The sequence below is a fragment of the Oryza glaberrima genome, chromosome 6 (assembly GCF_000147395.1).
Source record: "Oryza glaberrima chromosome 6, OglaRS2, whole genome shotgun sequence".
Taxonomy (NCBI): Eukaryota; Viridiplantae; Streptophyta; class Magnoliopsida; order Poales; family Poaceae; genus Oryza; species Oryza glaberrima.
This window is the reverse complement of record NC_068331.1, coordinates 8,206,365-8,316,883: the sequence shown is the minus strand read 5'-3', so window position 1 is coordinate 8,316,883 and position 110,519 is coordinate 8,206,365. Positions and strand designations below refer to the sequence as shown.

The window sequence follows — 110,519 nt, the reverse complement described above, 5'->3', positions numbered from 1 at the left end:
CTTGAGGGCGATCTTCCCTATCAATCCTCTATTTCCAGCCATAATATTTGGTATCAGAGCCCTCATCCAGCGCTTGCTCTGTCGCTGGGTTCCGCTCGACGCAGCACGCCTCACATTCGCGCTGCCTGCATCACTTCCGCCGCTGCATCTGCTGTGTTCCACCGCCAACCAACCCCAGCCACCACCTATACCTAGCTCTCCACCATGTCGGAAGACAGCACAACCATGGCTGATTTGGCCAAGACACTTGCTCTCTTGATGAAGAAACTTGATAACCTTGAGGCTCAGCAAGATTCATGGGAAAAAGGGAGCAGTGCTGCTAATCTGGATGATGACAAACGTGGTGTTCCCTGTTATCACAAGCTGACCTTTCCAATATTTGATGGAGAAGAAGATCCCTTGACCTGGCTTAATCGGTGTGAGCAATTCTTTCAAGGCCAACGGACGCCTGAGGATGAGAAGGTCTAGCTTGCTTCCTATCACGACGGGTGAGGCGCAACAATGGTATATTCAATTTTCCAGAGATAATGGACTCGTGAAGTGGTCAGTTTTTGAGCACTTTGTTAATATGCGCTTTGGTCCTCCCATCCGTAACAATATTCTTGGTGAATTGTCCGCACTTCGACGAACCGGGAGAGTGGCAGAATACCAAAAACAATTTTTGGCTCTTCTTTGTCGTGTTACCCCATCTCTCAATCCGATGCATCAAGTCAATCTTCTCACTGCCGGCCTTGGCAAGCCTTTAAGTATTGATGTTGAGCTTCAAAATCCAGCTGATCTTCAGGCCGCCATGAGCTTGGCACGCTCTTATGAGCAGCGGTTGGAAGATGATGCAGTCGCTGCTCCACGTATCGTGGAGAATAAACAGCGTTCTGTACTTTCTTTTCGTTCTGCTCCAGCACCAGTTCCAGCACCTTCCCGTGTGGGCAGTAGCATGTCTTCTTCTGCTGCGATTGTTGCTTCCAAATCACCTACAAGGCCAGGTACTACAGGCACAAGGTTTCGTCGCTTGTCAGCAGCTGAGATGGCTGAGCGTCGTGAAAAGGGGCTTTGCTTCAATTGTCCCGAGAAATTCTCTAAAGATCATCACCGTCAGTGCTCTATGAAAGGTATCTACCTCTTGGAGATGGACGAGGGGGAGGACGATGATAGTATCAATGATGACACCGTTACCATCTCTCTTCATGCATTGACCGGCATCCGTACTAGCAAGACCATGCGCTTGGCTGTTATTATTGGAGGTGTAACCATGTCTGCTTTGGTCGATTCCGGATCTACCCACACTTTTGTGGCTATTGAGGCAGCACGCCGTCTTGGCCTCTCGCCTACCACAAAATCTGGACTGAACGTTATGGTAGCAAATGGTGATCAAGTCACTAGCTCAGGCATCTGCTCAGGTATTCCTATAAAAATTGACTCGGAGGATTTCATCATCGATTGTTATGTTATTCCACTAGAAGGCTATGATGTGGTATTGGGTGTTCAGTGGCTCCGTACATTGGGACCCATCTTGTGGGATTTTGATAAGCTCACCATGTCTTTCTGGAGGGACGATCATCAGGTAGCTTGGCATGGTCATGGTGGTGATTCTTTCCCGCCGCAGGCTCATGCTTTGACTGGATGTGACTTATTGCCTGAGTTGCTGCAAGAATTTGATGATCTTTTTAAGGAGCCAAGTGGACTACCACTAGAAAGAAGTCATGATCATCGTATTCCTTTGATTTCTGACACAACAGCGGTGGCTGTTCGTCCTTACCGTTATCCACAACTCCTGAAGGATGAGATTGAACGACAATGTGCTGCAATGTTAGCCCAAGGTATCATCTAGAAAAGTGATTCCGAATTTTCTTCTCCAGTATTACTTGTCAAGAAGCAAGATAAAACTTGGCGTTTTTGTGTGGATTACCGAGCCCTTAATAGCAAAATGATAAAGAACAAATATCCAATTCCAGTGGTGGATGATCTTCTTGATGAGCTCAAAGGGGCTCGCTTCTTCACCAAACTGGATTTACGTAGTGGTTATCATCAAGTTCGCATGCATCTTGATGACGTCAAAAAAACGGCTTTCCGAACCCACCATGGCCATTATGAATTCTTGGTGATGGCCTTTGGATTAACTAACTCTCCAACAACGTTTCAGGCCTTAATGAATGACATATTGGCTCCCTTCCTACGACGGTTTGTCCTTGTATTTTTTGATGACATTTTGATATATAGTTCTTCTTGGGCAGAACATCTTCAACTTGTTAGAGCAGTTTTGTTGGTGTTACAAGAACACCAAATGGTGCTTAAACGATCCAAGTGTCTCTTTGGTGAAGAAAAGGTGACTTATCTCGGACACATTGTTTCTGCAAGTGGGGTGGCTATGGATCCTAGCAAGGTAGAGGCTGTTGCGGAGTGGCCTCAACCTCGCACTGTGCGCGCTCTTCGTGGATTCTTAGGCCTCACTGGTTACTACCGAAAGTTCATTGATGGCTATGGTGCCATAGCATCTCCTCTTACCAAGCTTCTGAAGAAGGAAGGGTTCACATGGTCCTCTGAGGCCCATGGTGCTTTTCTAGCGCTAAAGAAGGCCTTAGTATCTGCTTCCTTGCTACAACTTCCGGATTTTACTAAACGATTTATTATTGATTGTGATGCCTTTGGTGTGGGTTTCGGTGCTGTTTTACACCAGGGAGCTGGACCAATTGCTTTCTTTAGTCGTGCAGTGGCTCCTCATCATGCGAAGCTTGCAGCTTATGAGAGAGAATTGATTGGACTTGTAAAAGCTGTTCGTCATTGGCGACCTTATGTTTGGGGACGATCCTTTACGATTCGCACAGATCATTATAGCTTGAAATTTCTTCTTGATCAGCGGCTGTCTACTATTCCACAGCATACTTGGGTCAGTAAGTTATTCGGGTATGACTTTGAAGTTGAGTTCCGGCCAGGAAAACACAATGGAGCTGCTGATGCTTTATCTCGTCGTGAAGAATCAGCAGAATTACACGCTATTTCTGGCCCATCTTTTGAAATATTTGATTTATTGCGACAAGAGACCAACACACTGCCAGAACTCATTACCAAAAGGGATTAGATTTAGGCTGGTTTACTTACGACAGGTTGGTCTTTAGTGGATGGTTTGGTCACCTTTGAGGGCAAGATTTATGTTCCTACAGCTTCTGCATGTTGGCCCTTGCTCTTGGCTGATGCGCACGGGATGGGACATGAGGGAATTCAGAAGACTCCATCGCCTACGTGCATCATTTTACAATCCTCATGCCAGTTCATTAGTGAAGGATTATGTTAAGAGCTGCTCGGTATGTCAACGAAACAAGACTGAACATCTACATCCTGTAGGCTTACTGCAACCTTTAGCAGTTCCTTCTGCTGTTTGGGAGGATATTTCAATGGATTTCATTGAGGGTCTTCCTCGTGTTCGAGGGAAGTCAGTCATTTTGACGGTGGTTGATCGGTTTTCTAAGTATGCCCACTTTATTGCTTTAGGACATCCATACACGGCTCTCTCAGTCGCAAAGGCATTTTATGATGATATCATCCGCTTGCATGGTATTCCTTGTTCTATTGTGAGTGATAGAGATCCAGTTTTTACTAGCACATTTTGGAAGGAACTATTTCGCTTCACTAATACAAAGTTAAATATGAGCACAGCCTTCCATCCGCAAACTGATGGTCAATCTGAGGTGGTTAATCGCATCATCACTATGTATCTTCGTTGCCTTTCGGGAGATCGTCCAAAGAATTGGTTACAGTGGCTTCCATGGGCTGAGTTTTGCTATAACTCTTCCTATCAAACTTCCCTTCGTGAGACACCTTTCAAGGTTGTGTATGGTCGAGATCCTCCTACTATTTCTGCTTACCAGCCAGGGTCTTCCTATGTTGTGGTTGTGGACAAACAGATGAGGAGTCGAGATGAATTTTTGGTTGAAATTCGAGAGAGACTTCTTCAAGCTCAGGACTATATGAAGAGTTGGTATGATAAATCTCATCGCGACATTGAATTTGAGGTTGGTGAATGGGCATGGCTACGGTTACACCATCGCATGGCAGCTGGTATTACAGACCAAGCACACTCTAAACTTGCCCCAAGATTTTATGGCCCTTTTTTAATTGAGGAGAGAATTGGTCATGCTGCTTATCGCCTCAAGCTTCCTCCTCGAGCTCGTATTCACAATGTTTTTCATGTGGCTTTACTAAAAAAATTTGAAGGTGTGGCCCCAACAGATATTGTTCAGCTTCCTGACATTGTTCATGGCCGGGTTGTCCCTGCACCAGCTGCTGCTATCAAAGCTAGGTGGAATCAAAGAATTCAAGAAGTACTCATACAGTGGGTAGGTTCATCTCCAGAGGAGGCTAGCTGGGAAACGCTGGACCATTTTCGCAAAGCTTATCCCAGTTTCCAGCTCGAGGACGAGCTGTTTCATGAGGAGGAGGGAAATGTTATAGACCGGCGTTATGGAATCAAATACCATAGGAATAGGAATAGGAATAGGAATGGAATCAAATACCATAGGAATAGGAATAATCAGTAGATATATCTAATTCTAGTTGGTTTAGGATTCTGTTTCCTATTCCTAGTTTGTCTTAGATTTCCTAAATATTAGATTGGTACCTAGTATATAAAGGGGGCCTGCTATTGTATTAAGGACTAAGCAATAAAGATATTAAGGGCCTTGCCCACTAAGTCAATCAGATCAGAGCCTCGGTCTTCCGGAGAAGCCGGCGACTTGAGGGCGATCTTCCCTATCAATCCTCTATTTCCAGCCATAATACCTAATAACTACAGATAGTGGTTCCCAATTTGTGTTGTCTATGGGATAAGCCTTTAGCTCCAGCTAGAGTATCTGCGTAGATGTTTCCGTAGCTCAACAAACACTTCAGCCTGTTTCTGGTGTGTTTCATGTGCTGTATGCAAATCTGGTCATCGGACAAAAAGAGTTGTTTTGCCTACATCCCATCTAATTGGTGCTGTACTGTGATTCCTTTTTATCATTTTGGTGAGTATGAAACCATATGAGATGAGTAGCTGTGTATGCCCTGATCTCATTGCCATTGTTGCCATGCCAACATAAGCAACAATATTATCTTCAAGTTAGATTCATATAGCCATTTTGTTATGACCAAGCTTATCAACTAGATTGCAGAATTTTAAAAAAACAATCTTAGTGCTAAAGGTTGGACAATCATCAATTCTATCACCAATTATGTCTATTTGGTTATTCCTTCATGTGAATCCAAATTTACTTTTGTTGTTTTTCTTACTCATGTCCTCATAGGCAGATATCATTTGTTTCAAATGATTCATGGGGAAATTAAAGAATTAAATTGGTGGTTAGCAGTATTTTGTTATGTGTTTCAGAATTAGTGCTTCTAGAGGATTTCTCAATGTGCATTTGTGTTCCATGAAAATGTTGTCTTTTGGTGTTCCATTGAAAGAGGTACGTATGCAAACTAAATGCTGCAGGTATTTAAATATTCACAATTTGCACACTTATGATCTATTTCTTAAACTTAAAACCATATTCAATGGTTTAATTGACAAATGAACACTTTTTTGTTTGCATAGAATAAAAAATGTGATGATGTTCTTATGTTTCTATTAAATTGACTAATTGTTCCATCCCTTGGTCCCATCCCAAAAATACTGGATTTGCAAGCCAATACGTTCAGTGATTAACGAGTAAGCATCTGTTTTTGTGATATACTGATATTACTAGCTGTTTGAGAGTTTACCTCCATATATGTGCCTTGTTTATTTATATATTTCAGGAGTCTTCCTCAGGATCATATTATTGTCCTTGAAAAACCATCCACTATAGCTGCTACTTCCACTCCTGATCATAGCATGCCATCTGAAAATGTACAGAAGAAGGTAGGTTTATCTGTGTTTGAGATCTGTTGTTCTGTCCATTCGAACAAATTCCAAATGAATGTAGCCGAGGATATTCTTCTTTTTGCAAAGAGCAAGCTAGAAATTTTCACTTTATATTTCAGGTCGAACTAATGCCCCAACTCAGCAGTTGCTTTATGACATGTTGGCATTAAAAGAGCATTTTTTTTTTACTATTTTTCATGAAGGTGAAATTCTACAATATATTTGCCACAACATATTTACCTTATTCGTTTCACCTTTTGTAAATGTGTTAAAAGAATAGCTAGAGACTAATGCCACAATTAACCTTCTAATGTTGATGATACCTAATGCAATGCAATACTATCTTATTTGGTGTTCTAAGATTTTTTTTTGAATCACATATTGCTGACAAGTGTTACATAGCCATACCAGCTACCAAGTGTAGGATTTATATTGTTTTATTTTATTGGGATCTGCTGGATGTTTATTGAATTTTGGATCTTCAGGTGCATGCAAATGGCTTGGACGTTGCACCAGTTTACAAGCTCATGAAAACTAGCATGTTCTTGTTGATAAAAAGAGTAAATCATTGACAGATACCCAGAGTGCAACCAATCCGTTGTCAATTGAGGTCTCCCTTTCTCTTATTCTCAGCTTGCTCACTCTATATGCACGCGCACCCACATCGTTTCGCCTACTCTGTTTTGATTTGTCATACATGATATCTGAACTCATTGTTGGACTATCATAAGGTAATATCAGCTATGAGCTGATAGGTTTGCATGCGGACTAAATATGATTCAAAATAATAATAAATGATTTCTCTATATGTGAAGTGTTTAACTCAAATCAATTATAGTTCATGCTTAGTTTTATGTGAGTAATTTACTGATTCTAAATTGCACTGATTTTATTCTCATTGTAGTTAGGCAAATACAATTCAGCTTATGCAATTGTTTGGTTGATAAGACATCAATTCCCTATGTTAGGTGTGCAAAAGGGTATTCGAAGATGACATCAGCAGACTGAACCAACTCGTAAGTGTTGTCTATGACCTTCCAGTTAATTCCATGATGAACATTCTATTTGCTTGCCAAGAGATCCCCTGCACAAATTATAAAAATGAAAGGGTTGTAAAACTAAGTAGTAGTTCACTAACGAAAATTAAAGAAGTGTATAGCATGCATCATATAAGAAAGTCCATTGCAGTTACAGAGAAAGCTTCATCGCATGGAAGAACAAGAGCTCCTGGACAAAAGGGCCCAAGATGTATGTCACACTGAAGGCATTGCAACCGAATGATATGTTACATGATAGCTTTTAGTCTGTTGGTGTTCACTGTATCCCGGTAGAATTCTTTTGTTCAACGGTAGGTTAGCTGAAGTTGAGGTTGTGTTGTGGTAGTTGTGCTAAGAGTTGAGTTTGTGTTAATGCTGGTTGGATCAATAGTGATTGTAATCGATAGCTACCTAGAATCCTTTTGTTGGCAAGATGCTTTACTACCTATAAGGTCTGCCATATCTTTTGTTAGTCTAATATTAAGAGGTACAACACCCTAATCAGGGTTTTTTTTGGACATCTACTCATAAGGTTGATTCCATCTAACCTGTTGTATATAGAAACAGGTTGTATATAGGGGGCGCGCCCCGTCCTCTAGTATCCCATTAAGGACTGTTGCTTGTGGGAAGAAAAAGGAGGCTGAGCTCATGCTTGAAGCAGAGATCGATGCTTCCATGCATAGAATTAGGCATGTTGGGATTTGGCAAATGGGCTCACTTGCAAGGGCATTGTAAGGACAATCAGAATGCTGCCTTTCTATGTGAGTACATGATTTACTAGTTTAAGATATTTCTTGTTGTCATATCCAATCGAGTTCTTCACTACGACAGGGTGCAGATGTGCAGGTTCCTCTTCTACTAGATGAATTTTCTCAGGTATATACTTTAGTGATTTATCTGTCTACCATAGTGATGTCTAAGTAGTATCTCTCTCTTTCTGTGTGTCCGCTTGCACGCATGGTTGTTAGTATCGGGATTCTAGGCAGTATTATTTTTCTTAAAGTAGTATACAATCATATCGTAGTATCGGGATACTATGAGATTTTCTTTTTTGAGTTTAATTAAATATTTATATTAATTGTATATGTAACCATTCTATAAAAAAGAGTAATAATAATAATATATAGTACAAATAGAGATTTATCAAGAGAAAACTACCCACTAGTGCCAATAGTTTTATTTAACATTGGTTTTGAAAGTACATCAACACAAATGCATTCCGATAGTTTTGATTTTTGAATTAAAATACTGTCTAGTTTTAAACAGTTAATATCTCAATCCTTGCATGATTCTAATGATCCTATGCTTCGTACATGATACTAGAGTGATACCACCTGAAAAAGATCCTAGAACAGACACATTGTTTCGCTCGGGTAGTATCGTACTATCATACAATACTATGATACGTATCCTGATATTGACTACCTTGTTTGTGTGCGTGTGTTAACTAGTCTTGATGTAATGACGGCATTGTGCAATTTATTGTAGAGATCCTTCGATTTTTGATATTTGGTGCCGCAAACTTGTATGGCCTAGTGGTACCAGCTTCTGGAAACTTGTATGGCCTTGTGTATGCTGATGATATTTTCTCAGTTAGTGTGAACAGACTGGCATATGAAATTTTTACTACATGCAAGGAAGAGACATGAATTGATCGTTATACACCTTTTCTAACCGTTACCCTGAGTGTTATGTTGAAAATAGCGGAACTTTGGGCTACATCACTGAAGTGAACTGTGGAAACTACCTACTTCTCTTATGATATTCGTCAGCAGCCAGGTAATACCATCTGACAATAAAATGAACAATAATTATTGGTTTAAGATGGTTTTCTTGCCTCTGTGGAATCGTTCAATTGCAGAGGTGATCCTTAACTGGAAAAGCAAATGTGGCAGGTTGTAGGGCGTGGAGGAATGCCCAATGTGCCACAACATTCCCTATATGTATGCAAGATGTGCAAGCACAAGATTCATGGTGCCTACCTCCACAAATTCTTCTCAACATCTAGCAAATCAGCATTCTGAAATTCACTCAGGATGTTATGTTGATTTGAATCTGCATATCATGTCAATAACACCTACTCCCTTTGTTTCATATTATAAGTTGCTTTGACTTTTTTCCTAGTCGAATTTAAAAATACTTTGACTAAGTTTATAGAAAAAATAGCAACATCTAAAACACCAAATTAGTTTCACTAAATTTAAATTAAATATATTTGTTCTCAGCTGGAAATGCTACATGTTTTTCTATAAACTTGGTCAAACTTAAAAAGTTTGAATATGAAAAAAGTCAAAGTGGCTTATAATATGAAACGAAAGGAGTATTTTCATTCCAAGCTGAATTTACAAAGTATCTTATTGTATCTTAATGTATTGCTAATAAATTATTTTGTTCATTGATATGCCCTTGAATGTTTTCCTTATTTAGCTGTTCATTGCCATAGATTACATTAACAACGTAAGATACAAAATGTTCAATTCTTTTTGTTCTCCTATTTAACCAACCAAAATCTTTAAGATTTGCAGGTTAGATTGTTAGCACATCCATTATGTGCTTGTAAAGGAAAGCTTTGAACATGAAACTGCAAGGTAAACGTTCATCCTTTCTTTTGTTCAGCTATAACTCATAACTGTTGTTTCAAATATTCTTGCTCACTATGCCTTTTCCTTTAGGGTTAATTGTACCCATGCCAAAACAAAATTGCTGGTCTTAGAAAATGCCATTACTATTTGTGAAATCAGTTAGATGCCACAATACTCTTCTAAAATTAGAACCTTGCCTTCACGATTTCTATCAAAAAATTCCTTCAACACCTCTCTTCCTTCATCCCCAACCTCTCTCCTTGTCTCCTGTTCATCTTCTCATCATCCCGGCTAGCCTCTCTATTTGGAGCTTCTGGACCTCGCAGTATCGGTACACCTTGCTATCTTTGGTGAGCGAGGCAGAAAAGGCATGGAGTGGCGGCAACATGGCATTGGAGCATTGGGGGGAGAGAGCCACGAGGGTTGCGGGAGGTGTGCGTCGCGTCGGTGACCTCCTTTGCTTGTCGCATGACGCCGATGAATTTCTTCGCCTACTAGCTCCTGCATCGGTCCCCACGCCGCCCAACTCCGGCGAGCGAGGGGCTTGGTAGAAGCAGCGGTCGAGCCGGGACATCCCTGTACCTTCAAGATGATGACAATGGAGTCGGAGGGGAGAAAGTCGAACTCCTCATCACTACCGAAGCTGTTGCCACAGTAGCCACATGTGGGCCCCGTGAAGCTGAGCATCTATCCATCCAAGCCCGCCGATTTCACCTCCGTCTCCAGCGGCCTCTCCTCCTTCTCCCTTTTCCTTTTCCCGGCTCCACCAAGACGCTACGCAGCGGTCTCTCGCCCTAGAAGCCTCTGAACCTCGACACCCTCACCGGTGTCATCGGTGCGGTGATGGCCTCGTCTCCCATCCCGCATTGCAACCACCATCCTCACTTGCCAAACCAAGAATGGTAGGTGCAAGTGCAACAAACTAACCAATTTTACCGGAATACAATAAGAAGACATCCTACTCGAAGTTGTTGTTCACCGGAAAAAATTGTTAAGTAGACGAGAGGAGATGTCACGACTCGCGAGTTGTCACGATAAGTTGTTCGCAAGGTTTATAAGCAGTAGAAGTGGAGGTTGCATGAGGGAGCCGAAGGAGAGAGAGGTTTATAAGCAGTAGAAGTGGAGGTTGCATGAGGGAGCCGAAGGAGAGAGAGTGAGGCGAGCCGTGGAGGTAGCCATGCAGGCTATCGCCGATATGGAGAGGATAGCCTAGGATAGAGAGGGGAGGATGTAGATAAAGGAAGAAGGGGTGTTGAGTGTTGACGGAAGTGTTTGGCACGGTTTCAATTTTAGAAAAATACAGTGACATTTAACCAATTTCACGAATAGTAGGCACTTTTTCAATTTGTTAAATGTGTAATGGCATGAACCCAATTATCCCTTCCCTTTATGTTGGAATTGTTTAATCACATTTGCCAAGCTGCATAGTTGTTAGGAGTGGAATGTTTCATCGATACATATACTGTATTGTTCTAGGCAGTTTCATTGGAAAACAATGCTATCCTCAAGGGATGCCAATATAATCTAGTGCATATTTTCCTCCTATAGCAAACAAATTCCATTTCCAAAGGTAGTTTATCATGATGCCAATGTTTTAAAAGTTGAGCATAAGCTATCTTTCACTACAAGTTGGCAATTGTTTCTCGAGTAGAAGCCCTAACCCTAGTCTCATCATTAGTGTTTGTAAGTTAGGTTGCATGCGACCTTGCACTTGCCACATCCTCGTCAAGGTGCACCGCTGTGACATTGCTCCACCTCGCCCTGTTTTGTCTGATTTGTTTAGTTTGTTTGGCTCCCTTTTCCCATATGGCTATCGACGGAGATGGAGCCGGCTAGCGGGGAGACATAGTCACCCGGCAGCGGCGGTGTAAGTAGCCGGCTTGGAAACGCAGCCCCGAGTCGATGGCGACAGAGCTGAGTAAGGAAGCACTTGGGAGTATGCCTTACTCGGTAGAGTGGTGGCCGAGTAAGGTAGCCAACATGGAGGCGTAGCCACCAGTCGATGGTGACGAAGCTGAGTAAGGCAACACTCGGGAGAATGCCTCACCTGATGGAGTGGTGGCCGAGTAAGGTATGCCTCAGGAGCACATCTCACTCAGCGGATAGTCCTCAAGTGTGGCAGATGGGCGCATGGTCCCAAGCATGCATATCCAGACTTGGGCATCATAAAGCATATAGAAAGAGTAGTATATTGTATAGAAAATATCCACTCGAGAAGAGTACGAGTATGTTTAAATGCATTCAAACATTTGTTCTCTTATCAGAATTGATTTCCCCGAGTTGACTCCTTACATTTAAATACTCTATCTCGGGCGTGTGGTGTGGGGCGTAGCCGTGTCCGCGTGAGCCACGAGGGGGGTAACCTTCGGGCATGCGGTAAGAGGGCGTAGCTACTTAGGGCATAGTCGTCGTCGTCCTTCTTCTTCGAGGTACTTTGCTCTCCATCAGTCGGCTTCTTGCCCTGCTTGGCATATTGCTCGGCAAACTGCTTATATACGAAACAAACCTTGGCCGCGTGATTGGAATTTGCATGATGTGAGCATTGGGCATTCATGATCTTGTCGAAGGTGTTGATATGTGATCGTTGACGAGAAGAAGGTGCTGCAGTTGCCACAAGATCTTCGGGCTTACGCTTGCAATCTTTATTGGTGCCACTTCCACTCCCTCTGGCAGTTGGTGTATCTTTTTTGGATTTCCAATTACTGCCCGACTGCTTGGATGCCATAACAGCGTCATCGGCCTTTGCGTACTCATTAGCCTTCTCAAACATTTGCTTGACTGTCCTGGGAGGCTTGCGTCCAAACTTGCCAACTAGAAGGTCATTACGAACTCCTTTTGTGAATGCAACTACGATGGCATCATCTGAGATATCGGAGATCTTGTTGTGTTGTTCAGAAAAGCGTCATATGTATTCCTGAAGGGATTCACCGGTCTTTTGGATTACGTTATAGAGTTCAAAGGTGCCTTGAAAATTGGCGAGGAGTGTTCTCGGAGCTCTGCTCAAGACCCTATGAAGCCACGATCGGGCGGAGTCAGCTAAGGCCACTGGTAGATAATTCGCCATTGCCTTGCTATCTCCTCCTGCTGCGTGGATTGCGAGACCGTAGACGGTGAGCCATGATTCGGGATCTATTTTTCCGTCATACTTCTCGATGCCAGTCGGCTTGAAACCAGCCGGCCAATCCACTCGACACAGGTCGCTTATCAAAGCTACGACTCCATCTTCGTAGCGGTCCGGTGTGCGATGTCGTCGATCGCCTCTTTCTGCATGGCGGTGGTTTAGAGTATCACGTAGGTCGATGGGTTGCCGGCGACGTGGCGACCGAGGCTGCTCAACGCGGCGCTCTCTGTGCCCGTCGTGTGGCGAACGAACTGAGCGTTCGTCATGATCCCTGCCCTCGCGATTAGATCTTGATCCTGCTACGCTGAGGCTCGGTTGGTGATAATCTTGAGATCGGAGAGGTGGAACTCGGCTACCGGTTGGTGTCCGTACACTTTCTGAGTTGACTGGAATAGATGCCGCAATCATCGTCTTAGTTTGATTGATGATATTGAGGACGTGGTTGGGCACATCCTCTTTCAGGAGAGTATCCAAGAGTGTAATTGCCGCAACCGCGTTCTGCTGTGGGGTGTGGAAAACTGCTGTTCCCTCGACGTCTTGTTGTCCGATTAGCTCTCGCGCTCGTCGCCCTGCTTCCAAAGCACGCCGTCATCGCTCCTCAGCCTCCCGTGTCAATCGCTCGCGCTCCTGCTGCTCACACTACAGTCTGGCTTGCTCTTGGGTTTGTCGCTCTTGCTCCAACCGACGACGCTCGGCTTCCTGTTGTGCGCGCAGCTCGTCGGCCTAGCGTGCTAATCGCTTGCCTCAGTCTCATTGTCAGCCATAAAAACGCCGAAAAAGTGAGGAGTATAGTTGTCGTTGTAGTCTTCATCAAGGTCGTCGAAATCGTCGAGGTTGTTGAAGTCGTAGTTGTAGCCGAAGTCGTCGTAGTCGAGGATCTCGGTGGGCTGACGAGAGTCGACACCAAGAGAGCTGAGGTAGCCGTGGAAACCATCCCAAGTGGTTGAAGTATGACGCCGACTTCCCTGGAGCCAGGTTGAATCGAGGCCGAGGCCGGATTTGATCTGGACCTACGGGGAGAAGACGCTCTTGTAGTGAAAATATCGGCCAAATCATCAGGCAGCCTCATCAGGATTGATGGATATGCCGCCTCTGTCTGATTTGGTCGTGAAGAAGTAGATGAGATCTCGTCCGAGTGGTTTGAAGCCAACTCGGACAAGGTGGTCTTGGAGTAGATCTCGGCCGAATTCGGGAGACCGAACAGGGCAGAGAAGGCATCTCCTCCTGACTGGTTCGAATCCGAGTCAAGAAGAGAGATCTTGCCGAAGTCGTCGGTGATGAAGTTGAGGCTGCCGAATCGGTATGCCCACCCGGGGGAAGGTGAAATCATCGATGCCTGAAACAGATCTTATCGCGCTTGTCGGCGAAAAGCTTGACGCAACCCCTACCTGACGCGCCAACTGACGAAACGATATTTCGGCAATACAAAAAGGGGTGGCTATCAAGCTGGAAAAGTGGATGGGTTAAGAGACACGAGGTTTATACAGGTTCAGGCCTTCTCTATGAGAAGTAATACCCTATTCCTGTCTAGGGATTGATCCGCCAGGTGTGTTATTGATCATATGATCAGGGAGATAAGTTATGCCCTTAGAGACACCCGAACCCCTCCTTATATAGGGGGAGAGGTCGGTAGTTATAAGATACAACCTTACAAGATACAGCCCATGTTCCTAACGGACTAGGCATGTAAAGATAAATTACAATCGTAACCAACTAGGACTATCGGATATTTCCTTGATAGACAAGTTAATATAACAACCGAGTCCTTTACTAAAGATATTCTATCTGCATATGGTACCCCTATACCCAATCAGATATACATGCCGTGTGGGTATGAGGTATCTATAATCTCTATAATTGCCTAGCAGTTTGGATCCCATGAGAGTACATCATTAGCTCCTGTTGCTATTATTCAAGTATATAAGGCTAACTGAAATGGCTAACGTGAATACTTATAGATGTTCTGGTCTGATTTCATTTGGTTGGCTCTATGTACTGCTGCTGGCCGTGGCGATCGGTCAATTTTCATAGAATGATTTTCCTTTTTCATTAAAGTGTATTTCCGTTTTTTTTACTATGAAGGTCATTAACATTACAGCTGTTATATTAGATGTCGAGTGTACCATGTAATGAATAGTACTCTCATAGACCCTTGTCCCATAAGATGTACGTACAGTCTCCTCAATTTCAAGTTGGACGTTACAAAAGGGAGGGGGCATCAGCATTTAATACTAAATGATTCTTATTATATATTGATGTACTAGTACGAAAGAAAATATTTTTTTCATGGTTCAGAATCTAACCCTTGTTATTGCTTTGGTTTCACTAGAGTCATCTTTTTATAGTATCTACAAGAACGACAAAAGTATATTGACTTTATGGAAGCTCTTTTGAACCAACAAGGAAGGTAGCCCGCGCATTCGCACGGGCATGTATCGTAGGTTGTATTTCAAACACTATAAGGGTGGAATATAAATTAGAAAACATTTTCAAAATATAAACTGGAAATAAAGACCGCATAGATGCACTGACATCTCATTTGTTGTTCAAGAAAAAGAATAGTAAAATAAATCATATATCTTTAATACACTGTAAGGGAATGTAAATTATCTTCCAATAAAAAAAATATATTTGCCGTAAAATAGATGGTATATTTTAATATACTACTAAATATAAGAATAAGAATATCTCTCATATTTAAATAAAAATCATTTTGTCGTGGTCATATATAAACTCCCCTATTGTTATTGTTTTAAAAGCTATGTGCATTTTTAATAAATGAAACTACATTATATATTATTAATACACTGAAAAATCATCTATGCTGCTTAACTCGATGTCCATCACTTATTTCCATATCTATGTATAAATAGTCTAAACATACCACTTCTACCGGATAATACGATAGCACCGTTAAAAATAGACATAAATGTCTCTCTAACGGATGAAGTCGATAACTACAAAAGCTTTCTTATGTAATGCCCTGAAACATGGGTCCCACATTGACGTAGAAGTGCACCTAAAGACCATCCTATGGCACCATTTTAACACTTAGTTCACTATGGGCACACCCACAAAGGATTGCATTAGTAAGAATGTCACTTTAGATACATTGCCTATATTGGTCTTTTACTGACACCATCTTAACTCAACCATATGCATATGCCTGCGATATTTACGATGGCATAGTAAACACTACACCCTGCATTGAAGGACAGGGATGGACAAAAAGGAGAAGGTGATGAAAATAATTATAATTTTTGCCTCCTACTTATTTCTGTGTGGTATTATTTTTAACAAAATCGTAGTTTAAGACTATTGACAACAATAAGTGCTGGCGTTTATGATTTTTCTTATTAGTATTTCTTTCTGATTTTACTATTAATATATTGATATATATTTTTTATTTATCGTTTTGTCCATAGTATATGATGTAGGTAATTAAGTTTTGATTTTTTTTTTTGGGAAAGTGAGACGATCATAAATATAGGCAGTTTGGTTTTCCATCTAATAAGTGAGAAAAAAAAAAAGAATGATGTGGGCCCAGCGTTGTACGTACGTATCAAAGTATGGACGTACTTAATTTTTTTATTTATACATATACGTGCACAAACAATGCGAGTTTTTGAGATAAATTTAATTGTATTTTTTATAATAGATCTAATGGTTTTATATATGGGTCCACTGCATTCTAAATTTTTTTAAAACGCCACATAATGACTTAGAAGTGTTTTTAGAGGTGCTATGTGGCGGTTAAGGAGCGTTTATTGGAAGTTTAATAGTATTTTAGTAGATATAATAGATAATAGATAGATTGAAGATTAGGAAAGGGAAGAGGATATGAGGGGAGAGAGGAAGTACGTACATTACGTACCAACTGGGGAGGAGGAGGGGAACGTAAAGGAGGTGGGGACCGGTGTGGAGAGGAGGATTTTATTTTTTTTATTTGATCTAATGGTTGAAAATATTGGACCCACCAATTTAAAGGAAAATCAACGGTTAGATTTCTAGACTGCCACTTGGCATCTTTGGAGCGTTTGTAGGAGGATATGTGGCGGTTTAGGAGCGCTTATAGGAAGTTTAATGGACTTTTAGTATATAATAGATAGATATGGACCAAAATTCATATCCCAATAGATATGTCTCAGTGCAACAACACATTATTTCTGTACTTACTATATAAGTTGGTGTCAATTTATTGAGTTCTTCTACGTTCTAATTACCCTGTACACTATGCTGCTGAGCTGATATGTTTTAGGCTCGTTGTTAAGCTCACAAAGAACAATCACGACAATGTATATGTTCAAATCCCTGGTCATGGAGACATAAAGCTTTAGTGAACAGTCAAGATGGAGATTTTGCATCTTTAGTGTATCGTAGATTAGTGGATAACTGTGGATCAATCATATTATGATTCTGGTTGTTCAAACCTAAGTTTTTTTTTCCTTTTTTGCAGACATAAAATTGGATTGCAGACAACTACCTTGGTTCTAAATTCAACCAGAGCATCGCTTCATATAGGTTGGTGCAAGGATTTCTGAGGAGCAAGTTGGTAAGACACAAAATACATAACAAATAAAGGATAATGACTATAACTCTTGGACTGCACGAACATAGAGGGAAACAAAGGAAGGGTGCTCGAGTTAGTTTAATCAACCAGTTCCTTGGTTATAATATGTTAAATCATCTCATGTGATTAAGGAAATCGTATAGCTATAAAAACTATCACAACTGAAAGAAGGCATATTGTCCCAAGTATTATCATCTTGTGGAATGCAAAGTTAGAAGAAATATTTCTCACATATTAGTGCAGTGTCTATTTTATTGTGAAGAAATACTAACGACAACAAGATTACTTAGAAGCAGATATCAAAGATGAAAACAAACACCAAGTGGCAAAACCAGGTTATATGCAGGGTTTACGATTCCGAGATGGCCTTTCGTTTCGGGCTCTGGTGGAATGACGGTTTTCACGAAATCCGGTGGAAAGCCGGTAGATTCAAAACAAATTTCATAAACCAAAATTTCAATACAAATTCCTTGAGTTTACCGATAAGCTCGCGAAAACCGGTCGGCTTTGGTGAAATTCCGAGCGAAATCATCGAAATTTCAATCAGTAATTATAAAAAGAGGTAACATGAAATTTTTCCCTTTTTTTATTTGTTATTCTTTTCTTTCCTATTGTAAATTTCAGTAAATACATGGAATACATCATTTTTTTCAAAAATTTATATCCCAATAGGTTCTATGAATATCATACTATTTATAAGATTTTATTTGATTTTTTTCCTTTTTTATTAATTCAAATTTGAATTTGGATGAAACTCATCAAAATCTCATATGGCTTCTACTTTTGAGCCTCGTCGAAACCTCGAAATTTCACAGAATTTGACCGGTTTTCATCGGAATTGTAAACCCTGGTTATATGTAAGTTTGAGTGATCTTGCTGTTATATTGAGAAAATTTACTGGACGGTGATCTATGTTTGAACTCACTAATGTTTTTAGGCTGATGCTTGATAGTCAGTGGATTACCAATTTTAAAGTTCAATTCAGATCAAACATTAATGATTTGTAGAATCAGGTTTTGGTCAGAATAGGTTTGTCCGAAACGATATAAAACAATATACTTTGCTGAACTTAATAGGCTCACTTTTACATCTGCCTATTTGTGACCACAGTTTAGAGCAGAAATACTGGGAGATCACTGGGGTGGGGTAGACCATGTCCTTCATGGCACCCAGGTTCTACTGTAGTCCAACAGATCCTAATAGATTTGGCATAGGTTTATCTGCTTCTGACTTTGACTATTGTATATTCCTCAAAGTCCTGTTAGTATATGTTTTCTGTTATGACTCGTATGGTTGTCTCTTATATTAAAGGGAAGGTAAATTGAAGGAGTTGTAGCTATCCAAATACTGTAGCTCAAAATAGAAGAGCTAAATATAACGGAGTCTAGCTGGTCTACATCTGCAGTGTTTGTTCATCGGTGCTATGTTTTTAATGTATGACAACATTTAAAAGTGCATGGGAATGGTTGAGGATACTAACAGCAGTTGATTGAGGATCACACATTTGTATATAACGTATAACTTCCTTGTTTGATGGAATGGTTGTGGATTGACATGTAACGTTGTTATACGATGTATAGTTGTATTATGCTTTGTTGCGAGTATTGAAAGCTTGAATTGAGTGATTTCCATACTTACAGTATAGTCATTATTGACCCAAATAAGGGCTGTGTTTAGTTCACACCAAAATTAGAAGTTTGGTTGAAATTAGAACGATGTGATGGAAAAGTTATAAGTTTGTGTGTGTAGGAAAGTTTTGATGTGATGGAAAAGTTAGAAATTTAAAGAAAAACTTTGGAAATAAACACGGCGAAGATGTGTCAGTTTTGAGTTTGACTACTTATTCATAAAACACATGATACGTTTATTGTTAACTCAGATTTGTTCATAATTTATCAATTAGGTATGGACACAAAAGGATTGGCCAATGGAGGTCGCGTTTCCTTTAGAGATTTGACTTGTTTCTTCAGGTGTTGTAATGTATCTACTACTTTGTACTTTCTATCCAGATCTCTACATACTCCTTTGGCACATATATAAACTATTAGTATTGTCCTTTTGTTTTAACAAAAATAGCTAAATCACCTCAAAATACATTTTGTAGTAATACCCATTGCAAAAAGGAAACTAGTGTGGAAACGTGGATACCGTGTAAAGAAGAAGGCTGAGTCGAACAACGTTATTATTCCTTACATTTTTACATCACAAACCACTGACTCAATTGAATGGATTCTATGATTTTTTTTATCGTATAATTGGGTTTTTTTTTTCTGTAGGATGGTACGACCTATTATTGCTTTTTTTTTTTGCGCATATTTCGGCTGCCATCGGATGGATGTTTGGGCATCTTCTTTTCAGCCAAAGCCCATTGTATGGCTTATCTGGCTGAGGCTTTTTAGCCAAAATTGGTGGGCTCAACATTGGATGCATAATTTTGTGTGGATGATAAATCATGTGACCTTCCGTGTGGCATCCCTAATTCCCACCCATGCTGAGCTACTGGGACTAGTTAGAAGTGCTGATTAATTATTAATTAGTGATAGTAATTTACTCCCTCAACTTGTAGCAATCGGGTTGTTATCCATTTGTTTTTTCTAATCCTTAAACCCATCTCATGTGAACGCTAAATATCAATTGGGAGCTACAACCATCTAGCCACATAAGATCGTTCAACAAGCAATATGCCAACCGATGGAAAATCTTTGGATGAAATGAAAATGCCTAGTTCGGCTGATAAGCCGAAGCATTTTGCTTTCCGATGGCAACCTTCACTTTAGGAGGTTTGTTTACAAGGACAACTATTGTAACTATTTGGTATACCCATGAATGGGTGAGTTCCTATTTAGCAGGTTGCAATTTCTTAACCACAAAAGTTTCCAACCCTTCTAACCCTTCCAATAGTTTGTTGTTAGTTAGTACACTCTTTGTTCTTACTATTTGGCCTGGAAGCACAAGAGGATTTTACTTGGTGTCAATTAGGTGATTCACATTGATGCAATTTATTACATACTTATATATGAATTAGTAAAGACACAGTATCCTAGTCTATGCTTCCCTATGATATGTGTAGTCAATGAAAATTTCCTAGTCAGCTCAAGACTTTGAATTTAAATTTAATAGTAAAAGTATACCTTATTCTGGCTTATGTATGCCATTATATGGGTTGTACGTATACGCAAGATAGGAAGGGTGGAGATCTATTTTTTGTTTGAGATAGATCCAACGGGTTTCAGTTTTGGGTTATCTCTTTTTCAAAACTACATTTTGAGATAGATACATGAGTCACGTGTTGTATTTTCCCATTGTTCTAATGTAAGCGACATGTTGTTAATTAGATGGTTTAAAAATCTATGTGATTTTTCCTAAAGTGTATTTATTGTCCATAGATAGTCCCTAAATTAAGATGCAAAGTAATCTATTTCTTTTACTCTTACACGCTTGTTAATTTTGGTCTTGAATTATATTTTTTTAAAAATAATCTAATGATGTGCACATATACAAAATTAGCTATATATGATTTAGATGGTATAGTTGTTTAAATTTTGTTATCACGAAATATGTTAATTTCTATCTAACTAAGCAAGCATGAAAATAGGAGAGGTTGTCCTCTTGCATGAAGGGGAGGGTGCGGGCTAGGGATGAAAATGGGCAAAAAAATATCTCAACCATTTCCATAACCATATTTTTCTTGGAACCGGAATAGGAAAAGGTAAAGCCAGAAATGAAGATGGTACCGGAAATGTCGGAAATACGGAAACGAAACTATACAGACGGAATCATATCGGCATCGGTCCAAAACCGATAACAAATATCAGAAACGTCAAGCTATAAAATCTCACATTTAACTTTTCATGGCTATGTAATATGATTATGATGAAATAAATTCAAGGTTATACTATGTATATTACAAATTTTGTTTCTTTTAACCTTATACTCTTGTTAGGGATTTGGTTAAGAAGTTGATTACGAATTGTCTCTAAACTATGGATCAAATAAAAAGTGGATATTTCATATTTAGAAATAAGGTAATTACCATCATAAAATAAAAAAAACAACAATTTGGAAACGGTCGGTGTAAAATAAAATCATTTTCATTTCTATTTTCATCGGTAACCATTTCCACATTGCTCGACGGGTAAAAATCAGAAATGAGCGTCGGTCTGTCAGGAATTTCCGTGACCATTTTCAACCCTAGCGCAGGCATAGCGTACTTATGTAGCGTGCCAGCTGATTTTATCTTGTAATCAGAAAGAAAGAAAGAATAAAAGCAGAATCAGTCGATCGATAGCCAGCCGATAGCGTATTGTTGATGGTATCAGCCGATAGAGTTAGACCAAATCGGCTATGGACTGGTTAGCCCCGACAGCGCGGGGCATTGAGATGGGTTACCTCTTGCGAAGAACTCGCTGGAACACGAGAAAAGCAAAAAGGGTGGCGATACGCCGAAGTTGTATTGGAGTTGTTGCTGTATTAAAATCCTATGGGGCCCATATTTATACCTCGAGTATAAACTTAGTCTATTATGAACACAACTCAAACCTTTCTAAAGTTAAGATACAAACAAGACCATATACGGCGGTCTTTTGCCAAATCTCTAACAAACAGACTCAATATCCTAATTAATAGATACAATTGCCTTAATCAAGCTCTATCTTTTTATTGGCATAATAGTTATCCCAATCTAGGGCCGTGCCGAGCCCAAGTCATGTTGTATCGGCTGTATCGGCCATCGGCTTCATCAAGCTTCGACCAGCTTCACACTCTGTTTCAGCCGATATGGTATCCAGCCGATGTGCAGTCAGACTTCAAGTTCGGTTCGATTCAACACCAAATCCGCTTCGATTTCTTTCCTTATTTTCCGAATCTGATGCCAAATTATGTTGTTAACACTTAGGTATGTTTGTAGGAGTGCCACGTGGCAGGTTACAAGATGTTTAATGTTTAATGAAGTTTTAAGAATATACTCCCTCCGTCCCAAAATATAACAACTTTTAGTCCTCAGGATTTGTCCTAAAATATAACAACTTTTAGCCCTCAGGATTTGTCCCAAAATATAACAACTTCTCCTCCAACATTCTCTTACCTACTAATCACAACTCTCCACCATTCACTTTTCCCACCTACCTCCACTACTCATCCAATCACAACCCTCCACCATTCACTTCTAAAACTTCTTATATTATGGGACGGAGGGAGTAATAGATAACAGATTATATGTTTTAAAAAAATATTGCGTTATGACAAGATCATATATCTAACTTCATTCACATAAATGTAAAGGAAAAAAGTCCGAATTACCATGTTGAACTATTACAAAAGTACGAATTACCCCCTAAAATACAAAATCAGACATTTAACCCCCTAACCTTTTCAAACAGGATAAATTACTCCCTTGGACAGGAAGAAGGTGGTTTTAATCCTATATGGCACCCACTCAGTCAGCAATAATTAATAAAATAAATATTCTAAAATTGGGTGGTCCAACATGTTGCCCTCCTCTTCTTTCTTTCCCATCCTCCCCCATCCCTCTATTCTCCAATCAGCATGGAAAAAGGTGGTGGTGAGTGTCCTCCATAGTTAGTGGAGGAAGGCGGTGACGACAGTAGAGGCGGCAGTGGTGGCTGGCGTTGGAGCCCATCTCCCCATTCTCTCCACACCATTAGCAAGATGCATTGTCGGCGCTAGATCGAGAAGTGGCCGTTGCATTCAAGCTCGTTCATGCCCCACTTCCACTTCCGCTGCCGGGGAGCTCGCGGTGCTGAAATGGGCGTCGTTGAGCTCATTTTTGCCTTTGCTGGGGAGGAGAGGGAGAGGGAGAGATGGATCTGGCAGCGGAGTACGGCGTCAATCCGACGACACAGGATAGAGTCGATCCGAAGGACGCTGCTTGCCCGGCCACTGCGGGGTCGGCCTAGCGCTAAGGCGGAAGGCGATGATGACCACCACGATGATGACCTAGGGGGGGCGTGGCCCACCAGATCAATGAAGAGGAACACTGCCCGCTCGGTCACGATGGTGTCGGCATGGCACTGAGGTGGAGCTGACATGTGGGCCCACTATTTTTTTTAAGAGAAAATGGTTGATTGGACTACCTCTTGTACGCCATATAGGACCAAAACCATTACGGATTGAGTTAGGAGGTAATATGCCCAGTTTGCATAGTTTGTAAAATGTATGGTATTCGAGGTTAAGGGGTAAATCGGACTAACATAATAATTCAGGGCGTAATTCATACTTTTTCCTAGGGTTAATTAGATCCATCCCATTTCAAATAAATCCTTACAAAATTAATTCATATCCGTGACACTGAAATTTTACAAAATTAGAACCATGACATCGTTGTCATGTTTTTCATCTTCCCCATCTGCTCGTGGGACCTACCCATTAGATTCAACCTTTTCCTTCCCTCCCTTATCTTCTTCCTTCCCCATCTCAGCGCCGATGCTAGAGCAAGCTCCTCATGCTCTCTTCCCCATCTCTCTCCACCTCTTCCCCAGTGCTCAGCGGGACGATGCTAGATCTAGGACGAGGGCAGCACAGAGCTTGCCCACGGACGCCACAACAACCCTCATCGTTGATGTTCTCGAGTGCAAGGATGGGGAGCATGCACGGCTTATCATTGCCAAGCGCAAGAGCGGGAGCGAGGGAGGAGCAGCAGCTGCGAACACCACGACACCAGAGAGAGGGATTCCATCATGAGCAAGGAGAAGGGCAACGTCGGCGAAGCACCCACAGCCCCTCGTCGTCCTCATCCACGGCTGGGCACATGAGCACCTCATCTTTGTTGACCTCTTGCGCGTGGGCGCATAGCAGAGCGACACCCTTCGTCGTCGTCATCCGCAACCCCGGGACCTCATTGCCACTGTCCTAGAGCGCACGTTTGGGGAGGACGAGCAGCCCTTCTTCGCCGAGCACGAGCACTCCTTGCAAAGTAGAGCGGGCGCTGTGATGGTGATGGTGGGTACGCGGCCGTCGCAGCGAGGGCGGAGCCACCCAGCATACGCTGGGTATGCGGCTGACGTGGCGGAGGACTAGGCGCATTGGTGGCGTCGCCAAGCACGCAACGGACATGCATACGGTCAGCGCAATGAGGGCGCGAGTAGGCGAGCACGGCGTCATCGTCACGGGCTCGGCCACCGCCATCACTCACAACGCAAGAAGATGGCAAGAAAGAAGGAAGAAGACGAGGGAAGGAGATGGATTGGAAATGTGACGGCGGTGGCACGGTTCTAATTTTGTAAAATTTCAATAGCACAGTTATGAATAGACGAATTGTAATGACATTTGTCTGAAATGACTATTTGCAGTGGCAATGATCGAATGAACCCTTTTTAGTAAATGTACATGGCCAAGCAGATCAATCTTTTGATCAATATGACTATGTTTACTCATCAATTTGCTAACAACAATACATGAATACATATGAGTATGTTACTCTCACGGGACACGGGATAGGATGCAAAAGATGAACTAGCAACACAAATACCCATCAGTTTCGAACATTAAACAAATCGAAACCAGCAATTACAAAAGGAGATCGACGTGCTACAACTAGCAGCTACAGCCTACACTAGTGACTAACTAGCAAAATAGAACTCTTGCCACGCCCAAGTTGGTGAACCCTAGCGCGCGCGCGTCGATCTGATCTCACGGCGTCGACGGTAGTCGCTGGTGGAGGCAACGCCGCTACGCATCCATAAGCTGCTCAATGCGACAGGGGACGACGCCACAGCTTGCCGAGGAACGCGTCGCTCTTGCGCAGCTCCCTCCAGCGTCGCTTCACGGCACGCGAGCTGCGACCGTCGTCGAGGCGCAGGCAGAGGCGGGCGAGCTCGGCGTCGTCGTCGGCGGTGAAAGGGCGGTGGAAGACGTCGCGGGCGAGGTGGTCCCTCCACCTGTCGCGGCACTGCGCGGGCGAGCGGCGGCTGCGGTGGCGCGGCATCTGCGCCGCCACGCGGCGCCAGTGGCGGGAGCCATGCTCCATGGCGAGGCGCTCCAGGACGGCGTCCAACTCGGGCGTCCACGCTGGCGGGAGCCTGATGCGGACGACGCACCTCCCGAGCGGCGGCGACGTCGCAGATGAAGAAGCGAAGACGGAGGCGGCAGAGGAGGAGGAGGAGAGCTCCATGTCCATGGCGTGCGGCGTCAATCGAATCGTGGGTATGGATGAATGAAATGAACCGAGGACACGATGCATGTTGCTCCTTATAGCGGCACACCTGCAGACTCATTCTCCGACTCGGATTGGTACTCCTCCTTCCTTTCCTTTTTCAGAAAGAATCACATTATGCACTGCGAGTCCGATTAGGATTCAGTTTTTCATATTTTTGTTTTGCTTCGCCGATTGATAATATTTGAGAAATGACTCCTTACTTTTCTTTCAGATAATGTTTAGGCACTAATTTTGTGGCCCGGTCGCTGAGTTTTTCTCGATCCCAGTATTTTTCTTTTATTTTTTAGAGAAGGGTATTTTTCATCCAACCGAATGTATGCTCTGCTACAGTAAAAATGGCGAGGGCATGCTTATGACTGAGTAGACTGAGTAAAGATGAACCCGGTGTGAGGCTACTATTCACAATAAAGTTCAACTAGCCTACTTATCGAAGCAATTCTTTAGCTGATAATGAATTAGACATTAAAATTGCGCTCACGCTGATTTTGAGGAGCACACTACTATGTTGATAAAGGACACATGTTTCAAGGCATAAGAGAAGAAAACTTTGGTGGTTGCTTCACCTATTAGAATGACATTTATATATAATTTTAATGGTTTTATTTCATGAATTGGTAGGAGCAATACTTTGTCGGTTCCCAAAACTAAAGATTCGGAAACCGATATGTTTAACTGTATCAAGCCCTGGATCAGTAGATTGATACAGCTTCAACAATCTGGATCTTCATTGCATACATTTGAATAAGGCTCCAAGGATACGTTATTACATAAAATAATAGGGGAATTTACAAGATTGTGGCTAACTATTACAGCAGAAGCTATAGAATGACTCAACTCTAATATTTTGCTATAGACTTAAACCATCTAACTAATCTATATTTGAGAACTAAGTTGAAATAAGACTAACTTATATGATTGAACTCCTGGCTTCAGCAAGAACTTCAATTTAACTCTGGAAAAAGGGGGGTTGAAGCAAGGGTGAGTACAACGTACTCAGCAAGCTATTATATTCAATAATGAATGTATGAAAAGGTAATATTTGAGTAGGATTACGATTACTTGTAGAAGGCAGAGAATATAGAAATAGAAAGTGTGATGTTTTAAATGCAGCAGCATTTAGTAAAATCTTGAATTAGGTTTCTAACCAAAGTACCATATGAGTCCCGATACTCAATTCCGTGAGCACGGCTATTCGAATAGATTCATGTTTATTTTATTGCAGTAAATGTACGTTTTACCCGCAATCCATGACATGCCAATATTCATTAGCTTAGTCATGGCAAAGCTTTTCGGTTACTAACATCAGTGGCACCTGTTCCATGAACTCTCATCCTCATGCGCTCTGAACGTAACGTTATCAGCAGCGAGAGGAGTTCTGGCGTTCCCGAGGTTTTTAGAGAGAGAACTGGTTGAGAGACCCCCATCATCTCAACCAGGTTTTCACAATATACACACACTTGAGCTCAACAAATCATTTACCTGCGCCTCGGTAAATGTTATATTTGCCCTTCGCGGCATTAGTTTGTGTCCTGCGCGAGGACTTAAATAAGAACCACTGTACAGAGGTACCACCTTTGCTAGACAACCTACTTTGCAAGGTCTGTCCCCATTTTAGAATTACGGTCGTACTCGTTCGTTTGACATAAGTACTTGGTAATAACTATATCGACTGAGACAGTACTAGCCACCCGGAAATCAACCAATTCCTACGTACTGTCCCAATCTAAGTTCATTATATTTTTACGCAATCTAATTAGGCAGGCTAAGCAAAGCTAGCATATCTGGTTTGCTATGTTCAGGTTATGCATTCAAAATCATGAATGACTAATGCATAGAATAGAAATATAAGAATATAGGATAATTATGCTCGAAGAGGAGGAATAATAACTTGCCTTGCTCCAACGCGAATAAATCCAAGGTAGGCAACCTGATTATCCGATCCTTGAAATACCACAGGTTGCCATCCAAAATAAAATAAGCTCTACTGAAGAAGAGGAAGAGCCAATTTCAATAAAAGCCATAAAATAACAAGAAAGCGATAAACGGCTAAGAGGGCTAGGGTTTAGGGTATAATCTATCTCCTTTTTTAAAGGGTATAGGGATTATTGGGTTAATATTTTATGTGGAGGTTCTAGAGGGTTGGAGGTTGAGGTGGAGAGGGGATCAAGCAACTCATGTCATTTATATTTCATGTGTGGGTCTTGGTTGCTTGGAGAGTAAGGGATATAACTGGTTAAGTGAGTATGTGGCTAGTATTGGCTGGTGGTAGGTTTGGGTAGTATAATACCTAGGGTTTGGTTATATTTAAGCCGATTGTGGAGTAGGGCAACATATCGGTTAGGTTCTATATTTTATGTATAGGTTCTAGAAGAGTAGGTAGCTAATAGTATGGTGGATAGGTGGATATGGAATTTGGATGGTGGTTGGAATTTAATTAGGAAGGCATCAGCTAGGGTTTGATTGTTTGCTAGTCGTTGCTAGAGTTGGATAGTATAACGACTAGAATTGGTATCTTCTCTAGCCGGTGTCAACAGACAGCATAACGGCTAGAGGGATAGGAGGTTTGTGTGGGTTTAGTGGGGCGGAAGTGTTACTCCGACAACCGTGAGTGGCGGCGGAGCGGCTAGGATCACACAGAGCCCAAAAGCTAACTGTGCGGCGTGCTATGGAGGTCGAGGGAATAGTGAAGCTCCGACCACTATACGCATCGAGGCGTGGGGTGCTAGGAGCAGCACTTTGACCTTGGGTTTAGGTTTTGCTAGGCTTTACAACCAACGGTCCGACGTCGGGGATAGTAAACCGCGAGCGTCCCCATGGAAGACGTAAAGTTCCAACCGGCGGCTTTTTAGTGGCTAAAGGGTATTTTGGAAATAAACGGAAATATTCGAAAAGCAAATATAAGTTCAAACTATATTTGAATAAATTCAAATAAAATTATAAAATAGCAAATTTGGGGTCAAAAGATGGGGTTTGAATTTAGATAAATTTAGGTCCAAGTTTCACTGAAATCGGATCTACGGTTTAGGAGATATGGGCTTCTAAAGATTGGAATTTGAATTAAATCTAGAAAAGACGAAAATGTACTGTTCATGGGCCCACCTGTCAGCCTTTCTTTTTCTTTTTCTTTTCCTTCTTCTTCCTTCGTTTCTTCCTCTTCTGTCCCTGTTTTTGCCGAACAGGTAGGGAGGAGAGGGAGGAGGGGCGCTGGGGCTCTGGTGGCCGGAGATCAGCGACGTCGGCGGAAACATGTGTTCCCGGACGACGCGCATCTGGGGAGGGTGGTGGCCGGCAGAGGGAGATGAGGAGTTGGCCGGAACGGCGGCGGCAAGAGCTTGCTCCGGTCGATAAAAGAAGTGGCTATAGTGGCTTATAGGATGGCTAAGGGAGAGGGGAAACTAGAAAAATGGGTTCATCTCGTCGAGGCAAGCCCGGTGGCGCGAGGGTTTGGTCTATAATGCACCGGTGAGGGAGATCGAGTGGTGGCGGCAATGGTCGGACATGGCCAGGAGAGAGAGAACTCGAGGAGCTCGTCTATGGGGAAGGAAACGGGGTCTCTCTGGCTATATATATAGGCGAGGAAAGGCGGTGGTTAGAGGCGGTTTCGGAGGAGGAGACGAAGGGGATTACGGCAACGGCGACGTGAGGAAGAAAATGACGGCGCCGGCCCTTCATCCGATTGGTCGATCATGTCGGTTTGGCTTGGCGTATACGGTTGCTGACGTCGGGCGGCGTGAGATGGCGCTGACGTCGGGCGGCAATGGAGGAGAAGGGATGGAACACGGTGACGACGTGTCAGCTCGGCAGTCTGCAGCGGCGGCGGCGGCGCGTACACGCGCGCCACGCACGCGGCCATGGTGCTCGGTGGTGGCGGCGCCCACAGGGAGAGAGGAGGCGGCTCAGCTAACTGGGCCGGCCTGGGCCGAGTAAGAAAGGAGAAGAATTCGGCCCAAAAACAAAAGGAAGGAAGTCTAATTTTCCCTAGGGGTTTGAATAAATTGGATTTAGAGAAGTATTTGTGTTTGAAGGGAATTTAGATAGCTAGGTCTCGGAAAGGATTTGAATAGTTTGAATTTGAAGGAAAAGTTGAGTGAGAGAGTTTAGAAGGAAATTATATTTGAATATAATTTCCAAAAGAAATATTTCTCTAGTTGGTTCAAATGCAATACTTTGGAGAGGGAGTTTATTTAATGCACTCGAATAGAAATTCAAAATATTCAGTACCATAAATAATATGGCTCTAGATTTGAATATTTTTGAGTATGTGGAGGGAATATGGAGGGAGTAGAGTAAATAAAATTTTAGCCCAAAATATGTGGTATGAAATTTAGAGAATTAGATATGGGCTAAATGAGGTTTCGGATTTTGGGGTGGAGGGATAAAGTCTATTTTCTCAGCACAAGAGCAATTATTCACAATATTTGTAATAATACTATTCTTGTGCCGAACAGGGAATCTAAGCCACAGGGATTAAATTGGTGGCTAGATCAAAAGGAGGACTTGAATATTTGGCGATAAATAAGAATATGTTTGAAATCAAAGGATGGGTCGTCAATTAATTCCAATAAGATTGGAATTGCTTCGATTTAGGTTCAAAGGTAGTGTTGGAGGATTTCTTGGACCACAATTCATAAAAGTAAAAAGGATTTTTAAACTAAATTTGAATAAAAGAAATTTTGGTCGAAAGAAGGTTTAAGATGCAAAATCAAATTAAAGAGAATACCTCAATTTAACAAGACCAATTTTTAGAATAAAAACCACAAAGATTTTAAATACCAAAAAGGGATTTTATGCATGTTAGTTTTAGGAGGTTCCTCTAATTGTAATTTCTCAGGTTTAGAAAGTTATTAAAAATATAAGAATCAGCATGATGCATATTTAGAAAATAGCAAATTTTCAGTATGTTACATACTTCAAAATATTTATACATATATTTAAACACAAGTGAGACATGAACAATTTGGTATGAAGTAGAGGTGATATTTTTGTTGTATTAATGACATACTAAGTTTGCTTTCTTGTATGGATGTAATTCCATCTATTAAAAAGGCACATAACTTATAATACAACGAAAATAAATAGTAAATAGTGGTGATATGCGAGTTTACATATATCCGGGACAAAAGTTATTTCTGTTTGAATATGAAAGATACTATTGTCATTTGGTATATCAAAATTTATGGTCTAGATATTTATTTTTTATATAATTATAAGGCGATCTATACGGTCCTTATAATTAATTAATATAGCGAGATAGGATTTCTTTAGTATTATTTTTATAAATAATAAATAAGCTGTTCTTATAATTAATATGGTGAAGTATGACTTTTTTTAACAATCTTTTATAAATAAGTTGGCTGCGTATCTTCGCAGGCTTCTTTCCTATTTTTTGAGAAGACCATATTTGTTCATTAAAAACATTGGAAATGATCCTGCAGGGATCTACTACAGTTACACTCGACTTTACACATGCTGATTATTTTGAATTTATATCAAACGAACAGATCATACAATTACACAAGGTAATGTATCGACACCATTGTATTTGAAGAGTCACCTATAATGAGACTATTTTCTAGGTCCGTCCTGATCAGTTCGATCTACTGTTGCAAGAATATATAAACTATCCATGCAAATATTTCGATCCATAAGTACGTTGTACATTAATTTGGTAACAGACATGTACGATCAAAAGACCGCATTTGTTCATTGAAAAACATTGGAAATGATCCTGCAGGGATCGATCTACTACAATTACATATGCTATTTCGAATATCAAATGAACAAATTCAACAATTACACAAGAGAAGTAGTGCAGCTAGCTTTACAAATTACAATCTGATGAACTAGCAAAGAATTCTTGTCATAATGGACCGTCAGTGAACTGGCCCTAGCTAGCTACGGCGCCATCCAAAAGCTTAATTTGGCCGCTGGCCGCATCAAAGGACGGCGTCCACCACCGTGGCCGGAGACAGCATCGATGACCGGGGGTGCCACAACTTCCTGAGGAGCTCATCGCTCGTGCCGATCTCCATCCACCGGCGCTTCACGGAGCGCGAGCTGCGGCCGTGCACCGCCCTGCTGATGTCCTTCCATCGGTCGCCGCCGCCGCCGGGGCGCAGGACGAGGCGGGTGAGCTCGTCGTCGTCGGCCGCGGTGAAGGGGCGGTGGAACACGTCGCGGGCGAGGTGGTCCTCCACCTGTCGCGGCACTGCGCTGGCGAGCGCTTGCGCGGCATCTGCGCCGCCACGCGGCGCCAGTGGCGGGAGCCGTTCTCCACGGCGAGGCGCTCCAGGGCGTCCACGCCGGCGGGAGCCTGATGCGCAGGACGACGCAGCACCTCCCGCTCGGCGGCGCGGACGACGGAGTGACGGCGGAAGCACATTGATCATCGGCGACGGCATTGGAGGAGGAGGAGGGCTCCATCATGGCCATGTCGTGCGACGTTGTCAATCGTGTCTGTGGAACTACGGGTGGATGAACGAATCGAAGAACCAGTCACTCGCTGCGCCTTGCTACTTATGGACGCACTACTCGATCATGCTCCGATTCGGATTACTAGTTCTCGTTCGCTTCCTTTCCATTTTTCGGAAAGAATAAACACGTCTATTGATCCTGGTTCTGATCCGTTTCGGATTACACTAGCACGTACGTACTGCGAGTCCGATTAGGTTTGGATTGTTCATAGTACTTCTGCTTAATTCGCTGATTGATTTTCGTGTGGCTTAGAGCAAGGATAATAATAGAGTTCAGTTCCTATTATTAGCCAATCTTAAACCCAGCACATATAATAGATTAGCTATAAGGTTGGCTATAATTTTCTTCTCATCTCTCTATCTCTCACTTATACATTAATTGTATTTGTCTTGAAGCTTGTGTTAAGTTAGCTCTTGCATGAGAGCCAACACCCTTAACTTTTTGTTACATCTCTCTTCTATATAAGTTTATAGTAGGCTAATAGCACACTATTATACTTGCTCTTATACGTTGGTTTTGGGCCTGGACGTGTGCAATAGAAGCGCAACTGACTTGACTAGCTAGGAAAGTTAAGGCCCATTAATGGTTTGTTGAGCCTGGACGTGGGAAATTATTTTGGGACCGGATGTGTTTTCTTTTTTTTTAAGAAAGAAAATCGGAGGGTGAATATTGAATTTCATTTTATTTTATGATCTCAACTTAGAAAGTTTCAACCGAATTTGAATATTTTGATAAAAAATTTTATAAAACTAATAAAGAAACATTAGATATTTTTGCAGAATAAGCAACCAACAGCTTGTGCAAATAGCAAAAGAGAGGGACCTACATGTACTTCATCCGTCCCATTCTAAGCGTAGCCATGAGTTTCCATGTCCAACTTTGATCGTCCGTTTTATTTGAATTTTTTTATGATTAGTATTATTATTAGATGATAAAACATAAATAGTACTTTATGCGTGGCTTCTAGCTTTTTATTTTTTTCAAAAAATTTTCAAATAAAATGGACAATTAAAGTTGTACATGGAAACTCATGGCTGCACTTAAAATGTAACGGAGGAAGTACAAGCTAAGATAAATGGGCAAGGGAGATTCAGACACCCGGACTGGTCCAAAGTTTAAAAAAGAAAGGCCTAAATTTTTCTTTTTACAAAAATACTCCCTCATTCACAAATTGATCATCATGTAATAAAATCTAAAATTTCTCAAATTGATCACCATAAAACTATATGGACACGGATTTCTCATCAGAATACAATTAATTCAGTTTGGGTGAGAATGTGTGCATGCTAAGGTGTATAATTGGCATGAGGGTTTTAATCGATGAATGCATTGTGGGAGAATGTGTGCATGGTGTCTTGATTGATGTGATTTAATTGTCCTTGGTATTGGTGTATAAACTTATATGATAATCAATTTGGGAAGAAGAGAATACTACGTAACAGTATACCGTTTTAATGGACGAACTGACGTCATGATAATGTCAGTATGATAAGTACGTACTGGATCTAGTACCTACAAAATATCATGTATGATATTCCAAAGGTATCAGATCTGATACCTATGCTACTGATGTCAACAATTCCATTGCAAAAATATACCTTTATGTAAAAGATCTTTTTCCCTTGGATGGATCCGCGAGTTCCAGTGATTTAATTTGGATCAAAACAAATTGCCCTGGTCCGTATCAGATGATGGTCATCCTGGTCTAAGGAAGGCAACAACTATTACTCTCTCCGGTAATAAGTATATGATATTTGCTATATTTATTTTTATGGTCTTAGAAATACAACTCTGACCATAAGTTTATATATTATAAGGTTAGGATAAGTTTAATAATAAATTTACGGTTTTATGTAAAGTACTTTTTATGACACATCTAAACTTATATTTTTTATGTTTTTAAAATGTGCATTTTAGAAGTTACTAATTATCAAAATTATAAAGTTTATCAAATATTATTCTAGATGCCAAATATATTTATGACTGAAGGGAGTAGAAGTATTTTCCTTTGCGTGTCCCATGTATATTTTTCCTCTCTACTCTGATTGATCTACGCCATCCATGGACATGTTCCCATGTTAATGTAACTAGAAAGGAAGTCCGCACAGATGCGCGGGCATTTTATTTAATTGTTTGTAAAAATAATGCTAAGAGAATTAAGTCATGTCACACCATATACATATAAGAAATTATAGATTTTTCCTCATAATAACAAAAATTTATGTTATGAAATGGACCATAGATTTTAATATAAATGATAAGAATGTCTCTTAGATTCAAACAAAAATCACTTTTATACAAGTTACATGTAAACTCTCCTATTATCACCATTACTTATTATCTTGTTCTTAAAAGATAGATATGTTTTTAAAAAATGGGTCTTCATCTGTACCACTAAAATAAGTCTAATACAACATTTATACGTAAAACATCCGTTTCCACTTTATACCTAAATGTATATGTCAACATTTATTTCTAAATCTACGAATAAATATTCTTAAAAATACAACTTCTATTGGTTATTAGGATAAACCGTTATAAAATAGACATGAATGCCCCCTCTAATGGGTGGAACCATCAAGATTTTATTTATCTATTTCCTTCAAGCATGGGTAGACATAGTCGTGTCTCTCACGGCTAGTATGGAGCACGACTTTAATTAATCCTAGTTCACTATCGGGACCCTCAAAGACGATTACATTAGTAAGTAGAAAGATAAGCACTATTATCAATGGTGACCTCTACTGGGCCTGCCTCACCCTAACCATATGTGTGCCCCTGCTATACTTGTGGTAGCATAGCAAGCTCTGTTATCCATGCTCGGTGCCCTTCAAGGAAACAAAGAGAAGATGGATACGATGAAAATAGTTCTTCACTTCTTCCCATAAATAGTTTCATTATGTTTTGCATAGATACGGTTTTGTTTATGGTGTTAACCAGTACTGCTTAATCTTTAGAAATGAGTGAGGTTGATTACTGAAAATATATAGCTAAACAAACATGTGACCATGACAATTTTCATAGTATCATCTCATTGTTTATATTTTCAGAAAGATCTATATTTTAGCATCTGGTTTGTTTTCGTCATCTATTGTTTATAATTGCATGAGATACCTTTACTAATTCAAAAAATGTATTTATTTTCCAAAATTATTTATAACAACTAATTTGTTGAAGTGCACTTATAGTTACGTCAATGGGGTATATAGCATACATTCATCAATTATCACTTATGAACGATATATTATAATTCCTTGTCATAATGGACCGTCAGTGAACTGGCCCTAGCTAGCAACGGCGCCATCCAAAAGCTTGATTTGGCCGCATCAGACGACGGCGTCCACCACCGTGGCCGGAGACAGCATCGATGACCGGGGGTGCCAATTTCCTGAGGAGCTCATCGCTCGTGCCGATCTCCATCCACCGGCGCTTCACGGAGCGCGAGCTGCGGCCGTGCACCGCTCTGCTGATGTCCTTCCATCGGTCGCCACCTCCGCCGGGGCGCAGGACGAGGCGGGTGAGCTCGTCGTCGTCGGCCGCGGTGTAGGGGCGGTGGAACACGTCGCGGGCGAGGTGGTCCCTCCACCTGTCGCGGCACTGCACGGGCGAGCGCTTGCGCGGCATCTGCGCCGCCACGCGGCGCCAGTGGCGGGAGCCGTTCTCCACGGCGAGGCGCTCCAGGGCGGCGTCCTCCTCGGGCGTCCACGCCGCCGGGAGCTTGATGCGCAGGACGACGCAGCACCTCCCGCTCGGCGGCGCGGACGACGGAGTGACGGCGGAAGCGGTGGAGGAGGAGGAGGAGGAGGAGGGCTCCATCATGGCCATGTCGTGATTCGTGCGACGTCGATCGTATCTGCTGAAGTATGGGTAGATGAACGAATTGAAGAACCAGTCACTCGCTGCGTCTTGCTACTTATGGACGCACTACTCGATCATGCTCCGATTCGGATTACTAGTCCTCGATCGTTCGCTTCCTTTCCATTTTTTCAGAAAGAATAAACACCGTCTATTGATCGTGGTTCTGATCCGTTTCGGATTACACTAGCACGCACTGCGAGTCCGATTAGGTTTCGGTTCGGTTTGCATTGTTCATAGTAGTTTTGCTTAATTCGCTGATTTGATTTTCGTGTGGCTTACGTTGGTTTTGGGCCGGCCTGCGCGTGTGCAATGGGGGAATAAGATCACTTTGACTCCCTCAACTGACCACCCAATCTAAATCGTATCCCTCAACTGTAATATCAGAAATCTTGACCCCCGAACTACCAAAACCGGTACAATTTAACTCTCTTGGTGGTTTTGGAGGGCTGTTTCGCTGACGTGGCGCACACGTGGCAGTGTTAAATTGGTTTTCGTCCCACATGGCATTGACGTGGCGCTTATGTGATTAAAATTAAATAATATATGCGGGCCCATTTGTCATTAAAATTAAAATAATATATGTGATTAAAATTAAATAATATAGCGCTCCTCCTCCACTCGGCCGTCGCCGCGACGCCGCCGTCCGCTGCCCGCCCCCCGTGCGCCGCCTCCACTCGGCCGTCCGCCGCCGCCGTTGACCCCGTGAGACAGAGAGGGAGAGAGAGAGAGAGGAGAGAGAGAGGAAGAGTGAGAGATAGAGAAGTGAGAGAGAGAAGTGAGAGTTGTGTATGACAGGTGGGTCCCACAATTTTTTTTATAAATAGAATGCTGACTGGACTGCCACATGTATGCCACGTAGACCAAAACCACTGCGGATCGGGTCGATGGGGTAATTCGTCCGGTATTCATAATTGGGGGTGAAGAATGTCCGGTTTTGTGGTTCGGGGGGGAGGGGGGTAATTCGGACGACCGCGATAGTTCGGGGGTGTAATTCGTACTTTTTCATAAAAGAAAAGGGGGGCTGACTCTTTTGTAGCAAAAGATATTTTCCTTTGATGGATCTACGAGTTCTAGTAATTTAATTTGGAGCAAAAAAATTGCCGTGGTCCATAATCAGTAGTGTATTAGTCCTAACCGGAGACCACTCCATCATCTTGGTCTAACCAAGGCAACAACTATTACTCCCTCCGGAAATATGTGTATTTTTAACTTTTAAGGTCTTAAAAATACAACTCCGACCATAATTTTATATGTTATTAGGTTAGGATAAGTTTAATCTAATAAATTTATGGTTTTATGTGTAAGTACTTTTCATGATAAATACAAACATACAATTTCTCTACGTTTCTAAAATGAGCATTTTTGAAAATACTAATTATCAAAATTATAAAGTTTATAAAATATTCACTATTAGAAAAACCATTTTTCTATGCGGCGAAAACCTTTTTTTTTCATGCGGTTGAGCCAGTCGTCTGCGCCAAAAGGTGTGCGAAAATAACGATTTTCCTATGCGGGTGTATACGTCGTCCGCATGCCAAAACAAAAAATCGTGAAATATAATAAATTTCCAAAAATTAAAACCCCAACCCTTGCCCCGTAGTCCCCCGCTCCTTTGTTGACGCCGGCCGTCGGAGGCCAAGCTCGCCGCGCCACCACCAGATCCACGCGCGCGGGGGGCGGAGTAGCGGTTGGATCAGCGAGGGAGGGAGGCAGCGGATTCACCCTCCTCCGATTTTCTTTCATATTATACTCACTCGGTCCTTGCATTCTATAATAATTGATACTATTGACTATATCATTTTTACTTTGACCATAACTTACTTTTAATAATTATACTATGATAAATAATTTGGGATACAAGTCTTACTTTGGAGCACATGTTTATCTCGGCTAAACTGTCTTATCAAGGGAATTGTTTCATGGAGAAGTTTATTTATGGTGCTTGGAATATTTGAAGGCAAAGAAATAATTTTATTTTTGAGCAGCAACTTCCTTCTTTGTCCTCTGGAGAAAACTCTTGAAGGGTGATCTCCTCCTTTTGTTGCATAGAATTAATGCGAGAGATCACGATGTAATCTTAAATTGGATTAGTCTTTTGTAATTTCCTTTTATTCATTATTAATATTTTTTTCTAACAGCGGGGCCTACCCTACTGTGTTCCTTTAAAAAAGATTATATTATGATGAATAAAATATGTATGCTTATATTTATGAAATTGCACACTTCAATAATATAAAATATTTTTATGTATTCATATTTTTTTAAAAAAAATAAGACAAATAGTCAAAGTTTAAACTTAATACATGTATTAGTGTCTCCAGTCAAAAAAAAATGTACTAGTGTCACTGATAATTATACAAAACAGGGTGTTTTAAAATTTATACAAAACTGTAGCTTATGACAAGATAACTTTAAAAAATAAAAAAATTTCAACTCATTAGAAAACAATAAAGTTCTTTGACAACGATGACGAAATGTATATGCAACCAACAGGTGTCATCAAACAGGACTGTCCATCTAGCACCAGGCTGCTCAGCATCCACCACCCCAGCATTGGTCCAGTACAGCATCCACTAACACACCTGTTACCATCAGCAGAAACAGCTAGTTAGTACTACCACAACATTGACCCCTCCAAAACACACTTCCCATTGATCACACACTTGTCAAACTGCTGCCAAGAATATTCTGACCTGCACCAATGTCAAGATCACGACAGGGACACCACAAAGAACATTCTGCATCCAAGGAAGCCTTTCTTCTACCTTTGCATCCAAGGAAGCCTTTCTTCTACCTTTGCTTCAGTTGCACAGAAACCATTTCTGTGTTGTCCTCCTCTATGAGTGTGCATGGCTTAGCTCTATATAGCTTTGCACGATGGATGGAAAAACTAATTAAAATTCTAAAAGACAAGGAGAATGTTGTGGAAACAGCTGCAGAGAGAAGATAATGTGATCCATGCATGTCAAGGATCGATCGACCAGCTCTTCCGGATTGAGATCAAATCCAGTCGGACAAATCCGGCATAGGGGCACGGTGGGGGCTCGAGGCTCCACTATTGGCGTAAGGATCATGGAAACTCCCACGAAACCTCACAAAATTTGTTTGTTATACATACATAGAAGACGAGGTTATAAACTTTGCTCTAATTTTTTCAGACCCATGCTGTTTTTTCCTTAATCTGTTACTGAATGTAGTTGCTACTAGGACTGCATAATAGCTACAGTACATAATCTGAACCCTCTATTTCTGAATCTAACAGCCAAAAACAATTCACCACAGTAAAATTGAAACAGTACATTTTCTCAAGCGTTTGTTTTAAATCATGCCAGTGTGATTGCTTGATTTACACAATCACACTAGGTACTGCACCTTAACCGAATCCAGTTCTTCGTCGGTAGAGCTGTAGATGACTGTATACGTAAGATAGCCTCGAGGGATTAGAATAGTTTCCCATATTGCAGGTATAGTAGCTAAGCTCTCTTGTGACGTGTGGCTACTTTCAGGATCAGGATGATTCTAGCTACCGCGTGCTCTCCAACTTCTTCCAAACACAGTGGTGAGATCTGTAACCCACCAAGATTGCCGGCTTTACCGACCTTCGCCATGGATTAATCATTGCTGTGACCGAACGGCAGTTTGGTTTGTGATCATACGTACTTTTTTTGGTTTGTGATCATACGTACTTTTTTTCTTTTAGAACTATGATCATACGTACTCCACAGTCCACATAGTCACGTATGAAACGAGTTCGAAAGTAACGTTTCTTGATCCGGGAACACGTACCGTCCCGCCCAAAAACCACAGGGCCAGGATATTTTATCATCACATTGTAAAAACCCTTCACAAATAGTGCATCATATTTCTCGACCTCATCGACCCAAGAACTTATTAATTTGTGACGATAGTATACTCTACAATTGGTTAAACTAATTAAACTACTAAAGTGACTTCGAAAAATTTGCGCAGGCAACAGTCTAAAGAATTTTGCCATCATATAGACATGTTTTTTCTATACTACTATAAAAGATTGTGGTGGTGATATTACTTTTGTACTTTTTAAAAATTAGTTCTTGATGTTTTATGATATTATATTAGTCTAATGTTTGTTTGAATCAAGTGAATATATGTATTCAAATAAGCAAACATGTCCATGGCATATTAATTACATATTTTGTTTTGCCCATAGCAAAGCATGGGTATTTCGCTAGTTAAAGAAAAAAAAAGGTGTTGCGCCGGAAGGATTACAAATAAGTGTGTAGGGGTGTGGCAAACAGAGCATGCATGTAAAGATTCATGCAATTTCACATAGGAATTGAACTTCTTATTACCAGCACAAGTACTAACATATATTCTTTTTTTTATTGCATGGCACACATACACATCACTACACAAGGAACGCTCATACCCCACAAATACGTCCCCTCACACTTGTTCTAAGAGACGGAAACCGGCGGCACAACCTTGATCTCACTAAAATCCATGTTCGTAATATTCGTGGGCACTATGATTTAAGTCCTGGTGAGTGAAGTCGAGTACACTCGCAACTTCACCACCACACAACTAGTGCTTCCGATATTCTTACCGTTGTTTGATCAAAGCGAAAGTCTATATCCTGCCATTTGAATTAGAGAACAACAAAAAATCAAAGATTATATTCTAGAATTAGCAGCTTATTGAATCAAAGATAAAGGCAATGGCAACGATGGAACGATGCTAAAAAGCTTGGGTTATCCTCCTGTTGACACGGAAAACGGTTTCGTACCAATAAACATTGAGCATATTATGTACAACCCGCAAAAGCACCCCAAAACATGCCGTCATAGGGGTAGATGTCACTAACCAATCACCCAAGAGGAACCCATCAAGGTGAACGCGTGCCGGTTTATCCTAAAATTCAGCAAGCCAGACAGGATATCTTCTAACTTCGTAGAGACGAGAGCAATTAGGGTTGAATGTTAAATAGACATAAGATACATGATGAAGGATATAGGTAGGGGTAAAAGATAGAGGTAGGGATAATATATTGTCTTTAACATTGATTGTCAGTCAATTCAAATCGGTCTTGCATCTACAAAATCTTCTTTACATCCAATTAGGATTAAGAAAATATTAGGACTCGAGAAATCCCAGTCTTTAAGTAAGAAAACATCAAAATAGATGAATTGGCCTAGGACTCAAAATCTATCGATTAGACTACGCAGACTGATATGGGACTCCCGGTCAAACCGGCCTATGACCCGGTTAAACCACAGTATAAATGTCGATATAACTGGCCTTTATGAAAAGGTTATGTCCAACTCTACACTTAGCCTAAATTTTGTAATGCCAAATTTGGATGTCAACCCCTCCACCGTCGAGGAAAAGACCAAAGACAAGGCAAACGCGCGAAGGATGATATTTGTCACTTTGACTTTATCAAACCTAGTATATGCACCAAAACATGGCAAAAGCACTTTTGACCTTATCAGAGCAGTAATTCACCAATATCAGAACCACCACGTAGCTCTAGCCTGCACTCATGGCTCATTATTCTTGCATTCGCATGATATCAGTTCCACGTAATCGAAGCACAAAAGATACAAAATCAAATTCCATCAAACATGCAAAACCCATAGTATATATAGCAGACACACATACACGTCGCGGGCCACCGCCCCAAAACCTGGAGAGCTAACACATTGCTTCCACCAAATCTTATCCCTACACAACCTCATCCCACTAACTCCTCTCTTTCTCTCTCCCCCTCCCCCCCCCCCCCCCTATGGGACAATGAAATGTGGGGCCATAACTGGTCAGGCACGATGAGAGAGAGAGAGAGGGACCTATTTGGGTGCCCCAACGATGTAACATTTGACACATGCCCAAAGAAAAGCTCAATTCCTTTGGGCATTTGGTGTTTTGGCACTTTTCTGTGTCATGGCTGATGAGGTGAGGTGATGAGCCCAAGAAAGAGATGGCAAAAGCTTCGTTCAGCTAGGCCATGCCATGCCTGGAGGGCCAGATCGCCACTTGGAGCTGCACCGGCCACCCTTCCTGTCACTGTAGTGTGTATATAGTATGAATTCAGTGCAAAATATATGTGCGCCCTCTTGATCGTCACTGTAGTTGAATCTTGGCACGAGGCAATGGATATCTTAGTTTATGGCCCTGCTGAATTTGAGAGGCAGTATCCACAGCTTTACAGGTTAGGCCCCCAAGCATGCATGCTCCCCAACAAACATTTTGTCCCATAAAAAGATGATGTTACCATTCGATTCTCTGGGCCCAGAGACCGCCTTTGGATGACAATCAGACGGTCTTCATGCTACTTGGTTGAAATCAACCATATACTTATTTGTTATATAGCCCCATATGATTTGAAAAAAAAAGTCCACCATAGTTGCTTCTTATTATTAGCGAAACTTCTTGATATTGTATTGTGTTAATACTATATTTACTGAAACTCATATATGTATTGCTGAGGATACAAGTACGCGTTCATCTACAACCATAATAATAATCTAATAAATACTCCATCTATTTCAGAACGTAATTCTTTTTGGTTTTTTTATAAGTCAAACTATTTTAAGTTGATCAAAATAAATAACATAGCAACATTTTTAAAACAAAAAAAACTATTATAAATATATTCAATTGTGGATTCAATAAAATTAATTTGGTATTGTAGATGTTACTATAATGTTTTTTTATAAATTTAGTCAAACTTGGATATGTGTGATTTAGGATAAAACAAAAACATCTTCATTTTAAAATGGATCAAGTATTCAATTAGTACATTGTTGCCTATTTTACAAAATTGTTAAATTTGACCTTTTCTCTCAGTTGTCATGTGAAGAAAGAGAAAATAATTGCCGATTTGTACTCCCACTATGCGATGCACACATAGTTCAGGACTCAAAGATCATCACTTTTCGATCAAAAAGTATCATAACTTTTGACCAATTATAAAGTCAACTATATGTAATTTACTGATATGGAGTAGTACTGCAATATTTATGTTACAATTAATTATTGATTTTCATAAGGTCATGGTTTTCTAATTTGTAAAATTATATTATAAGAAAATTTTATTAAAAAATCAATCGAAACGACCGTTCTAGGTTAGATTACACCATAAGGATGTGATATGGATGGAGGGAGTGCAATCACATTGGCATCAAGCTACGTTTGCCACCGCCGCCATAAGGGCTATGATAATAGCGGAGCCTGTGACATCATCGAGCCCGAGCAACTAATAGAATTTCATAGCGATCGATCAATTTTTACAGACGTTGTGCGCTGTTGTATGGTCATGAGGGCTACTTATGGATGTATAAATTGTTCATGTCATATACTTCAAAAGTATATTTTCTCTAAAAACTTTATACATCATCATTGCTCTGATTTTTATTCAAAAGATATGTTGTCAATTTTATAGTTATATAATGCATAATTAATTCATGTATTAGTGGTTTATCAGCTTAGCCGTTTCGAACGGGCCTTAGCACTGAGGTCTTCAAATCTTGATCTAACGAGCTAAGCGCACGGCATACGCAGTCCTATGTAGCGTAGTGGAAAAAAATAGGACCGAAGATTGACATGGTGAGGTCATCGGTTTACCAGTCTACCGGTCAGACAGTCGGTTCACCTGTTAGACTGCCGGTTCAAAGTAATTATTTTTCAATCTTGACTGACTCTAAAATTGCTAATTGGTAGTATACTTTACCTCTCCACAATAGCAACGGTGAGAGGCATACCACAAGCCTTGCATTTCATGAGGTTGGGGGTTCGACTCCCCCAATCTTCCAACCAATGAATGTATCTCATTCCCATTCCCATTTTTTTACTATGCTATCACTGGTGGAGAAAGCGTTTGTAGTCCCGGTTCATAACCCCCCTTTAGTCCCAGTTTTCAAACTGGGACTACCAATCCGGGACTAAAGATCGCTATCTTTAGTCCCGGGTGAAATAAGGTGGCGGCGTCGTGGCGTCGTGGCGTCGCGGCGGCGTGGCGCGGCCCGGCGTCGTCGGCACTGCCGGCGTGACGTCGTCGCCGGTGGCGGCCGCATCGAGGTCAGGGTCGGCATCGTCGGGAGGCGGAGTCGTGTTCGGCCGCGACGACGTCGGTGGCGGCGTCGGCAACGAGGAGGCCGGCGGCGGTTTGGGGAGAGAGAGAGAGATCGAGGTCGTCGAGAGAGAGAGGGAGGCGGCGGCGGCTCTCACCCTAGAGATACGGCGGCGTCGGCGCGGGGATGCCCTAGGTAGTGGCGGCGAAGGAGAAGCTGAGAGAGATCGATCGGGGAAAAAACTTCTAAGTGTTGGTGGAGAAGACGAGGGCGCGCATCGGGAATATATATACCCCCTAGATCTTTAGTCCCGGTTGTTCTCATCAACCGGGACTAAAGATATTTTTCCGCTATTTCCAAATTCTTTTTAAACCCGGTTAAGGTTAAGAACCGGGACTACTGATAAACGCACTGAATATTGATTTTCATTACATATGTGTTTCTAAAATAGAAAATAATGCATTAAAATTATTTAAAGTCGAAAAATTAATGACAATTACTTTGAAAAATTATTGTTGTCTATAGTAAATGTGGATAAAACGTAATAATCAAATATATGATTTAAAATTAATAAAAATTCTAATAATTATATATAATTAGCATATGCATGATATTAAATTGTTAAAACTTAAACTTTAACATATGTACATACCACATGCATGATTCAAAATTAATAAAAATTCTAATAATCATATATAATTAGCATATGCATGATATTAAATTGTTAAAAATTAAACTTTAACATATGTACATACCACATGCATGATTTAAAATTAATAAAAATTCTAATAATCATATATAATTAGCATATGCATGATATTAAATTGTTAAAAACTCTAATTAACATATGTAAATGCCACATGCATGATTTAAAACTTTTAAAAATTCTAATTATCGCATATAACTAGCATATGCATGATTTAAAATTGTTAAAAACTCTAATTAACATATGTAAATGCCACATGCATGATTTAAAACTTTTAAAAATTCTAATTATCACATATAACTAGCATATGCATGATTTAAAATTGTTAAAAATTCTAATAATCGTACGTAATTAACATATGCCATACAAAAATTGATTTATATGGATAATCAATACATCGAAAATAGTTTACATCGTGTACACAATAATTACGGCAATACATCGGCGGTGACGGTTGACCGCACATACTTTCTCCTCACTATTGTTCCCTCCTTGTGATCGCTACGTGAGTAAGGGGTGTCTTCATTTGATAGGAGGATGCTAGGGTCAATCGTCACCGTGAAAGGGGGTTGCCCATCAAACTGATCGTAATCCTCGTCAGTCTTGTCCTCAACTCCGACGATTTTTCTTTTGCTTGGGAGAACCACATGACGCTTTGGCTCGTCAGGCCCTCTACCCTTCTTTCCTTTGCTAGACATGTCTTTCACGTAAAAGACTTGCATTACATCATTGGCAAGGACAAAAGGTTCGTCCGAGTATCCAACCTTGTTAAGGTCAACTGTTGTCATCCCACTGTCATCAATCGTTACGCCTCCACCAGTCAACCTAACCCATTGGCACCGGAACAGAGGGACCTTGAGAGGACCATAATCAAGTTCCCATATGTCCTCGATGGAACCGTAATACGTGCCAGTTGTTCCATCGTGTCCCATGGCATCGATACGAACAGCGCTGTTTTGGTTCGTGCTCTTCATGTCTTGGGCTCTCGTGTAGAATGTGTACCCATTGATCTCATATCCCTGGAATGTCGCGATCGAGCCAGATGGTCCCCTCGCCAGGAAGGCCAGTTGTTGGTTGATCGTCTCGTTACCCATGAGATGTTGTCGTAGCCACGTGGGGAAAGTATCAATGTGATGCTGTGTAATCCATGCATCGGACTTACCGATGTTTCTAGCGCGAACTAGAGCCAAGTGCTCCTCGATGTAAGGAGCTACCAATGAAGATTGTTGCAGAACCGTGAAATGGGCTTTACAGAATAAATTGTTGTCTACCGTCATTATTGCTTTCCTTCCGAGAGTTCCCTTTCCCCGTAGTCTCCCTTCATGGCGTGATTCAGGTACCCCGATTGGCGAAGGTCTTCAATAAATTCTACGCAAAATTCGATGACCTCCGCTGTTCCATACCCCTTGGCGATGCTTGCCTCTGGACGAGCACGGTTACGAACATACTTCTTCAGAACGCCCATGTACCTCTCGAAAGGAAACATGTTGTGTAGGTACACAGGCCCGAGAATACTGATCTCTTTGACAAGGTGACAAAGCAGATGTGTCATTATATTGAAAAATGAAGGTGGAAATATCAACTCAAAACTGACAAGACATTGCACCACATCATTCTGAAGGGCTTCTAATCTATCCGGATCGATGACCTTCTGCGAAATTACGTTCATGAAAGCACATAGCTTTGTTATTTTTGCCCGAACATTGTCTGGAAGGATACCCCTTATTACAACTAGTAGCAGTTGTGTCATCAACACGTGACAGTCATGAGACTTTAGGTTTGTGAACTTCTTCTCCTTCGTGCTTATTATTCGCTTGATATTCGTGGAGTATCCAGACGGTACCTTTATGCTCTCTAAGCATTCCAACATACTTTCCTTCTCTGTCTTGCTAAGAGTGTAGCTGGCTGGACTCAAGTAATGGCTTCCTTTCTTCTTTGGTTCCAGGTGAAGGTCGCCGCGTTGTTCCATATGCTTCAGATCATTACGTGCTTCCAGTGTATCTTTCGACTTTCCATATACACCTAGGAAGCCAAGAAGGTTTACGCAAAGGTTCTTAGTGAGGTGCATCACGTCGATTGCGTGGCGGACGTCCAAGAATTCTCAATAGGGTAACTCCCAAAATATAGAGTTCTTTTTCCGCATCACCGCGTGACCATCTTCGCTATCTATATGCTGGCTTCCAGGCCCCTTTCCGAACACTACTTTAAGATCTTTAACCATAGCAAACATTGTTTTCCTGTTGCGATGTTTAGGCTTCGTACGGTGGTCCGCCTTATGTTCAAAGTGCTTGCCTTTCTTCCGTACCGGGTGGTTTGCAGCAAGGAATCGACGATGACCCATGTACACAACCTTCCTACAGTGCTTAAGATACGTACTTTCTGTTTCATCCATACAGTGAGTGCAAGCCTTATATCCCTTGTTGGACTGACCGGAAAGGTTGCTAAGTGCAGGCCAATAGTTGATGGATACGAACAACAGCGCTCATAGATTAAACTCCTCATGTTTGTCCTCATCCCACACGGGGACACCTTCCTTTTTCCACAATAGTTTAAGATCTTCGACCAGTGGTCTTAGGTACACATCGATGTCGTTACCAGGTTGCTTGGGGCCTTGAATAATAATCGGCATCATTATGTACTTCCTCTTCATGCATAGCCAAGGGGGGAGGTTGTAGATACACATCGTAACGGGCCAAGTGCTATGGCTGCTGCTCATCTCTCCAAAAGGATTCATGCCATCCGTACTTAAACCAAACCGTATGTTTCGTGCGTCCTTTCCAAAGTCTTTAAATTTTCTGTCGATGTTTCGCCATTGCGAACCATCGGCAAGGTGTCTTAGCATTCCGTCCTGTTGACGCTCTTCAGCGTGCCATCGCATCATTCTAGCATTCCCCTTGTTCCTGAACAAACGCCTTAGCCGTGGTATTATAGGGAAAAACCACATCACCTTAGCAGGAATTCTCTTCTTTGTTAGCTGCCCATCAACTTTTCCTGGATCGTCTCGTCTAATCTTGTATCGTAGTGCTTTGCAAACAGGGCATGCTTCTAGGTTCTCGTCTAATCATCCGGACATGCGTGAATCTTCTGAACTTTCAGTCCTAGAGGGTAGACTATCTTCTTAGCCTCGTACGTTGTCTCGGGCAATTTGTTTCCCTCCGGAAGAATGTTCTTGACGAGTCTCAATAAATCGCCAAATGCCTTGTCACTAACACCATTTTTTGCCTTCCATTGCAAGAACTCCAGAGTGGTATCCAACTTTTTGTGCCCCTGCTCGCAACCTAGGTACAACGACGTTCTGTGGTCCTTTAACATCTTGTCCAATTTATGGGCCCCCTTTTCACTTTCGCAGTCCTCCTTGGCGTCCTGCAACATCTGACCAAGATCATCCACAACGTCGTTACCATCAGCATCCCTTTCCTCCTCGCCCGTTTGATTTCCTTCAAATCCAGCGTACTGAGCAAAGTCCAGAATATTGTCGTCTTCCACTTCATCTTCTTCCATTTCAACCTCTTGCTCTCCGTGGGATGTCCAACAGTTATAGCTTGGCATGAAGCCCGACTCAAACAAGTGGAAATGAATAGTCCTGGATGCAGAATACTTCTTTTGATTACTACACTTATTGCATGGACAACAAATAAAACCCTTATGCCTGTTAGCTTCGGCCACTCTCAAAAAATAATGCACGCCGTCAATAAACTCTTTGGATCACCGGTCAGCGTACATCCATTGCCGATCCATCTACATAAGATGAAAAAAAATCGTACACAAACAATTATTCATACAATAATGACAGTCATACAATAATTATAAAATAATTACAAACTCTTTCAACAGTCATACAATAATGACATATCATTATTCATACAAAAATTATAAAATATTACACCAAATAATTCTTATTTACTATTTCTAAAGTTTTAAACTAATATTAATGTGTTGTACTTCTTTTAATTTTCATTTTAGTTTGTTTTCTATTATTTAAGATTAACTTTCACTATATTTTCATTCTCAACTATTTTATAAAACCTTCTTTAGCAAATAAACTAAATTTCTATATATTCTTTCTTCCCCACACAAATTTTCTCTCTCATCAACTTACAACTAAATTTTGGACACAAAAAAGTGTGCAAAACATAGCTCCAAATGTAATATGACAAAAAAATATTGGAGGATGAAGTTGCTAACCTTTTAGGCACCTCCGATTTGTATATAATCACCAAAATAAATTCACTAGAAATTTTGGCATGACCTCCCCTCTTTTTTGAAGAAATTTTGAAGCTTGCACGGGTAGCTGGAGGAGGAAGAAGACCTATATATAGGGGTGGGACTTTAGTCCCGGTTGGTGTTATGAACCGGGGCTAAAGATCCCCGGGGATCTTTAGCCCCGGTTCATAACACCAACCGGGACTAAAGTTACGATCTTTAGTCCTGGTTGGTTGGTGTTACCAACCGGGACTAAAGATCCCGGGGGGCCTGACAAGCCCTGACAGCATTTGAACCGGGACTAAAGATGAAATATACCCGTTACCCTTTTTAACCAGGACTAAAGATCATCTTTAGCTCTGGTTTTTATTGCAACCGGGACTATTGTGAAATTCGGCCGACCGACTAAAGATAGTTTCTCCACCAGTGTATGTAGCAGCATATAAGGTGCACCGTTTTGACAAACCAGTTTTTAAGGAAGTTTCAATATCCTCGCAAGATGGTTTGAATGGTGTGGTAGTGCATGATTCTATCCTCTAAGGGCAGTCCCAACCCATAGTGTCCATAAGCAGTGTCTATGGTGCCATGTCAATAAGACATCACAATAGAAACTACACTCCACAACCCATGATTTCTTAAAATGGGCCATTAATAAATACATCATCTCTCTTCTCTACCATTCATATTTATTCTTCATCTATTATGAAGACACTATTCTCTCCCAATGCAAAATTTGATAGTGTCTAGTGCATAGGTTCTCGTGTTGAAGCTGTGTCTTGCATGAGACCCAGTTTCTTCCTCTCTTCACTGTCTCTCTTAATTAATATAGTGCCACATAAGCTAAAAGTCCTACATGGCAATATAGTTAATACCATAGACACCATCCTAGGTAGAGGGTTGGGACTGCCCTAAGGTTAAAATCTTAGTGCCCATAAATATTACGTATATGTAGGTGGGCTTTCAACGAGAATTTAGTGAGATCATGGATGTCTACTGATTTTTTTTTTTTTTGGTCTCAGGTCATTCCCAATCCAAAACACTAGACATAGTTTCCATAAACTCCATATCATCGAGAAACTAATACTAGACACCACTCTTCCAATGCAAACACCACTATTCCATACTTAAATTTAATGCTACTTATCTCACATGATGTCTTGGATGTTGTGTAGAAACCATGTCTCATGCAAGACATGGTTTCCTGCTCTTTCCTCATTTATTCACTTGCCACGTCACTTTTCACCCTATGTGGCAGCTTATTTAATATTATGGACACCATCTTAATCATTGGGTTAGGAATGGCCTCATAGAGCATATGTGAGGGGGGTGTATTCACGAGATATGAGTGTGGTGTTGCGTGTGTAGTAGCATGTACATATGTACATCTACCTTGTAATAAAAAAAAGTTTGCATGCCTCATAATAAATAAATAAATATTTCTAAGAAAGGATGAAAATTATTCCGAAAGTACATGGCGCATAGGCCAAGCCCCATGCTTAGAGCAAGTTTAATATTACAGCCAACTACTAACTCCAATTTATCTGTACCAATCTAATAGCCCATTTATACAATAGTTACATACTACACTATTAATATCTGGTCTCACCTGTAATACACATCCCGTGTTACAGCTGGCTATAAATCTGTAGCCCGCTGCTGTTCTCTCTCCTCATTTATCTTCTTAAAATATGTTTGAAGCTGGTTTATAGCTTGCTATTGTACCTACTCTTATAACCCGCAGTTATCACAGCACGATCTTCCCCAAAAGGCAGTGTTTCTATGTGACATCTCAAGTTGCCAATCACTGCAACTGCTACTGTTTGATAGTAGTTGATCTCATCATCATCATATCACGCTATTTTTCATGTTTATAGACTTTAGTTTTGGTATGATGAGGAGAGCCCGTGGACCAGGGAAAAAGATCGAGGTGCAGTGGGGTTCGCGAGGCCCCCCCCCGTGTGACCCGGATGGATCACCGATGACATCAGCATGACGCGAGGATGACGGCATGCACACAGGATAAACCGGGCCTTAGAACTGACTCTTTGATCTGCAAGTTCATCAAATTCAGAGGTGATTCGAGAAATGACTCTTTGACCTCGATCTGAGTCTGCAATTCTTTTTTTTAACAAATTAGCATTTAGAGTGCACCAATTTGATTAAATAGAGTATAAGTAAAATGATGCAAAGGGAACTTTACATGAGAAAAAGGAAAATAAAAATTAAAGCAAAATTTGTGTTAGGTTTTTAGCTCCAGCAAGGGTCAAGTCTTGGCCTCCTTCTTAATTTTCACCACGAGAGCAATTGTTGAGAGTTCTTTGTGATGGAACACGATCTAAGTCTGGAAATGAATAATGCGTGTACATAGTCAATCCTTCAAGAGGGATTAAAAAAACAAATCCATTTTTTAAGGTCAAATCCATTTTTCTGGGTAGGAAAATGGGCATAGCTCGACTGACAATTTAGGTGTTGTGCCCAGGGCACATCTTGCTTGTGCTATGGGATTTGGCAGTTTAGGTGAGGATCTTTTTAACTTTTGGATAACATTTAGAAAATAAATCCGTTTAGAACTTGTTTGAAACAACAAATCGAGTATAACTTATATTCGAGTTCTATGCTTAGTGTGAATGCTGGTTGTTCCCTCGAGATTGAATCCTGGGAGAGGTAACATATGCACAGTTTGAGTGCATTTAGTAGTAAACAAAATATGTGCCCACGCTACATGAAGCTAGATTCTATCTACTCTACATTAAGTTAGATTCTGTTAGGACATATCCACATGACTGTGATGTACATTTTTCACCACTGAAGGAGATATCACCTTTTTATTTTGTATGTCACTTAAATAATTATTATTTTTTAAAAAAGAATGACTAATATGATAAATCAATATGAGATGTCATTTCACAAATATGCAATTTCAAATTCAACCTACATAAGTAGAAACAAAAATAAATAGTGTGTACGCGTATAAGTTAAATTTGAATTTGTATGTTTATGAAGTGATATATCACGTATTAATCTTTTTTTTTTAGTTTTGGATCAAAATATATAAAACGAGCGGATAACTCCTGAAGGATAAAAATCCACCTCGCATGTATCAGCACTTGTGAGTTATAATCAGCTTCTCACAGTAAAACAGGAAACGGTTAAAAAAAAAGACAGTTAAGTCAAATGTAACAGGAACAGAACCACGCTCTTGGCATGGCATGGCATGACGACATGCTCGCCAACTAGAATACGGTCAAGTCAGGCAAGCGGCGACACGCCGTCGCCACGCCCACGCGCGCGCGCCCGCGCCCGCGTCATGCCCAAACCCAGGGCCAAAGTCTCGCCGTGCACCGCCGCACGCGAACACCCCCCCCCCCCCCTCCCCCGGAAACCGACACGCGCCCGCGGCGCCACTGCTGACCGCTGCGTCCGCCGAGCTAGACGCAAGAGAACGCATCGCGCTTCGCATGCAGCTGTATTCGTCTCACCTGATTTTTTTTTCTCAATTTTTTGTCAAACATTCGGTGCATCAACCATGACCATGCATGCATTCTCACCAAGAAAAGATTGGGAAAAAAAAACACATGGTAAGCTAAGCTACTAGGCTAGTTAGGAATCCGCGAGAGTTGATCTATTTACATTGCTAGGATCGCGTCAGATGATCCAGACGTCTTGATCGTCGAAGCTGGCGTCGTGGTAGTAATGGTCGAACGGGTCGACGTCCACGCCGGCGCCGGAGATGAGGCCGTTCCAGCCGACGTCCATGATGCCATCCATGCCGAACATGTACATGGGCTCCGGCCACTCCGCCACGTCCACCGCCGAGGCAGCCGACGCCGACGAGGAGCAGGACGGGGAGAGCACCGAAGCAGGGGAAACAGAGCAGTTGCTCGTGGCGGCCTCGGCCGCGGCCGCCGGCGGTGGCGCGGTGATCTCGTGCGGCTCGATCAACGGCGAAGGCTCCTGCTCCTCCTCCTCGCTCTCCTCGATCTCCTGAGGAGGCGGCGGCGGCGGCGGCGGCGGCGGCGTGGCATCCTGCTCGCGCGGCGGAGGACGAGGCGGCTCCAGCGGCTGGTGGGTGACGGGGTCGATGCCCATCTTGCGGAGCTTCTTCTTGATGTGTGTGTTCCAGTGGTTCTTGATCTCGTTGTCCGTCCTCCCGGGGAGCCGCGCCGCGATCTTGGACCACCTGCGCCCACCGGCGACGCCAATCAGTCACCGAGAACGAACCAAAAATCGAAAAGAAATCCGCCATGAACGTGATCTCACACACACAAACACACCTGTTGCCGAGCTGCGCGTGCAGGTCGATGACGAGCCGCTCCTCGTCGTCGGAGAGGAGGCCCCTCTTGAGGTCGGGCCTCAGGTAGTTGGTCCACCTCAGCCTGCAGCTCTTCCCGCACCTCAGCAACCCTGCAGATGCGCCCATGAACGACACCGTCAACATGCAATTCGCGTATGGGGGGCATCAATGGCAAGCGAACGAGCGAGCGAGCTTTCTTTCCTGACCTGCGAGCTTGGGGACGACGCGCCAGCAGCAGTGGCCGTGGGTGAGGAGGAAGGCGACGAGCTTCTGGTCCTCCTCCGCCGTCCACGGCCCCTTCTTCAGCCCCACCTTGTCGCAGCACGGCTGCCTCCCCATCACACACACACACACACACAAAAACCTCCTACCTAGCTTCTTCTCGCCTTTCTGGCTGCTGCAACCTGCAACAACCAGCAGCAAGACGGCAATGGTGTTCGTTCACTCTGTTCTTCGGCGTGACGGCCCTGCCTGTCTCTGTTCCAGGTAAGATCGGCGGGTGCACCGGAGTTGCATTTTATAGAGAGGGATCATCAGAGAGGAAGAAGAAGGGTCAGGTCGTCAGGTGAGAGGAGGAGCAGCGGAAGAGAGAGAGAGGTGTGGGGGAGTGAGACGGGCACGTGGCGGGAAGGGAGGGCGAGGCGAGTCGTACGTGTGAGGCCGTCTCTGAGCGCGCCATGCCGACGGAAACAGTGGCCGGGCTCAGGCTTGGGCTCCGGTGAGGCGGTGACGCGCCACTGGACTGGCTGGATCATGGGTGCTTTGTACATTTGGAGTTTCTTGGTGATTTAACGGGTGGATGCCCAATTGCTCAGTGCCCTTTTCTTTTTTTTCTTGGTTTCTTTCTCATTTTTCATCTTTGGTTCTGGTCTTGTGGGATCTCTGTAGTCTGCACTTGAGATTCTCTCTGCTAGGGCTGTCAAGCGGGCCCATGTGTCTTCGTGTTTAACACAAGTAAAGCGAGTCTCCTTCGACCCTTAATTGCACGTCTGTTTAGTAAAAGATCTAGAATAATAGAAAGTAAATATGGGCTAAAGGCTCCTTGAACGAAGGAATTTTATAGGATTGGATTGTGTGAGAAAAAGTCTTATATGGTCAATTGAAACAAAATGAACGACTTCACCAAATCCATTTGAAATTCCTTGGATGCCTCATGCCTCAAACATAGGGATTTTGGATTTTTTTTTTTTTGTTCAACCTCCTAGCAAAAAAATTATGTCAATTTCTCTCTTATGAATTCCTATGTTTTTTCTATGCTCCGTCCAAACGATAATTGCTATAGCTTTTCTCTATGCTTTTTAACCATAGGATTTGGAGTGACAAGGCACTCGAATCCTACCTTTTTATCATATGTTTTGGAATTCATGCGTTCCAAAGTAACCCTAAAGCCTAAAGAGAGAACTGCGCCATAGGAACTCTCCTATGTCGGCTGGCTTGCATTTGAATCTCAACAGGTGCACTCACTGTATATTGATGTGAAAGTTACTCCTTTCATATATGTTAGAATAGATGTCAAATATACTAGTCCTATATGGTTACAATTGGACTTGGAGTTACCTTTTAAGTCGTGCTCCCCCATCATCAATTACTGATGTGAGACTAAACCCAACAATATCTATCGTTTAATGTAAGGTCAAGGAGGTTTAAGGCTCCGTTCGTTTCCGCATTTAGCATTTGCTACTTTCTCGTTTTTCAAATTGCTAAACGTGTGTTTCTTTTAAAAACAATTTTTCAAATCTGTAATAATTAATATTCAATTAATCACGTGCTAATAGTTTTGCTTGTCTTACGTGCATGTTCATATTCAATGTTTGATCGTTTGTCTTTTTTGAAAATTTTCTACGATTAATATTTTGTTTGTTATTAGATGATAAAACATGAATAACACTTTATATGTGATTTTTTTTAATTTTTTTTATAAATTTTTTGAATAAGACGGACGGTTAAACATTGGATACGGATGTTAAGGCTGCACTTGTTTTAAGACGGAGGTAGTACGTGAGATGAGATGGTCCAAACCGAAATTCACTCAATTTAAAGTTTACCTCACTAACGATCAATTCAACCCCAATAGACCTATGTTTTACGCATGCTATGGTTTTGTTTTTCTATCCTGTGTGCTTGAGGTTATTGGCTCCCAATCCGTCGTAAAAAAAAAAAATCAAATGTGCTCTCAAAGAGCAAAATAAATCCAACCCTAGCATCACACTCTGCGCCAGCAAGTCGTTGGTCGTTGCCGTGGTTACAAACGGCAAGGTCAAATGTGCGGTCACTCCACTGATTACAAAGGCTCCCTGTTTGGGTTCGCGGGGAAACGAGGATGTCAACGATATTTTCTCGGGAAGAGCAGCTGCATGAACCTCGTTGCCCTGGGGATTGGTGAAGAACCGAAGAAGATATCAATAAATAATAAAAACTTGGAAGGTTAAAAATAAAATATCACTTTCAACTACCCATCCCATGGTGCTCACAAAGTACATCAAAAAGACCTGTAGGGGAAAAAATTCAGGATGGCTTAAATGGTTGTCGATAGATAGATTTTTTTTTTATCAAAATCATGCAAATTACTAATCTTTAGATTTACTTCGCGATTCGTGCTCTAACCCCAGCTCCGACGACACATTCTTCTCTAACTCCGATAACCCTGACGAAGACAGTGGAGCTAGGCTTTAGAATCCTGAGTTAGGGTAGAAGTGGGAGGGTGGTGGCTGGAGGGGAAGAGGGGGAGTTTGATGAGCTTAGAGCGGTGGACATGGGAAACGATGGCCCGACAATGAGTGGTGTGGACACCGGCAGGCAGCACCGAAGCCACAGCGATGAAGAAGAGCAGTAGGCCGGCGTTGGTGGCGGGGACAAATCGAAACTTATGGTTAGGAGGCGGTGGCTGGTGACGGTGGTGGCGGATCCGGTGACAGGGAGCCATTGAAGACGGGGAAGATGATAGTGTGGGGGCACTCGCGCCACTGCTTTTGGGGGGGGGGGGGGCGAGGAGGAGGCCAGCCAATGAGGCCGGGTGGCGCCGCATGGGGTGGAGGCGGAGGCATTGTGCACTCACGAGCGACGGCAATGCTCAGAATGACTAGAGGAGGGAGGAAGAGTTAGGGTTAGAAATATAGTGTATGAGTCTTAAAGCGATCAAACGGTCTAGAATTTGTCGAATTTGCGAGTTGTTTCTCTACCAAATACCAGTCAGTAGAAGATGTCACTTTTCTTCGTTTCTTACGATAGGACAAGTGTTAGGAAATGATAGGAAAACAAACGATAAAGAACAATAGATCAATCACAGAAGATACGAGATTTAACGTGGAAAACCCTTCCAAAGTAGAAGAGAAAAAACCACGGGCACCAGCCAGCAAAATATCTTCACTATATCGAGGGTGAGGTTGCAATGCCGTACGGCGGCTTATAAGAGGTATATATACGGTGGAACCCTAAAAAAGATGAAGTGCAAATGAATTTGGATCACAACTCAACAACAAGAAGGTACTTTTGAGCAGCTGAGAGAACGTCTTGAAACTCAAATGGTACAAACGGTTTAACAAAGCATGATCACTACAGAATATAGTCTATAGTATGAAATGAGCATAGTAAGACCATAAAAATTCAGTTAAAGATGAACTTAATAGAGCATGTAAGACAAGAACTTTATTAATGGGACACATTGACCGAACAGGATAACGAAGAAGGTGAGCACGGACTGCACGATAGAAAATAGATCCTCTGGCTTCATGAGGAAAATACATAGGCAGAGAGTAAAATGAGTCTGATGCATGTGGATTAAGATCCTCGGGATGTATCTGTACGCCCCTCTCGATCTGCTTCTGCCAGATGTTTTAGAGATTTACTAATGACTAGTATGGTGTAAGCCATTGTTTCCTACTTGGCTGGCAATTTTACTGTTTCAATTATCCATCTGTTGCAAATAAAATGGCTTGAGACCTCCTAGCGTTATATTTGCACTGGTAAAGTATATAGGTAGTGAAAATATCTTCACGCATTGCTGGGCTGGGAGCACACGCAATCAGCCACGTAGGTCCAGGACGCCGCACACTGAGCCGACGAGCTCTCAGCCATGACACGTCGAGCATCCCATCCCATGTACGCCAACGAGCCAGCTATCCCCCACGACACAATGCCGTAACACGCCGTAAGATCCGCGCGATCCGGCGTCCCGTTCGTGCGACCGCGACTTGTGGATGGCTCCTCTGCGCGTGCGCGTGCGCTTCTGGACGGTTCCGCGCGGCACGGTCTCCTCCTGGGTCTCTGCACGGCCGGCGCGCCCGCGCGACGTGTTGACCCGCGGCCGCGCAAGCTCCCGCGGGCGATTGGTCGCCGGGGGCTTTTGTAGCTCAACACCGGACAGGGGACAGCTAGCGACACGGAGAGCTGGCACCCATTGATCTGGGAATGTTCCAGACCGAATGTTGGTAAAGGGCGAAAACGACATGGACATTTTGTTCTAACAAATGGTGAACCTGGAGCTGATTAGCGTGCTGTATGGAAGATACTCTCAGAGAGATGTTTGGAGTTTGCGAAAGAAAAGGAGAGAGAGAGAGAGGGGGATGGCAAGTAGCCAAATACTCGTAAGTATGTACTCCCTCCGTTTCACAATGCAAGTTATTCTAGCATTTTCCACATTCTGAATGTGAAAAATGCTAGAATGACTTGCATTGTAGCATTTTCCACATTCTGAATGTGGAAAATGCTAGAATGACTTGCATTGTGAAACGGAGGAAGTAGTAGAAGTGTATGCAACAAGTTTGATAGATAATAAAATATTTAGTACAAGCTTAGATATGCTTACATATGTGAATTATTGGTCTGTAGTTTTTCTTTTAGAAAAAGAATATCTTGCATGATGTTCACACGTGAATGAGCGTAGGTGATTGATTCATATCAAATTCTCAATCATGCATACTAGTACAATGTTTGAGTTGAGGATACTGTTTATGTTTCTTCAAGTTTTTATACTATATATGGTCTACTTAATTAGTTGATATTGGGCACAAATGTGGCATTTATGTCCAATAGAAGGTTCCCATAGGTTGCTAGCGGATGATTAGAAGCCGTTATAAAAAAATTAGCAGTAAAACTTATATATATGTGTGTGTTGTTAACGACTAAAGTCAATATAAAAAAGAAACTACCTTAAAAACATCAAAATCAATTTTAAAATTTAGTTTTAAAATTTAAATTTTAGCAGTGACTTATCAATCATAGAGAAAGGATAAGGGCCGAAGGGGCAGCGATATGGAAGAACTGACTCATGGCTCTCTGATTTCAGAATTCAGAGAGGCACATAGGCCGGCACTCACACCAAGTGCGCAATAGCGAGTTTCAGACAGATGCCTTTTTCTTCTTCTCGCTGTAACCTGCACACACGCGTGTTACAAGGGGCCTCTTGAACCGAATGCAAATGTAGCGTCAAGCTAGCACACGATGAAATCAGAGTTTATTCGGGACGACGATACAGCAGATAGCACAGAGGATGTGTGCATCAAAGCTGAGTCATGATCAAACCAGATGCGCGCACAGTAATAGTGTAATACATAGCACAAAGAGAGAACTTGGTACATGGAAGCATAGAAAGAACAACATGATGTCAGCTTAGTGGACATTCAAACTTACGTTTTCAAAACAGAACAATGTAATCAAAACTCAAATTGAATTATGTTAACCATAGTCTCCACTTTCTTGAACTATTTGGTGTTAGGGTGTGTTTAGTTCGCGAAAAAAAAAATTTGGGTGTCACATCGGACGTTTGATCGGATGTCGGAAGGGGTTTTCGGATACGAATGAAAAAATTAATTTCATAACTCGCCTGGAAACCGCGAGACGAATTTATTAAGCCTATTTAATCTGTCATTAGCACATGTGGGTTACGGTAGCATTTATGGCTAATGATGGACTAATTAGACTTAAAAGATTCGTCTCGCGATTTTCATGCAAACTGTGTAATTAGTTTTATTTTTTATCTATATTTAATGCTCCAAGCATGTGTCCAAAGATTCGATATGATGTTTTTGGGTAAATTTTTTTAGAAACTAAACAAGGCCTTAGTATCAAAATCCAGTCTTCACATTGTAGAAAAAAAATAGAAAAAGAAATAACAAAATTCCCAGGCCACAAGTTCCTACAACTTCCTAGCCCACCGTCTTGCAGAGGCCCAGATCCTTCATCCAGGCCCACCCAACTGAATCTCTGAACTTAACGATCACGACACGACTAGCATGCGGGTGATCATCAATCTACACCATGTCAGCGAGCGGCGGCGGCGCTCCGATCGATCCCGAGAACCACGGCGAGATCCGCGCCCTGCACAGCGGGCACGTGCTCTTGCTCTTGATCCACAGCGCGACGCAGTCCCGGTGGAACACGTGGCGGCACTCCGGCAACTCGCTGCACAGCTCGCCGCGCCGGAGCCGCTCCAGGCAGATCGCGCACTCCACCGACAACGACGCGCTGGCGCTGCCACCGCCCCGCGGCGCGTACGGGAAGTGCGGCAGCTGCTGCTGCGCCGCCACCACCTCCGGCGCCGGCGGCTGATCAGCCTGATGAGTCCCTAAGCTCACGCCGCCGCCGCCGCCGCCGCCGCCGCCCGCGGAGGGCCGGAACGGGCCGGCGGCGTACGGGAACGGGAAGTACGACCGCACCTCCACCGCCGCCACCTGAGCCTGAGCCTGAGGTCTCCCTGCGTCCTCGCCGCCGGCGCCAGCCGCCGCCTGCTGCCGCTCCGCGTCGCGTTCGCGTTCGTAGCGACAGGAGTTGCAGGCTCCGATCACGACTACGATCGCGATGAGCGCTTCGCACATGAGAAAGAACGCAAAGGGATCCGGCATCGTCGCACGCCAATGTGCGCGCGCGCGCGCCAGCGAATTGTACTAGCGCTTGTGTTCGTCCAGGTGATCGATCATATACGGGAATCAAATCGATCGATCGATCTGTTCGATTTCTTGCTTGGGAGGTAAATAATTAGGTGATCCTTGTACCGTCCGGCTGGCCGATGCTTATTTTCGATTCAGAAACTGCCCAAATCTAGGCGGCACTGGGCCTAGGAAAAGGCCCAAATATATCTTTCTCGGCTCATAGGCATTTAAACAAGATTCAGTTATTTTTTAAAAAATATATATATTATTAAAATAAGTTTGTAAAAAAATAATAGTCTATAAATATCTTATTATACTATCTCGCTTTTTTAAATACTCCCTCCGTTTTTTAATAGATGACGCCGTTGACTTTTTTCTCACATGTTTGACTATTCGTCTTATTAAAAAAATTACGTAATTATAATTTATTTTGTTATAAGTTGTTTTATCACTCATAATACTTTAAGTGTGATTTATATCTTATACATTTACATAAAATTTTTGAATAAAGATAAATGGTCAAACATGTGTGAAAAAGTCAACGGCGTCATTTATTAAAAAACGGAGGTAGTATATGACATTGTGAACTCAAGGCATGACATCCCATTTATCTTATTAGAAAATTAAGTAAAAACATGTCATTTATTTTTGTCATGACTTGTTTTATCATTGAAATTACTTTACATATGACTAATATTTTTGTATTTTTAGACTAAATTTCCGAGTAAAATAAATGATCAAACGTCATATTAAAAATCAATATCGTCATATATTTTGAAACGGATGAAATATTACTTTTTAAGTAAAAATTGGTTCTCTAATCGACTCTTCGGTCATGAATTATAGGCACCATGAGTGAAACTCACACGGTCACACCAAGCGTGCAATGGGGTGTTTTAGAGGTATCGCAACTTAACGTCATGCAAGCAAGAACTGAAGAAAGTACTTTGAAAAAAATCATTCATATATATGCGCAAATTCCTACACATATCGTTTTACGACGATCTTAATTTTCACATATGAACAAATTCCTCTGTACAAAACAGAGAGGAGACTCATGGCTCCTGGGGCTGGGATCTACTGGCTAGCAGCACCGGAGGTGTGCTAGGCTGCTAGCCATCTAGGTTTGAATCATCCCTTGAAATTTACAAACGGGGTAAAATATAGTATTGGAAAAAAAATATAGGATTTTGGTAAGAATACATATGCAAAAGTATACATGAAACCCTCTAAAGCAGTGAAAGGTAGGCAGTTTTGGGAATAAACTGTAAAAGCTTTGCAGGTCGGAAACAAACATTAAAAAGCACGACAGCATATTAAAAATGAAACAGACAAATTTTCAAGATGAATTCGATTTTCAGTGCTTTGAACTATTCGCAGAAATGATATGGTTTTTCACAAATCACCATCTATATCTTATATACATATATTTTTCAAGACAATATATTGATTCCGGTCCTTAGCATATTAGTGTGATGAAGACAGCAAGCTTTTAAAGTCTGCGTGTCATAATCTTGAGGCAACGATCGTACAGCTTTTTATCAACTTCAGATAGAGGTTCACAAATAAGATCCCATATTTGTGTATTTTTTCTCTTGCGTTGATGTTTATTAGTTTGTGTTTGCTTCATGTTTGGGAGTGTTTTATTTTTCTTTCAACTGTGCTCACTTTGAGTAAATTGGTGTAATAATTTACTGTAATTCGTCGAGCAAAGGTCGGGATAGTATTCTATTGCATTATTAAAAAAAATAGCGTTAAATAACTAAAAAGGAGAACAGAATTCCCAGGACAGAAAGCTCCTAGCCGGCCCATCATTTACGGTCTTGCAGAGGCCCAAGCCCATGACTAGCTCGCGGGCTATCTCTGTATCTATCTAGGAATAAGTTCAGTTTGACACTAATTCGTATCACTGAACCCTCCAACTATTAAAACCAGTATAATTTGACTTTCTCGTCGGTTTTGAATGGTGGTTTTGCTGACGTGGCATCCACGTGATGGTATTGACCCGGTTTTCATTCCGTGTGACGTTAACGTGACGCAAGTTATCGAGAATGCTAATTAGCGCAGATCTCGCGCGCGTTTCCGGCCCGTCAGTCGCGTGTGATTCCGGCCGGCCCACCAGCGAAAAAGGAGTCCTACTTTTCCACGCAAAAAAAAACGTTGGGAGGCACATGCTGACGCCGGTATTGGAGCAAAAATCGTACTTCCTATAATAACCGTATTAATTAACCTTTTCTTTTTTTATTGGGAATTTGAAATTACGTGAAATTTTAAACTTTTAATGCAGATCATAAAACTTTCAAGTCGAAATTTGAATTTTTTGAAGTCAAAATTGGAAAACTTTCAACTTTTCATCTAAAATTTGAAAACTTTTCAACTCAAATTAAAAACTTTCGATCCAGATTTGAAAACTTTCAAACACAAAATTGAAAACTTTCAACTCGGAATTTGAATTTTTTGAAATCAAATTTTGAAAACTTTCAACTTTTCATCTCAAATTTGAAAAACTTTCAATTCAAATTTAAAACTTTCAACCCATATTTGAAAACTTTCAATTCAAAATTTGAAAACTTTCAATCCAGATTTGAACATTTTCAACCTAGATTTGAAAACTTTCAAGTCAAATTTAAAAACTTTCAATTCAAAATTTAAAAACTTTCAAGTCAAATTTGAAAACTTTCAAGTCAAAGTTAAAAACTTTCAATTCTATATTTGTAAAGAGGTATGCGAAAGATTAGAAAAAAAATAGGAAGAATAAAAACACATCGGAAAAAAATTACAAAAAAAAGAAAAAAAAGGGGCGCGCGGGGCCCAGCTGACGCGCGCGCCAGCTAAATTGCTGGCGCGTACGCGCGCGCTAGGAGCCCCCCATTAGAATTAAAAAAATATGTGGAACTCATTTATCATTCACACAAATGTGGGCCCACATGTCATTCTCTTTCCTTCTCTTCTTCTTACTCCTCCCTCCCTCCCTCTTCTCTCTCTCTTTCCACTTCCTCTTACCCTTTGGGCGGCGGCAGGCAAGTGAGGGTTCGAGCGGCAAAGTCAAGCTCGCAGCGGCGATGGCGAAGGAAACGACAACTGGTGGTTCTACGGCATGCTCACGTTGGCCATGGCGGAGGCGTTGGTGCTCTGCACCGTCTTCAAGGATGAGGTACGATTGCCATGGTGGGCGCTCCTCTGCGCCATGGCCGTGGCCTTCTTCTTCACGCTCCCCATCGGTGTCATCTTTGGACACTAATTAGATGGGACTAAAAATTTTTAGTCCGTATCATATAAGATGTTTGGATACTAATTAGAAGCATTAAGCGCAGACTATTGACAAAAACCCATTGCTTACTACACCAATGAGGAAAATCAGTTCCATCGAAAATATGAGGCTTAGTTGAAAACCTAGCGGGAGTAGCCATGGCAAAAACTTTAGATCGATAAAAATCCAAAGAAGAAAACGAGGCTCTGATACCACTTGTAGGATCGAATCACAAGAACTAAGCCAACCAGAGGGGGGGTGAATGGTTGGTATACCCAAAAACCGAAAACTTTTAGCGGAAATAAAAGTTACCCTCGAAATCGATGGAGATCGGTCTAACCGAGAGGATGCCGCCGGTCTTACTGGTGTTGAATCTCCGGTCGGAGCGTCGAAGCTGCTCGTCGCGCCTGTCGCCGCCGCCGGTCATAACCCTGAACTAATTCGCGAGACGAATATATTGAACCTAATTAATACATAATTAGCCTATATGATGCTACAGCAAACATGTGCTAATTATGGATTAATTAGGCTTAAAAAATTTGTCTTGTGAATTAGCTCTTATTTACGTAGTTAGTTTTGTAATTAATACATAGGGCCTGTTTGGTACAGCTCCAACTCCTAAATTTAGCGCCAGGAGTTGGGTCTGGAGTGGAGCTCCACAACTCTAGTTTATTTTGTGAGAGAGCTCCACCCAGCTCTACTCCCAGTTTTGGTGGAGCTGAAACTGTTTGACTGAGCTCCACCTCACCCAGCTCTACTCCCAGTTTTGGTAGAGCTGAAACTGTTTGACTGAGCTCCACCCCAGGTGGAGCTGGAGCTGGAGCTGTGCCAAACAGACCCTATGTTTAATACTTCAAATTAATGTTCAAACATCCGATGTGACAGTGGGATCCAAATACCACCTTAGCTGCAAATTTGGAAATTTGGAGATACTGGAGCATGAACCAGGCCGTCTCCTTCATCACAGCCTTCAAACTTGGCCACTACATAAAGGCCGTGTTTAGTTTCTCTCCTATTCCCAACTTTCCATCACATTATATCACATCAAAAAATTTTCTACACACATAAGCTTCTAACTATTTTTTCAAACTCCCAACTTTCTTCAAACTCCCAATTTTTTTCAGGAACTAAACCACCCAAAAAATTCCTTCAAGATCCATGTTTCTATTCCAGGTTATTTGCTACTACTTCGTACTAGCATATATCGATATACTATATCATTAATATCCCAAGCCAGTAATCAAGTACTATGAATAAGACGGTGAACATGTCAGTGGCGTGGTGGCTGTTGTCGACAGTGCTGCTCATCTGCGACTAGAAGCACCTCCCGGACGAATCCAGATCCGGTGCAGTCATAGAAGAGTGCAAGTTTAGCGGTTGGAACCATTTTTCATCATTGGATCAAGGCAATCAACGGCTGAAACAAATGCTACAGTTGTTTTAAACAGTAATTGCTACAGTGCCTGCTATAGGAACGAACTTTGTACGGTCATTTGTGAACAGTATCAAGGAAAGATCTAGGACGTTAATTTATAATCCAATGGTGTCCTTAGGACTGTATAAGTTGCAGTGGCTATAGCCACTGCATGTGATCCCAATCCCTCCCGGACGGGAGTCCGTGGACGTGCCCGGGCTCCAGCGTGTTCTTCGACGCGTCGGTGATTTGGGGCCCCTCGAGACGCAGAGACGCAGGCGTGACGCACCGGCCCTCCTCTGCGTCACCGCCCGCCTCCCCTGCCACGCCGACCGCGTCTGCATGGCCTGCGCCGCCGCTCCCCACCGCCGGATGCCGCCGCCGCCGAGAGGCATAGGAATAAGTTCACTTTGCGCCCGCCGTCTCCTCTGCCGCCGCCGCCTCCTCCTCCGCCGCCTCCATTCACGCCAGCTCCAGCCCGTACGCCGCCGCCACTCTGGCCCCCATCCATCACCGCCGCCAACGCTTCAGCCCGGCAGCGCCCACCCTCCCATCGCCGCTTCTTGTAGAAGTCCGAAGGGGAGAGAGGGGGGATGAAGAAGAAAGAGGGAGAGGATGGCATATGGGTCCCACATGTTGGGGCCCACAATTTAGTTTTATGTATGATAAATGGGTTTCAGCTATATATTTTTATCTCTAATATTACCTAACCTAAGCGCCACGTCAACCACATATACTAGGTGAACACTACCACGTGTACTCTATGTCAACGAAACCGTCCTCTAGAACCATCGAAAGAGTTAAATTGCACTGAAACCATTAAAAGAGTTAAATTACACCGATTTTAATAATTAAGAGTCGAGATTTTCGATATTATGGTTCAAGATACAAAACGGATCCAATCACAAGTTATCTAAGTGAACTTATTCCATCTATCTACACTGCGTCAGCAGCCGTCGGCGATTCGGTCGGCCCTGCAATCCACGACGAGATCTTCACCCTGCACAGCGGGCAGCTATCGCTCTTCTTCATCCACGACCCGACGCACTCCCTGTGGAAAATGTGGCGGCACGCCGGCACCTCGCTGCACAGCTCGCCGTGCCTGAGCTCCTCCAGGCAGACGGCGCACACCAGCGTCTGCGTCTCCGACGACGACGTCCTGCCCTGGGCCTGCGCGTACGGGAAGTAGGGCAGCGCCGCCTTCGCTGCCGCCGGCGCCACTCGCTGCTGGCCCGGGGGCGCCTCCACCACCCGCAGCATCACCACCCGTCCTCCGACTTGGGCGTCCCGTTGAGATGATGACCGAGGTCGTCGGCGGTCGTCGTCGCAGCAGCACATGATCGCCACGATAAGGCACAGGACGAACGCCACGTCAACCACGAGCATAGCCACCTCCCCCAAACTCAACGCCATGGCGGCCGGCCTGGATGTGTTGCGCTTGTCCGTCCGGCCGGGACGTCGATTTTTCTGCCTCTTGAAATAGCAGGATCGGTAGTCTGCTTCTGCTTGGAATATATGGGATTTGGAACTAATAGTTCAGAACTTTTAGTAGGACGAGGATGCCGAGCAGGGTTCGCCTTTCCGATTGGGTGTTGGATTCGGACCAAGTGGTGTGACATTTTTCGATATGTTTCGATCAAATTCCGGTCGAATTTCGATCAAATTCGGACCAAGAGAATCGGATTCTTGGAGCAGTTAAGGATGTAAGTTTCGGGAAATCTCATGCATGATTTTGACTCGGAAAACGTTGGTTGAACAATCGCGACACTACTCATCATTTCATCAAACACTTGTTGTTTAACTCATCCGACAATGGAGATCAGATATGACTGGGGCTCGAATCACACGAAAAGGCGACGGCGTTGTGCCGGCGCAACGGCGGCCGATCGATCTGTTGTCTGCACGTCTAAGGCTTTGGAGGCGGCGCGGCGTGGGTCGACGGTGACGCGCCGCCGCCCACGACGACGCGAGGCGCGGGGGTGGAGGCGGCGGCGGCGGTGGAGTTCCCGTTCCCCTGTACGGCGCCGGCGCTCACCATGTCGGCGTAGAGGCGGTCGGCGATGACCTGGTTGGCGGCGTCGGAGGTGTGGTAGGCGTCCCAGAACACGAACGCCGTGCGGTCGTCGCAGAGCTGCGCCGTCGGCAGGCACAGCCCGCCCACCGTCGTGTCCACGTCGCAGCACGACGTTTGCGACGTCTTGAACCCGTACTTCTGCGGGTGCTCGATGAGCTCCATGACGACGGAGTAGCAGTCGGCGAGGGACATGCTCGCGCCGGGGAGCTTCGCGTTGAGCCGCTCGAGGAGGTTCCTGGCGGCGGCGTTGAACTGCACCGCGTACGCATTCACGTCGTCCAGGCACCCGCCGTCGTCGGAGAGGACGCGCTGCGACGGGATGCAGCCGAGCGGGGCGAGCCCGCTGAACCACACGTTGCGCGCCCCGAGATCGTACAGCCTCTGCGATATTCCACAACAAATTCCATTTGGCCAAAGCAACAACAAAGTGTTCGTCCCAACAAAGATCAATGTGTGTCGATTTCTTACTGTGAGCTGCCTGTCCATGGTGTCCATGAGGAGGCCGATGAACTCTTCGTGGGTGTACACGATGCCGTCCGCCATGAACGGCCGCAAGAAGTTGTTGATGTAGTCGTTGCTCCCTGCAATTAATCAAGTTCGCCCCGTGTCAGATTGATCACTAATTAATCCCCTTTAGTAACTGACAGAGCTGAGCTGAAGAAATTCTATTACCAAGGCCGACTTGGAAGATGGCGCCATTGACCACCTCCTCTGCGGCCTTCTTGCCAATCTTGGCGATCATGGCGTTCTTGATCTCCTCGAACGACGATATCTGGTTGTCGAACGACAGGTACTGAACCTGCAAAAACAGCAAAGCCACCCACATTCATGGCACGAACTGCAATCATGCAATGTCGAGGTAATCTTTTGCTGCAAAGAAGAGGAACACGTCGCCCGTGGCTTACGAAGTAAATGCCGGTCTCGTTGAGGAGGCCGGCGCCGCCGGACGCGAAGTTGACGCCGCCGAGCACCTCGTCGTCGGTCATGTACAACGACAGGAACGGCGGCGGCGGCGGGACGCCAAACTTGGCGGCTGCACGCACGCACGCACGCACAGAAACATCACATATCTTGCCGTTCGTGCCGAGAGAAATCCAAAGCTTTTTCTGTCTGTCACTTGCTTACCCATGATGTCCCCGATGGTCCTGCCATTGGTGAACCTCCCGGTGGGGAATCCGGTCTCGTAGTCGATGCCGTACCAGGGGTAGTCGGACTTGGCGAGCGAGAGGATGAGGTAGTTGTTGTTCCCGACGTCCGACATCGAGTCGCCGAAGATGTAGATCACTGGCTTCTTGGATGTCACCACGGCCGCGACGGCGCCGCCACCGCCGGTGACCATGGCGACGACGAGAACGGCGACGGCGGCGAGTGCTGCCATTGCTAGCTCCTTTTCTTTCTTTGTGTGTGACAATGTGTGTGCTGGTGATTCTTGGCCTGTGTTGCATGGACCGGGGCCGTATGTTTTATAGTCTTGGGCAAATGGCATTTCCTGCAAGTTTGGGTGTTCATTTTTTTGGGAAAAAGGTTTGGGTGTTTGTGTGTGTTGATGGGGTGAAGTGTGAATGAATTGCAACAGCTAATCGTGTGGGAAAAGGCTTGAAAGTTTAAACCACGGGGAGAATTCAATTGGCATGTGAGCAGAGGTAGCTGTGGTTGTTGTTGAATTTGTTTGTGCACTCCGTGCACTCTGTTCACCCTGCCAGAGTTTTTTTTTTCTTTTACGGATTTTCTTTCGCGTGGTTCATAGAACGAGAATTGGTTAGGAAAATGGCATGTTGGCAACCTGGGATGCTAATATTTGCTTTCTTTCCGTTCGAGAAGGAGCATGGCGCTAGGTGAACGTTGTTGAGTTATTCTTTTTATGATGATAACTGTAAAAATGGATTGGATTTTTTTTTATAAAGGAAGCTTTTATTAATCTCAGACGATTACATCAAGTTGATAGAACCATACTAAGAAAACTCCTGGCCTCTGCATAACTAGGATGCACACAGCCAAAACACACAAACCCACAAAAGAGTATGTAACAAGAGAAGGAAAGCAGTAAAAATCAGGGAGCACCAATCTTCAGACTAGACCGCCACCCATATCCCTGGGTAAAACATTCCCTGACCACCTGCTCCAAGCGCTGACACGCCGCTGCAACCAAATCCTATGAACCAGGCTTCTGAAGGATAGACTAGATACGAAGGAAGTGGATAGTTAAAAAAATAACCTGTAAAGGAGAAGAGATTTTTCTTTTGTCAAACACCATATCATTCATGCAAAGCCATAATGACCAACAAATAGTGGCTGCCCCTAACAGGATAAGTGACTTCAAGTTTTTCCTAATTCCCCGTAGCCAATTACCAAACATATTGGATACACCACGTGGCGGGAAAAGCCCTGTAGCCACTTGTATAATGCACCACACAAAACGGGCAAATCTGCACTCATAAAACAAATGTAATATTGTCTCATCTTTGTGACAAAAGCAACAATTCTTACTTCCTTGCCAATTACGCTTAGCTAGGTTATCCCTTGTCAAAACTACCCCACGACGTAAATACCATAGGAAGATCTTCACTTTAAGCGGTATTTTTAATTTCCAAATTACATTGTTTATGTTGGGCAAATCTGAATGTACCAAGGCAAGATAATGTGACTTCACTGAAAACTCTCCATTTTGGGTTAAATTCCAATGAAACTTATCTTGATCCTGAGTAAGAACTAGGTTAGCGATTCGTGGAAGAAGGTTATTCCACGCCACTAATTTTGGTCCAATGAGACCCCTTCGCCAAGATACATTCGAAGGGTAATTTTGTAGCACTTTTGCTACAGTATTATGTTTATTCCTAACTATATTGTATAGACAAGGATATTGTTCTCGCAATGGTGCTTCTCCCAACCACTTGTCTTCCCAAAACTTGATTTGGACACCATCTCTCATAATGAATTTGCCAAATCGTAAAAAGTCACGCTTGACCTTCATAAGGCTGGCCCAGAATTGTGAGTCCCCAACTTTAAACTCAACTTGTGACACAAGTTTTGAGCCCAAGTACTTGTTACGAATCAATTGTTGCCAGACCCCATCGGTCATGAGTAGCTTAAATAACCACTTGCTAAGAAAGGCAATGTTTTTCATATCTAAATCATGAATTCCTAAACCCCCTTGTTCTTTGGGTCGACACATAATACTCCACTTTGTCAAACGATACTTTTTCTTTTGATCATCACACTGCCAATAAAATCTCGAGCGAAAATAATCAAGTTTCTTAAGTACACCTCTTGGTATTGCGAAGAAAGACATCATATGTAGTGGAAGACTACTAAGCACTGAGTTTATCAATGTTAAATGTCCTCCTGTGGAAAGTAGTTTCCCTTTCCAGCTACTGAGTCTCTTCTCAAAGCGTTCTTCTACCCCTTTCCAATCTGCATTTCTTAGTTTCCTATAATGGATAGGAATGCCTAAGTAGCATAATGGGAATTCGCCAGAAGAACAACCAAAGAGTTCGGTATATTGGTCTTCCATGGCTCGAGCATCACCAAAACAGAATAATTCACTCTTATGAAAGTTAATCTTGAGACCTGAGAGCTGCTCAAAAGCACAAAGCAGAAGCTTCATGTTACGAGCCTTCTCAAAGTCATGATCCATAAAAAGAATGGTATCATCAGCGTACTGTAGAATAGAAATGCCATCATCCACTAGATGAGGGATTACTCCACAAATCTGTCCATCTACTTTGGCTCGATTGATTAGAATGACCAACATGTCAGCTACAATATTAAAAAGCATCGGTGAAAGAGGATCACCTTGTTGAAGGCCCTTTTTCGTTTGGAAAAAAGGTCTGACGTCATCATTTACTTTTATTGATACACTTCCACCCGAAATGAAAGACTCGATCCAAGAAATCCACTTGGTTGAGAATCCTTTCATATGAAGTGCTTGCATCAAAAATGGCCATTTGACCTTATCATAAGCTTTCTCAAAATCAATTTTGAAGATCACTCCATTTAGTTTCTTCCGATGCAGTTCATGTAAAGTTTCATGTAAAATGACGACACCCTCCAAGATGTTTCGTCCTCGCATGAAAGTTGTTTGGGTCGGACTCACTACATGGTCTGCCACCGAGTTAATCCTATTTGTGGCGACCTTAGTGAATAGTTTAAAGCTGACATTAAGCAGACAAATAGGTCTATATTGTTGTATGCGATTCGCTTCTTTGACTTTCGGGAGCAAAGTTATCACCCCAAAGTTCAAACTGAACAATGGCAGTTCACCAGTATGTAATTCATGGAATAAATTCATCAAATCATGTTTAATGACTTCCCAGAATTTCTGATAAAATTCTGCTGGAAACCCATCTGGGCTAGGTGCTTTGTTATGCTCCATGTCAAATACAGCATCTCGTATTTCTTTTTCCAAAAATGGTGCCGTTAGGAATTCATTTTCAGCCTCTGTGACTTGTGATATATCCCCAGTCCTAGATTCATCTAGTGTAAAAGGGTTATCTTCAGGTGGCCCAAATAGTTTCTTATAGAAACTAGTAATGTAGGCCTTGAGAGCTGCTTGCCCCTCTATTTTCCCTTCATCCTGTTCTAGGTAGAATATCCGTTTCTTCCTGTGTTTGCCATTGGCAACCATTTGGAAGTATTTGGTATTATTATCTCCTAGACGAACATCAAAAGTTTTGGCCCTTTGAAACCACTTTGTCTCTTCTTCTCTTAGAAGCATAACCAGTCGATCTCTTGCTTGAGTAAGTTGATCTCTTTCAACTTCAGTCAGGACTCGAACCTCCGCAGCGATGTCCAATTCATCTACGGTCAATTGCAAACTTTTTTTCTCTTGCTTATACATACCACTCATATGGGCCGCCCAACCTCGTAGATGCTTACGCAAAGCACTCATTTTATTGTTCCATCGTTGGACCGAGTTGCGCCCTTTGACCGGCTTGTTCCAAATTTCGACAACACGGTCGTGGAAATCATCACGAGTCAACCAGCTTAGTTCTAGTTTGAACTGTTTATGGTTCCCGATGAAAGCCGCAGAACCAGTATCAAGCAAAAGAGGAGTTGATCTGAAATCCCTCGCTCAAGAGCATGTACTGAAACCATCAGAAATTTGGATTCCCACTCGTGGTCATTAAGACTCGATCCAACTTCTCATAAGTTGGGTTGGCTAAGGAATTTGCCCATGTGAATTGTCTACCTATTAAAGCATCTCTCAAGTCAAAACTGTCAATTACAGCATTGAAGAGAAAAGGCCATCGGTCATTATATCTATTGTTGTTTTTCTCTGTACTACTCCTCAAAATGTTGAAATCACCACCAATGAGCGTGGGATGTGGATTTTGTTGGCAAGCGCGGACTAGCTCAGCTAAGAAGCTAGATTTGAATTCATCCTGCGCTGGTCCATAGACTGCCATCAAGATCCATTCGAATCTGTCCTCTTTGTTGCGTAAATGGAATTTAACGTAAAATTCCCCTTCCACAATCAAGGACAAGTCCATTACAGCTGCATTAATACCGAGTAATATACCTCCTGATCTGCCACCAGGGGGAAGACAGTGCCAAACGAAATCTGTGCCCCCAGCTAGGCGATCAAGATTTGTCTTTGACACATCATTCTTCCTTGTCTCCAATAAAGCAACAAAATCAAGATTGTGTTCCTTAATGTTCTCAGCAACATACCGATATTTAGCCAAGTCAAGTAGACCTCTGCTATTCCAGAAGATGCCTTTCATTTACAACCTTTTTTGTTCTTGTTACTTTTGGTCCTGGTCGATTGACCTTTCTTTTTTGAAGCAGATTTGGATTTTCGAGGGGTAGCTATTAAGTCAAAAATTGTTGTGCTAAGCTCCGCATCATCCAAATCTACTTCAGAAACTTCCTTGACTAAGTGAGCGAGTAAGATGCCATCAGGTTCGGCATCCTCATCATCACCATCATCAAAAGGATTTTGATCATTCGCTTCAACAATAACCTTAGCTTTCATCTTAGGTTTAGGTGCTACTTTCCATCTGTCAACCTCCATATGTTTAATAGCATTAACAGAAAAGGCCACGTTTTCACTTCCACTACCTAAAGAAACTCCTATCTTTCCCAAATTGGAGGAAATTTGTTCATTGGATAAATAAACAATGGAAGAAGATGGGAGGTTAGAATGCATACCTATATAAGGGTCAAGGTATGATGTAGACGAAAGTGATGACTTCGCTAAGTCAGCCGTCTTGGACATCATTGGCCCATCCAGATTTCTCATCGCTGCCCTGCGTTTAGCCTTCGTCGTTGAATCCTCATCGGCAGCTGCAATGCCATTAGATGATATGGCTGCATTGCAGCGATCACTACGGCGAAGCCCTTCGGTTTTTTCCTCCTAATTCACCAGCCCATTAGAAATACAAATAGGCGGAATTAAAGTAGAGGCAATTAGCACAGGAGTATGAGAACTAGACAAGGGTGGCAGTGACTTGCTCCTCTTGCGCCTATATACCTGTAAAGGAGTGCATGGGGACCTCACATGCCCGAAGGTCGAGTGCTTGATGGAGCTCGATCCGGGCTGAGTGACATGACCCTCATGTGTATAGGAAACAGTTTGAGTTGTTGTAGTAGGCACTGGTGGTGTTTGCACGAGTGAAGTAGGCATCGGCAGGGTCGGCACGAGTGTAGACTTTGTCGGCGCTGATGTTGATTGCCTCGACGATGCCAACGGGGTCTGCATGGGTGGAGTGGATGCCGGCAGGGTCTGCACAGGAGCGGACGGGGGTGGGGTCGACGTGAGCGACCGCCCCAAAGGTGCAGGCGTAGGTGGAGACACCGGCATTGTCAGCCCGGGTGGAGTATCCATCGATGATGAAGACTTCGGTAGAAGCACAATCGATGTCGGTGCTGCTGGCGCAGCCGTCGAGGTCGAGAGAGAAATTTCTCTCCGACCGTATGATGTCGATCCGGTCACCCTTAACGGAGTGACCGCAATGTGCTGCTTGTTCACTCTAGTACCCAGGATAATTTGCTGTCTCTGTGGCACAGGGCGACAATCCCCAAAAGGAGTCACTGCTAACTGCATAGGAGTTGGACCTGAAACTGCAGCATTCGAACTCTCCGATGTCGATGTATTTGCCTTCTTCTTTTTTGCTGCATGATCAGCACTACCTCCATCCATGTTGCTACCATTATCAGTACCCGCAGAATCATGATCCATAGTATCATTGGATGGGGTGGGAATGGCAGGTTGAAAATCTTCAGGCTCAATAGTGTAAATCAGCTCATACCCATGCTTCCCAAACACAAAATCAGTAGTGAAAGGGAAATGTTCCCTATCCATAATGCCCACTTTGATTCGGATCACTCCCAACTTCCGAAAGGTTAGCATGTCTACTTCTTCTGTAGCCCCAATTACAGTACCAAGTGCCCAGAAACCGAGATAATGCCGCCAAGCATGAGGAACACCGGTGACATGCACCCATGCCATATCCAATTCATATGAGGGAATAACATCACCAGCTTCCTGCCACTCGGAGATCGTCAGAGCAACCCCATGATTCTTTAGGCGAAACTCGACATCAGCCATTCTTTTCAGTTCCTCCTCCGATGGGAATGTAACTAGGAAAGAATATTTACCGTGTGGCAAAGCCTCCCAGTTCCAATTTGCTCGAATAAGCCTGGCAAGCTCTGTCTGTATCCCATCCGCTCCTAGGTGTCCACCAGTGATCGTGACTAAAGCTGTAGGTGCCGGAACTGTAGTCTCGAGCTTGTAATCAAAGTCTGGCACTTGAAGAAAACCAAGCTCATTCTTGCTAAACCCAAGCAGTGACGCATTTGGTTTCGGCATCTTCAGGATTGGGCACTTGATAGACAAATGTGAATCCTTCTTGTTACATATAATGCAATTCAAATCTGCCTTGCACACAGCAGGCAAATGTCCATTGCACTTGCATCTGTAGCAAAAAAGGTGGTCGTGGTTTCTTTGCCTTTGCCGCTGGTACCTCAGTTGTTGCCATTGCTTTGTATTCAGCCGGCACCGCAGTTACCTGTTCCTGGCGAGCAGGAACCTCGTGGCGCTCCTCTTCTCTGCGGCTCTGTTCAGGACGGCGACTAGCATGAGTCTCAGCTGGCCGGTGATTGACAGTACGGTATCGCGGTCCTCCGTATTGCCGGTTGAAGCGCCCGCCCGGCTGATCCTGGCGACGATGGTTGCCTGCCGCGTGCGTACCATATCCACGTCCAGCATCCTGTGCGCCCCGGTTATCTTGGTCATAGTTCCTTCTTTGCCGTCCTGCGTCTTGCGCAGCAGCAGCAGCCTGAACTGCTCCCGATCCTTGTCTGTTCCGCGGCAACGCGCCGTGCGGGTGCGATGGTGGAGCAATCGGGCCCCGGGGTGGCGCCACTGGGCAGCCGGCCATCTCGGCGTACGTAGGATGGCACACGGCGGCTGAAGGTTTCGTCAAGTTATGGTTGAGCGAAGAAAGTTGCGGTGGTTTAGGGAGAAGATTGATCGCTTGAATCGCGATTGACTTCTGCCTACGAAACCTTGGGCCCCGCAGGTCAGCCCTCGAGCGACCGTAATGTTTTGCTCGTGAAATTAAGTCCATCCGACGGTTCTCAGCGATGGTGTTCAAATTTTGAGTCGCCCACTGATTACGCTTCGGGTCCGATGTTGTAGGGACGGAGTTGCATGCCGGCAGCGGCAATACATCGTCCTCCGGCGGCATGAAATCTGCTAAGAAAACAATGGGTGCTGGTCGAGGACGAGGCAACGGGCCTTTCCACGGCCAAATCACACATCCACGACGCCGTCGCTGCTGCGTTTTATCTGTCTGAACTGATACTCTGTCATCAGTCTTTTGTTGTAACTTCGCCGGCGACCTCTTGTTGTCTGTCGGCATGCTATCCTGTTCCCACCATCTCGATTCCTTAGGATATCCCAGTTGCGACCAGAAGTCTTCCTTGAGTTCGTCAACAGACTTGATGGTTGTCTGTGTGTCTTGAGAAACCCCTGTCAGAAGAGACAGTGCAAATGTACCTTGTTCGGTCGCCGACGAAGCGTCTTCTTCCTCGCCGGCAACTTCACCTTCGCCTTCCCCCTCCAGCGACAAGCACCGGTAGCGAGAGCCTGTCGTCGGAGAAGCAGGCCGCGGTGCGAGAGTGAGTCTCCGCTGGCGATCACCCTCTCGGCACCTCATCCTTTAGTGTACCATCAGTTGTTTAGACACTTTGCTTGGCAGCTACTTTATAGGTCTAGCGGTGTCTGGTCACACGCACAGTGGTGTTCAAAAAAAAATGGATTGGATAAACTCCAATGCAACTATGCAAGTAACCATATGTCTCCAGGTTAAATACTGCTCCCATCGCTCCATATGAAGGTATTTTAATTTTTTCCTAATTCAAACTTCTTAAACATTAAAAAATGGATTAATATCTATAATACTAAATAAATAAAATATTAAGATGCAGTTAATGATGGATTTTAATTAACAAAACTAGTTTTATGTATACTTAGTTAAAATTAGATAACTTTGACTAAAACACTTTACACTATCGAATGGAGAGAATATTAGCAGTGAAATAATAAACATGGTTTCAAAATACCAGTTAGCAAATAAAAAAAGTATAGTGGCCAGTACCCTCCCTCTTTCTCTCAATCCCTCCCCTCTCTCTACTGGAGCGCAACAACCACGAAGATAACGGGTCATCGGCAGTGACGATGACACCGCTTCCTCCCCATCTTCCTGCGCATTGCCGCTGCTGGCCTTCACATATCCTCCCTCTCCGCCGTGCTCGTTGCCTACCTATCTAAGGCACGTTGATCCGGTGAGAACCGAGAGAAAGGGTCTTTGACGATCTAGACACCAAGGGTGTTGTGTGTGGACGAGCCAAACTTCTCCCTTATCTGACATGGAGAAAAGGCATGGTGGTGGAAGATGGCCCACGACAATCATGGTGGCTCGAGGATGCCATGGTGGTAACACAGGTTCAAGCTCGCTCTCTCTCGCCGCATCGACTGCCACCACAACTCAAGCTTGATCTCTCCATGGTGCTATATCAGGCCACCATCATCTCTCCCTGATCCGTTGAACTCTCATGATGCCTAGGCCACTTAGGGCTCTGCCGATCGCTGCTCCAAGCTCCCTTTACCACCGATCTTGAAGTTGTCGAACCTATGCCTCCTATGTGCACCAGGTCACCAACAGAGCCAAGCTCTATTGGTTGCGTCGGTGGTGGCTCCTAGCTCCACGGCATGGAGAACAAGACTGGCCGACCTTAAATCAGATCAACTCAAGAGAGCAACGATAACAGACGAGTTAGAACCGAAGGCAAGGAGGGGACAGATCGACGATGAGTCTGCTAGCTCGGATAGAGTGCGACGGATGGCTTAAGCACTGACGCGCTAGCGACTCAACCAGAGAATGGAGACTCCGCTCAGACCCCCAACCGTCCTCCCCAAGCCACAGACTGTCTCCATCTGAAATTGCTCTCAAAATATACCTGTTTTGCTTGTTTGAGAGGTGCAAATCAAACTCAGGCTCAGGGCCATTTGATGGACTTATCCTTTGAAGTAATAAGTTCACCGGAGGTCCCTCAACTTAACAGCGAGATTTTTTGAGGTCCCTTAACTACAAAACCAGAAATGTCCACCCCTAAACTTACACAAACTGTGCACACAAGGTCCTAGGGCAGTATATATGGGTGGTTTCGCTGACGTGGCATCCTAGTCAGAAAAAAATTAAAAAAAGTATGTGGTACCCACATGTCAGCTGCACATCTTTTTTTTTCTTCTCCTTCTCTTCTCTTTTCTCAGGCCGGCCACGGGCGGAACAGCGATGGGCAAGCGTGGATGCAAGTCACCGCAAGTGCATCCGATGGGTGACGACCACGCTGCCGATAAACCCACACCGTCGCCACCGCTGGTCTTGCTTGCCGACGCGCTGGGGGACACCAACCTCTGCCGTGCCGTGGCGCTGCCACGAGAGGAGGTCATCCGCTGCCACATCAGGCGCTATCACGAGAGGTGGTTAAGGGCCTGTTGCATCAGGAGCCGCTATCGTTCGCGTGCCGCGTGCTCGACCCGGTGCGGGTCGGCTGCTGGTGGAGCAGGGTCCGCCGCGGAGGGCGGCGGAGGCACCGCAGCTGGTGGAGGAGATCCACCCCCTTTGCCTCGTGGCATGCCGCCATCCCCCCTCTGCCGGCCTACTCCGGCACCCCCTCTGCTTGCCCACTTCCGCTCTCCCCTCTACCGCGCTCGCCGTTGCTGCCAAGATGTTGTCGTTGAGCAGCAGCAGCAGCCACGCGACACCGGGGTGCAGATGGAGTCGGTGTGCGTCGGTGGCGGAGCACAGTGCCGCGCTCGCCATTCACAGCTGGAAGAGGAGGAGGAGGAGGAGGAGCGCCACCACCAACGGCATTCCTAGCATCGGGGCTGGAGCTCTGCTCCCACCAGTACTCAGCGTGCCTGGCGGAGAGCTCGTCGGCGAGCGCCCAGAGCTGGGCGCGGTAGAGGGAGTGGAGTGCAGTGCAGGAGGCCGCGCCGGCGGCGGCGGATGACCTCCTCTTGTGACAGTGCCGCGGCACGGCAGAGCTTGGCATCCCCCAGCGCTCCCGCGAGCAAGACTGGCGGCGGCGGCGGCGGTGTGGGTTTATCGGCGCCCGTGGCCGGCCTGAGAAAACAGAGAAGAAAGAAAAGAGAAGAGGAGAAGAAAAGAGAAGAAAACAAATATGTGGAGCTGACATGTGGGCCCCACGTACTTTTATAAATTTTTTTCTGACTATGATGCTGCGTCAGCAAAACCACCTATATATACTGCCATAGGACCTTTGTGTACAGTTTATGTAAGTTTGGATATTTCTGGTTTTGTAGTTAAGGGACCTCAACAAATCTAGCTATTGAGGAATCTCCGGTGAACTTATTGAATTTTTTTATTTTTAATTTTTTTATTAAAAGTTTTACAAAAATAATTTTCCATTTTGAAAATTGACAGAAGTAGTCGCCCGCCTTCCCAGAGGGCGGCGAATGTGACGTGGCAGACGGCCGTTCGCTCTCGGGCGACGGCCGTCAATGAAATTTGCAGGCAGCCCCCTTGCCGCCCTCCGCTAGGGCGATTTTACACTGTGCGGGGGGCCGCCTGCAAATGGGCGGCGAGGGGAGGCATGGAAATTTGCAGGCGGCCCCCTTGCCGCCCTGGGGGAGGGCGATTTTGCACTGTGCGGGGGGCCGCCTGCAAATGGGTGGCGGGGGGCCTGGAATTTTGCAGGCGGCCCCCTTGCCGCCCTAGGGAGGGTGATTTTATACTGTGCTTTATTTGAGAAATATATTTTTTTATAAATATCAATAGTTATCAAATCTTTTTATATTGAAAACTATACAAGATTAAAATCTCCAAGATTGGTAAAATACAATTTTATTATTTTTTAGGGCCTATTTGGATTGTTACCCTACAAATTTTTTGGTAGTGCCAAAATATAGGCAAGTTTTGGCACTACCAAATCTTTGGTAAGGTAAAATTGCATTTGATCATATTTGGTTTGCTACCAAAATAGAGCCAAAATGTAAAATTGTAGTGAAGAATGTTCTACATGATCCCAAATCTAGATTAGGTATTACCAATGAATAGGCTTCAATCCAAATCAAACACAAGTACTATTCAAATTACCAAAATATTGGTAGGGCATGTTTTTGGTAGCAATCCAAATAGGCCCTTAGTCTTACGCATACAAAAATTCACCACCATAATTAAACATTGTAATGATAAGATAGATAAGAAGTGCCATCGATACACGGTACAAATTTGTCGATCCCGACGAATTTAGCCTGCGGTAACCTATCGGCCCCTTCTAGGTCGGTTAGAATGCATTGCATTCTCGTGGTCCTTCAATCGTTGATACTCTACTTGTGTTTCTGACTCTGTTATCTTCTGGCCATGACATGATGGAGTGACATTGTTGATCCATCGAGTAAATCCACACATCCTTGGATTGCCCTGAAAAAATAGTAATGTTATTCAGTTTGGGTAGAAATTTTGTGCAAATCATAGCGGATTTTGGAAACGGTTAGACATACAACGAAATCGTTGTCTACATTGGGGCAGACAAAATATCTCCTTCCAAATGTTTGTTCAGCAAAGGATGTAGCCACCTGGCAGCGATCTCTGCACCCACACTTTGGATGCTCGGACCATTTAAGTAACCCTAATGGATTGTTCCTCCAGTCTAAGCTTGCAATTTCCACCCGACGTTCGTACTCCATCCAAGCATGAATGAACTGTATGGTCGGTTCAGGTTGCGTTATCGGCCCGCCACTGGAAGTAACTCTGACTATGTCAATCCATTGTACGAATTGACATTTCCTTACATCCTCCTATGTACATCCATTTTGGGATAGTTAAGTTAATGATAGTACTGAGGAGTGATGAAAAGAATAGTTGTAATTACCACGAAATCATCGTCGACAATGTTTGGACACACGAAACACCTTTGTCCTCGAGTTCGGTGCCTTACGGACCTTATGATGTCAGGTCACAACAACGACACTCCGGACGCTCACGCCACGTGGGGAGTCCTAGGGGATTTACCTACCATTCTAAAGCCTCAGCAGCAATTCGACGTTCATGCTCATCCTTCCACCTTAGGTAGTCCGATCTTGTTTCACTACGTGGGTATGCACGTGTTCCGTCGTTTTGTGGGTTCTCCATGTCTACCCACTCGATGAAGTTGCACATTGGACGATATGTCTGCGTAAGATGTTACAATTGTGTACGAAGAAGTTAGTTTTTTTATCCATTTGTACTTCGAATAGATGAATCATACCTAATCAAAGTTCGCGCATTGGAAGAATCTCCTGCCCCGAGATTGTATCATGAGGGAAGACTTGAGTATGCATCCATCCCCACAATCGCACAAAGGACGGAAGTCCCTTAGCTAGAAGTCCCTTCTCATCCCAACCGTTCTGCAAGTAGTCAATAGCCCGCAACATACCCGCATGACGATCATGTATAAGACAAACGTTGGGCCTCATCCGCACCACTGCAATGTGCACTCTCTCTAGGAACCAGTAACAGCTTTCAGTGTTCTCACTCTCTACAAATGCAAAAGCCATAGGTAGAACCTGGTTGTTCCCATCACACCCAATTGCTGTCAATATCTGACATCGGTATTTACCTGTCAAAAAAGTTCCATCTATGCATAAAACAGGTCGACAATGCACAAAAGCATTGATGCAAGCACCCAATGAGAAAAAGGCTCTTTGCAGCACACTCTTTGTTCGATCATCAACCGATGTAAATGTATGTAGGTCATAGTAAGTATTATTATTCCTCTGGGCAATGGTGGCTAACAGACGAGGCAAATTATCATAAGAAGCTTCAAATGTGTCATACCTCATCTCAATAATCTTTTGTTTGGCTCTCCAGGCCTTTGCATAGCTTATGGTGTACTTGAATTTGTTCTCGATGTGCCTAATAATTGATTTTGGTTCAAAGCCAATGTTACCAACAACACTGCTGTACATCTCACTTGCCACAAAAGCTGAAGTGATGTTTCGGTGATACTTCTCCACCCCTTGTAAGTAGCACTGGTGCTTGGTCACAATGCTAACTTTCCAATAATCATTGCATTTACCCTTATATGCATGGACATGCCACGGACAATCTTCCTTCATGTACCTCACTTCATACACATAATTTGTTGACTTGACCACCCTAAACTCTCTCTGCAAGGAAACTGCCCAATGCTTCACCGCCTCCTTCATCTCATCCTTATGAGCATACCTAGCACCCTCAATTACCTCGTTCTCCTTATACTCCCAGGGTACATGATCACCCTCTGATATAACAAGTCTAGAGAAGTCCTCATTTGCCCAATCAGTGGCCATTACATCACCTTCCTCATCGGATGATGCGTCGTCCTCCGCTTGCTCATTATCCGAATCTTCCCTCTCCATTTCATCAACAATTATACCGACTCTCTCCCCCTCATCCGCCATGCCCATGGCCTGCTCCTTCCTTGGTTGATTTTCCTCATTTTGCATCGATGGTCCAACAACATCCCTTGCATTGCTAGGACCCTCCACATCTTCGGTTTGCATTGAAACATTTGTATCTTTCTCTTGTACCGACACAAATATAACGAGGGGCCATGACCGTTCAAAAGCCATTTCCACATACCATCTCCAAATAGCAGTGCTGTCCATCGGCATTAGTTCCCAAAAATAACCTTCTGTTGCACGACTCACTACAACAGATACTGACATTGTGTAGACTTCTTGGTCTATTCTAAATCCTCTCAACAACCAACTATAAATTGACTGAAATGTTCTCTCCGCAGGCCTATCGATGCCCTTAGATGTCATTACAAAATTTGACAGATCAACACCATCTGGACCAAATCTAATATTTCCTTCACCGTGAACTATCTGAAATGTGACCTTATTTGACATTGTGCCTGATGAAAACAATAACTACGTTAACCTCGCATTTCTGTACTACGCCCTAAGTTGCATTCTCTACAATATTGTTCTCCAAAATTCTAAAAGTAGGTTACGTTCTCCAGATCAAACTAAACTACATCTTACAGTTAACACTACTGTCTATGTCTCAATTCATACTATTATATTCTGTGCTCTGGATCTACACATATGTGCTGTGTGCTACAGATCTGCTAAAATATATGGAACTAAAACTAAAACGCAACATATATACTCAAACATAACATATTAGTACAAATGCAAAAGATATATGAGAGCAAACCTGTGATGAAGTGAGCGAACCAGCAGGGCTTCGCCGCTCCCCTTCTGCTGCCCTCCCCTCTCTCTCTTTCATTTTTTTGGATTTTTAGTGAATATAATGAAATTTCATAGAGTAGGGACGAGGCTATATAGGGGGAGGCAAAAATCGCCCTCCCCCAGGGCGGCAAGGGGGCCGCCTGCAAATTTCCATGCCCCCCTCACCGCCCATTTGCAGGCGGCCCCCCGCACAGTGTAAAATCGCCCTAGCGGAGGGCGGCAAGGGGGCCGCCTGCAAATTTCGTTGAGCGAACGGCCGTCTGCCATATCACATTCACCGCCGACGGCAGGCGACTACTTCTGTCAATTTTCGAAATAGAAAATTATTTTTGTAAAACTTTTAATAAAAAAAATTAAAAATAAAAAAAATTCTGAACTTATTCCTCTGAATCGGTGCTCCGGCCATAGCCTTGTTACTGCAAGACAGCGCATTGAGCTTGCGATATTAACCAGGCCTAATAGTTGTTTTGGGCCTAGTAGACTTGTAGAAATCGATGCTTACAGCATGGCTTGTTAAGAGTGTCGGCTCAGACTAACCTCGGGCCATAAAAATTAGGAAAAAGTACTCCGAAGGTCCCTCAACTTGTCATCTAGATACAAAATTGTCCTTGAACCATAAAACCGGATAAAACGCATCTCCTAACTTACAAAACCAGTGCAAACTAGGTCTCTCGACGGTTTTAACCCTGGTTTTGACCGACGTGGCAACTGACTCAGCGTGGGACCCACGTGGGCCCCACATGTCAGTATGTCCACATCATTACCCATCCCTTTTCCTTCTTCTCTCCGTTCCTTCTCTCTCTTCTCTCCCTGCGACGATGGCGGGGCACGGCCTTGCGGTGGCGGCGTGACCCTGCGGTGGGCCGAAGGGATAGGCGGCAGCGGCGGCGCTGCTCGGCAGTAGCTGGCAGGCTGCAGCGTCATCGACTCTGTCTCTCCCCGTTCCTCTTTTTTTTCTTTTATTTATGGCTTGTTTCTCTCCCCCGATGCTGTCGCTTTCCATGGCAGCTCCGTGGAGGTTCGTGCAGGCGCGGCGGCTGGATGTGGCCGGATGCGACCGGAGGCCAAGACAACACTGCCTACAGCCGTCAAGCCCCCACCCGCCGCACACCTCTCCCATCGACCGAGCTCTCCGCCGCTGTCTGTGCCCTGCAGGTCAAGGTTCTCATTGCCACCGTCTCAATTGCATGAATGTCTCATCGCCAGCTGCTCTCGGCCACCGCCCGCTTCACCGCCGGTTAGCTATCCCGGCATTAATGGCGATCGACGGCTAGGGGAAAAGCCGCGACGAGAAGGGCGGAAACCACGGCGCCCTCGACCTCGCTGGGAGACATGCGGCGGTGGGAGGCGACCACGATGAGGTGCGGCGTGGCCGCGCGCGCTACGGCATGGAGGTGCGCGGCTTATGCGAGGAGGATGTCAGTGACGAGGGGCGCCGCAGCTGCGCTCACGACGACGGCAACGAGCAACGCCGAGGCCGCGGTCACGTGGGTGGCGAGGGGCGAAGCGGCCGCGCGCACGATGATGACGTGGGTCTCCTGCTCCGGGACCGTCGTGGCCCTGTGGCGGGTGGTCCTGACGAGCCGCGCTGTGGCCGTGTGCTTGACCACGAGGTTCTCCCGCTCCGTGGCCGCCTCGTGCAGGTCGGCGTGGCAACGCGGCAGCAGTGGGTCAGGCGCGGGTGGTAGAGGAGGCCCGGCGGATGGGGAGGAGACCGGCGGGGCGACGCGGGAGAAGAGGAGGAGCGCGTCATGGCACCAGCGCACGGCAGTGGTGGAGGAGAAGAGGAGCGCAGGCGCCGCCGTTGCCGGGAGCTAGAACGGCGGGAGGCATGGCGCGGGAGGACGGCCGGAGCGGCGCTCGTTGGGGACGGCCCTCGCGGATGAGCAAGGGCAGGAAGGACAACGGCAGCTGGGGCGGCGGCGATAGCGCGTTGGCCGGCCAACTCCCTCCTCGTCGACTGGGGGGAATTTGACGGGGCACGCCGCGTCGCGGACGCCGTGCTCGCCGCCGCAGACCCTATGGGCGAGGAGACAAGGGAGGCCATGGCGGTGCCTGACCGCGACGTGCTCCTCTACATGAGTCGTGGTGGAGGCCGGTGCGGCATGGTGCCATCCACGGTGGAGACGTCCGCGGCGTGAAGACGGCCTAGGACGCAACGGCCAATGACATTGCACGCCTCTTCACCCTCTACCCGCCAGCGCTCACCTACGGCATCCACACCAACCTCCTCCTCCGTCTCTCCTTCTCCTGCGTCGCCGCCGCCGACCTCATCCTCTCCCGCCTCGCGCCCACTGGCTAGCTGCCCAAACTAGACAGAGAGGAGGAAGGGAGAGAAATAGGAAGGAGAGAGATGACGCGGACAGACTGACATGTGGGGCCCACGTGGGTCCCACGCTGAGTCAGCTGCCACGTAGACCAAAACCGGAGTCAAAACCGCCGAAGGACCTCGGGTAACCGGTTTTGTATAGTTAAGGGACCTCGCATATCTGGTTTTGCGGTTCGAGGACGCATTTGTATCCCGATGACAGGATGAGGGACCTTCGGTGTACTTTTTCCTAAAAATTATCCAGCCGTTGAAGTCTTGGACCGTCGTGGTTTCGTATTCTCGTTGACGCGTCCCTTCTCTTGTTGGAATAAGTCCACTTTGACTCCCTTAAAATTACGCGAATCTAATACGTGACCCTTAACCATAAAACCGTATAAGTTAACTCTATGAACTATTCAAAGCAGTGTAATTTAATTCCCTTAGCGGTTTTAGACGACAGTTTTGTTGACGTGGCGATGTTGACCTGATCTGTGGGGTTGACGTGACGCTTAGGTAGCACTAAAATAAAAAACTATGTGGTCCCCATTCATCATTCACACACACACACAAATGTGGGGCCCATATATCATCCCATATCTATCTTTCTTCCTCCCTCTCTCTCCCTTCTCTATCTGTTTCTTTTGCTCCAGATTTGGCGCGGGATCTGGAGTAGCGGCGACGGTGGCTGAGCAAGGGCCGGAGCGGCAGCAGCGGCGGGGAGCGTGGGAGCTAGAGTTGGCGCGGAGGCAGGAACTCGAGCAGCGGCGGCGGGGAGCGTGGGATAGAGTTGGCGCGGAGGCAGGAACTCGAGCGGCGGCTTTGGCGGCATGTGGCGACCCCGTGGTGTGGGTGGGGAGGGGGAGGTGGAGGAGTGCGGGGGAGCGAAGGCAGTAGGGCACGCCGAGCCTCCTCTTTTTCCATACGCCGCAGGTGGGGCCAGCCTACGGCGGTGGCGCAGATGGCTTCGAGGAAGGGGACCCCAGAAGAAGGATCCAACCATCGCGTCGCTGCCATGGCATTCTTGCCACATGATCAGCAACAGCAGGCTCTCATCAGTGATGAGGTACGCGACGAAAGCGGTGAGGAGGAGAGCTCGACGGCGCGATCGCCGTGGCGACCTTCACTTAAGCCGATGCGGAGGAGCGGAGGCCGGCGCAAGCTGAGAGGCGCGACTGGGGTCGGCGGCGTCTCGGGCTTCGCTGTCGGCATCAGCCCACTCGTTCGTCAGCCCCGCGCGACACCACCGCGGGGAAGGCCACCAGCTGGACACTCCCCGCCTTCTCCAGCGAGATGGGGTCGTCGCTGCTCCACCGCTCTCCTCCAGCTCTCCGCGGCTTCGCCTCCGCTGCCGCTCTTGCCCTCGCCTCACCGCCGCCGATCTAGATCCCGCGCCAAATCAAGAGGAGGAGAAGAGAGAAAGGGAGGAAGGATAGGCAGGGGATGACATGTGGGCCACACAATTTTTTTTGAATGATGGGCCCACATAGTTTTTTATTTTAATGCCACCTAAGCGCCACGTCAACCCCACAGATCAGGTCAACAGTCAACATCGCCATATCAACGCCACGTTAGCAAAACCGTCGTCCAAAATCACGGAGGGAGTCAAATTACACTGGTTTGAACAGATTAGATTCGGGTCGCCTTAACAGATTAGATTCGGGTCACTTTTAAAGGAGTCAAAGTGGACTTATTCCTCTCTTGTTCCTTGTGATACGTGGGCATTTCCGTCATTGGGAAACCGCACCAGGATCGAATCCATCCGACGCAAACAAGCCAGAGGTAACCGCCACTATCCCAATTTACCAAAACGCCCCAGGGCAGCGAACCCCCAACCCCAAAAATTACAACCGCAAACCACATGCCCTGCCGCCGCCGTCTGCCGTCTGCCGGCTGCCGCGCCATCTCCCCCAAATCACCCGGCAAAATCGAAAATTTCCCCCCAATCTTCCTCGGCACGGCGCGCGCTCCTCCCTCCCCTTATCCGCTCCTCCTTCCCTCGCAAGCCACCGCCAAAATCCATTCCAATTCAAAATCGCCCCCCCCCCCCCTCAAATTCCCCCCACTCCCGCATTATAAATGCCCCCTCTCCCCCTCCCCATCGCTCCCCACGCCGCCGCCGCCGAATCCCCACACCCCCAAATCCCCATCCAAAAACCACCTCGATCCGCGACGAAGATGCCGGCCGCGCCGACGCTGGTGCCCGCCTGCGACCTGGAGGAGCCGCTGCTGGCGGAGTCGTCCGAGCGATTCTCGATGTTCCCGATCAGGTACCCGCAGATCTGGGAGTTCTACAAGAAGGCGGTGGCGTCGTTCTGGACGGCGGAGGAGGTGGACCTCTCCGCCGACGCGCGCCACTGGGACGCCGCGCTGTCCCCCGACGAGCGCCACTTCATCTCCCACGTGCTCGCCTTCTTCGCCGCCTCCGACGGCATCGTGCTCGAGAACCTCGCCTCCAGGTTCATGTCCGACGTGCAGGTCGCCGAGGCGCGCGCCTTCTACGGATTCCAGATCGCCATCGAGAACATCCACTCCGAGATGTACTCGCTGCTGCTCGAGACCTACATCCGCGACGGCGCCGAGAAGGACCGGCTGTTCCGCGCCATCGACACCGTCCCGGCCGTGCGCCGCAAGGCCGACTGGGCCATGCGCTGGATCGACGGCGGCGAGCGCTTCGCCGAGCGCCTCGTCGCCTTCGCCTGCGTCGAGGGGATCTTCTTCTCGGGCTCCTTCTGCGCCATCTTCTGGCTCAAGAAGCGGGGGCTCATGCCGGGCCTCACCTTCTCCAACGAGCTCATCTCCCGCGACGAGGGCCTGCACTGCGACTTCGCCTGCCTCCTCTACGACCTCCTCCGCGGCAAGCTCGACGAGGCGCGCGTCCGCGAGATCGTCGCCGACGCCGTCGACATCGAGAGGGAGTTCGTCTGCGACGCGCTCCCCGTCGCGCTCGTCGGCATGAACGGCGACCTCATGAGCCAGTACATCGAATTCGTCGCCGACCGCCTCCTCATGGCACTCGGCTGCAAGAAGATGTACAACGTCGCCAACCCCTTCGACTGGATGGAGCTCATCTCCCTGCAGGGCAAGACCAACTTCTTCGAGAAGCGCGTCGGCGACTACCAGAAGGCGTCCGTCATGTCGAGCCTCAACGGCGGCGCCTCCGCCCACCACGTCTTCAGCATCGACGAAGACTTCTGATTTGCCAATCTCCTCGTGTACATCTCCAATCCTCGCAGTCACTTGCTCTCTGCCCCCCTTACTAGTAGTAGTAGTAATACATGCGCGTGGTGCTCCCTAATGTTATAGTTGGTGTGTTGCTGGTTCTTGTTGGTGATGTAACCTAATGAATTATGAATCCAGTTGTTTAGTATCAGCTGCCCGTGTCCTGCACGCAGGGTGTTCGACGAAATGGCTTTGAGGCCTAAGCTAATGTGTGCGCGCAGCCAGGGCGTTCGACCAAATGCCTACACGACGCCGTGCCAGTCTGGGAGTGCAGGCAAGGCGTTCGGTGAAATGCCTGGGAGGATAAGGGGTTGGGGGCGGATTAGGGTTTTAGGAGAGCGCGGGACCATCTCCTGGCGGCTGGTTGCGGCGCGCCAGATTTGCCGGCCTTGGCGCCTGGCCCAGTAGTACACAGAATCTACATGTGAATCGCAGCTGTAACTTTCAGTTGGATAATATTGTAACGGTGAGATTTCAGTTTTTGTACTTATCTGTCAATCTTTTGTTAATCTGTAGTACTAATATCAATCTACCTTTGGTATTTATCTCTATGTACTAATCGCTAGAATTTACTCTAAAATATAATAACTTCTACATTAATATTCTCTTCTCAACAAATCACAATCCTTCACCATTCAAAATTTTTCACCTACTTTTAATTCTCATACAATTACAATTCTCCCCTATTTAATTCTACTTACTTTCTTAATAGTTATGTCTAAAATTTAGAGATGTTTATATTCTAGAATAGAGAGAGTATTATGAAAGGAAAATGTCATGTGTAATGCTATTTTGCGTGACATTAACAACCACTTTCGTGTGATCATGGCACGAAAAATGGCCTCATGTTTGTATGGCAGAAATGCGCCCACATCAGTGGTGAAATCGAAAGGTCCAGCATCCATCCATTCAGCTTTCCAGGCTTGTTACATGACGGTGTTCCGTACTCGCAGCTGCTTGGGAAGGGTGGCGCACGCTTTAGTTGTTTATGACCTAGTAGCTGTACATACACCCGCTCCATTAACTAGTCCGGTCCTTATCGCAAACCAGATTGGAAAACTGGAAGCAGGGCTCCCGGGAAAACAGGGCAAAAGTGAAGAAGGGCTTTTAGGTTTCGCGCCAACTGGGATTTGGGCGCGGCGGCGCGCGCGCCCACTGACGCTCCTCTAGTCCTCTTCCCTCCAAACCGTTTCTCTTCTCGCGAACATTTTCTAATGCAACGGTGAGCAATTCAGAATCTTGCCCAGATGCATGTGCCCCAGCCAGTTATCGGAAAAAGTACACAGGAGATCTTGAACAGTAAAACCGGATACGGCGCATCTCCCAACTTACAATACCAGTGCAAATTAGATCCCTTATTGGTATTGTTCCCGGTTTTAGCTAATGTGGCTCTTTAACTAGGTCTTCGTCTCATGTGGTATTAACATGACGCTTACGTGGCAATTGATAAAAAAAAAACGATGGGGCCCACAAGTCAATTGCACTAGAAAAATAAAAAAAAATGGGGCCCACATATCATCCTCATTATCTCCTCTCCTCTTTTGGTTTTCTCCTTCTCCTCGCCTCCGTCACTCGCCGCCGGCCTGCCCGCCTCCCTCTCCCTTGTGTTCCTCGCGGTGCAGTACATCGCGATGCTCCTCACGGCCTTTGCCGTTGTTGCATGGGAGCCCCACCACCGCAACCGACCTAGCTGCGGCGGCACCACCGGGCACGGGCGGTGGCCGGAGCAACCACCTCCTCGAGAACAGATCAAGCGACACAGGGTGTGAGCCGCAACGACCGGCAACGTGGTGGAGGAGGGAGTCAGCGGCTATGTGTTAACGACCAACTTTGGTAATCCAAGGATCGGATGTAAAAGAGGAATCGAGACGGAGTTCGAGATAGAGATTGTCCCGGAAACAGAGCGAGGATCGGCTGAAGTCCGAATCGGCTACGACTAAGATCGGCAGAGTTCGGGTCGGACAGGGTTAGCCGATTGAGCCGAATCCGACAATATGACACGGCATATGTTGTCGGGTTAGGTTGACATGCTTCATGATGATTGCCACGCATGGATAGAGTCATGAGAAGGCAATTGTATCTATTAATTAGGATATTTTATGCAATTTCCTTAGAGATATGTTTAGGCAAAAGTCTGTCGCAAGGACTTATGGTATCTTAGAGTTTGTTAGAGATAAGAGTCGGGTCCGATATGGACATATTTTGTAATTCTCGGGTATAAATAGACCCGAGCCCTATATAATCAAACTAACACACGTTTAATACAATCTCGGCGCATCGCCACCCTTTTTACTTTCGTTTTATTTCGACGAGTTCTTGCTTTCGGGTTGAGTTGCATCGGTTTCGATCTTCAATAAGAGGTAAAACTTGTTATGGCGGCTTGCGTTCTCGGGATTAGTGCTTCCATCTTTATGATACTCTAATCTTGTTTATGTAATTCGTCGAGTTATCATATATCTTATATAATCTCTGCCAATATCGCTATCTAACCTCTATTCGGCTAACATCTGTTGCTAGAAGGTAGCCGATTAGGTTAAATATCGACGTTGACTTAGATTATATATGATATCTACCACTCTATGAAACATCCAACGGCTTGATTGTCTAGATATTGTTCTTCTTTTCACACTTATAGCTGCATCAGTTGAGTTTGATCTTATGAGTCGTGATTAAAATCTCAATCTCTAGCCTGCCTTTGGTTGTTGATTAGGGTAGCATCGGGGTTTCAACCGATCTTACCTGATTTGACTATATTTGTCTTATGTGCTTAGTTGACATGTTAAATCTGCCCTTTATCTTAAGATTTTGTTGCATTTAAGTATATTAGGCTTTTTGTTTGACATATTCTACTTGCTTTAATATCTTAATATAGAGTGGTATCGGAGTACTAGCCGATACATGCTAGATCTATCTGATCGGCTATGCTATGAACATACATAGCCTCATTATTAGTATATATTTCGATCTAAGTGATTTATACTGTCTCGGCATGGCGACCGATCTTTCCCAATCACTTGATTTAAGTATATATCGATATAAGGTTTATATATTGCTAATATCTACAGCCGATCGAGTAGATTTAGTTCTTTCTTACTTCTTAATGATTGTCGATCGTTGCATATATGACATCGGCTCAAAAATAAATGATATGTCATCGGCAATTAGCCGATCGGCTATCGTTTGTAGATTTAACCGCGGTTTCTTTGTCTTTGTTTCTTGTTGATTGCAGGATCAAATCAACTGGCACACTCACACACCCAAAGGCAAGTTTTGGACCTGCACTGGAGTTAAGCAGATCTCCCAGGCATCGTGTTTTTACATCAACACTATGACGTGGGAGCAGGTGATGTGGAGGAGGGCATTGGCAGCAGGCATGCCATGTTGTCGGCCATGGCTTCCTCCACTCGCAGCCTTTTTCCACCACACGCACCACCATCACCCCCACCTCGTCGGTGACGACGATGACAAACTCTCTCCATCCTTCCCCTTCCCCTCCTCCGCCCACCCACCCCCCCTCCTCCCACCTCACCAACAACGATGACCGCATCAACGCAAGCACCTCCTTCCCATTCACCCCGAGCGCCGCTGCCGTCGCTCCCTTCATCCAACTCCCTCTTCCTCGGCGTCCTCGCCCCCTCCCCTTCTCTCCCGTCGATCTTGAGGAGCGGTAGCGATGCCCTCCCCGTCCCTATGGACCCCGACGACGAGAGGCGGCCAACGAGCTCCACGCTCTCCTCTCCTTCATCTCTCTCTTCCTCAGCGAGCTCCACGCACAAAGGCCGGCACCCAACACCTTCTTGGTCTCCCTCCACATCCCCTCCATTGCTCCCAGTACACGCGTCACCGCCGGACCTCCTCCTGCCTCGTGCCTACTGGCCTCCGCACCCGCCGCTTCGCCCCACCCAGAAAGAGAGAGGAGGAAGGAAGAGAAGAGGGGAAAGAGAGAGGGTCATGACATGGATCACCCTGACATGTGGGACCCATGTGGGTCCTACACCGACTCAGCCACTACGTCGGACAAAACCGAGATCAATACCGTCTAAGGACCCAAAGTGACACAGTTTTGTAAGTTAGGGGATATTATATATTTGGTTTTTGGTTGAGAGACGATTTTATAATGAGGAAAGTTAAACAACGGGATCCCGTCAGGCCGAGATCCCCTTTCATTCACCGCGTCATCCATCGCAACAGCGCAAGATGAAGGGATTGGATTGGATTGAAGAGAGAATGGTGGCGCCGTCGTCCCTCGCGTCCTCCCACCTCTCCCGTCTCGTCGACCTCCGCCGCGCAGGTAGCGCTGTCACCATCGCCGCTGTCCCGGCGCATCCGTAGAAGCTCCGTTGGGGTGCTCCCGCCGCCGTGTGCAGCACCATGGCCGGATCTGGCAAGGTTGCCATCCTCCTTCCTGCTTAAACCAGCAATGCAAGCGAATGAATTTTTAGAGGGCTTGGAGGCAAGCGAGCGATGTCGTCCAGGAAGTAGCACCAGAAGACGGGCTTCTTGGACACTGCTTCCATCTCGATCGACCTCTGTCAGCGGGGCGGCAAAACTGTCAACGACGTGCTTGTACGATTGGACCAGCCGCGGCTTGCGACCGGCGGTGGTGTTGCCGGGGAGGAAGAGCAGGTGCCAGCTCCGCTGCACGCCATCATCGTCCGGCCGCAGCCTCAGGAGGACATTGTACTCCTTGTACTCCAAGGGATCCTCTCCTCCTGCTGTTGGGGCGCCGATGCATTAGTGGTGGTGGAGCGCCGCCGGAGGAGGAATGGGCATGCGGTGCAGTGGAGACGATGAGGGTCATCTGATACCTCGCAAGTATCATCTGATACGTGGTAGAATAGCATGATACATGATGTGTATCACGTGATACCGGCTAGGTATCATGACCAGATATCTCGCAAGTATCACCTTCTACGTGGTAAGAATCGCATGATACCTTATAGGTGTCATCTGATACCTTGCAAAATCACCTGACACGTGATAAAATCGCATGATACCTGATAAGTATCACTGATACCGGTTAGGTATCAGGACCTGATACCTCACGAGTATCACCTTTTACGTGGTAAGAATCGCATGATACCTTGCAAGTATCACCTGACACATGGTAGAATCAATGATACCTGATAAGTATCGGGATCTGATACCTAACCGGTCGTTTTGGAACGGGATTCCGGTATATAGCAGCCCCTTTTATAATGGGTAATTTGGAACCGTGCCATTATAATTTTTCAAAGTTTGAGATATGCCATCGGTATCTCAATGACATGTAGGACTCACATGAGTCAATGATATGTGGGTCAGGATGGCATATCTTAAATTTTACAAAATTATAATGGCATGGTTACAATTTTCCCTTTTATAATTCGGTGACAAGACGAGGGACCTCTAACGTACAACCCCAGTTACGCCCCAGCTCAATCCGCTTTAGTAACCTACGAGTCGGCCCAAGGAAACTTGGGGCCCAACGGAGCGGCCCAAATAAATGGGCCCCTGCGTATGGCCATAGATGAGGCTTAATCCTACAGCCCGTATGAATTGGGCCCATGGCGACGGCGATGAGAAGGCAGCCCAATCTTTACATCCTGCAGACCACGCGGCCCGTGATGATCGAGCACAATGGAGTCGTGATCCGCTGCGTCCAAAGTACCAGACGTAGCGAACCGTGTCAAATAAAATCTGGCCCACTATCCGTCCCCTCATCGCCGCTGCTCATCTCCTTCCTCCCCCAACGCGAGTCCACCGAGACCCACCCCTGCGACGCCGCCGCACAACTCGAGCGGAGCAGTGTAGGCGAAACCCTACTCGAAGCCCGCGGCGAGCCACCGCCACCTCCAGATCCGACCACACCGCGCCGCCGCAGCGATGGTGTACTTCGATTCGTGGGACGAGTTCGTCAGCAAGTCCGTCGAGCTCTTCCGCAACCACCCCGACACCGTAAGCCCGCCACCACGATCCTCTCCTCTCCTCCCCTCCGATCCTCCCTCCCGGCTTTTCTTCCTGCCCGATCTAACCTTCCGCTTCGGTGTTTGCATCCAAGACCCGCTACGTTGTCAAGTACCGGCACTGCGAAGGGAAGCTCGTGCTCAAGGTCACCGACAACCACGAGGTACTCGGATCGAACTTACTTTTTTTTTCTGGATTTGTTTCGTTTAACTAGGCCACGGGCGCCTCGGCGAAAATTTGGGTGAAAATTGGCAAGTAAACGCGAACGGATGGAGCGGAATTGATCAGATAGAGAGAATTCTGGATATGTTGATTCTATTCGTTCATATATGTAACTTCCTATGGATTGATTTCGTTGTGTTTTGTGTAGATTATCGATTTCGTTGTGTTTTCTGTAGAATATTCATTGGTTGTGTGATCTGGTTATCAGCATGTGTAATACCATCCGCCGTGAGAACACTGCTTTAGCAGGGTCAATTTGCCAATTACAATGCACCTCCTGAATATGCTATGGTAGCTCTTGTTATGAAGTAGAGAATGTATAATAAACACTTATTGCATATGAAATTGGAACGGCTGCTGTTTGTCTGAGTGATGTATGATTCTGTTGATAAGTGTGAAAAGCTAAAGTATTTTATGTATTCCATTATAGTTTCCCATATATGGTCATGCTTACCTTTCCATTCTACTTTAAGACAAATAATTTGTGTTTAGGAAGTACACTTGTGCTCATCGGTTTCTTTTTATACAACAATATGCAATATGACCTACTTTATTTGATTAATTAATTATTGAAGGGTGAACGTGAGATAGGATATCAAACATATCAATTATACATCTATTTCTCTACTAGAAAAAAAATGCCCATGCGTTGCAACGGGTGAATGTTATTTTAATCTTATTATTGTTATACGGTTTAGCTAGGATGAAATTCAATGTGGGAATTCGCTTGGATATTTTTTTTTAGAAAATTATGAGTTGCAATTAGGAGTCCGACTTTCATCTCAAGTTAGCATGCAAATTTTTCTAAAGAGATTTCTTATACGACTCCTTTTGTATTTCCAAAAGTAAACGAACCTAAAATCCGACTCAAACACGGATCTATATTTCCAAAAGCAAACGAACTATAAAACCAAGTAAAATACGGATGACGTATCAAAATACCGGCAAAAACATCTTCAATTTTTATAATAGTAGAGAAGAGATAGAGATATATTCTAGTCCAGATTTGCAACTGTTCTATGCTTGTTTGACCCGTGGTGTGGCTGAATTTATTCATCGTTCTATGCTGCTTGTTGTCTGCTATATATGATGTTCAACAAGACAGGATTGACAGTATATAATGGATGCCTAGCTGTTAGTTCTGTGCTCTTCTGGTACTACTAGGAAAGCTTTGACTGAAAGAATGCCACAATAAATAAATCACTGTAGTGTCTTTTAACTGCACATTGTGATGCATCAGTTTTCATCAGTTTGTGGTTGAACAAGAAGGCTAGGATTTTGATATCACCATGATGAACCCTCTACTCTTTACTATAATTAGTTTAACCCAGTCAAATGGAATGAGAATATTGCCCTGAGTTTCTACTGCAAACAAGGAGCTGAAAATCTGACAGAATGTTCTTCAGCTGATTGCTCTGGCATAATTGACAACTACTTGTTACTTGGTAGTCCTTTCTGTGTGTAAATGTTTATTGTGTGTTGATGAATGCCTTGTCAATTATATTCCACACAAGACACAACCCAATAGGTAGCGCTTAATAACACTGCGAAATCATTTCTTGCTTACAGAGAATGTTAGAGCTTCTTCTGTTGCCATCTATTTGGCTGGCAGGTGTATATTGCATGGGAAAGAAAGTTTTTAGCTGTACCTATGAACCCCCTTGGCAAATACTGTGACTCAGAAGGTGTGGTGATACTAGATTTAAAATTACAATATACTAAACCATGGGGATACGAGGCAACTGACATACCATTATTTTGACAACTGCTGCACATTAGGAGCATTATTAATGTTAGCCTCATATTGTGCATGTGTGGGAAGTGGTACTCTTTTTCTCAGCATTTTCACAGCAATGTGTCTATCCAATGTTAATGTCATACTCAACTAAGGAATTGTGCAGCTACACAGTGATCCTCTATTATGCTTTGCTGGTGTGCTTTTGATTTCTAGGGCAATGGATTGTCATAAATGGCTTTATTTTCCTTTGTTAGTTGCACAAAAGATTAGCACATGTTTTCTTTTAGGAACGAGAGTAGCAATTACAAGAAAAACAGCGAGAACACCGAAGAGGCCAACTAATGGACAAAGTAAAGTCTGGACGAGAGTAGCAATTACCCACGTGGCATCCACCGCTGTTGTTTCCAAGTACAATTTGTGTAATTGATAATTCGAGGAGTATTAGGCCATGATTTGTGTTGAAAAATTCCAGGGCTTCGTATTTGGCGTAGGATACAGAGAATACAATTAGTTCCTGTTGTTTTCTTTTTGTAGCAAGTTTGTGTTCGTGAACTCCAACTGGTAAAACTCTAGAACAAATTTGGCCCATAGCTAATACTACTACTTGCTTGAAATACTATTTTTATGTTTTATTGCAGTTGTAGATGTTCTGCTGGAATCTTGCAATGGATGCTTATACTATGTTGGTTGCAGCAAATTTGTTATATCATGCGCTCTCCTGTACTACTGTAACTGTTGTAATATTCCATTGTATTTGATTAAAGACATTGTATTCTGGTGTCAACTGCGTATATGTATGATCCAAATAGGAACTACTTTGCTGACTGAAATGTATACTGCAGTGCTTGAAGTTTAAGACAGATCAAGCTCAGGATGCAAAGAAGATGGAAAAACTGAACACCATTTTTTTTACTCTCATGACCCATGGACCTGATGGTATGTCTATTTTCTCCAGAGCTGCAGACATTCTATGTCAAGCCAATATAAGTGATGTTTCACTAATGTATTCCTACTCTTTACGTTGTGCAGCTGATATAAGTGATGTTTCGGGGAAGGAACAGGCAGAACAACAGCAATCAAAGAAAGGCCGGGGCAGGAGGCAGTAGTGTATTGGGTCTGTCTTGATTTTGTTCAAAGTAAATCATAACTGAAGTGGTGGATGGACATTTTGGCTCTTTGATTGCTCTCGTAATGTTCTGAAGGAGATGTGAGATATTTTGGGATTAATTCTCTTGAAAAGAACTGAGTACCTCATTACACTGTGCCTGATCAGAAAAACAATCAAATCTTCAACCCTTACTTTTGCCGCACCTCTGTGGTTCTTTTAGTATGATACGTTGCATGATAATCTCAGAAATTCTTCGTTGTATCTTGCAAACTGCGTGGGGGTAGCAAAGCGATGTGTGGTCAGTTGATACTGCAGTTGTGAAGCAATTTGCATATGCATTCCTGCCAGATTAAAGCCGATAAAATTGGCTGTTTTTGCTGTGTGGCTCCTCTATATGCGGATCTGCCCATACATGTGGTTCACAAATATTTGTTTGTTCCTTCTTTCTTGGATTCAGAGCAGCAATATCAGGCAATATCATCAGAACGTGCCCGCTACTGCGATACGCAAATTCACCTCTGAACTCGATGCAAATTGAGTCTTCTTGAACTCGATGCGGTCACGTGCCTGAGCCAGGCATCATTCTTATTTTGATAATATCCAGTTACTAATATTTAGTTTTATCAGATTTCTCTTCATAGTAGTAATTATCTAGGCAACATGCCCGAGCCAGGCATCATTTCTACCTTGAAAATCCAGTTACCACTCCCTCCTCTAGTCCTCTTTTTAATATGACGTTTAGTTCATTTTTATAGTTTATAACGTAAAAAAATAGAGTAATATTTAGTTTGATTAGAGTTCTCTCATAACAATCTATTAAAAGAAGGTAAATCGACTGTTATACGAGATCTATTAAAAGAAGATAATCCGGCTGTGATACGAAGTAAGCTTATCTTACGAGATATATTAAAAGAAGGTAATTCGGTTGTTATACGAAGTAAGTTCAACTGGTTAGTGGTTAGGTTAGGTTTCTCGTGGAGTTGTGATGTAAGTAACCAACTCACCTAGTTTGGTTTCTTGTGGAGTTGTGATGGAACCAACTTACCCGGGTTCAAGCTAGTGTATCTCAACTGAGTTGTTTTGTGGTGGAACCAACTCACTCGGGTTAAGCCAACGTATCTCAACTGAGTTTTGATGGAACTAACTCACATGGGTTCAAGCTAAGCCCGCATATTTCAACTGAGTTATAATGGAACCAACTCACTCAGGTTCGTTGGTTCAAGCTAGCGTATCTCAACTAGGTAGGTTCCAGGTTCAAGCCAGCATATCTCAACTGGTGGAACCCGGTGAACTGGTTACGTTTCAGGTTAAGCTAGCGTATCTCAACTGGTGGAACCAACTCAAACAGGATCAAGCTCCTCGACTGCGAGGTGTCTGTGGTAACTTCGTCAATTTTAAGATATGCCGGCTCAGTCTTCCTGGCGTTTTTTAAACTTGTAAGCAGATTTCACCTAGGTCCACGAACTTGCAAATTGCACATTGAGATCCCTAAACTTGGTTTATTGTATCATCTTGATCCAATGCCTTGTTTGTTCGTGATCTTACCTACGTGGCATACCATGTGAAAGATGACATGGTAAAATTTCCCCTTTCCCTTTTTTTTATCCCCATCTTTTCTCTTCTTCCTCCACTATTGGATGCACCAGCGGCAGCGAGCAAGCAGCAGAAAAGGAGAGGGAGGTAGAGAGAGATAAAACTAGTCACCTAGAAAGAGGCACTGACAATGGAGTGGAGCGCACCCTTGATCGACGCCTCTGCCTCTTTGTTGTCGCGCACGTTACTAGTCGTTGCTGCCACCTCCTCTCGTCCGCCTCTTCGTCATCGTCTGTCGCCTCTTCTCCTCCACCTCTTCTACACGCCCGGGTATGCGCCGCCTCCTCCTATTCTCCATTTCTTCGTTGCCGTTGGCCGTTGCACGCCCTGGATCTGCGTCGCCTACTCTTCTATGCCTCTTCGCCGAATATGCGCCCTACTCCCTTACTAGCTGGCCGAAGTAAGAACGCACCATCCCCGGCGGAGTTGCCGATGTGGCCCTATATCTAGTGGCAATGCAGCTGGTGGTGGCCACGGGGGGCGGAGGAGGTGCCGGTGGCTGCAAAGGACCCCTCCCTTGCCCTCGACTTTCCCGTAGCAGCAGCAGGCGGCGGCAACGGCAACGAGAAAAAGGAGGCAACGAAGATGGTGGTGGTAGCGTCGAAGCAATAACAGTAGTAGCTGGTGGTTGCAGCGGCAAGGAAGAAGATGCTACGACAACATCTTCGAAGTAGTAGCAAGTGGCAACGGGAAGGTGAGAGAGGAGGAAGAGGTATAAGGAGAGAAATGGAAGAGAAAAAAGGAAGAAAAGAAAAGGAAAAGGAATAATAATTAATTAAAATATGCCATGTCATTATCCACATGACATGCCACGTAGGCATGACCACGATCAAATGAATTTTTGACATAAATAATATAATAAACTAAGTTTAAAGATCTCGATGCACGCTTTACAAGTTTATGAATCTAGATGAAACCTATTGCTTATAAGTTTAAAAACCACTGGTATAATTTACTATAATTTACTTAAAAAAAGACGAAGGGCTGCTTATAAGGTTAAAAGTCGTTGGTATAATTTACTCTAAAAATAAAATAGACGAATATTATATAGAGAGTGTTTAGATTCAAGGTGTAAAGTTTTGGTATGTCACATCGGGATCATATAGGGTGTCGCATGGGGTGTTCTGCCATTAATAAAAACACTAATTTCAAAATCTGTCAGTAAACCGTGAGATAAATTTATTAAGCTTAATTAATCCATCATTAGCAAATGTTTACTGTAGCACCACATTGTTAAATCATGGGGCAATTAGGCTTAAAAGATTCGTCTCACAAATTAGTCATAATCTGTACAGTTAGTTATTTTTATTTAATACTTTATGAATGTGTTTAAACGTTCGATGTGACAGGGTGAAAAATTTTAAAGTGAGATCTAAGAAGGGCCATACTAGATTGGAGAGGGTCATAAATTTCGATGGTAAAGACCGGATAGGACCGTGTGTGATTTTGAAAAAAAAAAGAAAAGAAAAAATGTAAAAGGCTTCGTAGCACAGCTTTTTTTTTCCGGTCACCGTGTGTTACTTCTGACAGAGCCGGTCAAACCATAGCTCTGAGATGCTTTTCAGCGGACAGGAGCTTTTCGGGAGAAGTCCATATGTGCGCGTCTTTTCCTCTCAGAGAACTCCACTACCCACGAAGGTTAAAAGGGCATAACTAATTATGGCCATTCAAGTATCAAAGATTCATTATGGCATTAGGTGGTGTTTGGAAAGGAGAGACTAAACTTTAGTCCCTATAAGTTTCTAGAGGAGGGACTTATATTTTTTTAAAGAGGGGTTAAAGTTTAGCCCCTCTCCCAAACACCCCCTTAGGCTTTGATTGGAAAGTTTATAGCAGCCATACCTTCTATCATCTCAATCTCTAACTTCTATTGTTTAGATTTTTACCTACCTTTTAAAAATTTGTGATTATCTATACTCTTTTAAAAAAGTAATGATGATAAATAGTGAATCTGCCCCCTCACCAACTCCCTACCCTTTCGAAGTGAGAAGAAAGGAGTCAACCACCACCTCTACTTTTTATGAGAGGTAAAAATAATATTGTAAGGCCATATGGCACATATGTTAATCACAAATATATGTAGAATTTAAAAGATAATATATATAAAAAATAATCGATAAAAGTAGGTTAATAATCATTTTTATCAATTAAAATCATGTTACAACGCATGTGCAATATGCTAGTAGTGAAGCTAAAACCCTAGTTTTCCTAAATTATCAAAAGCTAACTACTACATCTGTTTAAAATAAGTGTAACCGTGGATATCTATTTTATTTTGAAAAAATATAAAAAATTAAAAAAAATAGTCACACATAGAGTACTAGTAATGTTTTATAATAATAATAATAATAATAATAATAATAATAAATAAATAAAAAATTCAAATAAGACGAATGGTCAAACGATTGACATGAACAGTATAAAACTGTACTTATTTTGGGACAAAGAAAATATTAACCAGCTACTTACTAGAATCAGTCACTTTGAATCGCAGGAACGGAAAATGCATGATTATGATAGGAACTCAAGTGCAAAAAAAATAATTGCAAAATGCAAAAAAAAAACACACACATAATGATCATTTGATTAGACCGTAAGAAAAAGTAGAAATTGGATGAGAAAGATATATAAACTCAAATCAAAATTCTAAGAGGTTGGAGCTCTTCCTAAATTGTCTTCTATATGATTGTCCATTCTATAAAAATTTCAAAGGATAAAATATGATTTAATCATTTGTTTTAAAGGCTTTCATAGAAAATTTTTCATTAGGATTAAAATCTTTCAAAATTTCTAAGTTTTCTCTACAAATCAAAAGCGCCCTCAACTTCCCAAACAGGACCTAATACTACTAGCACATCCCACAAGTTCTTGCGGATGCTCAAAAGTTTCCATTATTCCATGCCCGAAATGCCATGCTGCAAGAACAGGCATGATCATTCATTCCATGTAGCACGTAGCAGTTTCTCGTTTCCAACTCGAACATAGACCAGCAGGTAAAACCAAAATCTTTGCTGCCATGTTGGGGTGTTGCCAAGAGACCGACCGGTTCTCCCGTTGCCTCTCTGCCATCTTTTCACCGCGCCGTTTGCTCTGCTCCGTGCTAGTAAAAAGCAGCGAGTCGTGCGGTGACTGTCCCGAGCAGAATCATGGCCGGACGAACGAGAGGGACCTTTTTTTGGGAGGGAGGGGGGGGGGGGGGGGGTGCTTTTTCGCCTGTTTAAGCCTCAAAAGAGTCGAACAAAAAGCTCACCATTCACCACCGGTTCCTGCTAAAATCCACCCGGCTTTATTGCCGAGGCGACCTCTTCTGTCTTCTGTCTTCAGAGCAGCTACAATGGCAGACTATAAGCCAACTATAACCACGTATCGAGAAAAAAAGATAAGAGAGAGAAAAAAAAGTAGGCTACAGATTTATAACCAGCTGCAGCACGGATTTCAAGACATATGTGTGTATGAGAGGTGGGACCGGGTATTAATGGTGTAGTATATTTTTATAGTTAACAATTATATGAATAGACTATTAGATTAGCTATAGTTAATTTGGATCCCGTAGTTGGCTATTTGGAGTACCAGCAACTGTAGCTGTGTTGTCGGATATTTTCGGCAACGAGCCACGTCGACTTACACAGCCACTCTATCAACCCACAGTCCAACAACGAATCCAAAATATTAATTTATATAGTTTAAATAAAATCATATGTAGGACATGTACAATGAAAGCCACTGCTATCAGTGGTCCTGAGATGCCACGTAGGCTAAGATCACATAGAAGTCACACCAATCTATAATGGAGGGAGATGCTATATAGGCTAAGACCACACAGAAGTCACACCACCCTATAATGGAGGCTACTGTAAAGTAGTTTTCTATTTCAGCGTATAGAGTTTTACATGTTAGCCTTTATAATTGTTTTTACTTTCATATAGTTAAAACTTTTGTGCTTAATTTAGACCCTACACTCCTGATGATCCCACTGTCAGCCTCTCACTTTTCTTATCCTTATCCATCTTGCATTCTTGCTCAATCTCCCCTCTTCTCCACCTCTCTCCCACTTCAATATCTTCACCGGCGGCGCTCCTCTCCCCTCCCCGGTGGTCCCGCCTCTCTTGCAAATCGGACTGCATCCGCTAATGAGCTCGTAGGCGGAGGGCGACGAGATCAACGTGGATCGAGGCTCACTGCCGGGCACCATGACGGGATCTCAGGCAGAGCGAATCGAGACAGCTCCCTTCCCAGGTACCGCCATTAACGCGGATCTGGGTGGCCCCCTCCCCAGCTGCCGCCTCCTCTCCTTGTTTGGTCGCCGACACTTGCCCCAGCCACTGCCATTGGCGCGGAGTGAGACGGCTCCCTCCGCAGCCGCCGCTGACGCAGATCGAGGACGGCTACCTCCCCAGCCACCATCTTCCTTTCGCCGCCGGCGCGCGCATCCCCGGCCACGCTGTCGGCGCAGATCTTTCCGGCATCCCATGTCATCGGTGGCATCTTTCTGATGGTGGCATCGGCGTCGTATTCCCGATGGTGGTCTCCAGGTACCTCTTTTCTCCTCTCTCTCTCTCTCTCTCTCCAATTTTTTTCCTTGCGACTTCCCGGACCAAACAAATCAGCTCCTCTCTCTCCTAGTACCACCGCTTAACCATAGTTCCCTCTATAGGCTCCTCTGACACACCACAGAACCACCATTCCCCTCTACGATGGCATCTAAATCTACGTAGAGGATAAGACCACTAGTTTGAGACCATGCGTTGTACATGGCCTAAACAATATCGTCGAAAGCTGGTAAAACAGATTACGTGACGGACCCTTTTCTGGAAAAGAAAAACTGTAAACCATATTGTCGAGAATTGCCACGCTGGTCTTCCACAACGCTACGACTCAGCGACCAGCCGGAGCAAATGCAGGTCTTGTACAATGCAGTACGACTAAACGGCCAGCCGAAGCAACTGCCCTAGTGGCCCACGAGTGGGCGAAGCCTCGGGATTTCGGCAACGTTTTTCAACTCGGCCGTTCGTGTCTGCACGTACACCTGCCTTTCCTCTCTGCCTACCGTTTCCAACCGTCCGGCCACCGTCCTTAACCTCCGGCCTACGGTTTCCCCTACCAAGAACGGACACACATTTACTGCACCGTATAGCTAGCCTTAAAACTAGCATGTTAGATTTGCCAACTCGCCATTGGTCCATCCCATGCTTGGAACTCGGAGCAACACCAAAAACCTGCAAGCAAACAACACGATTAATAACTGACGCCGACCGAGCAGATCCCGTGTTTCCGATCTTCTCCTCCTTATGGCATTCCCAACCCAATGACTAGGATGGTGTCTATAACATTAAATAAGTTGTCACCTAGGACAAAAAAAAATGATGTGGCAAGTGAATAAATGAGGAAAGAGAACGAAACGAGACATGGTTTCTACACAACATCCAAGACATCATGTGAGATAAGTAGCATTAAATTGAAGTATAGAATAGTGGTGTTTGCATTGGAAGAGTAGTGCCTAGTACTAGTTTCTTGATGATGTGGAGTTTATGGAAACCATGTCTAGTGTTATGGGTTGGGACTGTCCTTAGAGAAGGTACAGTAGCAGACTATAAGCCATTTATAAATATATTTTAAAAAAATAAAGAAAGAGAGAGAAAAGCAGCGGGTTACAGATCTGTAGCCAGCTGTAGCACGAACTCCAAGACGTAATATGTGTATGACAGATTGGACCAGATATTAATAGTATATTAAGCAACTATTGTATGAATTGGCTATTACATTGGCTATAGATAATTTAAAGTTAGTAGTGGACTATACTATTAAACTTGCTCTTCCATATGCCCACCACCACCACCATCATGCGTCCATGTGGCCGTGGCAGTACATCAACATACTACACTGCATCTCCTCTTATTACTGCTGACAAAGAAAACATAGATATGAAGATAATTGCAACTTGGATTGCCAGCCTCCATCCCCTCGTCATTACAGTAGAATCCATTAATTCCAAGCTACGTAGCCGTAACATGCACGGATGGGCCCAAAAAAAGAAATGGCCATGTATCAGTATAATTCAGTATGGCCACTTCCGTCAGATCACAATAACGTGATCTCCATGTGTGAGGGGGCACGGGTGCACGGGCAGCGCCGGATTGGCGGATCAGCCCGACCGATCGGCTTATCGACGAGGGCGAGCGGATGCGCGATGATACGCAGTTAAGCGCCGGTGGACGTACCACGCTACGCATACGGCATACGTGCAGTGCAGGGGTGCAGCAGCACGTCATGTACGCGGCTGGTTGGTTGCCCCCACCGGGCGCTGGTACCTTATCGCGTGGCAGTACGATGGCTCCGGGTCATTGTCACGTAGCTATTTTTAGCAAAGTAACTTGTTTTAAAATGAAGCTATTTTTTTATCTACTCTTTTATTTTAACCAATCACGATCATTCTTTTTAACTACTTTCTTTTCTTCACTAATTATAACCCTACTACAATCATTTTTATTTATTTTCTTAATATACATGCCTACCTCACGGAGGAAGTACGTGATATCGCCGGCGCCGGCCGGGGCCCTCGCGTCTTCTTCTTCCCCTCGATCCGTCACGTCCGGCCTCTCTCTGCCACTGCCTCCGGTCAATCCTGGTGCCCTCGACTTTTGCCTTCGTTCCTACGTACACCCTGTCCATGCGAACGTCCATCGCCGCATGGGGCCAACACAGTGTGCTAATGTACAACGGCTTCATTTTCACGTGGCAAAGCAAAGGTGGCTCTTTTATTTCTTTTGTGAAAACTCCAAATGTATTGTTATGGAGGTGTCATTACTAAAGAAAAAAGAAATTATCAAATACCTTAAAATACACATCGATCGTAGTAGCATGACTTAAAATAAGGGGGCGGTAATGATAAGGGGCATAATAACCGCACCAAGCTTAAAATAAACTTAAACAAAGATTTTTTAAAAAAATTGTCGGGTTTTCTTACTATTTCACCTGCTAGGGTACAGTAACCCCTTATCTCCTTAAGGTTCAAAGAAGACACATACAACGTTATGAGCATGAAGGAGTATTATCTTTTGCCGATCTAGATTTGAGGATTGGGTAGTAGACCGTGAGGTTATCTTGGGCTTCTCCACAGGCAAAGACAACCTCTATTTGCAACATAGTGAATCGCTTATATATTGAAAACTGCGGTGAGTTTCCTAACATGTATTACTTGTCTCGTTATTTTCTTATTAGCTCATTAGCTACAACCAAAAATTAAAATTTAAAACTTGATTTTGGATTTGATTTTCATCCCAGTCTATTTTTAACTGGTTTTTGGACATCTAATGATACATGTGCTAAAATTTTATGTATAAATTATTTTTAATATTTATTTATTTATATCATGTCTTACATGTCGTAGCTAGAATGACAAGAGTCTAAATTAATTTGACTTCGGGATAAACCCTACATTCCCCTCCTTCCTCTTTTCGGTTGGTGATCAGTTGAGTAGTGGTTTGGGATCTAGGAGAGGTGTTAGATTGTGAGAAGAGTCGAAAAAGACAGATGAGCTAATGGTAATAGATGATACCGAGAATCATACTGTTAGAATGAAAAATGTGTCTATTTTTTCTATGCTCAAAAGCTTTACACGTGAATATATTAGGAGAAAAAAGAATACATCTATAACATAACAGTTGTTATAGACAACATAAACTCCCAGAGAACAAGAAAAACTATCAATGGAGATGACTAGACATATCTATGCTCCTTAAAAAAAGAGAGTAATAGCGGTGATGGCGCCACCACCCTGTCACTAACTCCCTATTTTCTTTGAGGGAAAAAAAAAGACATGTCGGATTAGAGAATCCACGACTTCTCTTTTTTTTTTAAGGAAAATGAACAATATTAGATTAAAGTGTCGACACATTAGAGCAAATTTAATAGTATAGCCCACTACTAACTCCAAATCATCTATAGCCAATGTAATAGCCAATTCATACAATAGTTGCTTACTATACTATTAATACCTGGTCCCACCTGTCATATGCATATTACGTTTTAGAGTCCGTGCTGCAACTGGCTACAGATATGTAGCCCGCTGCTCTTCTCTCTCTTCTTTTATCTCTTTAAAATATATTTATAGTTGTCTTATAACCTGCTACTGTATCTGCTCTTAGTAGCGAATATATGATATAATTAAGATATGATATATGCAGGAAGTAATAGTAATAACAGGTCAACGATATTTTTTTAAGTTGAAATCCCTATCAACGCACGCTAGTAACAAGAGAAATACCCTCGGTATACCGTGGTGTTACGCTGCTCGTGCAGTAGTGCCTCATCATGGGCTCGTCGAAGCAAAAAGCTCCGAGTCTCCAGCAACGTTTGCCGCGGACCAGGTCCACGGAGCCGCACCGCCGCGAGCCCCGCCCCGTCTCCTCGTACCGAGCGCCGCAACGTTCCGACGCGCACGCGTCGCGCCATCACTGGCCGCCTCCCCAGCATCCCATGTCGCTTTCCCACCTCTGCCCACCCTCACATGCCCCATTAACCAGACCTCACTCTCCTCAGCTCAGCTCAGGCTCGGCTCCTCTATTAATTCCTCCCCGACCACACAGCACCAACCAACTAAACCACCACCACCACCACCCCCCGCCGAGACAGTGACACTCTCCTTCCGCGGCAATGGCGGCGGCGGGCGGTGCTGTGCTGCTGCTGGTGCTGGCGACCGCGACTTCGGTGTCAGGGCAGCATGACTACAGCGACGCGCTCCACAAGAGCATCCTGTTCTTCGAGGGCCAGCGCTCCGGCCGCCTGCCACCCGACCAGCGCCTCCGCTGGCGCCGTGACTCCGCCCTCAACGACGGCGCCACCGCCGGCGTACGGACCACCACCGCTCCCTCTCTCTGTTCTAGCATTAATGCGGTTTGCAATGTAGTAGTAATGATGCCGATGTCGCTGACGGTTTCTTGGAATGGTGGCGTGGCGTGGCGTGGCAGGTGGACCTGACGGGAGGGTACTACGACGCCGGCGACAACGTGAAGTTCGGGTTCCCGATGGCGTTCACGGCGACGCTCATGTCGTGGGGGCTGATCGACTTCGGGCGGAGCTTCGGGGCGCACGCGGCGGAGGCGAGGGAGGCGGTGCGGTGGGCGACGGACTACCTGATGAAGGCGACGGCGACGCCCAACACGGTGTACGTCCAGGTCGGCGACGCCTTCCGCGACCACTCCTGCTGGGAGCGCCCCGAGGACATGGACACCCCGCGCACCGTCTACAAGGTCGACCCCTCCCACCCCGGCTCCGACGTCGCCGCCGAGACCGCCGCCGCCCTCGCCGCCGCCTCCATCGTCTTCCGCGACGCCGACCCCGACTACTCCAACCGCCTCCTCGACCGCGCCATCCAGGTTCACTCCACACTCCATTAATTAAATGCCACTGTACTAACTCCTCCTACTAGTACTGTTCCATGTCATTAGGGCATAAATGAGTAACTAAATGTATGCACGTTTTCTTTCTATCACTGGCACTTGCAAGCCACTCTCACTTGAGCACTCACTCTGCTTCGTGTGTGTGATGGGAAGGTGTTCGAGTTCGCGGACAAGTACAGGGGCCCATACAGCAGCAGCCTGCACGCGGCCGTGTGCCCCTGCTACTGCGACTACTCCGGCTACAAGGTGCGCATCCGTTGCCTCCTTCCCCTCGTTGCGATTCGGTTGGTTGATTGATTAACCGAGCGTAATGTGCGTCGCGATTGTGCAGGACGAGTTGCTGTGGGGCGCGGCGTGGCTGCACAAGGCGTCGCGGCGCCGGGAGTACCGCGACTACATCAAGCGGAACGAGGTGGTGCTCGGCGCCAGCGAGGCCATCAACGAGTTCGGCTGGGACAACAAGCACGCCGGCATCAACGTCCTCATCTCCAAGGTAGTAGCAACTAGTACCACTGCACTCGAGTTACTGCTACTCTTATTGACACTACTGCTTGTGGTAAAGTTAGTAACTGTGTTGCTGACGTGACGAGTCACGAGAGGCGAGGTGAGCTATATGAGAATCAACCTACTAGCAGCGTTGTTAGATTGTTTTTTCGCAGCTGCCGATCGAGAGTCACTTGCTGGTTTTGATAGTAGTACTAGTTAGCGTCAGCTTTGCGTCGTGTTGATAGTAGTAGTACTGGTTAGCATCAGCTTTGCTCGTACTGTTTTTGGCCGGGGACGCTCGGTCTCGGCCAAAACACTGGCTCTGCTGCTGCTGCTCAGCGCTGCGAGCCTGCAACGCTGCGTCGGCCCAGCGGGCGGGCACATGCGACTTACGTCGCGCCTCCCGGCTTTTTCCACCAACCCTGTGCACGACCATTGACTACACGCGGTTCCGTGGTATGGCCAAGTTTGGCTTTAGATTTTTTGCACATTTCAACATGAATAAAATCGACACACTTCAAATAAAAAATCTTGTAAATGTTTACGTAAATTTTAGGCAATGCCCAAAAGTTGGCCGGTACAAATAGAAACATGGCGTGGATGTACAGGATGTCACGAGCACTGCTGGGAAAAAAAAAGACGTGCGAGCTTGTGCAAAAAGGTTTGCTAGGGCTATGTTTAGTTCCTGAAAAAATTTAGAAGTTTGGAGAAAGTTAGAAGTTTTTAAAAAAAAATTAAAAGTTTATGTGAATAGGAAAGTTTTAGATATGATCTGATTGAAAGTTAGAAGTTTGGGTTAGTTGGGGTGAACTAAACACGGCCTACGATAGGCCAGGGGCATGGGCGATGTGGAAAGAAGCACCTTTTCACGCACCTTTTGGCCCCGGCATGTGGGACATGCTGACCCCGGTTCGGTTGGCACGGCCTGAAGCTCTCCTCCACAAACTTCAAACTTCTAACTTTCCATCACATCAAAAACTTTTCTACACATATAAACTTCTAACTTTTTTTTCAAACTTCCAAGTTTCTTCAAACTTCACTCTTTTTCCACCAACTAAATTAGCATTATGTGTTTGGCCGTATTTAGGGTGTGTTTAGTTCACGCCAAAATTAAAAGTTTGGTTGAAATTGAAACGATGTGATAGAAAAGTTGGAAGTTTGTGTGTGTAGGAAAGTTTTGATGTGATACAAAAGTTGGAAGTTTCAAGAAAAAGTTTGGAACTAAACCCGGCCTTAGATTCAAACTTTTTTCTTCAAATTTCCAACTTTTCTGTCACATCGAATGTTTGGATACATGTATAGAGTATTAAATGTGGACGGAAAAAAACCAATTACACAGTTTGCATGTAAATCGCGAGACGAATCTTTTGAACCTAATTACGACATGTTGTTTTGATAATGTGGTGCTACAGTAAATATTTGCTAATAACAGATTAATTAGACTTAATAGATTCGTCTCTCAGATTACAGGCAAAACCTGTAATTTATTTTATTATTAGTTTATGTTTAATACTTTAAATATGGATCCGTATACTTAAAAATTTTTGGCACACCAACTAAACATAGCCTTTGTTTTGCTGCTGCTACTGTACCACACGTCATGTCTCCTACTTGCGTTATTCCTTCCGTGTGCAAGCAGCAGCTAGACAGAGCAATGTTGCTAGTGCTACCATCATCCTGCGTGTGTAATGTACTGTACTAGTATAGTACTCTAATATAAGTGAGTGATTTTGAGTTTTTGTTTGCACTGTTTGACCATTCGTTTTATTAAAAAAATTTAGAATTATTATTTATTTTCTTTGTGACTTACTTTATTATCCAATGTATTTTAAGCATAATTTTTCGTTTTTTTATATTTACACAAATTTTTTTTAGGACGATGTTTGGATTATGTTTTCTCCTAGGTTGTCAACTGTAACCACATCCTGGTGGATAACAGAGTAGTTTAGTTCAGTTTTAGTACATCGTTTGTGTACATTAGTGACTACTGACTATAGATAATTGTAATATGCTGCCTGCAGATAGAACAAGCGTATTGTTTTATCTCCTGCTCCACTTCTTGTGTCCATACATCAACCAAGCATGTGAACTGTATAGTTAGATTGACATGATGTGTTCTCCTAAGTCCAAACTAATCACGCGCCATTTCCTGACATAGGCATTTGTATGCAATGGTGATGATAGGGATGGATATGCACACCGTGG

The 110,519-nt window shown here is 44.3% G+C and overlaps 9 protein-coding genes, 1 long non-coding RNA gene and 1 pseudogene across 10 annotated transcripts in view; 4 read left to right on the top strand and 7 right to left on the bottom strand.

The window, feature by feature from the left end:
* The first annotated feature begins 8,125 nt into the window (after positions 1–8,125).
* LOC127776796 (uncharacterized) lies at positions 8,126–17,210 on the top strand. The gene is made up of 4 exons (XR_008018233.1): positions 8,126–8,691; positions 8,808–8,886; positions 9,430–9,500; positions 17,072–17,210. It is a non-coding gene; the product is annotated as an uncharacterized LOC127776796 (long non-coding RNA).
* Positions 17,211–24,890: 7,680 nt separating this feature from the next.
* Positions 24,891–25,319, bottom strand: LOC127776382 (transcription factor MYB44-like). The gene has a single exon (XM_052302738.1). The coding sequence runs from the start codon at positions 25,317–25,319 to the stop codon at positions 24,891–24,893; it is 429 nt and encodes a 142-aa protein (XP_052158698.1).
* Positions 25,320–31,294: 5,975 nt separating this feature from the next.
* On the bottom strand, positions 31,295–35,657 carry LOC127776381 (myb-related protein Zm38-like). Its single transcript, XM_052302737.1, has 3 exons — positions 35,180–35,657; positions 31,662–31,822; positions 31,295–31,555 (listed from the first exon to the last, which is right to left on the bottom strand). Exons 1-3 carry the CDS (start codon positions 35,655–35,657, stop codon positions 31,295–31,297), a joined length of 900 nt encoding a protein of 299 aa, XP_052158697.1.
* Positions 35,658–52,113: 16,456 nt separating this feature from the next.
* On the bottom strand, positions 52,114–53,661 carry LOC127775747 (transcription factor MYB20-like). The gene is made up of 3 exons (XM_052302039.1): positions 53,148–53,661; positions 52,922–53,051; positions 52,114–52,827 (listed from the first exon to the last, which is right to left on the bottom strand). The coding sequence occupies exons 1-3, from the start codon at positions 53,278–53,280 to the stop codon at positions 52,293–52,295; spliced, it is 798 nt and encodes a 265-aa protein (XP_052157999.1). The 5' UTR covers positions 53,281–53,661; the 3' UTR covers positions 52,114–52,292.
* Positions 53,662–59,189: 5,528 nt separating this feature from the next.
* Positions 59,190–63,026, bottom strand: LOC127776143 (E3 ubiquitin-protein ligase ATL15-like). Its single transcript, XM_052302491.1, has 2 exons — positions 62,913–63,026; positions 59,190–59,663 (listed from the first exon to the last, which is right to left on the bottom strand). The coding sequence occupies exons 1-2, from the start codon at positions 63,024–63,026 to the stop codon at positions 59,190–59,192; spliced, it is 588 nt and encodes a 195-aa protein (XP_052158451.1).
* A 2,373-nt stretch (positions 63,027–65,399) lies between these two features.
* Positions 65,400–65,884, bottom strand: LOC127776083 (RING-H2 finger protein ATL39-like). Its single transcript, XM_052302410.1, has one exon. It carries the CDS (start codon positions 65,882–65,884, stop codon positions 65,408–65,410), a length of 477 nt encoding a protein of 158 aa, XP_052158370.1. The 3' UTR covers positions 65,400–65,407.
* Positions 65,885–66,189: 305 nt separating this feature from the next.
* On the bottom strand, positions 66,190–67,971 carry LOC127777474 (GDSL esterase/lipase At5g37690-like). The gene is made up of 5 exons (XM_052304073.1): positions 67,671–67,971; positions 67,451–67,578; positions 67,218–67,344; positions 67,014–67,126; positions 66,190–66,926 (listed from the first exon to the last, which is right to left on the bottom strand). Exons 1-5 carry the CDS (start codon positions 67,921–67,923, stop codon positions 66,378–66,380), a joined length of 1,170 nt encoding a protein of 389 aa, XP_052160033.1. The 5' UTR covers positions 67,924–67,971; the 3' UTR covers positions 66,190–66,377.
* A 507-nt stretch (positions 67,972–68,478) lies between these two features.
* Positions 68,479–78,107, bottom strand: LOC127776380 (uncharacterized; annotated as a pseudogene).
* An 8,558-nt stretch (positions 78,108–86,665) lies between these two features.
* Positions 86,666–87,974, top strand: LOC127775386 (ribonucleoside-diphosphate reductase small chain-like). The gene has a single exon (XM_052301609.1). The coding sequence runs from the start codon at positions 86,681–86,683 to the stop codon at positions 87,797–87,799; it is 1,119 nt and encodes a 372-aa protein (XP_052157569.1). The 5' UTR covers positions 86,666–86,680; the 3' UTR covers positions 87,800–87,974.
* A 5,537-nt stretch (positions 87,975–93,511) lies between these two features.
* LOC127775398 (signal recognition particle 9 kDa protein) lies at positions 93,512–96,956 on the top strand. Its single transcript, XM_052301634.1, has 4 exons — positions 93,512–93,760; positions 93,864–93,932; positions 96,572–96,665; positions 96,759–96,956. Exons 1-4 carry the CDS (start codon positions 93,689–93,691, stop codon positions 96,833–96,835), a joined length of 312 nt encoding a protein of 103 aa, XP_052157594.1. The 5' UTR covers positions 93,512–93,688; the 3' UTR covers positions 96,836–96,956.
* A 10,030-nt stretch (positions 96,957–106,986) lies between these two features.
* The window catches only part of LOC127776681 (endoglucanase 17), a 5,628-nt gene continuing 2,095 nt past the window's right edge, over positions 106,987–110,519 (top strand). Inside the window, exons 1-4 of the mRNA XM_052303186.1 lie at positions 106,987–107,277; positions 107,397–107,804; positions 107,982–108,074; positions 108,160–108,321. Coding sequence (XP_052159146.1) covers positions 107,083–107,277; positions 107,397–107,804; positions 107,982–108,074; positions 108,160–108,321 — 858 coding nt within the window. The 5' untranslated portion in view covers positions 106,987–107,082. The remainder of the gene's footprint in view (positions 107,278–107,396; positions 107,805–107,981; positions 108,075–108,159; positions 108,322–110,519) is intronic.

Coding starts and splice junctions, on each gene's coding strand:
- LOC127776382 (XM_052302738.1), bottom strand. CDS start 25,319: ATGGACATGGAGCTCTCCTCCTCCTCCTCTGCCGCCTCCGTCTTCGCT.
- LOC127776381 (XM_052302737.1), bottom strand. CDS start 35,657: ATGGCCATGATGGAGCCCTCCTCCTCCTCCTCCTCCTCCACCGCTTCC. Junction 31,823..35,179: donor CGATGCTGTCTCCGGCCACG/GTGGTGGACGCC, acceptor ATCCACCCGTAG/TTCCACAGACACGATTGACA. Junction 31,556..31,661: donor TGCGCATCAGGCTCCCGCCG/GCGTGGACGCCC, acceptor GTGCCGCGACAG/GTGGAGGACCACCTCGCCCG.
- LOC127775747 (XM_052302039.1), bottom strand. CDS start 53,280: ATGGGGAGGCAGCCGTGCTGCGACAAGGTGGGGCTGAAGAAGGGGCCG. Junction 53,052..53,147: donor CGTCGTCCCCAAGCTCGCAG/GTCAGGAAAGAA, acceptor GCGCATCTGCAG/GGTTGCTGAGGTGCGGGAAG. Junction 52,828..52,921: donor CACGCGCAGCTCGGCAACAG/GTGTGTTTGTGT, acceptor CGGTGGGCGCAG/GTGGTCCAAGATCGCGGCGC.
- LOC127776143 (XM_052302491.1), bottom strand. CDS start 63,026: ATGGGGAGCGTGAAGAAGAAGGCCACGGCCATGGCGCAGAGGAGCGCC. Junction 59,664..62,912: donor ACGCCTCCGCCATGGCCAAC/GTGAGCATGCCG, acceptor GAGCGGCAGCAG/GCGGCGGCTGGCGCCGGCGG.
- LOC127776083 (XM_052302410.1), bottom strand. CDS start 65,884: ATGGCGTTGAGTTTGGGGGAGGTGGCTATGCTCGTGGTTGACGTGGCG.
- LOC127777474 (XM_052304073.1), bottom strand. CDS start 67,923: ATGGCAGCACTCGCCGCCGTCGCCGTTCTCGTCGTCGCCATGGTCACC. Junction 67,579..67,670: donor GACCATCGGGGACATCATGG/GTAAGCAAGTGA, acceptor GCGTGCGTGCAG/CCGCCAAGTTTGGCGTCCCG. Junction 67,127..67,217: donor CATCTTCCAAGTCGGCCTTG/GTAATAGAATTT, acceptor GATTAATTGCAG/GGAGCAACGACTACATCAAC.
- LOC127775386 (XM_052301609.1), top strand. CDS start 86,681: ATGCCCCCTCTCCCCCTCCCCATCGCTCCCCACGCCGCCGCCGCCGAA.
- LOC127775398 (XM_052301634.1), top strand. CDS start 93,689: ATGGTGTACTTCGATTCGTGGGACGAGTTCGTCAGCAAGTCCGTCGAG. Junction 93,933..96,571: donor AGGTCACCGACAACCACGAG/GTACTCGGATCG, acceptor TGTATACTGCAG/TGCTTGAAGTTTAAGACAGA. Junction 96,666..96,758: donor CATGACCCATGGACCTGATG/GTATGTCTATTT, acceptor TACGTTGTGCAG/CTGATATAAGTGATGTTTCG.